This window comes from Rhipicephalus sanguineus, chromosome 1 (genome assembly GCF_013339695.2).
Source record: "Rhipicephalus sanguineus isolate Rsan-2018 chromosome 1, BIME_Rsan_1.4, whole genome shotgun sequence".
NCBI lineage: Eukaryota > Metazoa > Arthropoda > Arachnida > Ixodida > Ixodidae > Rhipicephalus > Rhipicephalus sanguineus.
Genome location: NC_051176.1, coordinates 132,873,864 through 133,018,042, shown reverse-complemented (window position 1 = coordinate 133,018,042; position 144,179 = coordinate 132,873,864). Strand labels below are relative to the sequence as shown.

At 46.4% G+C, this 144,179-nt stretch overlaps 4 protein-coding genes across 4 annotated transcripts; all 4 read right to left on the bottom strand.

Moving 5' to 3' along the window:
* Positions 1-14,420: 14,420 nt before the first annotated feature.
* LOC119379249 (microtubule-associated serine/threonine-protein kinase 3) lies at positions 14,421-57,219 on the bottom strand. Its single transcript, XM_049416544.1, has 15 exons — positions 57,165-57,219; positions 56,371-56,736; positions 45,906-45,997; positions 41,060-41,225; positions 40,481-40,653; positions 40,347-40,417; positions 40,161-40,277; positions 38,883-39,124; positions 38,574-38,721; positions 32,930-33,060; positions 29,950-30,082; positions 28,583-28,728; positions 25,729-25,917; positions 19,050-19,208; positions 14,421-14,766 (listed from the first exon to the last, which is right to left on the bottom strand). The coding sequence occupies exons 1-15, from the start codon at positions 57,216-57,218 to the stop codon at positions 14,497-14,499; spliced, it is 2,457 nt and encodes an 818-aa protein (XP_049272501.1). The 5' UTR covers position 57,219; the 3' UTR covers positions 14,421-14,496.
* A 7,361-nt stretch (positions 57,220-64,580) lies between these two features.
* Positions 64,581-72,776, bottom strand: LOC125757006 (uncharacterized). The gene is made up of 3 exons (XM_049412075.1): positions 72,469-72,776; positions 67,600-67,765; positions 64,581-64,879 (listed from the first exon to the last, which is right to left on the bottom strand). The coding sequence occupies exons 1-3, from the start codon at positions 72,564-72,566 to the stop codon at positions 64,601-64,603; spliced, it is 543 nt and encodes a 180-aa protein (XP_049268032.1). The 5' UTR covers positions 72,567-72,776; the 3' UTR covers positions 64,581-64,600.
* A 3,706-nt stretch (positions 72,777-76,482) lies between these two features.
* Positions 76,483-97,651, bottom strand: LOC125757033 (microtubule-associated serine/threonine-protein kinase 3-like). Its single transcript, XM_049412095.1, has 11 exons — positions 97,637-97,651; positions 90,636-90,839; positions 88,858-89,019; positions 87,147-87,238; positions 84,144-84,195; positions 80,976-81,148; positions 80,843-80,913; positions 80,164-80,280; positions 79,986-80,096; positions 78,318-78,734; positions 76,483-76,622 (listed from the first exon to the last, which is right to left on the bottom strand). The coding sequence occupies exons 1-11, from the start codon at positions 97,649-97,651 to the stop codon at positions 76,483-76,485; spliced, it is 1,554 nt and encodes a 517-aa protein (XP_049268052.1).
* Positions 97,652-100,411: 2,760 nt separating this feature from the next.
* On the bottom strand, positions 100,412-136,474 carry LOC119398474 (microtubule-associated serine/threonine-protein kinase 3-like). Its single transcript, XM_049412094.1, has 12 exons — positions 136,400-136,474; positions 135,253-135,344; positions 132,902-133,067; positions 129,260-129,432; positions 128,748-128,818; positions 127,690-127,806; positions 127,009-127,484; positions 125,882-126,157; positions 125,249-125,378; positions 123,466-123,605; positions 104,525-104,872; positions 100,412-100,669 (listed from the first exon to the last, which is right to left on the bottom strand). Exons 1-12 carry the CDS (start codon positions 136,472-136,474, stop codon positions 100,412-100,414), a joined length of 2,322 nt encoding a protein of 773 aa, XP_049268051.1.
* Between the last annotated feature and the right edge of the window lie 7,705 nt (positions 136,475-144,179).

The window sequence follows — 144,179 nt, the reverse complement described above, 5'->3', positions numbered from 1 at the left end:
GACAGCCGGCGGATGAGTTCGGTCTTGAGGTATTCGTACAGGTTGGCCGTTGGTGGGTTGGCGAGGATATCCCGGACCTCGTTGGCGTAGCGGGCGTCCAGGTGGGCGACGACGTAGTCGTAGCGGGTCCGGTCTTGTGTGATGCGCGCCAGGGAGAACTGGGCCTCGACTTGGGCGAACCATACCTCGGGCGAGTCCGCCCAAAATGGCGGAAGCTTGACAGAGACACGCCAGACGTCCAGGTCGGTAGCGGCCGCAGTGGTAGCAGCATCTGCGTTGACAGCGACCGTTGGAACGGAGCTTTGGGGGGCGTAGTCCACAAGAGGCTGCGCGGAATCGCCGGGCGAGTGCGGTCCGTTTTGCATGCGCTGCTGCTGTTCCTGAAGTTGCTGTTGAATTTGGTCCACTTGCTGCAGAAGAGCGGCAAGGGCTTCCGTGTCGGCCATAGCGGTGCAGTTTGTTCGGTTTCCGGGTCACCAGATGTGGGATGCCGTGTCGATGGAAGGACGCATCCCAACATAAAACATAACGACTGTTTATTAACGTAGTAGTAGCAGCGGGGCGAGCATAGCGACGCTGCGCTTAGTCGGGTGGCGAAGGAATGATAACCTCCGAGCTTAGCAGCTCGGGTTTATAACCGCCGTCGGTGACGTAAGCCTCCGGTGACGCTGCGGTGGCGCTGTCCCTTATCGGAGGCGTGGTGCAGCATGCGGCCATGTCACGCCGAGCTGGCTAATGACGAGGCGGTGTCTGCGCCGGTTTGTGCGCAGTGTGTCGCCACACTACCATTCATGATTTGATAATGCTTGCCCAATGAGCCCCAACCCATCCTTATTCTTCTAGTTATTTCACTCTCATGGTTCGGCTCCGCGGTTACTACCTGTCCTAAGTAGACGTGCTCCTTTACAACTTCCAGTGTCTCGCCACCTATCGCAAAGCGCTGTTCTCTGCCAACATTGTTCCACATTACTTTAGTTTTATGCATAATAATTTTCAGACCTACTCTTCTACTTTCCGTCTCCAGTTCAGTAATCATGAGCTGCAATTCGTCTCCCGCGTTACTCATCAATGCAATGTCATCAGCGAATCGTAGGTTACTGAGATACTCTCCATTAACTCTTATCCCTAACTCTTCCCAATCTAGGGCCCTGAAAACCTCCTGTAAACACGCGGTGAATAACATTGGAGAGATCGTGTCTCCCTGACGTACGCCCTTCTTTATTTGAATTCTGTGGCTTTCTTTATGGAGGACTATAGCGGCTGTGGATCCGCTGTAGATTTCTTCCATTATGTTTATATAGGCTTCGTCGATGCCTTGATTCCGCACTGCCTGCATGACTGCTGATGTCTCCACCGAATCAAATGCCTTCTCGTAATCTATGAGGGCTATGTATAAGGGTTGGTTGTATTCCGCGCATTTCTATATCACCTGATTGATAGTATGAATATGGTCTATTGTTGAGAATCCTGTACGAAATCCTGCCTGGTCCCTTGGTTGATTGAACTCTAATGTCGTATTAATTCTGTTAGCAATTACTTTTGTAAATAGCTTGTAGACAACGGACAGTAAGCCAACGGACAACGGACTCCAATACATTGCAGGCTAATGGGCCTTGGCCAGGACCACACAAAAGTTTGTATCACCCCGAAATTCGTACGAGCCGTGATCGTATCATCGAGGTTTTACTGGATATAGGCGCCCGCGTACTAAGTTTACAATGTATCTTTTTTAAGGCATAAGCTTGCGGCTTATTAGGGTACCGGAAAAAAAGAAAAAAAAACAGCCAATAAAACCCTCGCTTACTTCAGAAAAGCGCGGTGATATTAAGGAAATAAAGAATGAATGAATATTCGTCCCATATACTTCCTGCCGTATACAGTAACTGCAACCAACAGACAATAAAGCCAAGGAAAGTATAAGGAGCGTTATTTGTAGTAATTATGATATAAATGTGAAGAAATTAATGTGGACGAAAAGACAACGTGCCGCCGGCAGGGACCGAACCTGCATCCTTCAGATAACGCGTGCCACGCCCTACCAATTCAGCGGCGGCGGTCGTCCTCCCGTGCACTTTATCGGGTACATCTATATATTGAAAAATAAATGTTGGAAAAAAATATCACGAAGTGCTGCATTAGCTCAGAGCAACAGTGGCCAATTCGAAACGCGTAGCGCGTATATGTTGTTGTTGTTTTCTTTTTTTTTTAATTCTTGGGGCAAATTAGCTGAGACACTCTGTATAGCTAAGAATCTAAGAATCGATGCAATGCTATCAGCGGAACTGTCCCTAACTAATTTTCGGATTGCTAAATGGCGATCACAACGTCGCCGAGATGTTTTAATATGCTGTATCGATAATGCAGAAGCACCCTTGTTCCTGGCAATTGCCTTCCTTGGTATTGTGTCCTGTAGGCCAAACCGCAAAACATAATCCGTCATACTTGCTCTTTATGCAAGGTTGAAAGGGACATAAAAAAAAATGTTAATTGCTGAGCTGCAAAAAGAAGGATGGTAAATAGGTAGAGCTAGGAGAAAAAACGCGGTGAGAAAGAGACGCGCCGATGGGACTGAACGTTAACGTGATCAGGTTGCAGCAGCGGAGTGAAATATCTATTGGTGGCGTAATGTGTTGGCAATTCAACTGCCGCGGTGACGGAACGAACGTGAAGGCTAGGCTTATCATATTTAAGGCGAAACCCTTATCCGTGTCATGCAGACGTGAGCTTGGCCGAAAAGCCGGCGTGTCATAAAAAAAGTCCCGTGTCCACACGCGCTCCTCGTGGATTGAGGCGCGCGAGCTACGTGTTCACTTCGTTTTCGCAGAGTTCGCGTGGCCGAAAAGAAATTAAAAAACTTAACGGCACTCGCGCCATAGAAAGTGCGCGGTAATATAGCCACACTGGACGCCTTGCGCCTTCGAGTCGTCTTTGGCGAAAGCATAAGCAAGATTTCTGTACTTGCAGTCCTGTGAGTGTTTTAAGCGAAGCTTGTATTGTCTGACCTGTGAAGCTGGTTGCGCTCTAAAATACCCACCACCGTGGAAAAAGCACGTGACGCGATCACCCAAGAACCCTCCTCACCCACAACTGGCGGGCACCAAGGAAATAATAAATCAAACTAAAAAAAAGACGGCAGATCCCAATTGCGGGAATCGATGTAATGCGAAGCAGCCAGCAAAGAGCTGAATACATCGTCTTGTATATCATGGTTTTCATGTTAACTCCTATTATTTATGTTCGTCACACAGTCACGTCACGCAATACCAATTTTGGGGTAATTCAAGCTAGCAGAACGGCCGCCAGCGCACCATGAGCGTGGCACGTAAGCTATGCTGTACATGACATGCGTGTCATGATTTTCATGTTAACTCGTGTCATTTATGTTCGTCACACAGTCACGTCGCAAGATACCAATTTTGGTGTATATCAAGCTAGCGAAACGGCCGCCAGCGCACCATGAGCGTGGCACGTACGTCATGCTGTACATGACATGCATGTCATGATTTTCATGTTAACTCGTGTTATATTTATGTTCGCTACACAGTCACGTCGCAAGATACCAATTTCGGTGTATCAAAGCTAGCGAAACGGCCGCCAGCGCGCCATGAGCGTGGCACGTAAGTCATGCTGTACATGACATACGTGTCATGATTTTCATGTTACCTCGTGTGTTATTTATGTTCGTCACACAGTCCCGTCACAAGATACCAATTTCGGGGTAGATCAAGCTAGCGAAACGGCCACCAGCGCACCATGAGCGTGGCACGTAAGTCATGCTGTACATGACGTGCGTGTCATGATTTTCATGCTAACTCGTGTCATTTATGTTCGTCACACAGTCACGTCGCAAGATACTAATTTTGGTGTATATCAAGCTAGCGAAACGGCCGCCAGCACACCATGAGCGTGGCATGTAAATCATGCTGTACATGACATGCATGTCACGATTTTCATGTTACGACTTGTCATTTATGTTCGTCATACAGTCATGTTACACCATACCAATTTTGGTGTACATTCGATTAACCAAGCGACCAGGAGAGCACAAAGTCGTGGGCGGCTAGATAGATAGATAGATAGATAGATAGATAGATAGATAGATAGATAGATAGATAGATAGATAGATAGATAGATAGATAGATAGATAGATAGATAGATAGATAGATAGATAGATAGATAGATAGATAGATAGATAGATAGATAGATAGATAGATAGATAGATACGCTCAAAGTCGCAGAAGTTCGCTAAGAAATGCTTCGCATTTAATAAGTTAAGGAAGCTTCGCACTATGGCGGTGCCAAACCTGAACGAAGTCGGAGCTGGGCGGCGTTCTTTGTTTCTGCTTATTTTTCTCTTTATTGCTCTCTCTATTTTTTTGTGTGCCTTGCTTACTCCCCCTTCTTTCTCTCGCTTCCTTTCTATGCTTCACTCTCTCCCCTCCTTCTTTCCCTCACATCTCTCCTCCTCACCCTCATTTCCCTTTCCCACGCTTTGCTATACTGTACTACGCTTCACCATTTCGTTAAGAAAACGGTTTCGTTAAGAAAACGAGAATGGTCTGTAACTGTTTTCGCTTTGCCCCGCCACGGTGGTCTAGTAGTGATGGCGCCCGACTGCTGACCCGAAGATCCCGGGATCAAATCCCGGCCGCGGCGGCTGCATTTTCGATGAAGGCGAAAATGTCTGAGGCCCGTGTACCTAGATTTAGGTGCACGTTAAAGAACCCCAGGTGGTCGAAATTTCCGGAGCCCTCCACTACGGCGTCTATCATAATCATATCATGGCTTTGGGACGTTAAACCCCAGATATTATTATTATGTTTTTGCTTTTTTTCTTCCTACATACGTTCTCTACGTCTACTCTAGATCGATTGGAAGTCGACACGCTGCACTCATCTATTTCCGCCGTCAATCAGCCAGCTGAAGGCCCAACAGATAGCGCCATTGTCAACAGAGGGAATAGTCGTTTTTGTACCTTCTTCTGGTGAATAGCGGGCTTGTAATGCAAACGGAAGCAACACAGGGCTAGTTAGTATTGAATCTTTAAGTGGAAAACAGCGTGATAGACAAGGGCGACAGGCAGAGGGAACAACTTTACTAAAAACAAAACGAACCCTGGTACGGGTCCACTAAAAAGACGAATTTTTAGCTTTCACACAACGCGCGCACTGACTAAGTGCTGGTGGTTTCTTGGAAGAATTTCTTCATCGGAGTTTTAGCCAGTACGGCAGCACTCGCACTCCCTCGCGTGATCTTCCCACCAACGCACGGCCCGTCTGAAAGGAGGAGCTGCGGCGGGAGGAGCACGTGTCGCAGTGTGTTATAGCGAACTCAGGTGACAGCTATGGTGTTCCTGTATAGCGGAGCTAGCGCATTGTGCAACTACCACCTGACGCACGCAGCGTGTAAGCGATGTACGCCTCGATGTTCCGTATTATATATTTCACTGACGTCGAAGCTGGTTTTGAGCTTCCTTATAGATGGTGGTCTGATAAGCCTCTACTAGCGGTGCAGCAGAGAGATGCGCTGTACAGTACCTAACTTCAGATATCACCACTCGGCGTCACACCTCCGACAAGGTGTACGCGACGTGCTATTTCTGTTCAGACGAGGCTGTTGAAATGGATATTTAGGTAACGGATAAAACTACATTTTTTGCAATAGATGCGTGGAAAGTTCACGAAACTCCTCCTAAGCGTATGCATCAGCTGTTATAATTGAGTTATTATGAAAGTTAAATTATTTGTTTAAAATACACTGATGGGCTAGTTGGTGAACCATAATATTCATGAAGTAGCGCACAAATGATACGTTCACGCACACATGAAGAAGACACACACACACAAGTGCTGGGTTTGTGTCTTCGTCATGTCTGCGTGGGCGTGAATTTTGTACGCTGCTTTATCAACTGTTTTTGTTTAACTCACTAACGAATCTCTTCCATTTTGTGTAGCGATTCACGCAATTACGCCTTCGTCAAAGTAGGCTCGGATCATACACAGTGCGGCATACGCGAGGAAGCTCCCAGAAAATTGGGGAAAATGATATATTAGGGAAATAAACCGCAAGAAATAGCTCGATAGTAAATAATGACCCTCTCAACGTACACCCTCCTAAAATTTCTGCTCTCGCCTACATGCGCAGTTTCTTTGTTGTTAATTTTAGACATGCAAACCTTTTTTTACGATGGAAGAGCGTCTCTATTGGCGAATTCCGAAAGCACACACCGTTGCCTGACATACACGCGACGGCGTGGTAGTCTGTGCTGCTTGCGTTTGTGCCTTGCCGATGCAGGTCTCAGGTTTGTTACTTTGTTGCTCTTAATAGTTTCTCAAAAAATTGGGGGACGCCTAAGTTGAACGCGATAGCGATATCCTGCCCCTACTGCGTACTTCGACCACTTAGTGCATACTTCTTATTGTATGTTGTTACTTTAGAAGTTAAGATTGTGCATTACTGCAATATAACTGACAAAGTACAAAGTGGTCGCATAGCCGCAGCACACCGAGCTTTGGCGTCTGCCTTCTCTGCCTCCGTCTTGCGTGGCCGCCCTAGTCGTGATCCACTTGACATTGGTGCCCGCAAAACCTCGCCGATGAGGAAGTCACCGCAGTGTGGTTGGCGCTTGTAGACGACGCAGAATCCATCACAAGCGTGTCAGAGCCCAGTGGTGTGAGAGAACGTCTGTGCGCGTGACATTTTTTTTTTTTTTGTCGAAGTATCAGTGCAGCCACTACGTGTGTGTAACAAAATGCGCACACTAAGGCGTGTGCCTTATGTATTGGGTAGCATGCTTTAAACCAGGATCAATTATGCGCGAGAAACTTTTTCGAATTTGCGATGCATCCACTATACACGTGGTCTTAAGGGAATACGCGCAGTGATGTGTGGGCCTTTTGTAATGGGTGGCTTGCTTTAAACCACAAAGTGGTTATGATATTCACATAGTGTGACGCCCGATGGCAATGTACGCTTGTACCGCGCAATATTACTGCAATATTACATCTCGTACTGTGACACCTGTATACAGGACGCGTATGTTTGTGAAGCATGAAAGTTACTTTCTGGTGCAGTCCCAAGCAGACGCGTGTCTGCGTGGTAGAACACCTGCTTGCCACGCAGACGGCCTTGGTTCGATTCTCACTCGAACCCAACCTTTTTATTATTTATTTTATATGCAGCTTTCTCGATTTTTCGGTCACGAACAAGGTGATGCTCTTTCGCTCACAACCAACGATGCCGACACTGACGCCGACGCCGACACCGGAATTTCTGCAAAAGGAGCTCTTTAACGCTATCGCGTTAGTATGTACCACGCCTGCATCGACACCGCTGAATTTAGTAGCCGGCTGTCGGCTTTTGCGAAGCCTTTTTCAACATATTTTCTCCGGCAGTCAGCTAGTGGAGCTGTAATTTGGCGTTTGTGTGAGCCATTGACGGACAACGTGATTAACAACCCTTTAGGCGAGTCGCTCCAGTGGCTACAGAAAAGTACATTTGCCAGATCGAATGTTTGATGCGACAACAGCCTAGCTGTAGGAACCAACCTTCTGTGTGAACACACAAATACAGCGAAAGTAAAATATGAAATCTAGTGCCCAATGCGAAGTGAATAAATGTTGCAGTAAGTTCGTAACTACTGGCAGCTGTCGGACCTGACACAGGGTCACACACAGCCGATATCTTGCCATTTCTTTACTATATCAAAGCGAGCGATGGACCCAAGGCATATCATACCGTGTGCTTGAAAATCGCTGTGCGTAGTCCGAGCAGACGATCAAGTGCAATGTCGCTCCTGAAACAGAAATTTATGTTTAAAACAGTTCCTTTAGTGTTTTTTATTGAATGCGCGCACGACATAAGTGATACTCACACAATCAGCACTGTGTGGTTAATCAATACATGATTACCCCGCTGTCACGGCCCCGTTCCGACAGGGCTCGACTTAAACACTAGTGGGTTAAATAGACACGTTGTTTGTCAAATAATAATTAAGTTCAAGTCACTGTTTCGTTAACCCTTGCACGAGGTGATCGCTCTAGATGCTGGAGCTCGCTATATTTTACTCTAATAGAATTCAATGTTGGGCTAATTGGCTGCGCCTAATTGGTTAAGATAAATTAGCGAAAATTTAACAAAAAACGACAAGGAACACAAGGAAGAAGAAGCGCTTGTCCTCATCTCCTTCCTTTTGCTCCTTGTCGCTTTTTTTTTTCGGTAATTTATCTCGACCAGTTCGCTATCAGTTCCCACGGCGAGACGTCCGCGTTGACAGGACGTATTGCTTGCCCCCATTCACTCCTTCTCGTACAAAGCCTTCTCGCGGCAGAAAACATTTAAAAGAAATCGCACGTTCGGAGGCTTCCCTTTGGCATTACTGCAACCTACGGCGGCACATCGTCGTGGCCTGCACGATAATGATAAAAAAAGTTCAGCGAGCTCCGCTTCGCGGACACGGATGAAACAGCGAAGCTGGTGGCATTCCCTTCGCCAGGCCAACGCATTTCCCTGTTCTGCAAGTCTTTCAGATATGTTGTATCACTGCTCTTTTTTAAACACCCTTTGTTAAGCTTTGAGGTGGTAGTATAGCCACCACATATTATAACCACAAAGTATCACGTGACAGTGGTGTGACTGTAGTAACGCGCATGCCATTTGTTGGGCTAACTGCTACCTTCTTCCTTTTTAGTGGAAGTTGTGCGTAGTGGAATTTCCCCACTTTCTGTGGCACATACGGGTTTATGATGATGATAGTTTTCTGACAGGCCGCACAGACTTTTGTGGCACATACCCGTTTGTTGGGCTAACTGTCGTCTTCGTTTTACAGCGAAAGCTGTTATGAGGTCATTTCAGCGGCCGTTTGTGGCGCCGTAGTTGTCCGTCGCCGCCGGTGTCCGTAACCACTATCACTCGAAATAAGAAAAAAAAAGACGAAATAAGAAAAAAATTCCAGGATGGAATTCCAGGATGGATGGATGGAAAAATTACACCATTTCCCGCTAAAGGGGACCATGAGGCGATGCGAAGCCGGAGCACTTGCACGATCGCGTTCCGTTGGCGTTCGTTGGGCATGCTACCGACCTCGCGTCGTGGAACGCGAAGAGGAACGTTGCGCGCGCCTTGTCTTCCCTCTAGCCTGGCCGTTAATTCTCACAGGGCGAGCGGGGAACGCGGTCGACAGACGCGCGGGAGGGGGGCAGCGTAGGAGAGGAGAGAGAGGAAGAGGGGACGCGCATGCGCTGGCGCTCATCGCAGCGTTGCGCAGGAGAGAATTTCGTCATGTCTAGCCCGCGTTTCAGAGGAAGAGTGGAGAGCGGAAGAGGAGAGGGAAAGTGGAGAGGGGTAGGGGAGAGATAGAAATGGGGAGAGAGGGATGGGAGAGGGTGAGCGGAGAGCGGGATATGGGAGAGGGGTAGTGGAGGGGAGGAGTGGTGAGGGGGAGATGAGGTTGTGGAGAGGGTATGCGCATGCGCAGTAAGGGTAGTCACGCCGCACACCACCACCACCACCACATGTCTGAACTCCGCTATAAGATGCTTCACATCTAAAATTCCCTCTGCGTGGGAGCCCAGTATTCAACCTCTGAGCCATGCCGGTTCTTGCAACTGCTTTGCAAAAAGGTCCTATACAGGCTTCATGTCAAGAAGGAACGATACTAACATATGCAATATAGCGTGGTAGAAGAGTAAAATAAGCACCAAGCAGCGAATTCTGTAACCAGGCGTCACACAATGCGAATTGCGCAACGAGTAGGTTGTTGAATGCTTCCAACCCATTACAAAAGGATCCGCCATAATTCTGCATCGTCATCAGGCACAGCATCAACGAAGTGAGCATAATGCCTTACATGCGTTTAGCAGGTACCACGGCTCTCCGTAGAATGACGAAAAATGGCACAGTGCCTGCTTCCCTACTTCTCAAAAATTACAATGATTTATAGCGTAGTGGGTTCCTCGCAAGTGCGCTTGTATTGGTTGCCAAGGAAGCACATAAGCGCATGACCCATTTCCTCGGAGTCTCAGTAAAGTTCTTCGTCCCCCCTCTCTCTCTCCCGCGTCAACGTATGTTATAAAGCATGACGGGAGAGGGAAATAGCGACCGGGCGTCACCCAATGCAAATTACATAACTGGTGGGCCGTTTAAAGCTTCCAACCCATTACAAAGGACTCAGCCATAATTCTTCATCGTCATCAGTACACTACATGCAATATACCCTGAGAACTATCCGGATAACGTGTGCCCCGCATGCGGGGAGAAGTCCACATTAGCACATATGCTCGGGGGGTGCGTTCAATCAGGCCCCGATTCCTCCATGGCCAGGTGGGAGGCGGCCATCCGCAGCCCGTTCCTAACCGACCAGCTTTGGGCTGTCCTGCAGGCCCGCGAAGCGGCCGACAGGCTTAGCCTGAGGGTCCCGACGTGGAAGTCGCCCACTACGCGCTAGGGCGCGTCCCGCAGGACAAGTTATTTCAATCAATCAATCAATCAATCAATCAATCAATCAATCAATCAATCAATCAATCAATCAATCAATCAATCAGTCGTCGCGTCAACAAGGTGCACATAATGCCTTACAGACGTGTAGCTGGTGTCTCGCTTCCCCGCAGAGTGACGAATAATGGCTTAGTTGGTACTTCCCAACTTCACAAAAATTCTGGTGGGTACCTTGCTAGTGTGCTTGCATTGTATTAGTAGCCCCAAGGGAGCTTACAAAGGGCTCTAGAAACGCCGCTCTTCCAGCTTTCGCTGTGACTGTGCTGCGGTTTCAGCGCAGGCCTGGCGTTTTTTAGTGGACCAGTGGTGAGTAGTGAGATTTACCCAATGTCTGTGACGCATACCCGTTTATGATGCCTACAAGCGTTACCACGGATCCCGGCCATGAAAGGCTCGACCGAGAACAGCTTCGTGGTTAAAAAGGTTATGATCCCGTATGCCAAGGATTAGCGCGGCAAACACAGAAAGATGCCGTCAATACGGAAAGCCCCGCACGCGCATTCTCTGTGTCGGACCGGTGTCACCAAGAATGTTTAGGCGGCTCACCGCTACACCATGGCGTAACCAGGGGGTGGCACAGTGGGCCCGTGCCCCCCCCCCCCCCGAAATTTCTTTTCGCCATGGCATACAGAGTCCGAAATGGCACTCGACCACATCTGCCTTCCCGGCCCCCACTTCAGGTCAAGGAAGTGCCCCCCGCCCCCCACCAAAAAAAATTATGCCTACGCCCCTGCCGCTACACCACAACATTTCCAGTGCTCGTACGCAGAAGGTGTCCATGCAAAATCCTATTTTACTTTCCGAGCTATATAACTGGCGCCAGAAAAAAATTACGGGGAATGCTTAGAATTTTCTAAGACTGTTAAGGTACGTGCACACTGGCGGAAAGCATGCCGCGGCGGCGTCCCGCCCGTCGGCGCCTCCGCGCGGCAAGCAGAGGCACGCTGTCCACATTGCCGGCGCGAGAATCACGACACAAGAGTGGACATTTCGAGGAGCGCGCGCCCGCCGGCTTGCTGCCGGCTCGCGATTTCTCCCAGGAAGACAGAGAGGGGTGGCGTGGGTGATGAGAAGAGTGTCTGGTTGCTATGACGACAGCCCGTGTAAGAAGGAAGAGGATGAAAAGCAGGCGCTGACTGGTGGTTTGCTTTCGCGGCAGCGGGCAGTAGCGGCGAAAATAGGTCCCCGAGCGATTGAGTCGGCGGGAGAAAGACTTCGACGCTCCGCTGGAGGAAGAGAGAAACGCGGCATCGAGCGAGAGATGAGCGGCGGGCGGGAGTGCCGCGCCACCAGTGTGTTCGTACCTTTAAAGGGACACTAAAGAGCAAAACGATTTTTAGGGGCGAAGCTCCTTAAAGCGGCACCCGTTCGTCCCCGTCGTAGTGCGTAACCAGTCTTAACGCTAGTACCAGATCTTGACCTCCAAGGTAGTGCCGGTGGGAGATTTCTCCTGTGCGTTGTTGAAAAATAAGAAATTCGCAGCGTGCGCGTTAATTAAAAGCCGACTTCTTCTGTCTCTCATTCCCCATTAACAGCCATTGGCATGTTCCAGTAGGAAACGTTAGTAGAAGTAGAAGTGTAAGTGTTAGCTAAAAGCAGACTTCTTCTGTCTCTCATTCCCCATTAGCAGCCATTGTTTACCTCCAAGGTAGTGCCTGGTGAGATTTCTCCTGTGCGTGATTAAACAATAAAAATTCACAGCGTACATGTAAAATTAAAGTGAGCTGCAAGTCGCCATGACTCTCATCGACTCTTTAGTATAAACCGGCCCGATCTCACGTCGTTGATGATGTACTGGGCGTGAAGCTGCGCGACGCCGCCGCCAAGATCCTCCGTACGAGAGCTTCGCCCCACTCATCATCATTCACCCCGTGGATATGCTGTGGAATTTTTTTCTCGTATTAGTAAAGTAGTCTTTTTGCGCGTCTTCTCGCTTAATAAGCGAGAAGACGCGCAAAAAGAAAATACAGGTGGCGACACCACCTTGGAATTCCCGCACCATTTGCCGTGACGTCACATATTTTTGACGGCGCCTGCTTGAGCCTACGTAGTTCCTAATAGGTTAAATCGAAGTACATTGTCCTCTGAGGGGGCCAGAGACTTGACATAAGGAGTTTGAGGAAATTTCGTCGAGCCAGTGGCGCCAAAATACGTTCAATGCTATTCGAAGTCTTTTACGTCAGGAATTACAAAGTTCGGCGCGAAATTTAAAAATGAAACTTTGAACTTAGTTTTTTCCTCTAATAATAAACCTATGGTGGTGAAATAAACTACACAAGACTTCTCCTAGCACACTTTATCAATCTAAACCAATTCATTGTTTCTCTTCAGCGTCCCTTTAAGGCTAGTTGGACCTTCTGTTGACCTGCTGTTGAACTTTCTGTTGATCTGCTCTTACGACAGCCGCCTCTCTCTCCACAAGTTCTGCATTCCCAGGACGCCTGGGTAGCATTAGAGCCGCACGCTGTCTTCGTCGGGTCTCTGCCGCAGCTTACTTCTATAGCCGCTTCCTCCCGACGGCGGTTACGACGAGCGGCGTTTCGAGTTGCTCTAGCCTCATCCTCTGTGGCGTTCTTTCTCGGTCTTCCCCGCCCGCAGAGGCGAAGTGAACACACCGCTCACGCGCCGAGGGGATATTTTTTGTATCTCACAACGCGACCTTGGAACAGAGATCTAAAGCTTTCACCTTAATAAAAATTTGAGGAGCCATTCCAATGTATGAAGGTTGATGACCAGCGAAGCTGTTTGGCACAAGACATAGAGGTGACCACACACCATGGAACGAAATCCGAATGTCTGTTCAGGAAGTCCCTTTTGAATTTAGCATATGCTCCTCTGAGCAGCATGCGTCTTTTCGCCGCTACAGGCGTCATCTTGTCTGGTTTGCCGCATGCGCGTGATTGCCGCACAGTGATTGCCGCCCGTGTGTTCCCTTCATTTGTGGTGAACCAGCAGTGAGCAGTGGGGCTTGGCCAATCTCTGTGGCGCATACGTGCGCTAATGGTGTTTGCACAGATACAGAACACTGGCGTATCCAGGGGGGGGGGGGGGGGGGCGCACACCAGGCCCGTGCCACCCCCCCCCCTCCGAATTTTTTTTCTGCCATGGGATACAGAGCACAAAATAACACTCGACCACAGTTACCTGCCCGGACCCCATGTCGATCATGGGCGTGCCCCCCCCCCCCTCCCCGAAAAAAAAATTCTGACCACGCGGCTACGCCACTTACACAGAAGGAAAGCCCTAGTCATATACAGCTGCACTGTAACAATCAAGGACCAGACTTGCAAGACATAGCAGGCCGCAATGCCAGAAATACGCATTAGATCACCTTGACGTTCTCAGTCGATTGCATTGACCCCCCAACCCACTTTTCCCCAAAGCTTTAGTGCTCCTCATTTGGTGTTGCACAGCAACCGGGAACGTGCTACCTTTGACCAAACGAATATGTCAACTGATGACGTCACATGGGGATAACTGGAGCAGCGAATTTTTACCTTAACATTACAATGCTTGTCTCAAGATTTGTGCCACTCACCGTATTCGTCCCATGTGTATGTTTACTGCGAAATCGCAGGCTTCAATTAGTGTAGTGCAATATTGTCGCGGGACAGTTGGCCAAATGAGCTCACGAGGAAGCAACGAATGAAGGCGTGCCTAATATCGCGTGGGGACAGTCAAATTGCACGTATTTATAGAAGTATTTCCCTCCCCTGCTATAGAGCGATCCAAGCTCAATTCAGTAGCACTGTGCTAAATGCCTCAGACGAGTTAGAATTTCGTTGCAGCGCTGCGTAATAATACAGAGGTGGCTAGTTAAGAAAACGCTATTTTATTCGAAAAGTTTTAAGACAGTGAAGGAGGCGAAATTCAGTGTAAAATTTTAATGAAACAAGCATACCATAACGCTTGTTTTGAACAAAAAAAAGTAGCTAGCACTCAACCAGAGTGCAAGCACGCGCTCTTGCCACCTACAACACTTTCAGTCCTCGGGTGACGTCGTCATTCGTTGATGTCAGCTGCCACGCTGCTAGGTTCACCGACGCTGTCGTCGGACATGAATGTCTCGTGCAGGCGTGTGGATGAGGGCCGCTTGCGTCGAAGCGGCGACAGAGGCGCGATGGTGACCTGAATCTCCGGCCGCGCCTTGGCCATGTACTGCCGCAGGATCGAATGACTCATCTTGTCAGCCGGCGTTCCGTCCACGTGCGTCAACACGTCTCCGGGAAACAAGTTCTGACCCACAGTCTGCACACGCACGTCCTTGGCGCGCTGTGAACGGCCCCAAGTGCGGCTTTCAATCTCACGCATACAACATACACCTTCCGCTCTCTGCAATGCACGGAATTAGTCTGCACAGAGCCTAGCAAGGTAGCACATTAAAAATCAATGATCATTAGAACTCAGCGCCCCTTTTGTTTTGCCTCTTATTTATCAGTGCGTTCGCACTAACGGGGACTTTCCCGTTATTAGGCAGTTTTAGAATAGCGTATGCAAAGCTTTACGTTAGCGTTTGTCGCCACTGCGCACGCATCGTTCGCTACCCTCTTGGGTAGCCACGTTAGGTTACGGAAATAGCGCATCGCACCAAACGAACGCTATCTCTGCGTACCCTATTCTAAACCTGCCTTCTGTCAATGTCTCGCGTGCGCACTATCACGTACGCGCAGTACCGAAACGCGGCGTAATATATAACATTCAAGTGTCACAGCGCTCCTTAATTGATGGACTTGTGTTCCTAATTTTGAAACGGCGCCACAAGATGACTTCCCGATCAGAGGCCTGTCGCTTGTGGGGCGGTAGTGCTCATCTGTAGAAATGCGAGCTGTTCTGACGTTTTCGATCGGCACGCACTCTTTTTTTTTTTTTGCGTTACAAATGAGATTATATGACTGGTCCTTCGTTTAACCTTAGCCGTCAGCGCACAATTTCATGCGAAGTCAGCGAAGAGGCACAATATTAGGAACTTATGGAAATGCGTGCTTTTGGGGCACTTTCCAAACGCGTCGTGCGAAAAGTGCTAGCGTAAGACAACGACTTTCCTGTCACTTGAAAAGGAGGAAGATTCGTGTCGGTTTCTTGCGCAACAAGCGACCATGTATCTGTGCTCTCTATGCTCTTGTCCCGAAGCCACATATTGTACCATTCATATTACTGCGATAGCAATTATATGGACAATCTCGGCTGATTTTTGCCGTCGCCGTCGCGCCCCGTATATATATATATATATATATATATATATATATATATATATATATATATATATATATATACGGGGCATTCTTCGTGTGACATTCCAATTTCGTGCTATCGCATTCATTGCTTCGCTATTGCGGCGAAACTGTGACTTTGTTTTATTAAAGTAATTCCTAAAATTATTTACGCCTGGAAAAGGCGGCCCTCCAGTTTCGCCAGGATCTCATCAGTAATGTCACATCTATCGCCTTGTTACGAAGTTACATACTCGCGCACGATACTGTAGCTCGCGGCCAGAGTGACGACGTGCGTTTTTCAGCATGGCCAGACTTAAATGAACATTACCGTTTAAATATTACGGCATGGAATGAGAAAAAAATGAAAATCAAAAAATCTTTCGCCCCATTTTAGATGTGCGGTTTGAAGGTGAAACTGGATTTCATAAATATGCATAGCCACTCCTATATTCCAGACATTGCGTCACATTGTACGCCACCTGGCGTTTTCTAAGCAAAACATTGCGATTTCCATCGATTTTTATGACGCACCATAGAGTTTCATACAATAACCTAGAGAGGCAACTGGCCCTGCGATCGTTCAACCACCATGGGAATGATGGAAAGTACAGGCTTCGGATTAAATTGCGTTAGCTAGCGAACTGGCTACCGATCTGTTCTTTTTCTAGTTTCAGTTTCGTTCTTCGCGAGGCGTGGGCAGTAGGGGTGCGTTGCAAAGCACTCAGTCAGTGCCTTTGACGTTAAAAAAGGCTGAATACCACTAAGTCTTTGGTTTGCTGCGACGTTGCAGCTTTACAGGTAGTATTTGACAGTTTTAGCAAAGCGTCGTGCACTGACCGCTGCGCATAGATGTAGCGTCCCATGCGAGTGCAGGAAATTGCATAGAGTTCATGGTTTTTAATAAGCGCTACTTGTCAAAACGCTTTCAAATCGACTGAAAAACGACGGCAAAGCTAAGTAGACGCCCGTCACGCTCCATTGACTTGACTTCACAACAAAACGAGAGATGCGTTGGGGGCAGACCACACGAACAGACGCACCTGGCATCGCAGCAGATGATACGTTAAGCGTTTCTTACTCAATATGCTACTGTTATTTCCATAAATAGATAACGCGTACTTTCGAGGGAAAAACAAGCGGGTTTTTTTAAATGTTATAAAAAATAATTCATTATATCGTGATGCCAAATGTGGAACACAATTGTAAAGCAATGCATACCCTGCTGGTTGAATTTGTTCAGGTTTCACTTCCATCTCACGGTCACACAGACTTTGCAATAAGTTTTACGTAAAAAGAGATTTAAGCAAGTTTTAATTGAAAATAACTTCGTATCACTTTGTTTTACACTCGGCAAACAAGCGTCGCAAATCTCAAGAACGAAAGCCATACGAAGGAAATCCGAAGCCTGTACTTCCCATCATTCCCATGGTGGTTGAAGCGCCGCTGAAGGAGCCCGCCTAGACACTAGCGCCTCTAGGTATTCACCTCTAGGTATTATAGTAAGAAACTATGAGACGCACACTGCGCATCCATCTCGGGAGAAATGTGGCTCCGAAGTTTAGCGAAGACGCACGCATAGCGCTGTGTACACGTAGCGCTGTGTCTCGTTTTGATCTGTCGCCGTCCGTGTGCTTCTTTGCGCTACTGTGCAGAATTACACACATGATCCACAACAACATTCTAGTTCTTTGATACGTGCTTACACATCAGCAAACAGCCCGTTTTCAGTTCGTTGGTGTTGGTTGGGCCAACGCTGGTTGGGCTGGTTGTCCGCTTATCCAGAGTATCAGTGCGTCGCCAGCCCTAATTCTAAGAAATCGTCACCTCTGATTCATGTAAATCTTTATGTACGCCGCAGCACACGAATTAAATTAATATTCAAGGAGCCGTAATAATTAACTCGATTTCACTCGGTAAGAAACTTTACATTATCGAATGGCTTCAGTAAATTTAACCAAGAAGTTCTTTATGTAACAGTGCAGGATATTAAAATTTAACCCACCAATTCTCTACCTAAATGCCCTCTACATGTTGCACACTGCTGTAAAAGAAACCTGAAATATTCGTGAAACTCGCGTTCTTTTTTTTTTTTTGCGATAACTAAATCTTAGGGGCAAATTTTCAAAAGACCCGGAAACAACGAATTCTTTGGAAAATATACATGTCCTATGAAGTTGCTTTTCCCAACCGTGAGATGTGAATGGCGACAAGTTCTAGAGTTCTTAAATAACTTTGCTTGGAGCATGGAAGCATTCATATACACAGCACAGAGCGGGCAGAAAGTGCTTGCTTTCAGAAGTGTTTTTCAGAGTCACGCGTTGCATTTTTCTTTGATAAGTATAACAATGGCTGCAACTCACGCTAGTACGCACTACCCTGTCGATCATGATTTCAATGTATGTTCACCAAGGGCACAGACAAAAGAAAATCAGTGCACGATGCTACGTCCGCTTCCGGGTGCTTTATACTTGAAGGCTGCTCGAACGTTCGCGATACATCATCGTTCCCTAAGGGCGCTGGCAAGCTCATAGTAATAAAAACACATATGGCATTCAGCCAACCGAACGTAAGCCCCTCCGAAGTCGAATGCACGCGACATTCTGAGTGGTAGTCTGGACAGAGTCCAATTCCCCCCTTTGTAGGCAATCATTGACCCACACAGCTCTCACGGCCTATTGGCTCAAAACACCGCCATCGCATGATTAGTCCAGGATAGCACCCTCTTGACCGGCATGTGCGCGCATTACGAGAAGGTTATCCAGGCCGTCTCGTTCTGTGCTGAATGCAACGTTGGTCATTCTCATTCCTCATCGGTTTCGATGATCCTATTGCTGTAATTTTGCATTGTACAACGTGCTGGTGCTTTACTATACCAGCACCTACTACGTTAGCTACGTGCCTGTCGCGTTGCACTGCTAAACTGGAGGTCATGGGTTCCAACCCGGAACCGTTAGAATGATGAGAAAGCAGAATTTTCTTAGTTCTTTAGGGCGTAATGAAGCACCCTAATTGTAAATGCACTTTGAAAATTTACGAGTGTTGAATGTTGGACGAGTTGGTGCATGGACATAAATGCCATCTTAAGTAGCGCAACGAGACAGGACAACAATTTAATACTTGGTGCTTTTTATCTGAAACACCCTGTATAGTTTTTCATTAACCTAAACTTAAATGTAACTGCACGACATTTTTTTTTTCATTTCGCGCCCCCATCAAAGTGAACGTCCGATCTCGAGCTTAGCAGCGTAATTCGCCCGAGGCACTAGACTAATGCGGCAAGCATAGATCTCTGGTAACGCCACAGCAATTGGTTACCAGTTGAACTGACAGGATGATGCGTACTTGCACAATATGCAGACGGCTGAAAGCTTTTTGCTGCTGGTCCCACGTTTTAGCCTCGAACGTTGTGAAGCCATACCACGCCCCTTTGCGGCATCCGGCTCGCACGAGAGCCAATGTGAGCTTCTGCCGACCACAGGACTGAAGGATGTTGTTCATGTCCTGCCCCCCACAGGACTGAAGGATGTTGTTCATGTCCTGCCTGCAAATATAGGGAAGAAAATTTGTGCTTGTACAGACGCGTTAAAAGCTCGTAAACAGCTGCTAATTTCTCGGACTTGTCAGAAATAGTTTTTTGCACTCATCAGAATGGCTCATACCCCATCACTCAAGTGCTTTCTTTAGACAGTTTTACATGCAGACTGCTATGCTTTCACATCCATTGTGGTAAACTATACATATTTACGAAAGGCCTGGCTCCAAGAAAATGAACCGCGTAGCACGGAAGCAGCACATGAGAAGTTAAGTTTGCTATTGTTAATGTCTACGATTAATTTTAACCAGAAAGACTTTTCCGTCGAGGAAATGGCGTTCACTACATGCGCGTCTAAATCATGCCCCCCCCCCCCCCCCACCCCAGGGCTAATGTTTCATTCACATCCGCTTCTTCATCGCTCTTATGTAGGAAGGTGCTCGCGGAATACATTTAGGTGCAAATACTGAAGTACCTAACGTCTCTGCAGACACAGAGAGCAGTAACTTTTAAAGACCCTCTTCAGTTTTGTCAACAAAGGGGACTCTGTAAATGCGCCTGTAGTGTTTTTATCGCTTTATTTTGGTACAGTCCAGAGCAGCGATCGCGTCTTATTTAGTGTTTTACTTTTACGTACTATCAGGAGCATATACCAGGATAGGGTTAAACGGAGTAACTGCGAAGTACACATGAATGGCAAAGTGCGCATAAGGTACATCTGGCGATGAGAAAAATTCTTTATTACCATTACATGGGACTGAAAGGATCCAAAAGCACTTTCCTTCGTCATTAGTTGGGCACCGCTCGTCAATATAGCCAACACCCGCCGCGGTGGTCTAGTGGTTATGGTGCTCGACTGCTGGCCCGAAGGTCGCGGGATCGAATCCCGGTCGCGGCGGCCGCACTTTGGATGGAGGCGAATATGCTCGAGGCCCGTGTACTTAGATTTAGGTGCACGTTAAGGAACCCCAGGGTGTCGAAATTTCCGGAGCCCTCGCAACAATTATCATAAAGGAGCCAACAGCAAAGGAGGAGGGGCGTTTCAATCGACAAGGTTGACTGTTGATCGCACGAATCGATAACACCAAGTGGGGACGAATAAGGCGAACAGTTGCCACTTGTGAGCAGCATTTTTAACAGCGTAGCAGCTTAGGCTCGCTTGGTCCGCGACGGGTGAACAGAAATGATCATCAACCGGCACGTGCTCTCTTCGACCTGTTCCCTCTTCGTCCTCCGCTTCATCTTCTGCTTCGCTCCAGAACGGGTGCGCCAATTTGTCAGGCGTGGGATGCAATAACTCTGACGGGTAAGAGAGCGTGTACAGAGAAAGAAAGAAAGAGAAATAGAAAAATTCACGGCGAAATATATTTCTTGGCGAGGCGGGATTCGAACCCACGTACCCACGATCAGAAGGCGAGCGTCTTAATCACTCGGCTATCGAGGCACGCGAGCATAGCATAGCATAGCCTTTTACAGTATAGCATAACAAGAGGGTGGGAAAGGGAAATGACGGTGAGGGGGAGGGAAAAGAGGAGGGGAGGTAGTAAAGCCTAGCAGAGAAAGAATGAGAGAGAGAAAAATAGGGAAAGAAAGGCAGAAAGAGAGAAAATCAAAGAAAAAAGAGGAATAAATAGAGAGAAGTAAAAAGCTAGAAATAAAGAAGAGGCAAGCGAGAGAGAGAGAAACAAAAGAAAGAAAGAAAGATAGAGCAAGAAAGAAAAGGGAGTAGATAGAGAGAGAATAAATAAACAGAGAGAAAAAGAAAGAAAGATGGGAAGAAAGTAAGAGACAACTAAAGAGAAACGAAGCAGGCCGCCCAGCTCCGCACTTCCTTCAGGCTTGGCACCACTAGTTCGAAGCTGCCATTACCTGAAGCTGCATTGCTCACGTTATGTGCATCCTGACGCCATGTACGCAGTGTCGCATTTAATTCTCGGTTAGTCTGTACAATTTAGATATTCTTTAATTTTCTCCAAATCAGCTGGCGTAGCTAAGGTTGTTAGCGAAAAAGTTGTGACATGCCCTGGCCAGCTGTTGACAAAGTACCTGCATTATCGGTGACTGTCAAAGTGTGAGACACATTGAAATTTTCACCTGGCAGTTCAACGGCATGGTTGTATCTGTGTTATGCTTCTGCTGCTACACATGTAGTATTTAAAAAAAAAGTCACTGTTTCGCCGCAACGGCGAAGCAATGATTGCGATAGCAATAAATTGTAATGTAACGCGAAGAACGGAAAGCATGCAGCTCGAAATTGCCACCGCATTTACAGAAAAACACGTACGAGATTTCCAAACTATTCGCCGTTCTTCTGCCGAACTGTACCGTAAGAACCATCTTTGTGCTTTGCGTGAATGCGTTTGGAATTGTTTTTGAGGATATACGTGCATATCGTCTTGGTAAGAGAATCGGCCTGCAAGGAGAAGACTGTGCACACTCGGTGTGGTTCTCTTTTCTATTTTCTTTTCATGCTAACTTTGCTCTCTCTGCATGTTCGATCGTCAGATGCGCCGATTTCGCTTGCTATAGTTTCTTGCGTACGACTTTCTTGCTTACTCGACAAGACCTTCATGTGGATTTGCGTAGCGCTCATCAGTCGCTACGGTATCTACAGCTCTATCGGTCGAGTACAAGCGTTCGACAGCTATTTTGTAGTTTTGAAGAATAAGGTTGAATAAAATTGGTTTCACAATCGATGTGCCCTTTTTTCTGTTAGTGAAGTGCTTTGCGACTGATAAAATACAGAAGACAGAGAAATCAGTTTTCTTTATTTCTTTATCCCAGAAACCTGAAGCTGCATTGCTCACGTTATGTGCATCCTGACGCCATGTACGCAGTGTCGCATTTAATTCTCAGTTAGTCTGTACAATTTAGATATTCTTTAATTTTCTCCAAATCAGCTGGCGTAGCTAAGGTTGTTAGCGAAAAAGTTATGACATGCCCTGGCCAGCTGTTGACAAAGTACCTGCATTATCGGTGACTGTCGAAGTGTGAGACACATTGAAATTTTCACCTGGCAGTTCAACGGCATGGTTGTATCTGTGTTATGCTTCTGCTGCTACACATGTAGTATTTAAAAAAAAAGTCACAGTTTCGCCGCAACGGCGAAGCAATGATTGCGATAGCAATAAATTGTAATGTAACGCGAAGAACGGAAAGCATGCAGCTCGAAATTGCCAGCGCATCGCTCGAGCCCAAAGGACGCACGAAAAGAACGCACACAGGACGAACGCAAACTAATGCGTCACAGCTCGACACTTGAAGCGCACTGCTCAAACATAAAGCGTGACCTACGAAACAAACGAACAGGCACACACAAGACGAGCGCAAACTAATGCGTCACAGCTCGACACTTGAAGCGCACTGCTCAAAGATAAAGCGGGACCTACGAAACAAACGAACAGGTACACACAAGACGAGCGCGAACTAATTGTCGCAGTTGTTACTTATTTCTGTTTGAACAGCGCGCTCCTTTCGCAAACGCGGCCGCTGCAGCGAGCGAAGCGAAGCACCCCACCAGCCGCCCCTTCTTTCCTTGAGATAAGCGCACGAAAGCGACGACGCCCTGTAGAGCGAACAGCAACGGCGTTCGCAGGGGCGGGGCGACGATCTTTAAAGCGCGCAACACGCGCGCACGTCGCGCCATCTATGTGGCCACTAAGAAAGCATGGTGAATTACATGGTGTATGTAGACCAGAACACAGCGAATTTCATGCGCATCGCCATATTTGGATCGCGCATCGCGTCATCTATCGCACACGCAAGGAAACAACGCGCGCGGGCTGCCACGCTAGCAGACGCTGCACAGAGCAAACGTGAAACTCTCGAAACTCAGCCCGTCGGAGAGCGTGTTTCGCGTCTATTCTAGCCTGGACGTTTTCGCTGTTTTTATTGGAACATCAAGAACACCTTGCTCATGCAAGTCCACAGTACGTGCTGAGTACGTGCTGAGCAGGCTGCGGAACCAACCTCGTCAGCTACGTACGCTGTTACATTTGTAAAAAAAACGTCCTCGCTGTAGTACGCGTGAATCGTAATTGCAGTGCAGCTTGCAAAAGAGTGAAACGATGTTTTGTTGCCCCATATTACAAGTTGTGCACAAAGCTTTGTGAAAGCTCATCATTTCAAGATACAACGCGTAATAATTATAGTACGCTTTACGGGTAGTTTCGCGGAACGTAATTTTTGTTTCACGAGCGCTCTTACAATAATGCGTCTTGCTCACAAAAGCGTGCTATCGGAGAGTATAACCTGCAGTATCGTTCATCGATCCCTTTTGGAAGCTATCTGCGCGATTTTAATCTTGTAACGATGACGCTCTACAAGCGAAGCTGTGCTATTAAGCCGATATCGAAATGGGCGGAATCCAGTTCTCTTTTATTAAATGTGTGCTGTGTAAATATGCTAAAAATTTAGTTGCTTGAGCTAGCGCTACACCTGCGACGTAAAGGACACTGGCGCGGGTACTGTTTACTTACGTGCCAATATATGTATTATGTTCAGCTGGATGCCTCGCGTCCAAATAAATTTGGGGACATCAAACACTAAAATAAAAGCACGAGATTCTGACCAGCTGTTGAGGAACACCGTACCATTTATTACCTTTTGAAGACGAGATCTTGAAGGCGTGGATTCCATCAAACGCACTAAAGCATAATACTACGTTGAAAGTGGCAAAGCATGCTGATTGCTTGTGCTTGAAAGCACTACCTTGCACTGCATTTTCGTCAAAGGAAACGCTCAAAGGTATGAAGTGCACCCTCACACGAAGCTCGCGCCTGCTTTCAACCCCGCTGCGTGCCACGTATATTAGGTTCGTAAAATGAAATAGGTGGGCATCACACTGCAGAATACACGCAGTTAGTGTACTTACTCGCGCATTTTCACTCGGCTCCTACTTTTTCTTCTCGAATCACAGTTATCCACTCGAGGCGAAGCTGAAAACACCGCACCGGCACTATTCCCGTGGCGCGTCGTGATCGTCGCAGACAACGCTAGGTAATATCCTCCTGTTGCGCTGCTTCTTTTGGCATCCAAAGACGACGTAGTAGTGCCCAGACGAGCTCTTATACGCTGAAGCGTCGTGAACGGGTACTTTTTCGCACTTTAAAGCCTCAGAACTGCAGCTTGCCCTGTTTACTTGGTGCAACTCGCTCGCGCCTTGGCAGCCCCGGCCAGCACGGCGTCTGGGTGCGAGAGTATCCGCTCGGCTCGCCAGCAGCCTGGGTGCGAGACAGGCGTGCTCTGGTGTATAAATAGCTCGCCGTTAGCAGGCTGAGGGACGGTTCTGTTGTGGCCTAACGTCTAACGCGCCGGGCTGCAAAGCGAGAGGTCGCCCGTTCGATTCCGCGCGTCGGAAAGAATTTCTTAATTATTTTTCTTTGTGGCCTTTTTATATATATACATACTTATACATATACGGTGAATGACGGCGACGGGGACGGACATTTTCCAGCCGAGACTGTCCATATAATTGCTATCGCAATAATACAATCGGTCTGCGATGCCAGATCTTTTGTTCAGCAAGCTTTCTCACAAAAGCTAGAATTCATAACTCCGATATGCAATGAGAAATTCAAACACCATCTTCTCGGTTCCGTGCATTCCTATACTCAGGAAAAGGCGTGGCACCCCAATCGGCCATCGCTACTGACGACAGCGCCACCACATACTGCCTAGGCCAGCAACTGAAGTGGGTCCACAAATGACAAACGAGTGGGTCCACAAAACGAGTGGGTCCACAAACGAGTGGACCCACAAAAAAGTGGGTCCACAAAGGACAAACGACAAAACATTTTGAACACTGAACCGTGTAGTGTTCACAATGGGTGGACGGGATACCCATGAATCACACCACCCTGCCACTGCAGTAATGTGTCCGTGGGTTTTCCAAGCTTACATTGCAGCATGCGGGAAAAAGTATTTAAGATCACAACTGTAGATGATTTACACCACTTTGATTTTAAGAAGCAGAGGGGTAATAAAAGATGCCATCGCAACGAGATTCCTAGATCACAATCGGTGTGCTTTTAAAATCTGCGATGGGCTGCTTGAGGAAAGAAGAAAAGCGATGAGCATTTTGCGTCAACGCACTTCCACGTATTACCTATGGCGCGAATGTGGTGCAACGCCGCTTCACGAGCGGACGCTATAGTATTTTATTAGCCCGATAGCGTGCGTCGTTTTCTTTTGTCCACGTGCGTCTCGCCAGCGCCTCGTGCGACGATATTGGCACATTTTTCCTCTTAATGGGGCACGCATCCTACGGCGGAAGCTGTGCCAACTGTCATGCTGGGCTTCAAGCAGTTACTGCCAGCTATTACGTTTGACGATTATTAAGGCCTCGTTGAGCTTCTCGTGAACATAATTAAAGTGCGAGTTGAACTTCAACCACCGTTTTTCAATAGCGATACGTCCTGACATGTCACGGATTTTGCGCTCATTTTCCTCGGAGAGAGCAGCGGCTAATCAACAGCATCTGTTAACGACGCACCTGGTGTTTATTATTCTGTACGGACTCGACGTCAGGACGGTGAGTACGAGCTGGTCCCCGGAGGAGTTCATGATCTTCCGAACAATGTTCAGCGGCAGGCCGGCGAGCTTGGTGCCGTTGACTGCGACCACCACGTCACCGACCAGAATCTGGGACCTCTGAGCGGGGCTGCCTCGCTTCACGCTCTGCGAAATAAATGACCTTGACGTTAAAAGTTTTGCTCGGCACGTCGAAGCACCCCGGCATCGACCCTTGCATTTCACTTCCTTATGTCGTCATACGCGACTCGATGAGTACGCGTGCTTTATGCGCTCCACGTGGAGGGTCATCATCATCATTTCATATTCATTTGCTGCCTATTTTTTATGTCCACTGCAGGACAAATGCTTATCCCACTTATCTCAGTTTAACCCATCCTTGTGCGAGCTGATTTGATTTTGTGCCTGCAAACTTAATTTCGTCACTCCATCTAGCCCTCTGCCGTCCTCGGCTACTTCTTGTCGTGGGCGGGCCCCAACGCATAACGGGGCCTGACCACGTACAATGTTTCTTCTTAAAGGGACACTAAAGGCAAATATTAAGTCGACGTTGATTGTTGAAATAGCGGTCCAGAATCCTCGTAGTGCTACTTTTGTGCCAAGAAAGTGCTTACTTTGAAATAAAATCACGTTTTATTGGTCCGCATCGCGTTAGCGCACTTCAAATCACCCGCCTGAAAGCGGTCTTTCTCACGTCACTGTTGCCGTGCCCAACGTTGCCTGCCTTTACTGCGCGGCGGCGTGTACTCGCGGCGTGCACCATTCGGGCATCCGGCAACATCACATGCATGCGGCATTTTGTCGAACTTTCTGTCAGAGCGACTTTCACGAGCGTGCAAAACACACGCGGCAGTACGCGATACCGAAACTACCACTGAGACGCGACCGCATGAGCGAAGCAGGGCGCCGAGCGAAGCGCAGTTCGGCGAAAACGGAACTTTTGAACCACGCGCGCCGTTCCCTATGGAAACGCCAAAGAGGTTCTTTTTTCCACGAATCAAACAGAAACGAACGAGCAGCATTTTATTACGTCTCTTGATGCACGGAAGGTTCTTTTTTATTGCAGGTAGTTTGATTACGCTTGATTAATTCTAGTCAGGCTCTCTCACGTCATCGGAATCATTTCCAAAATGTCCCGCTCGTGGCGCTCACCGTGTGATACATTTAGCTTAATTTCTCGGTAAGTAAGACACTGCTGTTGATAATACTGCCGTTTTAGACGTTGTCATACATTGAGCTTTCACTCTGACATAAATTGTTATTTGCCTTTAGTGTCCCTTTAATGTAGGCTAGAATCTCGTTTACCCTGTTATCTAAGCTACTCTGCTCTCTTCCGATCGCTTAATGTTATGCCTGTCATTTTTCGTTCCATCGAACGTTGCGTGGTTCTTCGCTTCTCGAGTTTCTTTGTTATCCTCCAAGTTTCCACCCCATATATTAGTTCCGATAGCATACAATGGTTCTACACTTTCCGCTTTAGGTACAGTGGCAAATTGCCTGTCATGGTTTAGGAATGTCAGCCCTAAGCGCTCCAACCCATCGTCATCCTTCAGTAAGTTTCCTTTTCGTTAGTTGGCTCCCCTGACAGTAACTGGCTTAGGTGTACATACTCTTGAACGGACACCAGATGCTTGTTAACAATCATGAACTCTTTCGCCAGGCTGTTGAGCACTATCTTTGCCTTTCGTATATTCATATTTAGTCCTACTTTAGTATGCATTCTCGATTTAGGTCTCGGTCGCTTTTTTTTTTTATTCGTCGCCATCATTGCTGAAGGGCGCTATCATCTGTAAACCGAGGTGTCTTACGTGCTCTCCGCAAATCTTTATTGCTATTTCTTGATATCTAGTCGTTTGAATACTCCTGAGCGTGCAGTGAACAACATAGGCGAGATTGTATCTCCCTGTCTGACCACTTTCATTATCGCGATTCTATTGCTTTTCTTGTGGAGAAGCAAAGTAGCTGGACGGTATAGGCCTCATTTAATAGCTGTCGCACACACTAGCGTCCTCAATGTAATCGATAACATTAACGTTACGTCCGCAGACGGCCTAGACTGAATTCCTAATTATGTGCTGCATTCACGCTCCGAAACAATCGTGATTATCGTTCTAAATCTCTTCAAGCCGGCACGATGTACAAGCAGTAGAATATTGCTAATGTTCTGTAATACAAGAAAGCTCCCTAAGGAACACAATTAGCCGTTATCGATAATTATTTGCCATAAGTGTGCAAAGTAAAACATTTAAACCTATCATATACAGTAATTCTGTGAAGCATTTAGATAGAAACAATACAGATGGCAGGGCTTTCAACTCGGGTTTCCTTGCGCGACACATTTAGTTTATTTTGTCACTATTCGTTCTTGATTTCATGAAGACTGCTATTTCGTTCTATCTTAAATTTTTGATATGCTTTCTGTCTGCGTGACACACGCTTTTATTGTTACATGAATTATCTTCGTGACCTCGCAGTTCTCCGAGGCATTTGAGTATATTAACGCAATACAACAAGTAATCATTAATAAAAGTAGGTCCAACGCAAAAAAAAAAATCTTTTTTCTGACGTACCTCAGTGACCATCGGGTTAGGGCCTCTGTAATTATTTTTTTCAAGTTGGTGTCATTGACACTGCTCAACACTGTAAAATCCGTTTCTCCGCCGATGACCCCGTGATGTACCGTGGTCAGAAATTTGACGTACTTTAGCGGGATCTATTTAGACTGTACAGCAATGTTGGAAAACATCACAAATGCGCCGTTATGCAGAGCTATTTGTCAAAAGCAGTGACACTGGACAGAAGTCAGGCTCACCTCTACAATGTAGAAGTTTGTCCCTCCTTCTCCTGTCACGGCTTCCAAGTTGAGCCCGAAGCTCCAGAATCTCCCGAAGCTTTTCTTGCGGAATAATATCAGGTCGAGCTTCTCGGTCGCTCTTCTGTTCCGGCTGAACGTGTCCGCTACGACAAATAAATTATGCACGAATGTCAGGTATATTATTACGCGGTGACACTGAAAATGAAACTTCAAGGAGACCCACTAATGTTCACGTTCTTCAACTAGGATATGCAGAATGTTTAAAAATCATCATCATCATCGTTTTGACCTATTGAGGTCTACTGCAGGACGAAGGCCTCCCCAGTGATCTCCAGTTTACTCTATCCTGTGCCAGCTGATTGTATTTTATCCCTGCGAACTTCCTAATTTCTCTACTCCATCTAATTCTCTGCCTTCCTCGACTGCGTTTCCCATCCCTTGGTAACTATTCTGTTGCTCGTACTGTCCACTGGTTGTAAGTTCTGCGCATTACGTGACCAGCCCAGGTTTGGTCTTTTGCATGATGTCAGCTAGAATATCCGCTACCCCTGTTCGTTCCCTTCTGGTAATACATGATTTCAACCCATGAAGCAACTTAAGAAGGCGGGTATTACTACCGCGGAAATTCAAGGTGCGTGATCGGCTAAGTGAAGATTTCCTAAATGTGTTTTTCACTGATTACCTTACAAAACATATCTTGATTTATAGAGTGTAGCCGGTGAGCTTGCAAGGCAGGTCGCCTTTCATTGAAATGCCACAGGCCGGGTTCGAGATATGCGGCGTCAAACTGGCAAGAAAAAATATCACTATATTGCTCAGTCTCATCCCCTTTACAAAAAGAAAAAAACAAAAGAAACGAAAGGAAAAAGGCCCCTTAAGGCATCGGAGCACAGAAGTGACTGGCGTCGGTGTATTTCGTCGCCAACATTGGAAATTATCGATACACCAAAACTGGTGATACTGAGGATTTGCTCCTTGTCAGTGCGTTTGAAAAATCACCGGTAATTATTCGTGTTACAATGCGGTGTAAATTGTTGAAAGAATAATTGTCAAAAGCTTTCTAATTACTCGAATATATATTTTTTTACTTCTCGGCAAAGCATCATCCGCCTGTAACCTAGGCTGAGGATTATAATAGCGCTATGTGCAATAGACGATAGCCTAAAAAACACCCGTGGAGCCAACGTTATGTACCATATATGACTTGCTTGCGTTAGATATCGAGACCACAGAAATAAATCGTACTTAAAATCACAGTACAAAATGTAGCACCTTTATGTCTAGCTGCCGGTCACGTCCACAATACGTGCTGCAGCGCGCATGGTTCATGATAAATTTATGGATAATGCGTTGCGCATGCTTACTTTTCGAAAAGCCGGTAAACCCATAGTTGGATTCCGCGTCCGTCGTCTTTTGGTAGTCAATTTCTGATGACGACACATTGGATTCGCCCATGAAAGATTCATTCACAGACACCGGATCTTCACTGTCTCTTACCTGAAATTGCAAGACGCGTCAAAGACAAGGTCAGCATTTTTTGGTATCAAAGGAACTTGTCCGCTAGCAATAATAAGTTAACTAATCATTTCATATATATGTCCACATGAATGTCGAGTTTTTTATACGTTGACTTTGAGCATATGTCTTCACGGACATTTTATGTTTTAGAATTTACTAGTTCAGTGAAAAGCGCTCGCTGTGTCCTACAGCTTACGCGAGCCGTATTGCATGATGAACGTTGTATAGAGATGGGCTCATTATATATGGGAGGTGCCGCAAATTCTGTGATATATATTCTCGAATCGACGCGTGCCTGGTCGCTCAACGGATCACTGGATCCGACTGTCGCAGACTCCGCTGCCTGCCGAGTTGTAGGTTGTTCTGCAAGCAGGTAATCGTTCATAAACAATTTTCTTCTTAGTTGGCCAATTTGCCAGCGCCTGCCGCCGCTACCGTCTGACAACGCTGAAGGCGAGTAAAATGCGCTAAACCCGATAAGGACAAGAAGTTGACAGACTGGGGCAAATTTAAACTGTAGTGTTGGCCTGTTTCGTCTGTTAAGCGTATAATCGTGCATGCGCAATAAGGAAGCACGTTGCCAAGAAACGTAAATAATTACGCAACTACAACAAGCCGCGCAAGACACTCCTCGCTATCCTGTTCCTCAAGGTCATTTACACGCTTTCGTTACATTCATGGTATACTGGTGTCATTGCCTTTCAAAATTCTGGTGGCCTATCCGTTCGTAATTTTATACCTTTCCTTGAATTTCGTCTCTGATGTACTTTTACTTTGATAACTAATTTCATCTGCCACAAGGAATTTGTATTGCACCTTGTGTGGCGCCCGTTTTGTGCTGAATCTTAGCAAATGTTCATGCTTGTCTTACAATGTGTGTTTGACTGAAGTATACTGTTCTTAAAAGTTCTAGGAGTGGATTACTTTTCACCTATCGTGAGGAAAGCGTCTTCTTTTATCATTTTGCAACTCTCAATATTCTGTTTTTGCAACTTTTCGGCAGCATGTGAAGGGCCTTCTTTTTTTACACGCTTCCTGCTCATCATTCACTTCCGTTTTTAGACGCGCCTTCTTTCAAGCGATCGCGTGTGTCGGTCCTGTATTTCCCGAACGCTAAAGGCATTGATATGCTACGATTCTGCTCACCTAAGGCGAATAAAGTGAAATATTGCTAAGGTTTGTCTGCTATCTGCTCTCACGAATGTACTCACATCCAACGCATAGAATTCTCAATCATCAGGCTGACCGTTTTTTGCCTGCCTTGTTTCTTTTGCGTGATCTTAGCAGCGATTTCAGAGGTACTTATTTGCGAAACAAAAGTATCCCATTTCAGGCAGCCCGCTTGACCACAGTGTAAAGCCACAAGTGGTGCCATACATGCACCGTATTTCCCACAACCTCAAGAACGTAGCGACTGTTGCGTTTCTTGACATGTGCTATCTTACTGCGATGGTTGGAGACTGGGCGTGTTAGTATAGCATATTTGAAGCTGGATAATTCAACGATTTGACACACAAAGAAGAGATACGCACAAAGCAGAGCGCTCTGATGTGTGTATCTCTTTTTTGCAAGCGGTGCAGCCAGAATATACACATGCAAAATTGAAAAATTTGGAGGGGGTTTGCACCCCCCCCCCATTGGCTACGCCACTGTTTCCCGGTTGTGCCCCGTCGAACTGCTACGCTATCCAACTTATAAGTATGCTCTCATTGCGGATACCCGATTATGCGCTTATATGATTATGCGCTATCATGAAAGACGACAAATGAAAATTTCTCCCCTTTCCGAGTCGGCTTCTCGTCCTTGTCTGGTGCGCGAATTTGATTCTACTTCAGCATCATGCCCACCAACAAGTGTTATTGACCCAGCTAACAATGCTATCCATCTAAAGTGCGCATGGCGGCATATCACCGAAGCGGAAACTATGCGCGTGCTTATTTCCTCAGAGCTCGCGCATCCCAGTGCCGCGATGCGTCTACATACAGGGTGTCCCAACTATTTAAAAATAATAATAAAAAGGAATGGCACAACTTGGAGCAAACCTAGTACTTATTGCTGCAGTACACAGTAGTAACCGCTAGTCATTTCTGCGTTATTGAGATCCAATTAGCTAATTATAACAATTTTTGTTACTCCACAAGTGCTCACCTAATAATCAGAACGTTAATTAGGCATGTGTAAGCATGTTTAACTGAGATCCAACTGCGCGATTTTCAGCAAGATACTGAGTGCTCATTTTCTCTTTTTTTTTTTTTGCGGCTAAAGAAGAAAGCACGCCCGCAAAACATGAAAATACCATGTGACTACTACAACGTGCACCAGAAAGCAGCACCCTCAAACAGGCTCACTTTGAGGTCGCCAATGTTAAGGAAGAAATGCAGAAAGAAAAAAAGTTGGCCGCTCCCCTATCAATGCGGCTCGCCGTTTTGGTCATACGCGGTCAGGCCGCGGTTAAAAGAGGGCTCCGGCCTCGTTATCAGCGGAATCTGTTAGCCGTGAGATAAGGATAATGATAGTGGCGTACAATGGAGGGGAAGGAATCCCTGTAAGATTGCGACAAATGTTGTTGGCGCAATTAGGACGTTGCTGAAAATGGCGCAGTTAGATGTCGCGCATGCTTACGTATGCCTCATTGACCTTGATAATTAGTTGAGTACTTGTGGAGTTACAATTTATACCGCTGACGAAAAAATTACGAGCGGCTACTCCTGTATAGTGGGAGCAATATGTACTAGGTTTTACACAGTCCCTCTTTTTGAAAATCTTGGTGATCAATAGCAGGGACATCCTGGTACATTTCTGACGACGAAACACCGCGATACCCACCATAGAGGCGAGCCGCTTGAAGCCTGACGAGGCGTAAGTGAAGAGCGGTCTCTGCAGCGAGCTGTCCATGTCGGTGAGCTCGTCGATCCTGATGAGCTTGCGCTTCTTAGTCGAAGTCGTCGCTCCAGGGGCTGCACAGCGACAAGTAGTAAATTTCGCACTTCCTTCACACAATGTGCCAAGTGCCAGATACGTTTGAACATCCTGAAAGCAGTGCGAAAACGACACGCACAAAAGAGGATAGAAGGACGACCCACAGCGCTGAACTCGCCACTGTGGTTTGTCCTATCTTCTTTTGTCCGTGTCGTTTTTGCGCTGTTTTCAAGATGTTCAAGAACTGTTACTAACTGCCCAGCTGTCAATGCTTACCAGTCTTACGCTAAGCAAAACACTTCGGGATGCCACACGCCTTCATGGCTGAGCGAATAAAGAGTGACTAAAGCGTGCGCACGCTAAGCATTCCTTGGTATGTTTGGAGGGTGTTGTCGAAAGCCGTTTCATCAGTATCGGGTATGACGCTCCACGTTTGCGAGTTTTCATGTTAAAGCCTGGGCATTTACTCTGGCGCCATTCACCTCCTCCGGTGGAGCCCTAAGAGGCACATATATGGACAGCTCTTCAAAGCTATGCGTTGTTTGCTGCCAGTGTATACAGTGCTCAGGGATAGAAACACGACATCAGAACGTTTAGTAAGACGACTTGCTATATATGAGCAATCGCTCGAGATAACCGCGTCATGTCGTAGCGAATCTAGGCGCTAAAGTTAAAGTTAAAGGCAAATTTGTCAGAGTGAAAGGTCAGTGCTTGAAAACGTTAAAACATCGATGCAGTTAAAACTCAATCTAAGGAAACCCAATTTTACGAAGTTCCCGATCTGAACAACGAATAAATTTTCATTCCCCGACAGGTACCGATTCGGTTCAGTGTTGACATGAACCCGAATTAACGAACTTATTTGGCCACCAAACCTGATTTAACGAAGTTTTTCTTGAAAGAAATGAGCAAAAAAAGAAACTGTGCTAATGTCGTTCTTGCGTATGCCATGCATGGTGTAGTTCTAAATCCAGCGGTAATGTCCTTCCTGTGGATGTGTTGGTGCAGTCCTAAATCCTGCGCTTAATGCAGCTCCACTACCGTGACACCTGAGGAAGGGCGTATCACGGGCAACCCAGTGGTTGCCTTGGCAATCGCGCGCTTGCTGAGGCGATGGCGCCCTCTCTTGCGCGGAGCCGGTATCAGCCCGATGTTTCAGAAGCGTTTTTCGCTACTTTAGGTAAATTATTGCGATTGATACTTGGTTATTTCTGTAGTTTTTTTTATTATTTTAGACCTTGTTAGTTTATCTTGCACTAGTCTGTGAGCATTGTTAGCCTTGGTTCAGGCCTGTATTGACTGCTGCGTGACCATGCGACATGAAGCAGTGGATGGACAAGCCAGGCTATCTACTATAAAGTGCTACACACTTAAAAGTGGCAATTTTCTTGTAAATTTGGCGCATAGCAGGTTTACTTCGAGCGTCCGCTCAAACGCTATCGCGGTAAGACATCTGGGCGCCCTGGTAATGGCGTTTAGATCTATTTTCACGAGGCTGCACGCCGCGCCTAAGCACGGAACAGACTCGGCAGTTGGTTGCGCCTTTACGTACAGTCGGAATCCCACTTGTTTAGAGCAGCCAGTCGGCTACTTCAGCCACGGTTTCTTTTTTTTTTTTCAAAGGTATGCAGAGACCAACGCCACAATGGTATAAACAATGTTATTACATGCTGGGTCCTTGTGCCGTAATTCAAGCATGAACAGAAGCTTGCAGCTAACGCAAGGTAGCAGCTGCGGACGGCGCCAGCGTCCACAGCCACGCGCTCAACTGCTCTTGACAAGTGTGATTCCGCCTATGGCGCTAGGGCGGCGGCAGTTGCTTTCCTTACTTTGTTTTATGGAACAAATAGCACTGATCGTCTCTTCGCAAATCGCTGGGCCTGCTCCCACAACTGCTACATTCTTCGCCGTGTCTTTGCATATCGGTAGCCTGTCATAGCTTCACGTAGCCGTCTACCTGGCCTGCATCGCCCGTACATGGAGCCCGCTATGTCCAGGGCTCTATGTCTGTGCCACACTCGGGCTGCCCTCGCGGGTTTTTCCCATGCGCAGGCGTGGGTTGGCGGCAATAACAATGCCGCGGTAGCTTTCGGGTGTCGCCATAGCCATGCGCAGGGTTCCCCTTCAGGGGGGACGCGGGTGAAGGTTCATCGCCCCCCCCCCTTCTCTATTAAGTTAATGTATGAGGCAGACTCTGCGCCCCCCTCTTCTTAGGTGACTAGGTGGGTGGGGTGGCCCCCTGCCCACCCTCTACGCACGCCAATGGGTGTCGCTACGTTGCAATTTTAGATATCGAAGTAGTGACAGAGTCCTGTGTTACGCAAAACTGTGTTACGCAAAATCCCTTTCTCGATTTTACGAACTTCCTGGTTTAACGAAGTAATTAAAGCGCGGTCATCGCTTCGTTAAATCGGGGTTAAACTGCTCTATGCGCAGCCGCGCTTTAGCGATAGAGAAATTAAGCTAAACGTAAGACACGATTTGCACCACCAGTGAGACATTCTGGAACACAAGCCCGATGACGTATAAGTACTTAGACTACCCATAACAAAAGAACATTTCAGCGCATCACAAGACGATATAAGATGCAACTAGTACATTTCAGTCTGGTTCAAGCAAAAAAAGAACTTGACGTTACCCTTGAGAACGGCGAAGCCGGCTGTCGGAGAGTAAGGCGAGTAAAGGGCGGGCATGACTATGTCAAAAGGCCGCATTCAGACGCGGGTGGTTTGAATTGCGTTAACGGTATGCGGACCACTGAAGTGTGATTTTCTTTCAAATTAAGCATTTCCTTGGCACGAAACAACCACTACGAGGTTTCTGGAACTGCGTTTCAACAATCCACGTCGACTTATTACTTGCCTTTAGTGTTCATTAAAAGGGGCCCTTTTCTGCGTAATCCTCGAATGACCTCTGTGTCGGAGTTTATTGCCTCACGAATCTATTGCCGAAAAAAATTCTTGAATCAGTCAAGAACGAGTGGAGTTACAGGATTTGTCGAACGTTTTAAGTGATTTCCCTCCTCTTTCGTCCCGACGAGCGCGCTGGAAGCGACAAAGGGACGGATGGCACGGGGGAAAAAACGTTACGTCAGCGCACGTCATCACCTTTAGCGCCCGTCATAAACGCGATCGCTCTTTCCAGTTCTTGTGATTCCTGTGCGCAGCTAGCGTTGCTATTGCGTGATTTTAGCATGCTATAAAGCGCGGCGCCGACATGAGGCAACACCTCGGGGCACGAAGTGCACCTCAACCAAACGGACGCTCCTGATTTGTGTCAGCTACCAGCCAATAGCAGCAATCTGCTGTTTGACGACATACAGCTGGCGCCTCGACAATCGAAGTGAGTGAGGACGGGCGCCTCTGTATGAAGAGAGGGCACTTGAGAAAGTGACAACTTCTCGTGTGCTTGTTACCTACGTGCCGCGCACGACGGCAAAATTTGGTTGAACTGTTCACAATAGTGTTAGCTGTTCGTAGAATGAGTTTGTTCCAAGGCCCGAGGGGTGGTTCAGGAATCCTTTGATGGTAAGTGATCCGAGTCGAAATTACACCTGTATGACACGAACTGATGATGGTGGAAACGTAAGCCCGTGCATTACTTAGCGCTAAATTATCGCGTTTTCAATCTGTGAGCACTGTACCTGCAAAGACAAAGTCTTGCGTGGTAGTACATCCTGTAATAGGTTTTGGTTTGCAATGTCGTGTTACTTATTACAGTGTCGCACTAACTACACTGCGGGAGTAAAATCTCCAACTTCGTTTACAGCTTCACTCTAAGTTTCCATTCGGGTAGCTGTGATAGGAAGTCTTCAATTCTTTAGCATAGGGTGGAAAGCTGGCCGCCGTGATGGCACTGTGGTTACAGTACTCGGCTGCTGACTGACCCGGAAGACGCGTATTAGATCCTGGCCGCGGCGAGCGCATTTCATGGAAGCGAAATACAAGAGGCCCATGTATTTAGATTTAGGTACATGTTGAAGAACCCCAGGTGGTAACAATTTCCGGAGCCCTCCACTGCAGCGTCTCTCATAGTTCCAGACGTTTTGGGACGTTAAACCGCATAAACCAAGCAGGGCGGAAAGCTAGGTCAGTTGGCACAGTTCCAGAGATGAAGGAACGGGACAAGCCGAAGCGAGAAGCCAAAACACAGACAGGAGACCGCAAAGACGAGCGCAGACTGCCAGATGAAAACTATATTGATGTCTATCTCACAATGGGTGCCAGGAAGGACTGGCAAGATCAAAGGATAGCCTGTTACATGCAAGACAAGTCAAGTGAGGGCTACGCAATGCGTGCTTCCGACAGTTTTCTGATATGAGCTCCTCTATGGGGGAGCGCTTTCTATGCGGACGTGCCGCCATCTCGCGGCACCAGTCGTCCGCCCTTGCAGATCTGGCGCCTTCACAAACGTCCGCTAGTTCACGGCATTTCTGTATCTCAGCTGTTTCGCAGACTGCTGCATCCTAGCCGCCTGTCAAGGATGATTAGCTCGGACTAAGGAGACTGTAAACTTGGCTTCCTCATGTTTTTTTTTTCTTCAGCGGCGCACGAAGAACAGAGATAGAGCGGATATGAGCTTAGCATGCTGATATATAGTTCAGTTACACCATGATTTATTTGCGCGATGTAATTTACAAATCAATTTGAAGTTGCGAGCAAGTTTGGCTTCAAGGGTAGTTCAGTTCCAGATTTTCGCGCCGATGAACTGAATCTTTTGCCGTATGCGTTACCGCCGGTAGGAAGATGGAAGTTGCCGTTGGCGGCGTGCCTTGTGTTACGGACTGGTAAACAGAACTCAAGGGTAGGGTTTCTGGTGAAAAGTGACGCCGCCAATGCCGCTAATGTTGTCACCCCGCCTTGCAACGAATACAATGTTTCACGCCAAAGCTCTGTTTCCTTGTATCTAGGAAGTGATTTGTTGTACAACACCGCATTGATTGACAGTTCAGCAGAGAATATATACAGCCATTCAGCCAGACGAGGTGGACACCATTTGCATTATCTCAACCAAATGCTTATATTTTAGATGCGCCAGCGCCGCTGTCGCATGGCGTTCTGGGTCGCAGCGGCAAAGCGGAGAGTTCCGGCGGGCGGGAAAAATTGAATCGGGAGCGATCAGATCAGGCTAGCTGTCTCGTTTTCCTCCCGCTTTCTCCGCCTGAAAAGGAGGTTTTCCCCACTTTCCACTCGCCCATTTGCCCGCTTTGGCCGCTCCGCCTTCGGTGTGAACGAGCCTTGACTGTGCAATACATTGGCATTTGAGACACTTATACACATTTATTCTAGTGAATTTCATACGAGCAAGCTGTCGGAAGCGTGCGCGGCGCAGCTCTCGTCTGCTTCACATAGCGAAGAGTTAGTTTCTTGAATGCATAATCATAGGCTTATCGTTCTTTCTTACCGGTCTTTTCTGTGCACGCTGTGCCATGGATTTCAGCATATAGCATGCGTTTTGGCAATAAAGTACCCCCCCCCCATCCTCACTGGCGGACCTCAGTCATATTGTAGTACTCGCAAGTAACTTTTATCAATAAAGATTTTCAACGTACACAGATTTAGTGTGCTGTGTTCAGCCACGTTGGTAGTTGGATCTGAGGGTGGCGATATCTGCATGAGCTCGTAGACGGCAGGGACATTGCAAAGACTGGTGCTTGTACGAAGCCGGTTCCAGTCAAATTCGTCGAAAAAGGAATGTGACTGCATGAAGAATTTGCGCACGTCATTTCGTGAACTGTCTTTGTTTACACCAGAAAATGCGATGAACGTATCAGTGGAAACGTGTAAACCATAGACTTAAAGTAGCAAGAAAAATTGCGCTAGCCGCGTTATGGAAAGGTGAATGAATAGCTCGAACTCACCTTTATGTCGCGGTACTGCTTCGAACCGAGTCGCTCGACGGGGTTCTTTTTGAGCAGCAGATAGACCATGTCTTTGGCGGTGGTGTTGGCCGAATGCGGGTGTTCGCTCACCTTCGGCCACTTCAGCGGCGCCGCAATGATGCGGTCGCGAAGCAACTTCTTGGTCTTACCGCGAAACGGCACTCGACCAGTCATCAGTTTGTAGAATACGACGCCGGTGGACCACCAGTCACAGGCGCGTCCTGTGTTCGAATACGAACGCGCATCCGTGACGTTGAACAACTAAATCAAATGCTACAATTCTGGTATCGCGCCCCACTTTAAAAGCAACTCCGGCGATTTTTCGATATCCAACAATCTCAATAAAATTTTGAATATACGTTATCTGTAGTACTCTGATTGCCTGTGCCAAACGATATGACTGCAAGTCTCTTAGTTCTGCTGAAAATGAATTTTAAATATTAGTCTGTTCTGAATAATGCCTTCGAATGTGCGGATTTTAACGGGTACCCTGTGTTTGTGACGTCAGAGCCTACCTCGCCAAGCACGGCGATCATTCGGCGCTTACAGCGTCGCTCTAACCGCGGCTGTCGCGACAACGGGGATTACAGCGACGGTACAGTTTGCCGTGTCGTCAGATGACATCACCCGTTGTGCTTTTCTGGCGTTAGCAACATGTGTACTTTGCTTATATGGCGGTGGAATAGGTGGTAACATCTTCATAGACATTAACGTCAAGCCCGAGTTGAATTTCGAGACATCGTTTTGTTTATTTAAAATTATTGACGATTTTAAGCAAATTGACCCACCCTATCGATTACACGACTGTCAAAACCATTTGAAAGCTGGCACTTCTAGTATGGTTAAGAAAACGCCGGAGGTACCCTTTACTTGCTTGTAGTGTCGTGAATGCGCAACTACAAGCTAAAGCACTGAAGCCTATAAAGTCGGAGACAATGTTGTTCTGCACCATCATTCACTCCAAGAACTATTGAACAGCGTTACCACCAAGGATAACGCGTTTGCATTAATGAACTAGATCAGAAAGAAAGTGAGCAACAGCACCGAAGACACAGTTTTGATAACTGCAGTACTGATTGTCATCAAATACCTGCCCATACAGCCCAAGTCTCCTATATGCTGCCTTTATTTAAGCCTTAACCGCTTCAGCACATGTTTGCGTGCGAACTGTCGGGCATTGTTCAAAGCGAAAAAGAAAGCGCAAAGATATCAACAAATTGATGAGGATAGCCGCCATAAAACAGCGTCTGGTCTCACCGTACGGTCTTCTTTTGAGAATTTCAGGAGCCATATAAGGAATAGTCCCGGCGGATTCTCCATCCCTGAATTCGAACGGGGTTCGCCGGAAGTAGCCTCGCATGACACGTTTTGTAACTGCGGAAGAGACAAGGAACGTGCTAGAGCGATGAAAATACAATTCAATTTTCGTTTTGCTTTACTCACAGTGTCCTAGGCAAACTTTATTGGTGTCAAAATCTATGAGCTTGACTCTTCCACCGGGAATCATAAGCATACTGGAAAATGAAGTGAGATGCGTCAGCCTGGACTAGACTGAGAGGCGTCTTGTGCCCACTTACTTGGACACCTTGATGTCCCGGTGCAAGAAGCCCTTGAGGTGCAAGTGCTCTACGGCCAAGATGAGCTGGGCCATTATAAAACGCACCTGGTCGATGGGCAAGAACATGGCGCGCTCCACCACGCGCATCAGGTCCACGCCACACACGTACTCCATCACTGTGACATATGCGTCCTGCGGCACGAATACAGCTCAGCGTGCGCAGTGTGTCACATCCGGGATGTCCTTTACAGTGCATTAGCTAGAGTATCTACAATAACAGTGTGTTCGGTGGTGATTCACCACTGATACGCATGAACGTTTCAAGCAAGTTTCAAAGCTTTGCTCTCATCGTTGCTTCATCGTTTCGACTCTGCTTTTTCTGCTGTACATAAATGTTTTTTTTTTTTGCACGACGATGGTCAGAGAACAATTAGAACAATGCGTCGTGCACAATGCAAATTAGAACAATGCAAGCAAGCCCAGGCACTGAGCGTTGTAAACAATGCGAAGCCGACAATAACTCTCGATTTCCTATTCTGGCCGGCTCACTGAACTCTCGGGTGAACGCTTGCTGCAGTGGAACCATGGCTGCGCTCACCTTTGTGGCGAAGCATACGTAATACTTGACAAGAAAAGGGCTCCGCACGACGGACGCCACCACCTTGTCAATGCACGCCTGCTTGGGTCGATTGAACCGGTCCGAGGCGATCAGCTTCACGGTGCAGATGAGATTGGCCGGCTTGTATCGGGCCTTGTATACGGCGCTGCGTAACGGAAACGCTGAATTATGCGCACATCAACCACTCGATCACTACGTGTAGACATAGGTCAGCAAACTCACTTCTGAGTCGACTCACTCAGACTCACACAGACTCCCATCGAGCCGTGAGTCCTAGTGAGTCTGGGTGAGAGATATTTTCGTGAGATTGAGTCCGAGTGAGTGCGGTTGAGAAAAATTTAGTGAGTCCGAGTTTCAGTGAGTCCGGTTGAGGAAAGTTTTCTTGAGTCTGAGCCCGAGTGAGCCCTAAGCGCAAAATATATTTCTTGATTCTGAGTGAGCTCCACTCCTTTTTGTCGACCTATGCGTGTAGATGACTAAACCCATAAAGTTTCATATAATAACCTAGAGAGCAAACTGGCGCTACGATCGTACAACCACCATGGGAATGATGGGAAGTACAGGCTTCGGAATAAATAGCGTTAGCTAGAGAACTGTGTACAGATCTTTTTCTACAGTTTCAGTTTCGTTCTTTGCGAGGCGTGGGTAGTGCGGTGCGTTGCAAACCACTCAAGCAGTGCCTTTGGTGTTCAGAGAGGCTGAAGACCGCTAGATCTCTTGGTTTCCTGCGACGTTGCAGCTTTACAGGTAGATTTCACAGTTTTAGCAAAGCGTCGTGCACTCACCGCTGAGCATAGATATAGCGTCCCATGCGAGTGCACGAAATTGCATAGAGTTCACGGTTTTTGATAAGCGTTACTTTTCAAAACTTCTTAAAATCGATTGCAAAATGACAGCGAAGCCAAGTAGACGCACCGTCACGCTCCTCTGACTTCACAACAAAACGAAAGATGCGTTGGGGGCAGACCACTCGGACAGACGCACCTGGCATCGCAGCAGACGACACGTTAAGTGTTTCTTACTTAATATGCTGCTGTTATTTCTATAAATAGATAATGCGTTCTTTCGAGGGAAAAAGAAGCGTGTTTTTTAAGTGTTAAAAATAATTCATTATATCGTGATGCCAAATCTGGAATACAATTGGAGAGCAATGCATACCCTGGTGGTTGAATTTGTCCAGGTTTCACTTCCATCTCACGGTCACGCAAACTTTTTCCAATAAGTTTTACGTACAAAAGAATGAAGCAAGTATTAATTGGAAATAACTTATATAACTTTGATTTACACTCGGCAAACAAGCGTCGTGAATCTCAAGAACGAAAACCATCCGAAGCCGATCCGAAGCCTGTACTTTCCATCATTTCCATGGTGACTCAAGCGCCGCTGAAGGAGCCCGCATAGGCACTAGCGCCAAATTCCCCTCGAGGTATTCTAGTAAGACACTCTTATGACTAAACCCTTTCAATCAAGACCCTTCACTAGCGGCTTAGTTCTAACAAACAGAGGCTCGATGTTTGCAGCTTCGATGTTTGCAGCTTGTAAGCTGTAAACACCAAAGGTTTTTTTGGAAAATACATTCCATTAGAACCAGAAATATCCAGCAAAATGCACTTAATGCGCGTCCGTTTTAAGTACGCGACGGACGCCGCACAGCACCTAACACGCTTGCGCAGAGTGCGGAGCGATGCGCTTATAAACGTTCTTTACCGTCGTTTAAGTACATGAAGCCGCGGCTGCATCGCTCAAAGACGGCTTTGGGCATGCGCTGTTGTATTGGCTCGCCACTGCTGCTCACGTGCTCCTCACCCTGCGATTTATTCTCATCGCCATTTTTAATATAGAATCCGGTCTACACACAGGATAGGGCTTAGCATATGCCATCCGGCAAAGCGATCGATTTCAGTCTGCTGATATAAACGCAGTCGTCCGCACAGCACAGAAGGCAGTATACTGCGCAGGATGCTTCGAGAAACGTGTTCGAAATTTCTTAGAAACACGCAGGTGGTTGAGAGAACTTAACGATTTCCTCTAAACTGCTGTTACCACAGAGGCATAAATTTGATTACGAATCAATGTGGTAATTATGTGAATTTGTCACTTTTAAACGAGGGGAGTGATGCGATTGATTCCGAAGGAAGGCTTGAAGCTTGAAGCAAAAAGGCAACACATGCCGTTTTGTCGTAACAACTTAGAGTAAATAATTCGTCTAATCTCTCCATATTTTGCAGAAATCTTGCCATTTTCGAACGTATTTCGTGCAACACCCAGTTTAATAGTGGTCCGGAGTTTCAGGAAGCGTGTGTTTGCCAGAATCTATCCGTTCCCCAGAGAACACCAGATAGATAGCCCAGCGCACACTACGACACACAATTCCTGCACTCGAGTTCACGGGGTGCTTGGTGCGGCTGCAACGGAAAAAGATTAGCACAAGTGACCGATGAATGGCGTAGAAAAGTATCGATTAGCTTGTGAATTTGGGCTCTGTTATAGGCTATACTTTATGTCAGCACGCTCGGGAACAATACGCCGCTTGCCGCGATTTGTCCACTCCCGTCAAAAGACACTTTAGCTAATCATATTAAGCTGCAGCTGTACATGCTGAACACACACAGTTTTGATGCTGTGTATTTAAATTCCAAGTTACTCGCTTTACACAATGATCAAACACGCGCTGTGCAAAGTGAAAGATTTGAATTTAACGCATTTGCCGCAAATATATATGTATACCCAAACACTGCACCGCCACTGCAAATTAAAAAGAGCGCTCTTTCGAGATCCTTGGCACGCGAAAAGCACTATGTTACTGATGTTACTGCGAAAAGCACACCTTATCTATACTTGGTCACATGAACACAGTTTGACGCTCTCGCCTTCATAGCCACACGATTTATACACATACGTCTGTTGGCATGTAAATGTCGATTTTCGTGCTGAATTTACGTCTTGGCGAAAGGTCAAGTTTGTTTGTGTGAAAGCCTTCTGTACAAGACCTTGAAGAATACAGTGTGCGGATATTGCACACTTGGGCACAGTTTGTCATTCACAGAAAGTATGTTATCATATAAAACCGTGTATTTCTGCCACAAGTTGCAACTTTAGTAACACTGACTGAACTTGGTTTATATTGCGATATCTTTAACCCTTTGTGGGTTTGCCTATTATTTTTGACACGATCATATAAAAACTGGCTGTGGTATATTCATATAAGCTACAAAGATATAGTATAAAACAACTGTAATCAAAATCAAGCCAGCAGTTTACTGAAAAAAAAGGTGGGACATATATGTCCCATCATAGGCGTGCGCACAGGGGGGGCAGAGGGGGCGGCCGCCCCCCCTAATCACCTAAGAGGGGGGGGGGCGCAAAATCTGCCCCATACATTGACTTAGAAGGGTGGGGGGGGGCGCTGCGACGACCATTTGCCCCCCCTAATGGGGAACCCTGCGCACGCCTATGTGTCCCATTGACTCATGACAGTGTTTCCAAAACTTGTGAAAGCACTGTCCCACTGTCTCACGAAGGCACCATCTAGAGATTGCATCAACGGGTATTTGGGACGGCCGAAGCAAGTGGCACAGGGTATCGCTTCTCAAGGTGTGCTGAGGAAAGTTGTGGGGATCTCATTCCAGCAGTAGAACACTACCTGCACCTGCGCTTCTTGTGAGCCGTCGTGGTCTGTGTGAGCTGCCATGGTCTGTTCCTGTAACGCTTACTCTTCACCGCATGCACCAACCATTTTTTTTTTGTCCGTTTGACTGCCCTTGCTTTGGCTGTCGAAATTGTCGAGTACCGCTGTTGTACCTGAATATGCGCCTACTTTTCAAGAGGTATATTAAATCAAAAAAAATTTCCACGCACCAATATCCGCATTTACGCTGAGGAATGAGCGTGGTAATATTGCAGGGGATTGTCTCGATGCATTATCGGTCGAGTTATTCCTCAAATTTACAAAATCACGTGATGACTGGGAGCTAAAATCACCTCTCTGAAAAACCAGAAAAAGAGGAAATTATCCGGTATTTTGAGCGTTAGGTTCTTTCTATCTGAAGAAGAAAAAAAATTCAGAAGCTATCATGAAAAATATATCAAAATTCAACGTCACCGTAACACTACGTCCGCCCTTCGAAAGTGTGGTAAAAGATTTTTCCACGAGAATACAAAGACTTAGGTAAGATATGAGTGGCTTATCGTTGCGCTAATTGCAACGGGTGATGTGGAAGAAAATTTTCCCTGCAGACGGAAAAGTGGGACGTATGTGTCCCGCTGTCGCACAAAGGGTATTTAAACTGTCAACGCTGTGCCAAGTCAACGCTGTGCCTTGTCAGCTCTCCTTTATAGCACCGCTTGTATACTAGAAAATAGTACTACGACAAGCCAACAAGCACAAAAGTAGGTTCTTGCGATTACAACGACAACGCCACTCGTGCAGATGTCCTAAATTAAGCGTTAAAGTTCATTCGCACCTCCGACTAGCACCGGTCGTGCGACCATTAGCGTCTGGCGAGCAAAAAGCCCCTTAAGGCGACTGATGTTCACACCTGCGTGCGACCTATGTACCCGCCGCCACACTGAGTTTACGTCCGCTCGCATTGCCAGTTGTCCCGTAAAATAAGCTGACATCTGTCCCTGCGCATCTGATCGGCTCAGAGGTCTGCGACTGCAGTCGCGCGACTTAAAAAACCGAGCAGCAGGAGACTGAGCCAAGGCAGTAGTTCTGCGACAAAAAGTGACCATTTGCGACCGGTCGCTTTGCGACTAACGTGATCGCGCAACCGGTGCTAGTCGCAAGTGTGAACGAGCCTTTAATGTGACGGCCTCTGCTCACCCAAAGCCGCCTGCCCCGAGAAGCTTCACAGCCTCGAGATCTCGGGTCCTCGGAATGAAATCGGTGAAAGGGGGCTGTTCTTCAATTCTCATCTGCGAAAAAAAGAAGAGTGCACTCAGGTGGAAGTGCGCTCACGAAACGCACTTTGCTAGCCGAGTGCTTTCCCGCCGGACCCCCGCGCAAAGACATTAGCCTAGAACACGCTCGTGCATATTATTTTCTAGCAGAATGAAACGCGGCTTCATCGCACGCCGATATGGTATTGTGCATTTCTTACAGGCATCCGTCTTGGGCGGTGTTGGCATGCAATAAAAAAGCATTGGCGGTTTTTTTTTTTTTCTCCCAGGCAGAAATGCATTAGATTTGTTTTAAATGCGAAGCATTTCTTAGCGACCCTAAGGCACTTTGAACGTTTATATCTATCTATCTATCTATCTATCTATCTATCTATCTATCTATCTATCTATCTATCTATCTATCTATCTATCTATCTATCTATCTATCTATCTATCTATCTATCTATCTATCTATCTAGCCGCCTACGTCTGGGTGCTCTCGTGATCACCTCTTTAACTTGGTGTAGACCAAAATTGGGATGGGAGGGTAAGAGGATCTGACATATATGACCGTCCGGTCATGACATGAATAACGTGAAAATCATTTCACGTGCGTCGTCAAACTCTTTACCCCCGACACGTGTGGCACATACCCGTTTACCACGGGCCGCGGTGTACGGGTGTGCGCCACAGGTGATTGACATTTCAGATCTATCTAGGAACGGCGAGAACAGACATTTATAATTTAAATGCGAGAGCGTTAAGAAAAACCGACATCGGCAGCATTGACCCGACAAATGCAATGAATAAAAATTAGGATCCACCTGAAATCGAACCCAATCATTCTACGTGGCAGTCGGGTATTCTACCACAGAGTCACGCCAGGTCTAGAAACTGCTGTGGAAAAAGACTATGCAGGCGTAATGTTGGTGCAACGTCAATTGTGGCTCTGGTGCTGTCTATCTAATTTGATAACAAAGCAATAAACACTACATACGTACTCCTACGATACAGGCGTCTTGTCAGTTTAACGTCTGTGGTTCCAGTGTTGGCTCCGCTTTTATAGCAGCTTAATAAACATTGCACTTGTATTCCTATCATTCACCAAGCTATATTCAAGCGTTGCTCGACCCCGGAGGAATACGCTAACGAAAGTTACGTATAATATTCACATCATCGCACCGTAAAGTGCACTTCGTATCGACAATACTGACGTATGTTCTCTAATGTGAGTGCTGACGTTACGTCAGACCATAAGTTACGCTTTAAACGCCAGTGTTGTCGACGTGCCTGGTAAGCCCACGATGTGCACACCACTACTACACTTACAAAAACACGTCGATCCCCCTAGTTACGTTCGGTTCAATGCCAAAAAATACAGCATAGAACTACTCGCTGACTGCTTCGCATGAAACCGATTCCCACAGTGCGTGGGATCTGCCGAACTGTTTTATTTATAATACAATGTGCATAACTATCACCGTTAGAAGTTTTTTTCTTTCTTCAAAAAACGCCGTCTTAGTCTGTGGCCATTTTTTTATTCTATTACGAATGCTCTCTGTTTTCCCGTTTAGCACCGCGTAGCCTAATATAACCCAGGGTCCCGAAGCGCACTCTTCTTAAGGGCATTTAAGGGCACAAGGGGCCCTAGACGTCCCATGCATTTTTGAACATGTTGAGGAACCGTTTTCTCGGTAACTGAAAGAGGTATCCACATAACGCATATATAATTTTCTTCCAAATATTTCGCTCTTTTAACTGCACCAGAATCATTAAAATCTCGCCAACAGTACCATTTTATTGCATTTTTTTTACCACGAGGACCAAAATTATGAGTTAATTGGCATATTTGAAATTTTCTAACACAGAAACTGTGAAGTGCATAATTTCAATTCTGGCACAGTGATTGTCTACACTTATGCAGAATGTAAGAAAAAATAATCAACTGGCTCTCTTGGAATACATAAGAAATAATCGTACCTAAGCAATAAAAAAACATTGTTTTGCGATAATCGAGTTTCAAGTAAGAAAGCAGCTGAAACGCGAACATTTCTTGCCACAAACGCCATACAACTAATTCATTTAGTAGCCACCAGCTTGGTAATCATTGCCGAAGTCCCTTTTTTTTTCACTTTTGAGCATGTCGTCTCGCTTGCCTTGCTTCTTTCGTGAGGTGTCAAGCAGCGCGATCCCCACTGTATTGCCAATTGTGGTCAACTTTCAGCAAATTGACTGTGTTTTGGCCAGGCTTAAATCCGAATGATTTCAGAATTTTGGGACGTGCGATACTGCCATCATGAAACGAAAGAACAGCACCCAATGTCTCAATCATTAAGACTCTGAATCGTAAACACTGACAACAAAGACGCTGCGACGCAATTATGGTGAGCTCAACACTTCCACCGAGCCGTTTACACGCGCAGTTCTGTCTAATTGTATCACAAATAATATACATGTCCATTAGAGCGTGCCCTTTCTCAGCCTGCACGCGATTCTCCTATAGAAGGATGCTGAAAAGGCAGAGAACTTCGACGTTGAAATGCTCGCTGGATCAGGGTTCGGCGCCTCAGTTTGTCGCCGGCATCCATACGCATCTGAAGTAGAATTGTAGTGGATGCCGCGAAATTTACGGTTGCTGAGGGCCTTCTTTACCCTCGGCATCTCAACTTACCAACAGGCACGACAGACACAAGATGGTGTAATGGAGCTAGGAACTAAAGCAGTTCGAACAGACGCGAATAAAAATGCGCACAACGTTTTCGGATGGCCTTAGCTGAAAAATCAGGTAGGCGGAAGATAAGTTCTTTTATACAGCTGACTCTAGACAAGCATTTAGGTTGTCGTGCAGGAAGTTGTTTTAGAAAAAATGGACGGGAAGCACGGAGCGCGTTCGAGGAAGCGTGTTCAGAGGGCTTGTTCATTCACTACTTGCTCTCGGAAAAAAAACAGTTTTTCAAACTAAAAAAAAAGACTAAGAAAAGCACCAATACGCATAATATGCGCAATGGGATACACTTCCCAAATTGCAAAGAAAAAATCTTCTTCTTTTTTTTTTCAGGATCTTGCCCTACCCTGTGCCCTTAATACCCGCTTGACAGGGGTAAAAATGCGAATAGCATTCGTTTAGCTAGCACGACGGATTCCGGGTCGGTGAGTGATCCGGCTTTCGGACTTCGCTCATACAGACGCGATTCATGTCATAATAGCGAGTGTCATAGCATACGCGCACAGAGCGCGGCCCATACAGCGCGGCCCATATTTACAACAGGTAAGCATAAATAAAAATGTTATCATTTGGACGGAGAAATTTGAACTGTGAGCCTTGAACACCGAAGCCTGATGCTTTAACCGCTACGACGCAAACGCATGCCTCTTCAGGCGGAATAAACACCTCCAGGAATGCCCCCCCCCCCCCCCCCCCCCGCAAGCAAGCGCGTTTTCCGGCCACAAAGGTGATGGTTTCCTCACGAGTTTTTTTTTTTTTTCTTTCATCTTGAACGAATACAAGTACGCTAGTGCCTTGAGAGGCTTTGCGTGTTTTCACAACGTTGATGGAGTGAAGTGGAGTCGCGGTTAAGGTACGAACACACTGGCAGCACGGCACTTTCCCGTGCGCCGCTCGCTGCTTGTTGGACGTCGCTTTTTGTAGCGTTAGCTACACTGGCCTAGCCAAGCCAGTTTAGAGTGCCTCCTCAAGAGCCGTGCTGCGCATGCGCGAGGATCAGAGATGTCACACATTTGGCGAACCGGAGCCGGCACCTCCCGCGCACTCCGCTGCCACCGGTCTGCGCTTTGCAGAGTAGTGACGTCGTAGCCGTGACAGACGTACTAGCGACGGCGCGCGCGCAGCTATTCGCCTTCGCTGTGCAGTCGCCGTCTGACACTGCGCTGGAGCCGCTTGATAGCGCCTCTGACTGGCGTTTGCCATTGTGGTATAGCCATGGAGAAGGAGAGCGCAAATGCTGCTGAACGACGCAGAAGAGCGGAGAAGCTTAACTCATCGGATTCCGAAGCAGTTCCCTGGCAAAATAGATATGCATGTGCCACATAATACGTATACCGTGTGTGTGTCATCGGAGCAGCAGTAAGCATGATAATCAAGCTAATCCTAGACAATCAGGAAAGCTAAGAATAATCAGCTGAGCCTTTGCTAACGCTACGTTATCTTGGCATAGCCGAGCTAAGCCACTGCAACATTTTTATTAGGGGTGTGCGAATATTCGAAAGTTTCGAATATTCGTCGAATATTACATTCGAAATATTCGTATTCGATTCGAAAAGTTTCGAATATTTGTAAACTTCGATTATTCGAAAAATTCGAATATGCGATTCGATTATCATGCATAAAATAACTCGTCTTCCACATTTCTACTGCGTTCGTATTGCTAAAAACGTTGCCGAGAGGAGCGATAAACATCGTAAGTATACGGAGGCACGATATCTGCCTGCGACGAGCGCCCCAATACGTATGATTTATTGCTGGTGCATCTCCGACGTGCAGCGCTATGGCGATCATGTAACCGTACATTTTCAATATTATGCGGCCGTAACGTGCCCCACTACCACTCGTTCACTATGCGGGACCACTTCCGAAGAAAGACAGTGACCCATGTGACTGGTGTCGGACTGCAGGCACCTTCAGATACCCCAGTCTGCCAAAGCATTGCCCCATGTAAGGTGCGATCAAAAGTGTGCAGACCACGGGATCGCGTGGCAGAATGCATTGACGCGCCAGCTAGCGACGAGACACGACGAGACACCTGCTGCAAGGGCGCATGCGCGTCCCGTCTTATCACTTGTCTTCTCATGTCGCTGTGTTGGACGCGGTTACGGCGCTCGTACCCAAAACGACAACTGGGTGTCGCTTTCTTTGCTCCATCGAATCTGTGTCATTCTTTTACGTAGCGGCTGCGACGGGGCCGGTTCAACACCGGCTCGCGTTGTTATTGACACCGGTTGATTAGGATACGTAAGCATAGCGAGCATCGCACAAGCTGACGAAGCCAAACGCACAAAATTAAATTTTCTCAGGCCAGCTTGCCTTTGTCGGGCTGATCCAAGTTGCACTTAAATGAGCTTAGTTAAGTCAAAGTTAATGTAGCCGAAATTAATCAAATGTAGTCGAGCACTTTATGACCTAAATAAGTGAGGTGTAAGTAGGTTTAGTTAAGCCCAGTCCAGCTTGGTGTTTTCATGTTAAGCGAAGTTAAGCTTAGATGAGCCCAGATGAGTCGAAATAAGTATAGCCAAATCTAATTAGGCAAAGTTGATCATGCTCATCCTTAACCTAGCCGTGCAAAATTAGCCTATACAAGGCAAACCTTATCGTGGCCAATTAATCTAGGTCGACTTCCCCATGAGCCCACAGAAGTCAAGGCCAGGAAGATACTAATTACTCTTTACCGACTCCATACCAATTAGGATAATTTAAGTCTAATTAGTGCTAATTATTGTGAACACTAATTATGACTAAATATTATTCTGAAATGCATCTAGAGTATCCTCTATACTGAGATTTCACGTGGCATAATTAAGCTAAATATGCATACCTATTCTAATCAGGCAAACACCAAGGTAATTATGAAAACTCTGATTAAGCTTGGTTCGTCATAGCATCATCAAACCAATTGGATTATGATTAGCTTTAATTAGGCAACATCTTATAACACAAATAATTAACGTAATTGAAATCGAATTCTCATGAGCTCGGAGAATTCAAGCTCAGCAAGATGCTGATTACTCCTGACCGAGTCGAGTCTCATTTACCTAAATATAAATCTAATTAGCCTTAACATTGTTTATAAATATTACCGAATAATGTGCGTGACATCAAAGCCCACCCGAAGTACCCGAGTTTGATGTCGCAGAATTATGCAAATTACGCCTAGTTACGCCTAATTGATAAACACCTTTACTCTCAAAAGCGTCCTATGCAGCAACAGATGTCTATATTAGGCGGATCGAGCCGTGATCTGCATAATTCTGCGACATCAAACTCGAGTACTTCGGGTGGGCTTTGATGTCACGCACATTATTCGGTAATATTTATAAATAATGTTAAGGCTAATTAGATCTATATTTAGGTAAATGAGACTCGACTCGGTCAGGAGTAATCAGCATCTTGCTGAGCTTGGATTCTCTGAGCTCATGAGAATTTGAATTCAATTACGTTAATTATTTGTGTTTTAATAAGATGTTGCCTAATTAAAGCTAACCATAATCCAATTGGTTTGATCATGCTATGACCAACCAAGCTTAATCAGAGTTTTTATAATTACCTTGGCGTTTGCTTAATTAGATTAGTTATGCATATTTACCTTAATTATGCCACGTGAAATTCCAGTATAGAGGATACTCTAGCAGCATTTCAGACTAATATTTAGTCATAATTACTGTTCACAATAATTCGCACTAATTAGACGTAAATTATCCTAATTAGTATGGAGTCGGTAAAGAGTAATTAGTATCTTCCTGGCCTTGACTTCAGTGGGCTCATGGGGAAGTCGACCTAGATTAATTGGCCCCGATAAGGTTTGCCTTGTATAGGCTAATTTTGCACGGCTAGGTTAAAGATGAGCATGATCAACTTTGCCTAATTAGATTTGGCTATACTTATTTCGACTCATCTGGGCTCATCTAAGCTTAACTTCGCTTAACATGAAAACACCAAGCTGGACTGGGCTTAACTAAACCTACTTACACCTCACTTATTTAGGTCATAAAGTGCTCGACTACATTTGATTAATTTCGGCTACATTAACTTTGACTGAACTAAGCTCATTTGAGTGCAACTTGGGTCAGCCCGACAAAGGCAAGCTGGCCTGAGAAAATTTAATTTTGTGCGTTTTGCTTCGTCAGCTTGTGCGATGCTCGCTATGCTTACGTATCCTAATCAACCGGTGTCAATAACAACGCGAGCCGGTGTTGAACCGGCCCCGTCGCAGCCGCTACGTAAAAGAATGACACAGATTCGATGGAGCAAAGAAAGCGACACCCAGTTGTCGTTTTGAGTACGAGCGCCGTAACCGCTTCCAACAGAGCGACATGAGAAGACAAGTGATAAGACGGGACGCGCATGCGCCCTTGCAGCAGGTGTCTCGTCGCGTCTCGTCGCTAGCTGGCGCGTCGATGCATTCTGCCACGCGATCCCGTGGTCTGCACACTTTTGATCGCACCTTACCTCCCTATACCAGCCACTTCTGTTCCAGGCGAGCGTGCCTTTTCAGTGGCATGGGGGGGTTGTCTCTGTTAGAAGGGAGCACCTGCTGCCTGATCATGTGGAGCAACTCATATTTCTTCATGGTAACATCAAGTCATTACTTTCATTGTGCCTGATATTTGCTTGTGTTGTGATGTGCATTGTGCTAGCCTGGACATTGTGTCCTGGAGATAGCAGTGTACGTTGTGTTGCCAGTCAGGCTGTTAATGTGTTTTTTTTTTTTCTAATAGCTACATGTTAAATAAAATATTGTTACTGTGGAGGCATTTTTCCTTTGATACTCGATATTCGATTCGATATTCGAAGGTGGATATTCGTATTCGATTCGTATTCGAAAAATTTGATATTCGCACACCCCTAATTTTTATTTCTATTTCTCCCGCGGAGTGTCAACGTTTCTCTCCCGCCGACCGAATCGCTTTCTGGGCTACTTTCGCCGCTGTCGCCGGCTGCCGCGCAAGCAAAAACACCAATCAGCGCCTGCATTTTCTCCCCCTCCTCCTCGCACGGCGGTCGTCAGAGCAACCGGACATCGTTCACCCAGCGCCTCCCCTCTCCGCCGGTCGGGGAGAAGCCGCCAGGCAACAGCGAGACGGCGGACGCGCGCGCCTCGAAATATTTCCACTCTTGTCGCGTGAATATCCCAACGGCAATGTGGGCAGCGTGCCGCTGTTTGCCCAGCGGAGGCGCCGACGGGCGGTAGGCCGCCGCGACATGCTTTGCACATTGACGGCGCGAGAGTCACGTGACAAGAGTGGACATGTCGAGGTGCGCGCGCCCGCCGGGTCGCTGTCAGATCGCGGCTACTAAAGTCCCTTGATATATAGAAAGTAGCGACACTCTCCTCCATATCCTCTCCCAAGTGTCCAAACCGTATCTATCTCCTCTCCCGAACGACCACCGTGCGGGCGCCGGCCCTATAACCCGGCTCGCGCCACTTTCCTATCAAGAATGCTATGTCACGCAGATAACGCGCGCGTTTCCCAGGCGACGGCCCGTGAAGCGGGGAGGTGGAAGGCGGGAGAGGAGGGTGCTCGGCGTGGCGGCTCAGTTAAAAGAAAGACGGTACTTTCCCAAAAATATCCAGGGACTTCAGCGGCTACTCCCCGATCGACGGAGGTGGGTGGTGCTGGAGAGAACAGTGTCCGGTGGCTATGACGACCACCTTGTGAGGAGAACGAGGAGAAAAAGCAGGCGCTGATTGATGGTTTGCTTGCGCGGCAGCTGGTGGCAGCGGCGAAAATAGGTGCGGGAGCGATTCGGTCGGCGGGAGAGAAACTTTGACGCTCCACGGGAGAAAGAGGAAAGCGGCGTCTCGCGAGCGGTGAGCGGCGCACGGGAAGCGTCGCGCCGCCATTGTGTTCGTATCTTTGTGCAACTCGAGTTCGCAATGAACGCCAGTGAATTTCTGCTGTAATTTCTCCTTGTTTCGAGCCGCCCAAAGAAAAATGTTAAAGCAATCTAAGGTCTTCACAATGACATGTCACTTTGTTACTGGTAGATATCAGGCTTCGATGGCTTTCGTCAGGTAAACTTATTCTGTACAGCCGTCAGCGCGATAAACTCGAACGTTCCGCCGAGTGGCCTCAAACAGCTTCGACTGACGCCAGCGCCGCCATGCGTTGGACATGGTATGTTTGCCGCAGCTAACGAAAGAAGAAGCGCGGTTCGATATCACTAGTATATTTCTGTTTCTTTTTTGCCAGACCGGTAGGCCGCATACACTCACTAGGCAGGCCCGTTTTCGCCACGTTTCACTCGTGGCTGTGTTTTCACGCATGCCCATGAAATTCCTTGCCGTAGGCTTATCTGGACGCGTGGGCTATTGCACGCAAAGGTTCATTGCCGAGATAAGCATACGGCAAAGAATTTCATGGGCGCGCGAGAGCACGCAGATACGAGCGAAACGTGGGGAAAACTGGCCTGCCAAGTGAGCGTAACCGACCCGCCGGTAAGGCAGAGGAGAAACAAATATACTACTGACATCGACCCGCGCTCTGTCTATCGCTAGCTGCTGCAAACATACCTTGTCCAACGCTTGGAGGCTCTGGCTGGCTCTGGCGTCAGTCGAAACCGGTCGAGGCCACGCGGTCAGCGCGGTTAACCGCGCTGACGGCTGTGCATCACTGTATTGACCGTGTTGTTGAGGGTGCTTTTTATTGTAATAGCAATTATATGGACAGTCCAGGCGCATTTTTGCCGTCACTGCCACTGTGAGGTTTCGCATAAAGTCCAAGGGCGACAACATCGCTGCGCGCGTCGTGCGTTCTATGTGCGAGTGAAAGCATGCGAGGGCAGCCGATGATCGCGGCTCAAGTGGAGAGGAAAAGCGCCGGCCGTATATCTTCGCGCGAAGAGCCCATAAGTCTCGGAGGGAGGGTGCATGGCTCCGGCAGGAACTGCGTACTTCGAACGGCCGGACGCGGTCGCGCGCGCCCAGGGATCAGCAAAGGGCTCCTATCTTTGTACGTGCTCTGTTCAAACCGCTCAGTTTGCGTTGAAGCGATAGGCAGGACGAAGGTCACTTCACTCGACCCAGAAGCCGCGTTTCCTGTCCCGCCACGGTGGTCTAGTGGTCATGGCGCTCGACTGCTGAACCGAAGGTCGCGGGATCGAATCCCGGCCGCAGCGGCTGCATTTTCGATGGAGGTGAAAATATTTGAGGCCCGTGTACTTAGACTTAGGTGCACGTTAAAGAACCCCAGCTAGTCCAAATTTCCGGAGCCCTCCACTACGGCGTCCCTCATCTCATAATCATATCGTGGTTTTGAGACGTTAAACCCCAGATATTATTAGAGGCCGCGTTTCCTTACAGCAGCGTTTTGTTGTGCTACGCCAGGTCGGATGCTAAAGGAGCTAGCTGCTAGCCTTACTTCGTATAGCATTGCAATTTGTTGCTATCGCATTCACTGCATCGCACATGCTATGAAACTGACTTTTTTTCAGTTTGTTTTTCTTCTTTTTCTCTTTTAAAGTAAGCGTAATACCCGCGTTTCAAGGCATAAAATCGAGGCGGGACTTCGGGTCTCGGAGATGTACAGATTGACGATGCCATAGAATTATCGATCTTTTGGGCAGTTCTATCAACGGTTTTACCCGTTGCCGAACTTGAACTATGGTTTGTTCGATCCAAAACAAGCAGCAAACTCTGCATGCCTCATACGCATGTATGGTGGTTGGGGGCACATACCTTGTCGGTGCGCGTGACGACCGCGTCACCAACAGCCATCCAGTCGGTAACCGGCACTTCGGAGATCTTCTCAAGAGAAGCGGCCAGCTCACCGACGATGATAGTCAGCTTGCGGATGACGAGGCCGAGGCTGCGTGCTGTGACGGGCGCCCGCTTCAGGCACAGGCTGTGAAGCCCCATCAAATTCTCGACCATGTCGCGGATGTCCTGGTACGTGATAAACTGTCGGTGCAGCTTCTGCAGACAGTCCTGCGCCGCAAGTACCGACTGCTCCTGGCAGAAGTGCGAGAGCGGGTCTCGAAGCAGCGAGACCTTGTTCTCGCGCTTGATGAAGAACTCCAGCAGCACCGTGGTCACCTTTGGTATCTGAGAAGGCAAACAACACACGTGTTCGACTCGTCTCACAAACGTGCAGAATGAGCACCATTGCGACTGCTTTGTTTAATTCACGTTGCTGTCTACAGCCTACCCAATTTGTTAAAAAAAATTGCGGGTAATATTTAACTCAGTTGCACGACGAAGTCTCTACGAAAAGCTTTTTCTGCAACGGAGAAGTGAGTGGAATTTGACAGCTAAACGAGTGGGAAAGCTGCATACTTTTATGGAGAACTGCTTCGCGGTTGATAATGCGTTTTACTGCATCTCAATTTTGCTTAGGATTGGCTGCTTATGGGCCGACTTCTTTTTACTCTCTCCTGCGCTAACAACTCTACGCGATGGCTATCACTGGGAAAGAGAAGCATCTAGTATAGACATATGTAGCCTCTTTTAGATAAGTTTAAGCGTGCTCTCACCCTTGGAAATAAGGTGACCAAGACTTTTACTGCAGAACTTTTCTTCTGTCGCATCATCTCTGCGAAAAAAAATGCATATTTGTGAAATGATACATGTCGAGCCCTGTATGTTTCGCTCAATACTGCTTGCCGCAACGCGAACTGACGCCCAGTCCACCTTTTCGTTTTTGTGGTGACATGGAAGCCCCCTCGGAGCTCATGCTGGTGGGCTCTTCCTCCTCCGAGCTGCTCGTGGTGGACGTCGCAGGCGACGACCTGCTCCCCGAGCTTAGACTGCCCGTGCCATCAGACGCGAGAGTGGACGTGCCACCCCGGTGGCGCGTCGACGTCGTCATCTGCATCGTTGTAGCGCCGTCTGCGTGGCATAATCGCAAAGTATACCGTCAAGTTATGCCAAGACACGTAAATATCGGATGGGATCATGCATAGAAGTTGATATTCACCGCCACGATTTGTAATTTTCTCTGAGTTTCCTGCGTGAAAAAAAGAAAAAAGGAAAATAAATATCGCTAGACTTCGCTTGAAGGGTTACTGGGCACTTTTAGCTGAGCGTTTACGATCGACTCCGGTGAGACCTGGGCATGCTAGCGATTTACACACAAACGCGTATAAGGAACTGTAGTACGCGTGCGCAGAACGATCGTGTGAGCAACGGAACGTAGAGCGCATCTCTCGCTCCGCTATGAAGTCAACTGAGCGGAGCGTGAAGGTACGTCCACTTGGTTTCATCGTTGTTTTTCAGTCAAGCTGAGGCGTCTCGTCAAAAACGCGAAATATATCCAGTTTTTCCCGTGCACTCTCTCGGGACGCTACATCTGCACGGGGCTGAGCGTATGCGACGCTCAGCTAAAAGCATCTATTGTCAACGTGCACGCATCTCGCATCTATCTATCTATCTATCTATCTATCTATCTATCTATCTATCTATCTATCTATCTATCTATCTATCTATCTATCTATCTATCTATCTATCTATCTATCTATCTATCTATCTATCTATCTATCTATCTATCTATCTATCTAATCTCGAGGCTCGCAAGAACTGGTGGGCCTTTCAGGGATCTGGGATTGAGGTTGTTGGTACGATTTCATTACTGGAAACAGAGCGAAAAAACTACGAGACACGCAGAATACAGGATTCTGTGCTTATCCTTACGTGGCCAATACATCCAAATGTAAACGAAATAGGTTCAGTTGTAGCGCAATTCGGCAACGTCTGCTTAACATTCAGGGGCTACTTGCATGTTCTACAGCATAAATATATACAGTCTAGTGCCAAGCAGCCGTTTAACATATCAGTCTTCACGCATGACTCATACCGAACAGGGCATCTCGGCCTCCCTAAGGAGCAGTATATGTAACCATTAAAGATGACCGCTGAGATAGGCTAGGGGTACTCCACACTTGCTCATCAAAAACGCGAACAGTGCACCATATATGGGTCGGCAGACATGATATTAGCGAATACCTACCTCCGTGCTTGTTCGAGCCTGGCATTGTAGCGTCAGTGCGGGTGAGGCTTGGTCCAAAGACAACGCTCAGCCTGGCGTGCGGTCACTTAGATGAACGACGCCTGCTGCACAAAATCTCGTCCTTCGCACGTCGGTGCAGGAGAACATCTCCCGCCGCGCGGCCCGCGCTGGGCACGAGCACCACGCTGTCCAGCCGGAAACGCGACCACGACGACGATGTGGACGATGATGATGGTCTCAAAAAAGACATCTCAAGGCAACGGTTAGTTGGCGCAACCCGACCCAAGGCATCCGCCATAAATCGGACGTTGTCCAGTTTTAAAAAGTGAATAGCTTTTTGAAATGAAATGGTTTAGAAGTGACTCATTATTGATAAAAATAAATAAACATCAGACTAAAAATCATATATAATAGTAATAAATCACATTGATCAAAGAGGGAGCGATCGAAAAGGAAACTGAACTCTGTTTATCTTAACATTCTGTTCTTTTAACGCGAGAGCGTTAAAGAGCTCGTTTCGCGAAAATTCCGGTGTCGGCGTCGTTAGTTGCGAGCGAAAAATCATCACCTCGTCCGTGACGGAAAATTGGAATAGGTGCAAATAAAATGAATAATAAAAACTTTCGGTTCGAGCGAGAATCGACCCCAGGCTGTCTGCGTGGAAAGCAGGTGTTCTACCACAGAGCCACGCCATTGCTTGAAACTGCTGTGGAAAAAAAAAAAAAAAAAAAACACTATATGAATGGCATGTAGTAGGAAGAGTCGTCTTAACGCATGCAATATTGCGTGGAACAACCGTAGAACCGCGCCGGACGTCAATACATGCGAACTGCGCAACGACTGTGTGTTTTAAAGGCCCAGTCGTTACAAAGCGCTCAGAGACATTTAATCATCGTCGTCAGCAAAAGCATTAACGAAGTGAGCAGCTGAGTGTTCGCGTGTTGCCTTACGGACACGTAGTGGGCTCTTCGCTGATTCGCAAAAGGAAGAAATGAGGTGTAGCGGGCACTGCGCAACTGTATACTTGCAGAAGTTATACCGTCAATGTGTAATAGCTAAACTATTTATTTTAAACTCTTTTATTCAGCAAGTGAAATAATTCTTTAAGCAAGGCACCGTCCGATTCATGGCTTATCCCCCGAAATGGGTTGCGCCAAGTGTCTGAAGCACAACAACAACAACAACAACAACTTGCAGTAGGCGTTCTATGATAGTTTGAAACGGCCAATGTTACGCGCACAGTCGTCCGTTTCCTTACGGCACGGTTCAGGCATGCACCGAAGCAAGGCTAGCACTTGAGAAGGCGATGCGCACGGGGCACGATTACGCTATCGCGTTCTACTCTTGAAGGGGAAGCTCAAGCGTCCTCCAAGTTTTTTGTCCCCCGTAAGAAATTGCGTAAGCATCACAAACGCTTCTCTGGCTAAAACCCATTATGGTAGCACCGAATGAAAAAAAAAATACAAGAGAACTGGGAGTCTGCGTTGCTCAGCTCGGACCCGGAGCACCAACTCTGGGCCGTCCAGCGAGCCGAGGAAGCTGCCAAGGGCCAACAACCCTTGGCCGAAGCCTAGGCGGGATCCAGGCCCATACCACCAATATCGCAGGGCAATCAAAAAAGTTAATTGATCTGATCTGAGAACGGGACAGCCTTATACCGTTTTTGCTGTTGTTGTTCACCTATTAACTATGGCTTACACCCACTGTGGGGGTTTGGGCAAGTATTGAGCGGTTTTATAAAATGCTATAAAACTTTGGAATAAGGCAGTTTATAGAACAGAAACGTTGTAAAATGATGGGGCCTTTTGTGCTCGATTAAATGTATAATTAACGCTGTTTTGTTTTTTCTCCTCGTGACGACCGTTCACCAACTAGTTTACCCTTCCTTGTATTTTACTCCATGATGATGATGATGATGATTACAATACTTCTTTGCATCGGATTATAGTGAACTAGAACAACTATACATCGGATCGAGGTTGTTTACAATGTAAAGAATCCCACGGGAAGCATAAGGTTTCAGGAGGATTTTCTAGGTTAACTTAAAAAAAGGAAAAGGAAAAGAAGACGTCTAGCGATGCAAAACTTGAGATAAAAACTATCATATGCACCTCTAACCAAAACAAAATATACGTTAGGATATTTAGTGATCTTTCAAAAACAATGCTGGTATTATATGACGTTTCCAATCGTGCTATAACCCCAAATTGGGGCTCCGTTATATGTAAATAAATAAGTAGTCAGAGTAGCCTGTTTCGATCGATGTAGGACAGGCTTAACTAGCCCATCTGAAAGCAATCGAATCAAACATGCAAGTACGAAGGTCTGGATAAGCAGGGACTACAAAAAGTCAATAGTAAAACGAATTTCATCCATCCTCACCCAAGTTTAACCCCTTTTCCGCCTAATCCTCCCAATAGCTCCTGATAGCGGCACCCTTTCTTAAAATAAGGGTTTATTCATTCATTCATGTTCAGGTACACAAAGTTTAAGTGGACTTCCCGCAAGGACCTAGCGATTAAAATGAAACATCACTATAACATGCAAATCACTAGAGATGGTAATGAATAAATAAAAAAAAACAATCAAAAAAACAAACTAAAGCGCCAGTCATAATAAATGCCGACGTGTTCGGTGAATTTAATTTTTGTGGCACGAGAACCATCGCTTTTAATGGATAATTTAAGAGTTTAAAATCCAGCCGCAGACGAAAAAAAAGAAAAAAACATTAGTCAGGACTTTTGCAAAATGGACTGTATGCGTAGCTTAATAATTTAGCACAGTTGGTTGGCTGGTTTCTATCATGTGAATGACAAAACCACAACGGAAGAATACGAGAGGTTCCATGAACATGTTCTCGGCCGCCGCGAAGGGCTCGCCGCCACATCTCCACAAAACATTAGGTAAAGACGTTTTAGTAAAGATTAAGGATGTTATTAAAGCTTTTCGATTTTAGACGACTATTTGATATTCATCGATACGATGCTTATGCCGACTGCTGAAGCAGAGAAATATCCTTGTGCTAGCAACCTTTCGTTAAGTCCTGCATCCGCTGGTAATCGCGCAAAAAATGGTTGTAGATGACTTCATTAGGTTCCTGGAACTTAAATTACTGACGAAAGTAACGATGAGAGCTGACTGACGAACGCACTTGCTGGATGTACGAACTGCATGCTAACAAACCTTCACCTTAATACCTTCTCCGCGCATTCTAAACTTCTTAGAGAAGTACAGCGTCCTCACGTAATTGCCCTAATGCCTTAACAGACAAATACATTGTTCAACTGACGCTGGGTTTCCTAAAAATTTCAACACTTGGGACTTCTTTAAAACATAGGCCAAAGAAATCTTCTCGCAGGGCATGCACGGAAAAGCTTAAAACGACGGTCGTACCTCATACGCATGTAATTTCTTACAATCTGAAAAAATATTACGTAGTAGACTAAGGTTCGTGTTTTTTTTTTTGTTAAATTGTCCAAGCTTTATAAAATCGCTGACCCGAACGGCAGGAAAGTAGCACTATTAGGCACAACGACGCGTTTATCCAGTGCACAACGAACTTTGCTTGTCGTGTGTTTTTGTCCTGTGGTAAAATTTATGTAGGACAAATCGGCAAATGCTTCAATTCTAGATTACTTGGGCATGAGTACAATGTAAACAAAGTATAAACAATGCAATATGGCTCATCACTGTTCTCTATCGAGCGCTTTCCGATGTTTGACAATGTCGCGCTGTCGCCAGAGGCCGGAAACAGAATACAAGAGAGACTATTGAGCGGTTTTGATGGGCTTCGTGATCAACGTATAACATACATAAGCACCTTTTCAAACTTTCCCCTCGACAAGGAAAATGGATTTCTGCGCATGCTGTAAACTGTGTGTTTTGTAATGTCAGTGCGGTAAATATGCGTCCTCCGAGAAAAAAAATAGCTGGAAGTCAGCGCTTATCTGTATCTTCCAACCTGTTCGAACTCTTCTATGCGCTGTTCTAGACGGCCCCTACAAAAACACTAGGATTTTTTCAAAACCATGATACTAGGCTTATCTTCTACGACTACTCATACGATAGCAGTATCGCAGAACCAGAATATCATATCAGTCTTGCCAATCTTGCATTTTTTTCACAGTGGCTTGACTCTTTTAGATGTGAAGCATCTTATAGCGGAGTTCAATCCGGTGGTGGTAGTGGTGGTGGTGTGCGGCGTGACCACCCTTACTGCGCATGCGCAGGCCTTCTCCACTCCCCTCTCCCCCTCCTCCTCTCCACATCACCCCTCTCCTCCCCTCTCCTCCCCTCTCTCCTCCCTTTCCCTCTCTCCGCTCCTCCTCTCCCCTCCCCTTTCCCCCCTTCCCCTTTCCTTTCCCCCTCTCCACTTCCCCTCTCCCCTTTCCCCCTCACCACTCCACCTCTGAAACCCGGGCTCTACATGCCGACACACTGCTTCGCATCGCCTCATGGTCCCCTTAGCGGGAGATGGTGTGATTTTTCATAGCTTTTATCATACCTGGATTTAGCTCAGCTCATCACCATTCTAGCCGAGTTAACCGCGATAAAGCCGTGTAATATCCCCAGCCTGGCACTGCAGCGATTTTTTTTTTTTTTTTCGTACGCACTTCGGAAGATTGGAATGGTCTTCTTGCTGACAGCGTGCGCCACTGCACCTCGATCCTCCCCCCTCCGCTCCCCCCCCCCCCCTAAAAAAAAGGACATCGGAAAACATTTACTCTGTTAAATTGTTGCCCACCCCCGATGTAAAACCTCTAAACAGGGGTCTTTGAGGTATAGGAAATAGAGAAAAATAAAAATTATTCACCTCACGCATGTATTTTACGAAGGCGATTTTAATTATGCGATAGTAGTCTACACAAGATGCACTGCAATTACCGCGCTCCATAGAAGAGTACACTGTGTTCATGAGTGAACATGCATCACAAAACTTCGTACGGATTCGTTGACACTTGTGAATCTCTCTTAACGTCAAAGTAACATCGACAGCGCGACATAAGCACGTCATGGTGGCTGTCTTCGCTTGACATGTTCCCGACAGTATCAACTCGAAATGACGAGCAATACATTTGGTCGCAGCTGCACGAACTCGCAGGCATACTTTATATTCCTAAGCAACGTCACAAGAGCATCACTGAAGACTCTCTGGCAGCATAGTTTGTCAAAGCAGCCTTAGAAAACCAAATATATTCCTAATGAATGCGTACTTGAGCAGCTTAACAAATATACACATACTATGTAAAAGAACTACTTCAGCTGATGCAGTTGGACGGTTAGACAGATATCCCTTGCGTTGAAGTCTGTCATCTGCACCAACGGAGTTTAGAGTGGGCTGCGAACTTCCCCTTTCGTTATAATGTTAACAAGCCTCATCGTCCTTGTTTGTATGCACATATTCAAGCTTACGTATAACAAGCGTGCCGCTCTTCGAAACACCGATGCTCAGAAGTGTCAGATGAGAGAACAAAGGTGTTTACAGCTTGGGAGCTATGGGAGACAGGAATTAATGATAGAGCACTTGCTGCACATACACTGTCCGCCATAACAGCACGCTAGGACAATAATAGCGCGGGCGCAATGTGCCGATTGGGAGTGGCCGTGAATGAGTGATCACAGCATACGGATGGTCAGCTTTGCGTGTTCGCTACGTGTAGTGAAAGTAGGCGGCACGTATATGTGTTGCTGCCCAATGGGATGTCATCAACTCGCTGAACCGATTGTGCGAAAATCAAGACGGCATGGAAAGCCCGCGGAATTTTCTAGTTTCTCAAGGGGGTTAACTGTTACCGGGCCTATTTGGCGGCATGCTAACAACAATTTCAACAATGCGTGCGCTGGCACGCATTGTTGTGAGATGGCAGATGCTCTTCACCGGCGGAGAACAGTGCGTGACGTGATGGTAATAAACAGTGTAATGAGCAGAATGTACAGATGATGACGTGTGAGGGCGCGACAGAGTCATTCTGTTTTGCCCTCGTTGACGAAGGCGTCTGACGAAGGCGTCTCGACGTTTGTGTCCGTCATGACGGTCTCGTGCAGGCGCGTGTACGAGGGCCGCCGCTTTCGCAGCGGCGAGATGGCCGCGATGGTGATCTTCACCTCGGCCTTCGTCTTGGTCAGCGTCGTCTTCATCATGGTTTGCGTGAACGACTCCACGGGTATGTCGTCCACGTGCGTCACGATGTCCCCCGGGAAGATGGTCTTGCCGGGCGAGCTCACGTTCAGGTTGCCCACTTTCTGCGCCGCGCGAAGACGCCAAAGGGCGAGAGAGCAAGAATGTGCTGACGACATGCAGTGATATTACTGACAAAACTATCATTGCACAAAATCTTACAAGCAATCAGCTTGCCTCCCATGCTCTCTCCCCTGTTCGCCTCCTATGGACAAGACAAAACAAACTCGCCTCCCATGAACAGGACAAAAGCTGGATGAATATGCTTGTCTGGTGGAATTTGCCGATGGCTGTTAGGAAAAGGTTACTCCTTCGCTCTTCCTTACTTGGCCCACATCACTAACTAAGCTCCACGGGTATGCGCCTGGACATGACAGAATTTGCCTTTTTTTTCGAAGTTAATGCCTTTACCGCTTGCAAACCACTTACTCACTGACTTCAATACTTTCTTCCGCACTTATCGCCAACCATAAGGACAAAAATTGTACATCTATTGTCGTTGCGAAACTTCTAAAAATTTGTAAAAATTATTAAGAATTGCGCAGAATTGGCGCAGTGCTTCTCTACAAAGGACTGCGCGGTGACTTTTCTAGTAACGAGCATTTTTAAGACAATCTCTGTTTCGCATTTTTTAAATAATTGTTTCCCGCAAAATAGTTCTCGGCCACCGCCGCAATATTCAAATCGCTGCAGGAAACAGAAAAAAATCATTTTATTTGCCTCCAAGAAAATAGGTTATTGACAAGAATTGTGCAGTGAAGTGCTTGACCGTGAGGTTACATAATGCAGCCAATGAAGGCCAAACACAATGTCTGGGACATCTGGCGTGGAATTATCCTCTAGTTATTCGCAAAAGTAACAGTCTACAGAGTTTACAGTACACTTCGATCGAGTGCATGGCGGTTGGCGCTGAGTTGGCAGATGTGTACGTGCAACCTAGCCTGCCTGATGATCATACAAGGAATCTCATTGCACCAATACTGCTATTTTGATTGAACATTTGTAAGCCTGCCTTGCCTCCTTTCTTACGGCTTAGTGTCGCAGTGCGGGCAAAAGCCTCTTAGGGCCGTTCACCTCGCCTGCTGGCATTGCATTCAGTGAGGCCAACACGAAAGCGCATTCAGTTAAGTGCCGCGTGCGCGCTTCGCTGTAGGACACGTTTCTACAGCCGTTCGTCAGACTTTGGCATGCCATTGGTAAAGTCAAGAAAGAAAAATCTGTTTCACAGTTATTGACGTACTTATACCAGGGTCGAAGGTGGCACTCGCCCCTTCTTTGTCAGCGAGTATGGGGGGAGCCTTTCCCCGCCCCCAGTTTTGATAGCGTTCGCTGTCGGCAGCCCACTGGCCGCGAAGTTTTGTTTCGGCATAGCAGTTACGTAATCAACTGATTTTTATTACGTATTCCGTGCTTTATCTGCAGCGAACATTGTATTTCGGGCCCCACCACATCGCCCGGTAGATTCTGTCGATGCGAGCCACCTGCGTGCGCGAGCCTTTTGCGCTCTTCGCGCCAGCCTTGTGGACGGGGCTGTATCTGCGCAGATCTGGTTACAGCAACTTGAGCCTGTGTCACATACATACGCCTAATTACCGGAGGGGCGACGGGGAATGGTGCACATGGCTGCTGCCCCCCCCCCTTTATTTCTCAAAACGGGAATTGACGGCTGCATGCATGCACTTGACTGCAGTCGAAAGTCTGAAGAAGTCTTTTGTGATCAGAGTGCATCTTCGCAGGAAATACATACGTAGAACAAACCGACAAATTAAAAAATAATAATAAAGTAAGAAACTGGTATATGTTGAAACAGCGCAGCAGTCCTCACAAATGAAACAAATTTCAGCGAGTATCTTTATCCGGCGTCGCTTCTTGTCCATACAACTGCAATAGCCTTGAAATCAAACGACGGAAATATTAAGGCGAAAGCCTTACGTACGTGTCTCGTTGCGCGGCCCCTCGAGAAAAACACGGCAGGCGAATGAAGTGGCACAAAAACCCGCGTCACCTACGTCAATAATGACGTCATGCTATGTCGTCACAAAGCTTCCAATTCTGTGACGTCATAATGACGTCATCAAATACTTCATAACAACGTCATCACATGACGTCATCAGATGGCATCACCACTTGGTCAAAGTTGAACCGATCCCGGATGAAATGCAACACCAAGGGAGGTGCATAAAGCTTCAGGGGGCGGGGGGTAGGAAGGGGGAGCAATGCAATCGACTGAGATTGTCATGGTAATCAATGCGTGTCTCTCGCACTGTGGCTCGTTATGTCTTGCAACAAGTCTGGTCCGGGACTGTATAACTTAATGATTACCAGGTGGGAAGCAGGCGTTCAGCTTCAAGTGTTAGAGAGTGTAACATGCTGCAGCAATTTTATTCCAATCTACGCGCAGTACTTTAGTTCATGTATACATAATACATTTGATTCGATATGCCGGGTTCGCCTTTCTAATGTGCTTGAATTCGATTCGAACGCTCCTACTTTTTAGACCATTCTCTTCAACATTCTGGTGAGATTGGTTTAATTCGTAAATGTTTTGCGCGGGTTTGCTTGCAAATGTGTGCGTGGACAAATAATCCAGCTGTAGTGATGTCAGCAGAGCAAGCGGGTCCCCCCCCCCTCCCTCCCTCCTTTTCCTGGACTAGTTGATACGACGCCGTGCGCAGTCTTCCTGCTCGCATTCGAAGGACAGTGTTTTCTTTCGCGCTGTTCTGCTCCTTCTCAAAAGCATAATTCCACCGTATTCCATGATGACGAAGCGAGACGCGCGTGTTACCTGGACGATGTGGTACCTGGTGTGGCTCTTCTGTTGCTCGTTGTACGTCTTCACTTCCATCGTCTTGAAGCCGTAGCCGTTGCCGCTCCCCGTGCATCCTCCGCGCACCGCACGAAGCACGATTGTCTCTCGGCGACACGAACTCAAGATTGCCTGTATATCTCTCCTGCAGATCGATCCAAGTGTCCATTTGACCCTCTGTTCTAGTTCTACAATGCCTTTTATTTATACAAGAGTGAATCCAACATGGTTATTGACAAGTTCACTTGCGTGAACAACGGCTTCAAAGTGCTCGGAAAACAAACCCAAGCAGCGGCATCCAGAACACTGTTTTCCACCCTTACAAAATTTGATTCAAACAATCTGTATAGTGCCTGTAGACTTCTTGTAGACAAATTTGCCTTTCTGTAGATCTACAGTTTTGTCTAAATAAAATTTATTAACAATGAATAGATAAAAGTAGCAAATTGCATGTTACTCTTTGTCTAATTGTGTTCTATAGATTGTCTATAAGTAAAAATAAAAAAACCGTATGTCATTTTTTGTCTAATTGTATTCTATAGATTGTCTATATACAAAAGTAACAAAAGCGTATGTTTCTTTTTTTTTCTATTTTCAGTTTATATACAATTTATAGATAAAATACAATTTGGCATATTTTTTGTCTAAATTCAGACCGTAGATTTTCTATAAAGAAAAACCAATAAGATGTCTAATCTTATTTGTTTAAGCCTAGTCTATAGAAGCTCTATAAGCTAAAGCCAATAAGTTTTTCTTCTATTTGCCTAATCCAAGGTTATCTATAAAGAATATCTGAATGTCCCATCGGGCCTGTACGCTAGATGTCAAACAAACTAAGGGGCTTCATTTGATTGAACCACCATACCTCAGGTCGGGCGCGGAGGTGTGGTTTGAAACTTCGCGAGAAGTCTGTATTGTGTGCGCGTCGTTCTTTCCCACCGTTATGTCCACTAAAATCTGATATAAAGTTCTGAGAACATGATTGTATATATATTGTTTATATATGTCATTGTTTCAAGAGCAAGGTTATGGCCACGCAGGTTTTTGACGATAGTGGCTGCCGAAGGCCCTTGCTGCTGCATTCCAAGAACTGTTTACTTCCCGTTTTTACTCCCGGAAAGTTAGGAACCAAAGTCAGCCCAATGTGAGAACTTCATCGCTTCAATTTTAAGCCGCCGCGGTGGTGTAGCGGTTAAGGTGCTCGGCTGCTCACCCGAAGGTCGCGGGTTCGATCCCGGCCAGGCGGTCGCATTTCCATGGAAGCGAAATGCTAGAGGCCGGCATACTGTGCGCTGTCAGTGCACGTTAAAGAACACCAGATGGTCGAAATTGCCGGAGCCCGCCACTACGGCGTCTCTCATAATCGTGGTTTTCGGACGTTAAACCCCAGATATTATTATTATTCATTATTTTTCCATCCATTGGGAAGTATGTTGTCCTTTGAACCCTGTACCTGCCTATGAGCGCGGGTTCCTTACTTCCGACTCTCCTGGGAGCAACGATGCTATAAAAACGCATCGGAACCTCGTGAGTTTTGTCTTGTAAAAAGTCGGATTTTTAACGAACACAGTAATTCATAAAAGAAACTAAACTCACTGCAAGGACTGTGTGGTTTTTTTCGCATTCGTTGCTACTATGCAAAGGACAACTTATTTCGTGGAATACTAGAAAGCGCAGTTTCGAAGCGAGACAATGGGCACACAGTAAACGGAGGACAATTCAGCCCTTTTGTAGCGATGCGCAATGCTTTATTCTATGCTAGCCTTATCTACCGCTCACGGCGGGCTGATCCCGTTCATAACGCAGGCAGGTTGTCACCCTGGAGAATGGAAGCGCCAATAGCACGAAAAGACATGGGCATCTTAGAAGGAATCGCTGCAAAATACCGGCCTAAAACCCGCATACAGCGAGCATCACATAGCGTAGAGACTGGGAGATATCCAGACTCAGAGAGTCTCGGCGTACGTCGCTGCCCCAATCTTTAAAAACCTGCCAATCCAGTACTTATTCTGAAATTTTCTCATAGATGTCGGATCCTTTCCGCAAGGTAAACTCTACGGTTTCAGCTCCCTTTAGGCCGCATTTAACGTTATGCTCAAGAGAGTATCAGTAATGAAAGGTGGTCGGGCCTTAAGCTCTTGCGTTCTTTTGTATTCTCCCTGCGGCCTTACGTTCGGCAACCGGAGTGCATAAGGATGCCGGTTGGCGAACGGAAGGCTGCAGGAACTTGCGCGCTGCGCAGGCAGAATAAAAGGCGTCTTCTTCATTGGCGATACTTTCAATGGTTTTCAGCCATTAAATTCCAACTGTTTTGAGACATTTTCACATGAATATGGATTGCTTTTGCTTTACAGCGAGCTCCATAGCAATGTGGAGCACCATGCTGCACATGGCGGCGGTCCCGTAGATAACCCAGAAACAATGAAAGAATGCGAAGCATGCGGTACGTGGCCGGCTGCACTCAAAATGCAAAACAAATAGTAACGAAGGGCTCATGAACGCGCCAATGACTTCCACCGCGAAACTAAGGCAAACTTCAGTACACACCAATTTTATTGACATGCTGCTGAGCACGAATCCGCATTTGATGAGGCTTTGAATCCATAGAAAGCCGGCGCATCATGTAGAACACACCGAGCGAACTATGTAATGTACAATGCCTAGCTCAAGAGACTTGTGCGAAAATGCGGGATGTTTAAAAATACCCTTAATTCTAATCGTGAGGCTATAAATATGAGGCGAAAAAAAAAGAAACAAATTTTGAGCTACTGAAGATAAACCCGACGTCATCGGTTCTTTTGCTTTCTTTTATACAGAATATGCCATCACTTTTTTCATTTTTCTATCCGATAGAAGCTCTCCTCCTGACATTGATGCAATAAGTTCCACAAACGGCTCATAGACCGTCATTTTTTGAACGCATGAGCTCCCATGAAAACCTCGTTAACAAGTATACATTTACTTTCTGGTAGATGCCGCTTTGTGCGCTGCAGGCCCAGTGTGTATCATGCCGAAACGCCACACGTTTTAGGCAGTGTTGTATCCGTTACCGAAAAAAAGTAACTACCAACTCTACTCGTTACGCTAAAGGACAAGGAACGCGTTACCGCCCTGCGTTACGCATAAACAAAGTTAACGCGTTACCGTTACAGTTACAGCAAAAAAGTAACGGACGTTACTTCTGGCGTTGCCCCTTAGAAATCCTAATCAGTATGTCTTCGCCTCAAGAACCTACAATAGCAACTTTATAAAACCCATATTTATATGTCACATTATAGTGGTCGCCTAAACAAAAATTTTACCCGAAATACTGAATAAACGAGAACAATTTGCACAAATATGCCGTATCTTCGCAGTACTATAGTGGCCTAAAGTTGCCTATATAGTTACATGTGATGGCTTCTAGTTCTGGGGCACATGGGCAAGCTATTTTTCGGAATGGGTCAATAAACACAAAGGGATCGCGTTCATCATCAACGCTCTCCGCAATGAAACTATTACTGAACAAACTTGCAGTAATTATGACGTCGTGCTTCTACTACCAAAATAAATGCGCAAATTTCGTATCAATAAAAGAATGCTTAAAAATGTTAAATGGCATAAATTTGGGGAACATTATTTGCGCATAAAAAGAAGTCTTTTTTTTTTCAATTTCGCCTGTGTAATTGCCGCAAATATTGCGACTGCGCATGTGAATGCGTTCAAGGTCAGCCTCGCTTGCTTAGGAGTTCAATAATCATAAACGTAGGCGCAGTTGCAAATAGCAAGAAGCAAAACTAATTTTGAATAGGAAGTTTATAAACAGTGCTAGACTAGTGCAGGAACAGTTTCCTAATGTAAGAACAAACTGCTGATTATAAGCAACAGCTGCGTTTCAATCGGTCAGCTTGACTCGCTGATTAGCGAATACTTCCGCACCTGTGCTATAGACAGGAGCTCGACGTACGCACTATATGGTATTCCTGTATTCACTTTAAGGAAGAGCTGCACCGGATGAACACGCGGAAAGTTTTCCTTGAGCCCGCTCATGGCGATGACATGCGACATCAGAGGTACATAGACAGTCACTCATCTTCAGTTGGCGATTACGTTCAGAAGGTATTTCCAAAGAAGTCATCCTGACAGTCGCTCATCTTCAGTTGGCGCTTACGTTCAGAAGGTATTCAAAAAGAAGTCATCCTCTTTAGTGCTGGAGCTTACACCGAGTCTTGGATGTACACAAGCCGAGCAGACCTCGACAGTTCGCTTTTGACGGTTACAAGGACCGCATTACACTTCGCTTCATCGACAATCAACGACAACTTGAACCTCGGCAGCAAGGTAGCCGTAACTATAGCAGATAAATTTAATAAATTTCAGAAATTTACTCCCCATTGTAATTTCCCCCGCGCAAAGAAGGACCCCGTGCGGAGTCGCTTTGTCAACGCTTGGCGGGCCGACCGCAGCCTGCTGCAGCGACAAAATAACGTCGGGGCGAGTTCTGAGAAAGACTCTCCTACAACAAGAATGAATTTTATCTAAGACTGCGTGGATAATTGGAACGAAAAGTAACGAGTAACGTGACACCTCACGTTACTGAAGCATGGTAACGAAAGTACGTTCCGCGTTACAGCTCCAGAATAGTAACGAGTACGTTAGTAAGTTACTGAAAAATGTAACGCGTTACCGCCAACACTGGTTTTAGGTCACCTCGTCTGCGGGCAGACTGCATTATTCGAGAAGGATGCGAGGGCTTTTGCTTTTTTTTTTTTTGAGCTGTCCCGTGTAATACACGATCGTAGCCCTGTGATTCACGCGTTACGCATGTGAGCCATTTTACGGTCTGCGCAGATTGCTCTTCTTGCTCACCTCGTGTTGAGAATGCGGAATGCGCTCGAGGAGAGCACAGTGATGATGACCTGGTCGCCGGTCGAGTTGAGCAGTTTCTTCACCTGCGGCAGGGGCATCTTGCCGATGGACGTCCCATTAACAGCCACCACCACGTCCCCCTGGAGCAGCTGCGACCGCTGGGCGGGGCTGCCCCGCTTCACGCTCTGCGCTTACCCGGAAAACGAAAAACAAGTCCACTGTCTCGGGACCTGACGCACATCATTGTCTACTTCGCAATACTTTCTTATGGATTAGAGCGCATTTTCGCGATATTAAGACGAAATAAAACGCACGGTCTTGAGTTTTAAGACTCAAAGGCTCGAGAAAAAAAAGGGGCATCAGAGAGAGAATGAAGAGATAATTCCGAACCCCAGAGAGAGTAAATCAAGTATATAAAAGCGGACGCCTGCGAAGGCTACCACGGGACCGGCAGAATGTTTCTAACCGATTCTTCTCTATTTTTTTCGAACCGGTCACCTCTCGCTTCGCAGCGCGTGGCGCTAACCACTACACCACAAAACGCATATCCTTCAGGTAGCTAACGGCAAGCGTTATATACACACCCTTTACCGCTGGCAGGACTCCGAGACGGCAGATGCTTATAAGCGTTTCTTCATTACCAGCGAGATGGCGCGAGGAGCGCAACGAGCGCATTTAAATGGACACTAAAGAGATTTCAACTTTCAAGTTATTGCAGCTAGCGTTGATACTGGCAGCTACAGAAATGTTACGGCATTGAATTCACTAGTAGTGTGGAGTCAACAAGTCATCAGACGACAATTTATGTGGCCACGATTTACTTCATACTGAGTATAGCGAAAACGCCATATCAAGATGAGTGAAAGAAAGGACGGTGACAAGCGCTATTTTTTTAAAACATGATGCATTTCTTGGCGAACGAAAGGCACTTTGAGCTCATATCTTCATGTTCAACAATCCGACATCATCCAATCAATTCTTTGCTGCGATGTCCCATGCTTTTCAATCTTTGTCACTCTCACGCTCCAGCTCCAGTAACTACGTCCTGCGCTGAAAATTTGCTGGAAGTAGTCCCTTACCTCAACCATATAATAGAATTTGTCTCCTTCGCCCTTCACTCTTTCGAGGTTGACACCAAAGCTCCAGAACTTTCCTAGGCTCCTTCTCCGAAAGAGAATCACGTCTAGCTTCTCTGAAGACCGTGCCGTTTGCGTTTCACTCATTCCTAGACACAAAAAATAATACAAGCAATACGACAGTTACAAATAATTACAACAAAAAGAACACGCTAAAGACCCATGCAGCATATTCTATGCATGGAAGCTCAACACAGAACAGAATATTAGGAAGCAGGCGGCATAAATCGACAAGATAGCGAGCGCTGCCTATAGTGTGCCAGTAAACAAAAATGCAGTAATCGAACATATTAGTCTTAACGGCATTCGTTGTCGCATTTAGCGTGGTCAAAAATTTATTATTATTATTATTGTTAATTAGGCATTAGGGCGAAAGGTTTGAGGGACCGTGTTTGAACAGCATGTTTAGTCGATTCTCGGGTGCATAACGTCACAATGGCGCAGAATAACGACAAAGCGCACATATGATTCATTTTGATTCCATGGCCACTAAAGCACTGTGTGAGAAAGAGCACGATTACCACCGCGTGTTCAGGCTGTATTGGTGTTGAAGTGGACCACAACCTGCGGTAATGGTATGCCAGAATACCTGAAGGAGGAGAGCATACTGTGTGCGGCGCTCGTTGTGCCCATCATGATATAGAGTAAAAAATTTAGCGATTAAGTTTGTTGCCGTAGCAGTGGTGTTTGGCTGTATGCCTTCGATACAAAGTAATGAACGCGTGACGTCTGACTCTATTTCGTGACAACATATTTCCACTCTACAGTGATGCGCACAATGATAACAGTATCAAGTAAAAGAGTTTATGCGAAGAGTGCAACCGTATGCGCCAATATTTCTAAAAGTATAATGAGTAAAGCTCATTAATCTTTGTGCTTATATTCTTTGAAACCACAGGCTGAAGTTTTGCTTCAAGTCTGTGGTTTGAAATGTAGACTAAAACCTGCGGTCGGTCCTTTCAAAGCTTGGGCTAAATCCATGCTTACGCAACCGCGTAAGGACAGACGTCTGCTTTCGTCTTTCCGCGTATATTCGTTAAATCAGCGCTCCAGTAACGAAATAATGGAAAATTTAAGTAAGAAGGTTTTTAATGATATTTCTCGCCCACTGAAGGCCTAGCACTGCGTGGCGCTTTCGATTCTAATGACCTTTCCATTCTTGAACTGGATGCCACCTGGTTTCATTTTGTGTTCCATTGATCGAAAAGTATGGCAAACGCTATCAAACTCACCGGACATCGCTCCAGCTCCAATCATGCTGTCGCCGACTGAAACTCTTCTGTAATCGATTTCAGAGGATTCCATTCCGGATGTGTTCATAAAGTTGTCATCCACGTCGATGGCCTTTTTTGCTTTCAGCTGCACGAAAGCAAAATAAAAGAAAGATGTGCAACTTTCCAGGAGCGCTACGCTATCTTATCTAAATGCTGAAATACGCTGTGACCTTTTGCAAAACTAAGGCTGTATTATAATACGTAGACTATGAGAGACTGATATATCCAGATCCGTGAACGGAGCTCGTATCGTACTACTAGCGACTGCATTTGAGAATTGATTCATAGGTAAAGCAGGTCAGAGCATAACCAACGAGAGGAGTTATAAGCCAAACAAGATGGCTTGAAATGATGAGAATTCGTCGAACAGCGAATACCACTGGACTCGACGTTGCGCAAATTTCTTTTGTCGAAACGTTTGCTCCAGCGACATTTCCGGTTTGACAGCATCTGTTTACTGGAGGGGGGCTCTAAGTTCGTTAATACAGAGATTACAGAATTACTAAATGCCATGATACGAACTTTTCTCGGCGTTTGCTTTACTTTCTTCTCTTTGGTGGGTTTAGCAGGGAAAGTGGCTTTGAAGAAAGAATCGGCAATTAACTAATTTCTGAGATTTTACGTTCCAGTACAGATACGATTATGAGGCACGCCGCATTACGGGACTTAATTATCGACCACCTAGGTTTTTTTTAATGTGTACCTAAATCTAAATACACTGGCATTCTTGCATTTCCAATTGCCCATGCTTATTCCTCGCTAAATTTTCTTTACACGAGAAGGCTTCCTTGTTACATTCTATCTAGAGTGACGCAAATAATATTATTTGTTTGTTTGTTTGTTTGTTTGTTTGTTTGTTTGTCTGTCTGTCTGTCTGTTTGTTTGTTTGTTTGTTTGTTTGTTTGTTTGTTTGTTTGTTTGTTTGTTTGTTTGTTTGCTTGCTTGTTTCTTTGCTTGTTTGTTTGACAATAGATGATTGCTGGGATGCAGGAGACAAAAGGGGACGTTATGGGTCACCTGACTAGGCCTCTAGCACCACTATTCGCATTCATCGCATAAGGTATTCGAAAAAAAGAAGGCAACAGCATAGTAACGTTTGTAAACAGCTAGAGAAAAATGTAACTCAAGTATAAAATCCCTCGAATTAACTATTACGCCATTTTCTCCAGCCGCTTTTCCACGAGACATTTCTCCTGTGGTATTTCTAACTTCATCGATAGCTATAGATGGAACATCAATATTCTCTTCGACTATGCATTAGCTCAAGATTGGATGACTTGTCTTTGGACTGTACAGTTCACAATAGCGCTCTTCTACCACCTTCGCTGTATTATTGTACGTGATAATATAATTGCCTTGGTTATCTTTTACTGCACATAAAAATGCTCGTATTTTCAAGAGGAAGCACCCTCTGTAATCTACAATAGCGCACTGTTATTCAGTTATTATCAAATAATGATCGAAGTGCGTTCGGATTTAGAAGCAGAATACAATTAAGTAAAGCTGTGAGTTATATGAAGCAGAGTAGTGCATTTTCCCGGACAGTTTTGCTGTGAACACTTAGCAGAACTTTCGAGTGGCGACATGTGAGAGGCCAGATCGGTTCAGCTCACCGTGAGGACGAGCTTCTTGAAGCTGGCCGAGGCGTACGTGTAGAGCGGTTTTTGCAGGTCGGGCTCCATGTCGATCATGCCTTCGATCTTTTGCAGCTTCCGCTTCTTAGTGTTCGTCGTCGCACCGGCGGCTGCGAGCATGACCGCCGTGTTATATTCATTACGAACTTTAGTTAGATCACTATATGGGTGCTTCCAGATGTAATCGAGGAACTAGTAAAGCGGTATTAGTCAGTTCCCCGTCGGCATGTTCTTCAGAGCAGGTCTCTGCTCGTCGTGCAGTCTAGTGCAGTGTACACACTTCAGTATAGGCTTATTTTCTTTGGCTACAAGTAAATTCAGCTGCCTCGGAGTTTTTGTAATTTGAGACCATACGAACGGTTATAAATTGAAGCCTGGTAGACAATTCCAAATGAAACGTCATATACACAAGAAATCAACGTATGACCAAAGTGCTACGATTGTGGCTAACATATTGCGTTCAGCGTTCTTTGTGCTTGAGCCATACACGCATCTTTCGACACCCAGAAGAACCTAACCTGTATGGGACCATACAAAAAAAAAAGTAGATGCCAACACAGGATGTCTTTTTGGCGGGATGTATATACCACACGAGGCAAAATGCTAATGTCTATACTTTTTACTACATTTTAAAGCAACGCTTCTTTAGTGCAATATCATTTATGGGGTGTGCTAGTTATGTCACATTAATGCATTTAGAGTCATGGGCGCTCGAGACGCTTTGTGTGTAAAAAGGTGTCGATGGCCATTTGTTGCTCTATGTCTTGTCAAAAGTCAGTATTTCTCACTCAAGTGACTGCTTCGGTGGTTGATAGCCACTCTGTCTCCATCGTCCTATTGTTCGTGCATCACCCCCCCCCCTCATTCAATAGTTATGCAGAAAAAGCAGCATGCCTTGTTAGGGACAGAATCTGTTGCGTCTTTAGCGCATATACGCGAGAATTCGAGTGCCATTGGTACCAACTAGTATCTTCCGGGTAGCCTGAATTGACTTTAGCTTGAAGCCCAGCTTAGGCTTGACGCACCCAGCCATAAGCTACGAAAGCTTTACCATCAGGCATTCTGTTCGCGGACAAACTCATGGCCTCTTCAGAAAATTCCAGAGTTGTACAATTTATACAATTAATGCTTGGTAAGGAATACATAAAACATCCGGTAAGCGCATGAAAGAAGGCTCTAGTTAATTACACCAAATAAAATGTTTGATAAATGAAGTTTATTTTAACAAAAGCGTACGATTAGTAGCAGGCCACAGTGGGAAGGCTAAACTGATTGTTCATAGGACAGCACCTCTACTATAAGGTTGAGGGGTCGTATTCAAGAAACTCTCTTTCGTAAGTGCATCTTCCCATTGGTCAGCCTGCCTTGCTAATGACTGATATTTCCTGCATCGTGACTGACTGCACTCTTATCGTACAAAACATTTTTAGCGTTAGGCGTTTTTGTGCGTACGGGCCCAGAAACCGAATTCAAGAGGGATTCTTTCGTAAGTGAATTTTTCATTGGCTGGTCGCCTCCACTAGTTCTAGTATCAGGATTGGTTAAAATTTTTTCTTACAGCCAATTCTAGCATAAGTGCTTCTTGTGAAGGCTGGTCCAGAAGACTAACAATTTCAAACGACAGGCATGACCTAGTGTCAGTCATCTACCGAATGGTTTATAATAAGCACCTTGGTCACCGAAATTACGATAGTTGATACAACAAATCTGCCCTGCTGCCGGCACGAAGATTCGGTGGCTGTATCAGAGAACGCATTTGAGGTTCTTTGTTATGCATCCAATGCTTTTGAAAAAAAAACAATTACTCGTTATTTTTTTGTTTGCTGGCCTTGACAAAGGAGGGCCGACGTATCGATTCCAGAGCGGCGACTCACAAAGCTGCTGCTCCTCCTTTTTCTCGGGCGGCGACTCCCCTCTCGAAGGCGGCTTGGACGACCTGGGCTTCTTCGAGACCTCACGGCCGCCTCCCTCGTCGACGGCGGTCAAAGTGGCTGCGCCGCCACCCATCGCTTCCGCGATGGCCGGTATTTCGCAGATAAATTTGTTCGCACTCAACACTTTCCAGTTGAAGCCGCCGAAGAAAGGGTGGTTCTTGAGGTCCTGGTAATGCCGAGAGGCGAGCCTTTCTATGGGGTTTTTCCGCAGAAGCTTGAACACCATGTCCTTAGCTTCTGGCGTTGCCGAGTGCGGATGCTCCTCGGTCTTGGGCCACTTCAGTGGTGCTGCAACAAGACAAGTGCCAGAGTCTTGCAGCTAAAGGCATGCTATGGATAAGCCGTGAAAGGTGAAAAAAAGAAGCACGCGTGGCCGCGCCATAGTACAGTCCCCAGCAGCGTTTGCTGGGGACTGTACTTTGTCGGTGGATCAGACACACACAATGTAACGGAACCAAAAACTGAACCTATGAATATTCGGCAACATTTTCAACAACTAAAAGTGAAAAAAACTAATAATAAAACGTACAATGACTTGAAAAAGTTTTAACATCCGTAAACTCATGCTTTGTTTTTTTTTCGGCTGCGATTTGCTAAAAGAGAACTTTGGCCTTTTCAACAAACATTTTTCTGCCATATCAATGAATGAAAGCTGTCTTGACGGAATAAGTTTACTATAATATTTTAACATTGCTGCTCAGTGTCCGTCAGGAGAACAAGAAGTCATGATATGAACTTGTTACTTTATTCCACCACCCTTTACAAACCATTGGCAACCTCCTTCGTTCTCAGTATTTTATGTAGTGTATCTATTAGTACTGCTTGTTCTTACTGGACAGATCGAGCATTGCACTTCATCTACATGAGCAAATAAAGCCACAGTTTCGCCTCAAGGGTGAAGCAGTGAATGCGATACCAACAAAGTGGAATGTTATAGGAAGTAACGCTAGCAGCTCACTCCTTCAGCATTTGATCCTACGTAACAAAACAAAACTAAGCGTCAGGAAACGCGGTCACTGCAGCGATCGAAGTGACCTTCATGCTGTTCATGGCTTCAACGCAAACTTCGCAATGAGAACACAACACGTACAAAGGAATGAGCCGTCTCGTGATCCCTGTAAAGATACGGGACGCGTGACCGCGGACGACCACGCCCGGCCGGTCAAAGTGCGCAGTTCCTGCCGGAGCCACATAGCCCTCCCTCCGGGACCGCTCTACGCGCCTTTCGCGCGACGAAGATGGCCGGCGCGTTTCCTTTCCGCTTGAGCCGCGATCGTCGGTATCCCTCGCAAGCTTTCACTCGCACATAGAATATACGACGCGTAGGGTGACGTTATCGATTTGGACTTTATAGGAGACCTCAAGGTGCCGGCATCCGCAAAAATTGCGTTTGGAATGTCCATATAACTGCAATAAAGTGACGTCGCCCGGTTTAGTTCTTGTTCAGGGAACCTATCGCTGCCGTGGTGCGCACAGAGTTCGCTTGTTCGACTTGCATCAAAACCCCCGGCTTAATGTTAAACCACAGCATTGTGTTACCTCCAATGATGCGATCTCGTAGTAGCTGCTTCGTCCTTCCCCTGAAGGGTACTCTGCCAGTCATCAACTTGTAAAATACGATGCCTGAAGACCACCAGTCGCAGGCTCTACCTGCGCAAGAACCACGTGCAGACGTCAGCAAGGCTATTGCAGGGTGGTGTTCGTGTGGCGCACTTACCGTACGGCCGCCGTTTAAGGATCTCGGGAGCCATGTACGGGATCGTTCCCGCAGATTCGCCGTCATGAAATTCAAACGCTGTCCTGGCGAAGTATCCCTTTACGAGTCGTTTCGAAACTGTCGAAGAGAGCACTGTGTCAGATACTCAAATAGCAATATTATATATATGCATACAGCCACATGCAGTGTATGAACGCGAACGTACGTTAAAAAGCAACTGGCTGGAAGCACGTTGTGCCTGTGCATTCTCAAGAGCTTCGTTGTCACCGCTCGTCAAAACATGTTGTTGGGCTAGTTGGCTCATAGTGTGCTAAATGGTGACAACACAATGAAATACGAAGTCCTTTTCTGTCCTTGTTTCTTCGCCTTTCGTTGCATTATTACCACTTTGCACAGTTGTCGCCACTGTTTGTTTATAATATACGACCATCTGTCAATATGTCAATCAGAATATGTTTGTATAAAAAAAGCTACAACGGTTTTACATTGGATTTCTTAACACAGTACACGTCAATTACTTGTCAACGCAGTTTTAAACATGTAGCTGCAATACACCTCAGTTGTATCTACAATCCCGGCACCTCGAAGCAAAACCTCTGAAGCTACTGTACCTTCTAAACTAATACGAATAACTAAGCGGGTTCGCGCAGTGACCTCTCGTGTAAGTCAAAACACTCACAGTGGCCGAGGCAGACCTTGTTGGTGTCAAAGTCGATCAGCTTGACCCGGCCGCCAGGAACGATGAGCATGCTGCAATTCTTTTCATCAAGACGTGTCTCTACAGCTCACGGAGCTACGGTGAATTAACTTACTTGGACACCTTCACATCACGATGCAAGAAGCCTCGTAAATGAAGATGCTCCAGTGCCAGAATTAGTTGCGCCATGACAATTTGCACGTGGTCGATATTCAGGTACGTAGCCTTGGTCACCACGCGCATCAGGTCCACGCCCGAGATGTACTCCATCATGGTCACGTACGAGTCCTATGCATGTGGCGGGAAAAAGAATGCGATGAAGGGGGGAATCTTAGAATAACAGAGAGCTGAGCCAGTTGGAAAGTATTCATTCCAAAAAGACAGGGCGTGCAAACACGGACACAAGAGAGAACCCAGGACACCACAAACGCCGACTAACAACTGAAGAGACGCACAACGGCGGAAAATAAAGAAGGCACGAAAACTCATCTGCACATGCCCATGCAATAGGCGAACCTATCAATCCGGCACGCGTGGGGGTCTATATGGAAGATAACTGTTAAGGCATTTGATTTCATCTTTATGCAAGTTAATCGATGGTCGGCTCACGCATGCGCTACCACTATTCTCGATATGCCATGCTTCAATCATCAGGCGCGTTTCATCATTTTATGCCTGTACAACACTGCGCATTCATTGAATTTTGGCATGCACTTACAATCTCGACAATGTAAGGATAGATTAGAAGGTGTGCCTCCGGTTAGCGATCTCTTATGTTTCAATAATCTCTGGTTAAAGGGGGGAAGAGGCAACACTTCTGAGCAGCGTAAACTCTGCACCAAGTGTTGCAGGTGCTTCTTTCACATATTTTCGACCCTCCGTGGTCGTCATGCAAGCGCGTGTGCACTTGAAGAACAAGGGCGTGAGACCACCCATGCCCGAACAACGGTGTAACAAAGCAAGTGCGACGTTGATGAGAGAATCGTGAAGTGGGTGTCATAGTTCGCAATGAACCAAACAAATTCGAGGCGAACAAAGCCTTGAATGTCGCGAACAGATTTCCCAGCAATCGGCATATAAAAATGAAATGAAGAAGGGTAAGTTTCAGTGGTTGTATTAAGGGCTTCAAATGTGATACGCGTTACTTTAAACTCACGTATTTTAACTGAGACATATCTACTTCTCCTCACCATCACAATATATGGTGACTGTCGCGTATTACATGTGAAAGACGTATACCAGTGCCTCGCATTTCAATTAAATGCAAGAACTATTGCTCACTGATGCGATTGTTCAGAATCATTCAGTGAGGAGCAGTAAAGCTATCGCGTTCTTGTATACCAGAACAAAACTATCATGCCGCTTTGACACACCGCGCACCTATTACTTCTCGCGATACGCGCCGCTGGTATCACGTTTGCTTTTCCTCTTTCTCGGCCTCCGCTTCCCAATGCGCTTCGCTCTGTCTATTGTCTAGAATAAAATATTTCTCAGTTTTCGCATAAATATTCAATTTCGTCATGAGCTGGTATCGTAAGTGAATTCAACTATACTTGAGCGAAGAGACAGGTCCATATATTTATTTGTCTGGTCATAGCTACGGCTTGCAATTTCTTTTCTAATGTGTTTTACTGAAACTCCTTTACTTTTACTGCGGCAGCAATTATATGGACACTCCAGGCTCATTTCTGCCGTTGGAGTGGCCGTCATGTACCGTATAAAGTCCGAATCGATAACATCGCCCCGCGCGTCGTATGTTCTGAGTGCGAGTGAAAGCGCCCGAGCGGTGCCAACCAACGCGGCTCAAGCAGAGATGAAACGAGCCGGTCGTCTCTATAGCACGAAAGGCTCAGGAAGGGGTGCCGTAGGAGGGTCTCCATTGCTCCGGCAAAAAAAAAAAACGCGTATTTTTATCAGCCTGGCATGGTCGCTCACGGTCGCGTGCGCCGTACATTTGCAGTGGATAAGCCCACGTCTCATACCTTTGTACATGTCGTGTTCTCGTCGCAAACTTTCCGGCGAAGCCACAGACAGCACGAACGTCGCTTCGCTCGTGGCAGCGGCCGTGTTCCCTTACGCCAGAGTATTGTTTGAGTTATGCCAGGTCTCATGCTAAAGGAGTGCACTGCTAGGCTTACTTCCTATAGCATTCCAATTTGTTGCTCTCGCGCTCGTTGCTTCGCCCTTGCAGCAAAACTATGTCTTAATTAAAATTGATTCGCGTGCATCTGCTGACAACCATGCTTCAAATCCTTGCCATCAGTACAGTGTAAGCTCTCTGGAAATGGCTATTATATTGGTACCATTGTGATCCCTGCAGCACGCTCCGATTAGTGTGAACTTCATCATTTATTCCAGGTCCATTCGCCTGACATATTTTCACTCGTTTAGCGTCATTACAATGTTATTACCTACATTCAGAGTGGTATTCAGATTCGAGCACGAAGTTGCAGGTACTATCTTGGAATCATCTGCCACATTCCGATCGGCGAGGCATCCAAGCACACTGAATTCTGTACTGTGCATAGGGTGCAGCTTTAATAATGCTAAGTGTTTGGAATTAATGTGGCGTCCCTGACTATGATGTATTTCATATTAATATTGTGGCTTTGTTACTTGATTCCAGTTTTACCTTCAGCGCTTTTACAGCGGCCGTCTCGTACCTCTGTGGTCGCACTGTAGAAATGAGGAAATGATAGCTTCTTGTGACAACTGCATTTATCCCATGTCTTCAATATTTCACACGCCTTTCATACATGGCATCTTCCATATTCCCACGCATGTTTTATCTTGACCACTGGGAGGCACGGGCGCTACTCTACACGGGCATGTTGCGAAAGCTTTTCGTGGCACGCTAATGACTTACTCGAAGTAGAGTCATTCAGAAGCTGGTTTACCAGTATGGTAATACAGAAATACCATACCGTCGCGGTCGGCACCTAGCTTTTTTTTTCACTCTGCAAGACCTTTATTAGCCACATTGATCATCGCATCACCCCGCCGTAAGCAGCTCGCGCGGCTAAAAAGTCTTTAAAAAGATGCATGCCGACCACGACGGTATACGGTATTTTTTTACTTACCGTACGGTAAAGCCGGCACTACTAAAACACTAATATTAACGGCTTCGGATGTAAAACAAAACGCACATGAAATGCGGGGTGTGCTTGCCTTGGCGCAGAAGCAGCAGTAGTATTTTACCAGGAATGGGCTTCGTATGACGGACGCGACCACCTTGTCTATGCAGGCCTGCTTGTGGCGCGTGAACCGGTCCATGGCAACCAACTTGACGGTGCAGACGTAAGTTGGCCGGCGCGTACACCGCTTTGTACACCGCCCTGCAGTCAAAGCGTGCTCACAGTCAGCACCGTGCATAATTGCTATTTGGAAGTAAGGTACACGTCTCCTTTGCATTTTCCTGTATTTTTTTTTTCGCTGAGACAGAGCCAGTTAATATCATGGGAGTGACACAGATCATAATGTCACAAAGAACCACTAAGAATTCCATGTATATTTGTGTAAGAGCCTTCTGTAGATGCGTTCCCAAAATAAATAATGGCCAAGGGAGATGCGTTTCGTGCCTGTTTCCATTTATCATTTTATAACGCAGTCGAAGAAGGAGAGAAATCAAACCCTTCGACTTTTGCCCACTTATGGGCGAATGACACACTTACGTAGAATTAGAGTGTTGTTAATCCATACGATAGTAAATCATTATCACTTTATTAAAAGCGAATGTAATTTAAATTGTAAAAGTAAAAATGTATTAATTTGCCATTGCTCTGACAATTAGGTTACATTTGTTCTCACTCAGTGATCAAAATGTGACTTTCATACTTCAATCGCCTCTTGCAACAATTTATAAGAAATACTTAAAATCACTGGTATCGTTGACGATACTTGCCCGCATATCTGCATTTTTTTTTACGCTACTGTCGCTGAAAGCGTCGTGCTTTGGTGTGTAAAGAAGTCCCGAAATATCATTTCCACCGCGCCAGCTTTTGAGCGCGCAAGTAAAGACAAACGTAACGCGATACTTATTTGGATGCACGTTCCTTATGCATTTTCCTAATGTAATTCAAGTACTTTCAAGCATTTCTACGACTCTAATTTAGAGTCGCGGAAAGACCCTAAATTAAACGTAAATTAAATGGAAAATTAAACGGAAAATCAAATTAAACGGAAAGACGCAAATTAAACGTAAGTAGGTTAACGTTAAGTAGACTACCCTGGGCGTTTGCTATTTTACTGCGTTTCAAGAGGTTAACTTAAAGGGGTCATGAAGCACCCCTAGGGCTTGTTGAAAAAACACATCCTGCGGAAAGTTGACACGGCTATGAACTGCTCTGCCAAATATTACAGTCGTGCGCGCCGCGTAAAGGCTACAAGCGGAGCGCGAAGTTGCCGTTTCCTCAGGCGCCCTCTTTTCAAACAGAGGCCGGTTCTCACTCTCGTCGGTGGGCGGGGCGTCTGCACGTTGACGTCGCGGATCTGACAGTTTACGTCGCAAGAGACATAGCATGCTTATTGGCTGATAGCCGACGTAAATCGAGAGCTGCGTTCGGATCAGATGCGCTTCTTGTCGCGGGGTGCCGCCACTTGCCGGCGCCGCACTCCTCAGTACACGGTAGCCGCACTCGCGCAGGCGAATCACAGGGGAGAGTGATCGCGTTTCATGACGCGCGCTGACGTAACTTCTTACCCCTGTGCCATCCCTCCCTGTCTAGCTTCCAGTGCACTCGTCGGCACGAGAAAAGAGAGAAAGCGCTGGGAGCGCGCGCTAAACCCCCCGTAACTCCGCTGATTCTTGACGGATTCGAGAAATTTTTGCGGCAATCGATTCGGGAGGCAGTAAACTCCGATACTAAGGTCATTAGATCATTACTTGGAAAAGTGGTTCATGACCCCTTTAAAAGAAGCTATCAGAATTACGCATATACAGTAAAACCTCGGTGATACGAATCTCGCGGGGTTACCAAAAATATTCGTATCATCCGAAATTCGTATCACCAGAAAACAGGGAAAATTAATATGCGACAAGCGACAAAAGAATGCTTGCATATCTTTTCATTTATTGTTTCTCAGGGACACAGCAACGTCATGAACAGTTCTGAATGATTGCCAGCATTGTTTTTAGATGTCAACGATCACATTTGTACTTGTAAATATGCGGCGCGTGCGCGCGTGTGTAAATAATTAACCAGGTGTGCTGTGACCCGTGACAGCTAGTAGCCCCTTCCAAATCTTAGTGCGCTTTTTTGCATGACATTAAAGTGCTGCGGAGAAAATGACTTATGGAGCGCTTTGCACGAGTTTGAACGACAGAAAATTTTAGGACCGCTGTCCTTTGATGTTATTGATTTCTTATCGCGGTGCTGTTTCGGATGTTTTTCAAGAGATTTACGGCCGTGTCCGCACAATCGGGAGGTTTGCTCAAAAATCGTGAATCTCCTGTGGAAATCGGAGAGTTAGCAGGTGTGTTGCTAGGCCAAGCTCCTTCGCGAAGACATTGCTTTCATCTACGTGGCAGGCACGTGTAAACAAAGTACAGTGACGCCATAGGCGCGCGCAGGGGGGGCAAGGGGGGCGGCCGCCCCCTAGTCACCTTAGAAGAGGGGGGCGCAAGGCCTGTCCCATAGATTGACTTAACAGGGAGGGGGGGGGGCGATGAACCTTCGCCCCCCCCCCCACTGAAGGGGATTACAGGTGACGCTTTTTTTTTAACGCGTTGACGCGTTAAAAAAAAAGAAAGAGAGAGAGAGAGAGAGCGCTACTTTAGCGTCACCTGTAATCTAAACACGAAGGCACATGAAGGCGCATTGAGACCTCCAAGATTCGCGCGCAGTGTCGGATCTCTCGGAGGTTACGACACGCCGCTGATGGCCTGTTCTGACGAAATGATGGCGCGGCGCGCAAGACCTCGCGTGATTGGCTTGTCTCCCACGACAGCACGGGCAGCATCCGTTCGTACTTGCGCGGTAGCGTACGTTCGTATCAAACAGCACCGGGTAACATTCGGTTCGTAACAACCGTACTCCATTACGTTGCAGGCTAATGGGCATTGGCCGGGACCACGGAAAAATTCGTATCACCCCGAAATTCGTACGAGCCGTGGTCGTATCATCGAGGTTCTACTGTATCCATAACAGGAAGAAACAGGATTGCAGCGAAAAACGCATGATGGGATTAACCTGTAGCAGAAAATAAGGAAGACTTTTAGCGTCTAAAATTGGCGGAGCATAGTGGAATTTAAACGAGTGATGGGAGTTGCAGCTGATACGATAGTTACCCAAATCCGCCAGCGCCAAGAAGCTTGAGTGGCCTGAATTCCTTCATCTTCGGTATGAAGGTGGTGTAAGGCGGAATGTTCTCCAAATTGAGCTGAAAGACGGGAAAAAAAAACAGAGGGTGTGCCGTTACTTCCATCCTGGTCTACATTTATCATTCGTCACCACTCGTAACTATTCTGTCGTAACTATTTTGTGTGGTATATACAAGCAGCGTATTTTCATTTAAGCGCTCATTCTAGCTTCACACTTGACACACTTTATATCGAGCACGCATGCAAAAAGTCGAACACGCTGTTAAGGTTTGGCGCAAGCTCGACAGGGATGCAAAAGAAGCTTTTTTTCTGCCGTGTAACTAAATGACATAGAAGAATGGGGAATGACCAGCATTTCAGTTTGAGAACAATGACGCAGAGTTTGCGAATATGCCGCATCTGCGATGTGTAGATGGGGCAGCATGAAAATCCTATGCCAGTGGAATAGTCATGAATTTATCATCGCAAGGTTATATAGCGCATGATAACTTACATGGTAGCTTAAGAAACTGAAAATGCGACGTGTCGTCTTCCCACATGCCGGAAACAGCGCCCCTTATAAAAAAAAAAGATCGGGCAGATCCACGCATTGTGATAATCAATTACATGCGAAGCATTCAGCGAGTAGCAGCCTATGACGGATTTTTTTTTTTTTTAGTATAGCTTGAGTATAGCTGGCGGAGTCGTAGGCGTATAGTACATATGTATGTTTATTACAGTAATACAAAAGCGTATAGCCAACACTGCAACCACAATTGGCGTTATTCTGACGTGACGCCTGTATAGGCTCTTTTTCCGAGTAGGTTGGAAGCACTGGTGTGGCTCTGTGGTAGAATACTTAACTGCCATGCAGACTGCCTGGATTCGATTCGGGCTCGAGCCGTGCCTTATTTTTTGCTTCCATCGGATATTTCACCCATCGCAACGCTGCCGATGCCGGCACCACATTTTCTGTGACGCGGGATCCTTCACACTGACGCTTAAAGATTTAGAAAGTCTCGGTTGATATAGAATTTGAATCACCTGTGGTGGATACCCGCCTACCGCGGGCCGCGGTATGCGGGCTATGTGCCGCACGTGACTAGTGGAAAGGATTTCATGACGTACGCGACAGGGAAGTGATATTATTCACGTCATGACTTGCGAATCGGGTTCGTTATACACTGACGTCCTCCTATACCAATTTTGGTATACGCCAAGTAAAGCAGGTTACCAGATGAGCGCCGAGACGTAGGCGGCTAGATAAATAAATAGAAATGCTCAAAGTGCCTTTGGTTCACTAAGAAATGCTTCGCATTTAAAACTTCTCTTAAGATGTTGGCTTTTTGCAGAAAAGCAGACTGCATCTTTGTCATACTCAGTGGAAACAGAATGGGTTCATTTCCAAATTTGAGGCAAATTTGAAAATGCGCTAGGTTGGCACGCAGTCATAGCGTTATACGCATTTGGTTAATTTCGTATACCGTTTAAATTTCTCGAACTTTCAAATAACCAGACGAGTACAAAAATGAGCAGTCAGAGTCTGTTTCACGCCACCAGAAAACGGTATATTAAAAGCGGCAAAATCATTATGACAAGGTACATGATCATGGGTCATTTGAATCGTAGTGTAGGCACTACCGAACGACACACCTGTGTAACGATTCAAATACCCGTACGAAAACCTACACATGCGCACCTTTTCTGTTTTGCTGACCACGCTGTCACCGATCGCCATCCAGTCGGTGACAGTCACTTCGCAGATCTTCTCGAGAGAAGTGGCCAACTCGCCAATGATTATGGTCAGCTTACGTATCGTGGTTCCCAGCTCTTTCGCCGTCTCCGGAGCCCGTTTCATGCACTGCGAGAGAGGGTTGCTGTACAGCCACATACGGCTGCCAGCAAGTCCGCACGTACTATGACGGCAGAAGTTTGTTGGCCACGCAGATACTGCTATGTCGGATGGTCAAGCGGCCTACATTACACGCCCATAGTGACATCCGAAGGTATGTACATTCAGCGCAGGTGCGCGCTATCACAGCGTAGTACATCTCTGATTTCCAGGTGACACGTCTTGGCCACGTTGAAATAGGGTTCAAGCTGCGCTGTCATGGCCATGGTCGTATCCATCGGTATAGCTCCCATCACGCTCATTTAGAACGCAGAATCAGTGCGCCATTGCTTGTACTTTCTCAGTTTGCTGGGCGGTGGCTGAATTGTAAGTGTCTGAAACAACGCGCTAAGCTTTATAATCCCTGAACTGACCATCAAGTTCTTCTGCGGTATTTACAGTGAACAACTATTTTTTTGACCAATTTTGCAGCCCTGTACTATTTGACCATTCGATATCTCACCATTTTGCCTTAGTTTTAGGTTACATCCTTCGTGAGCGTCCAAGCGTTTCACGAAATCACTTAGAGCATTGCTTTTGCATCATCACCTTCAATTCAGCAGCGCCATATATCGTTTCTCAGCCGCAACATATACCCATATTTACGTGCTTAATTCATATCTACCGTAATACGACCCCATTATCTGTTATCTCGTGTTGCATTACATTGCTCCTGATACGTTGCCACAATATGGTGGGTATGTTCTGTTCATAAACTGCTGGAATTAAAAAGTTAGTGCAACGTTTTTGCTGTCAGTAATACCCAGCTGACAGCTGAAATCAATTACAGTAGTTCAACAAGTAGACCCACTCTTGGTGCAAGCCTGGAAGTCTCCCCAGCTGAACGTTTTTCTTACTTAGTCATGGGTGCGTAACTTCAATGAGTGCTCGGCCTTACGGTCACCGAGAAAAGATGCTCACTAACGATGGTAGCAGCGCGTCGCAAGCCTGAGCTCGGATAGCATTCACAGCTCTTCGAAGCTCTCTATCAGAGCCGATTGTACGATAGAAATCATTTGAATGGATTTCCAGATGCCAATTTCAACAACACACCCATGGGGACGGCTCTCAAAGAGCTCTAGACGGCTTCAGAGGATGCATCTCAAAACGTAATTATGACGAAGAGGCTGCCTTCCGTTAGAGGTTTGTGCGTACACGCGTTTCGACTCGGCGATACTCGCCCTCCAAACTCTCTACTTCTCTAACGACCATATTTTACTGACACCCGATTTGCTTGTCCTTGATGGTTTTACTTGCTCTTAGTACGTCGTGGTGAGAGTAAAAGGCACTTTGGTGCCCTTAAATCGAATCATTAATAATTTACATTACCTTGTAATACATCAGCTGATGTCAAGTCCTTCAAATATTTTCAGGCGCACAGGTATGTAGAGCAACAGTGAAAAAATAATGCACCGACGCGTATGCTACTCATGCATGTTACTAAAACAAACGCCATCATTTTCTTCACTCAAATCTTCCATCCCACACTGAATAAAGAAATGGTTTCTTGTGACTGTATTCACTTTGCATTTACTTCCTACAAAACATCAGAGAATGCTCCTGTAGCCACGTGGCAATGCACGCACCAAACTGTGAAGGCCGATGAGGTTCTCGACCATGTCGCGGATGTCCTGGAAGGTGATGACTTGCCGGTTCAACTTTTGTAAGCAGTCTTGGGCCGCCAGAACCACTTGCTCCTGGCAGAAGTGTGACAGGGGGTCGCGGAAGAGGGAAACCTTGCTTTCTCGTTTGATGAAGAACTCAAGCAGTACAGTAGTTATTTTCGGGATCTGCACAGTGAGATTCAATAGGCGTGCTTTGAGCGCATATTGAAAATAGGTGCCGGCAATGGCACACATTATTTCGCCTACAGCATCCAGTTTCAGCATCGCTAACGCTAATGTGACTGATTAGAGAGTTTTAGGTATTGCGTATAAAAAGTTAGGGGCTTCGAATCGCCGGGCTTGCAGAAATATGCACAAACCGATATGCAAGGGAGCGCAAGCAGCATGTGGACCTTTGGGTACGCAGATGTCGTTTGGATTGCCCAGAGACGGAAAAGCTAAAACTGCCTGCTCACTGGCCTTCATTCACGCTCACTCTGACGAGCACAAGGCTATTGGCAGAAGTGTCTCAAAAATCTTCGAGATGGTTATTCGGGTGTGAGGCCTTTAGCATGGGGTATTTCGGACCGGCCGGCTGGTGAGGAGGTGACGTGACAGCCGTCTTTTATGCCCCAGGGTGCAAAACATATAATTTAATAAAGAAGCCAAGTTGCCATGACATAGCGCTCGCGTGCCGATGGTCATGATGTGTTGGGGTTACTACGAACACGTTATGTAGTTTGATCGGCCACGATGAAGTTTGCAATGGGCGTCTAGCAAACCTTTCGCGATGCTATTGCGTGATTCAGTACTCATTCTACTATTATAGATGCGTGTGCTGTTGCACAGTACGTCTGAGTAAACGATGAGCCTGAACCCAGCAGTTCCGATCGTTTAGTTTGCGGGTGCATTGTGTGCGAAGACGACGGTGCTTCTATGTTTCTCTAGTTTGTCAAATAATGCAGATACCCTTACTTATGTTTGTAGTGGTAAGTTAGGTTCGTACTACTTCAAGTACAAAGGGACTCATCTTAATAGGATTTCTAGAATGCCAAATCACCGCTTTAAAAGGAGGTACAACCTATCGCAACTATCGCAGAAGTGTTTGGGAGGCCTCCTAGTGGTGTTCTGGTGGTTCGCTCAGGGAGCGTAAGTTGGCCTATGTAGAGAAACGTCGTGTCTGTGAACAAACAGGCACAGTGCATGCAAAACAAAAAATGCAGATAAGTTCGCATTTCTGTTGGCCTATAAACAGAGCCTTCTCAATCTTCGTAGCGTCGGTAACAAAACCTGCACAGACGAGGCCACGGGCTAAAATAAGAAAACGTGCTATCGTGCACCAGGTTGAAAAAATGTAGCTCCTTTGCCTTTGTCATGTCCCACGAGAAAGAGGCTCCCCCGTTGTTTTACGCACGCGATGATGCTCTCATTGAGCTGCTGGATGCTGTATCAGACGTGGTTTGGCTTGATGCATGCTATAGGAACTAGCTGGGATGGTACCATACAGTTTTAAGTTAATGACATCCTAACTGACAGAGATCTATTACCTATTCCTCTACGACATTACCACATATGCCTCTGTGGATTTCGGATAAATATATAAATCTGATTTCTTAGTTATTTGTCTAACGTCATGACGCACTTAATTTTTCAAATATCTGTGAGCTCCTCACATATCGAGCACCTTATCCGTTGTTCCGTTGTTCCTTTGATGTACGCACAACTCAAATCAGGATACAAGTCGTTATGTTGTTAACTCTTGCTCACAGACATAATTTAAGACCGACTTGAAGAGAGTGTAAATAGCAGTATATTAAGAAACTTGACATGCTGCGCAAGCTGAACGAAGCAAAAAGCGAGAAAGGATAGATAGGACAGAATAGCGAGGTATTGCTACAGTATATTAGATTCGTTATTAAAAAGATTAGGTTATTCGCCAACTCTATACTTGAGGTGCATGTTTACACTTATCAAGGCAGATGTTCTTCACCTTACGTTCCTGCTGTCGTGCAACCAGGCACCACCTAAACTGAAATTAGTTCCACTTTTAGATGGAGTCCCAATTTAGCTGTACTTATATTACTTGTATCCTTGTAAGAATTGATACACTTTCCCATCTTCAGCTGCAGCATGTCAGCCCTCGCGATGCTAACACAGAACTTCTGGAGTGGCGGCGTTTGTACAGAGCTTACCCTCGGGAAGAGTGTAGTGAGAACCTTCGCTGAAGACTTCTTTTTCTGTTCTGTAAGACGAAGTGTACACTGTTGTAAGCGCGTTCGCATTCAGAGAAGAAAAAAGTAAACTTACTGTCTTGGCTCCCTTTGTTGTTTGTTGGTACGAAGCGATGATAAAAAGTACAGGAATAAAGAGAGAAAGGAGAGCTTCAGATAAGTTTTAACAGCTCATGGTTTGTAAAGAAAGGACATAAATTATCTAACATAACGTTCAACAACACCTCGTTGGTATTCCTAAATGCTCTTCAAAAGCAGCGCTCCGGTGTAGGAATTGCTGATAATTTACGCAAGGCTGTTAAAGGCCGGCATAATCTATTTACGACAATTGAATCAAGACAACGAAAACATTTTCCGTCGCATCCATTCAGAAAAAAAAAACTTTTAAATAATGATTGCTCGCGCAAGGGCGATATTCCTTGAGCGATATGTGAACCATCTTCAGCGTTACATAGCACATGCAAACTTTATGTAAACACAACGCAGCTCTTTAAAATTTTTCAACATAAATGTGGCACAAAGAGTCATTCGTTTACATGACGACATATTAGATATGACAAATGCGGCAGGTGGTCTTTTATTATTTTTTTTTATGAGAAGCATGTTTAACGTATGCGGACTGCAAGCTTTCGCTGCCCAAAATACTGTGCAATTAATGCGTCGAGCAGTAGCCAGGAATGCTTGTCCGCATGGCATGAAAACTAAGGGTATATCGGCGAGTTAGTTCCTTCGCCATTGCTTCTGTATGGCTATATCGCGCGTTTCGTCACATGGACAAAACGCAGAAGCATGCACAACACAAATACACAACACGCGTATCTTATCCGTTACTGTGCTTGCTGCTATTAAGCAACATCAGTGCTGTCGTAGTAACGAGATTCCTACAGAGTAGCCACAACATACGGACAAAGAAAGCGGTCGGAACCTTTTTCCGTAGATATTAAATTTTACAACGCCCATCGCAATTGTTTTGTAAATGACGTTACACAACTATAAAAACGTGCCTAGCGAAGCGGGAACAGCGGGAGGTACCGCGCTGTCCGCATGAGTTAACTATAATGTAGGCAAGTGTGCTTACCGGGCGAGACGTCTCCCATGCTTGGAAATCAGTCTAACGAACAAACAAACTGAATACAACACAGAAACACTCGAACCACTTCAAAGTGTCAACGAAAGGAAAACGTCTTTCTTCATCCATGCCAACGCGCCTTTTTCTCGCGATTTCTTCACGCGCTTCAGTTTAAAGTCTCTTCTTTTTTCTCGTCTGCACGAAGCTGAAAAGCGCCTTGCAGCATCAAATTCGGACTTATCAGCTTTGCTATTGCAAGGAGCCATGTTTCGACACGTTGAACGCTCTGGGAAGGAGACGGCGCGGAGCACAAAAGCCACCTCTATCATCCGTCACGTCGCGTTTCGGGTGATTCATTCTCATGCCATCCTCGCAACGAAAAGGTTGCTTCGACATTGCCAACTTCCGACATATTTGGCGTCAGCGTGCCATTAGGCACCTATGATTTCATATGAGCACCATTTAATGCCGGCACGAGCTATTCGTTCCCTTTTGCTTTCTTTTCATGAATAAAATTTTCCCTTTGAAAGCCACGTAAGAAAAAAAAACACCTTGTGTGTGCGAAGCGAAGGGTTCCGAAAAAAAAGAAAAAAAATGAAAGACGCAACTCTGTAATCAGTATAACGTTGCCAAAAGCAAACAACGAAAGCGTGTTATCTGAAGGACATTCCGCAGAAACCATCGACGATGACTCTCGATGCATACGAAAGCCATATGCTTCATTAAGACATTAAATTAATGCTGATGGGCATGATGACGTATAATTTTTTTAGTGAGGGTACTTCCAGTGGGTCACTAACCTGACCATTTGTAGTAGTAGTAGTACAGGTAGGCAACATGTGCGTCTCGAACACATGTAAAAATTTGCGGTCGGCGACGAACGCAACCCGAAACAATGTGTTTGCGTACCCTAAAAAGTAAATCAGGCAAAAGCTCAGGTCGCCGTCACAAGCGGGAGGCTCACGTGACCTGAGTAGAAACGTTACGTATGGCACCATACCACCGCCGTAAAATTTCAGTGAAACGGGAGGTTCTGCCTGGCGTAGCATAAGTATCGTTTTTTTGCCAGTGTCTATGGTTGGCCTGTGTCCCTAGGAAGCTAGTCACCTACACCGTGTCGCTTCGGGGTCCTCACTATTTTGCCAGCATCGCTATACTGACACAACCGGAGTTGACCGCGACGTGCCCAACGTGCCTCTCTACGAATGACGTCATACGTGACGTTTCTGCGCAGGTCACGTGACTCTGCCGCAGTGACGGCGATCGGAAGTTCCACTATTGGTCTCTTTCGGATATATGGAAACGCGCGGCGAAGATGGAGCGCAAGGGAGAACATGCATGAACAGGGAACGCGCGGATAAAGGCCCAACCACAGGCATGCGTCAGCATAGGCGTGCGCACGAGAGGCAGGGGGAGGGGGGTACCCCTCTCCTCTATTGATCTGAGTGAGGCGCCAAGTCTGCCCGACATGTTTACTCAGACGGACCTGTCCCGTCATTGTTTAACGTGCAAGGTTATGGATATGCAGGTTTTTGACGATAATGGCGTTCGAAGAGAACTGATGCTGTTGCTTTCCAAGAGCTGTTTACTTGCCATTTCTGCCCGGAACGCCGGGGACCAATGGCGGGCCGTTGTGTGAAGCACATCATCGCTTCATTTTCATTGTTGCATCCACTGCGAAGCTCGTTCTCTTTCGATCTCGACCAACGGGGAAGGTGACGCTTCTCCTCCCATAAAGGCGAACATTATAAAAAGACAGGGCGTGCAAACGCGGCCACAAGAAAGAAGTCAGGACACCACATACGCCGGCGTTTGTGGTGTCCTGACTTCTTTCTTGTGTCCGCGTTTGCACGCCCTGTCTTTTTATAATGAATACTTGCCAACTAGCTCAGCTCTCTGTTATTCTAAAGGGGAACCCTGCGCACGCCTATGCGCAGCTCTGTAAAGGTTTGTACGAAAATGAGAAAATGCCATGTTCTCATCGGAGGAGCCTTGTGGCATTCGGCCATGCAGCCTCCTTCAAGCTAGTTTGTTACGCAATTTAGGAATAAACGAACCCTGTTAAATTTAAATAACGATGAGATCTTATTCAAACAAGAAAAAGCTCTGCAAAGTGAGCGTAAAAAGAAATTCTGCTAAATTTTTTACAATTTCTCTTTTCACTGCCGTCAAAGGCTTGAATAGGTTTGATCTTTACTTCTCCGTGGCGTTCTTTTATTCGTTTTACAATCCGCCGAGAAGTGTTGTAATTTTCATTTTTTTATTACACTAATAATGCATCACTTACAGAGAAAAGCCGACCTGCACTGTTTGTTACCTTAGGTGAGTAAGTGGATGACTGCGGATGGTTGCAAATTAAGGAGCTATTCCACTCTGGGAAGGTGGATGACCAGCGAAGATGTTTAGCACAGGACACAGAGGGGACACAGAATTTCGAACATTAGCGATCCCACACTTCTTTTTCTTCTGCTTCCCCGACTGTCGTTGTTGCTGGGCTAACTTGTACACTGTCAATGAAAAATCGCCTGAAAGTCATCTTCTCACAGCTTACTTCGTGACAAGGAGTCACAGACGTCGAAAGTAGCGACAACTTTGTTGCGCCGAAAACCACCTTTTGGGTCAGCGTCTTTCTTACTTGCAAGTGTTCTTGAAACTTTCTTTTTTCAAGCAGCTTGCCTTGCCACATATACGTCTATCCAAAAAAAAAAAATTAAGGAGCCATTCCACTCTGGGAAGGTGGATGACCAGCGAAGATGTTTAGCACATGACACAGAGGAGACACAGAATTTCGAACATTACCGCTCACACACCCTGCAGCTAATTCCAAAGTGCCTCTCTAAAAAATCTACGCAGCTTGCACTGAGTCGGGCAAGGCCGGGGCAGAGCAGAGCTGGTCGGCACTCGGCTGGTCCTGGCTTGGCTAGGCACACGTACATTCGCACGCCCATGCACGAAGTGTTCACCTGATCACATTGCAAAGCACGAGTGTTGGCTAGGTATCGATCGGGTTCGATTGGATATCGCTTGGCAATCACAGATGAATTAACTAAACTCTTTTTCGCCTCTGTTTCTTTCTATTTCTCTCTTTCCCTATCTATACATTTTTTTCTCTTTCTTTCTTTCTGTATCTTTTTACTATTCCTTCCCTTTCTTTCTGTCTCTCTCTCTCTCGCTCTCACTATTTCTCGCTTCTTTCTTTCTCTCTATTTCTCTCTGTAGTTCTTTCTCTTTCTTTGTTTCTCTCGCTTTCTCCCTTTCTTTCTCTTTCTGTCTCGATCTCCCTTTTTTCGTCTTTTTTGTGTCTGTTTCTCTCTCTGCCTATTTTTTCTGTCTTTCCATCTTTTCCTCTTTCTTCCCTCTCTCTTTTTCTCTGCCTTTTTATTTCCTTCTTTCTCTCTCTGTAATCATTATCCCACCCATCCGAGTTATTGCACCCCACGCCGGACAAATCGGCGCAGCGGGAGAGCGCGCGCCGGGCGCACGTGTTCGGGGTGCGAAGCAGAAGAAGCAGCTGACGAAGAGAGCGCGCGCCGGCACGATGATGGTCGTTTCTTGTCTGCATCGCGAAACGGACACATGTCGGGCATATCAGCTCTGCTGTAAAAGCCCCTATTGAATTTAGCGTATGGTCCTTTAAAGGTTTCCACTTGAGCACCATGTGTCTCTTTTGCCGCGTCACGCACCGTCTTGTCTGGCATGGCGCATATATACGCTTTGCTTTTCGTGCAGTTATCTTCACGACTTTGAGCAGCGTGCGTCTTTTTGCCGCATTCTGTTTCGCGACATGAGTTTTCTTCTATGGTTTGCCGCGTGCACTTTGGGTTTCATTCACTATCTTTATTAGCGTTTGCTACCCGCGTGTTCCCATCCCCAGTGGCGAATAGCGGGGTTTGCCCAATTTGTGGGCACGCACGCTATTGCTCGCGGACGGCTCCAGGTTTAGTGAACCAGTGGTTAGTAGTGGGGTTCGCCCAATTTCAGTGGCAGATACCTGCACACGAACGGACAAATGCTTTAGCCGTATACAGCTTCGCTGAAATAAATGGAAGATCCCACGCGTTGTGGCAACCGCTTTCATGCGAAGCAGCCAGCGAATACTTCTTTGCTCTATTTTATGGCTTCGAGCCAAGCGTTACGCGGTGCATCGACGTGTTTTTGCTCGTAGCTGTGTGCACATCGTCGGCTTACCAGGCACGTCGACAACACTGGCGTTTAAACGGTAACTTATGGTGCGGCGTAATGTCAGCCCGCACGTTAGAGTACATACGCCAGCATTATCGAAACTAAGTGCACTTTATGGGGCAATCATGTGAATATCATACGTACCTTTCGTTAATGTAATCCTCCGGGGTCGAGCAATGCTTCAATATAGCTTGCTGAATCATAGAAATACAAATGTAATGTCTATTAAACTGCTATAAAAGTGGAGCCAACACTGGAAGCACAGACGCTAATTTAATACGACGCCTGTATCGTAGGAGTACATATGTAGTGTTTATTGCTTTCTCGTAAAATTATATAGCCAGCACCACAACCACAATTTACGTTTCACCGACATTACGCCTGCATAGGCTGTTTTTTCCAAACCAGTTTATAGACCTGGCGTGGCTCTGTGGTAGAATACCTGCTTGCTACGCAGATTGCATGGGGTTCGATTCCTGCTGGGATCCTAATTTAATTTCCGTCGGGTCAACGCTGCCGATGTCAGTTTTCTTTAACGCTCTCGCATTTAAATTACCAATGTCTGTTCTCGCCGTTCCTGCCATGAGCAGATATAAACTGTCAATCACCTCTCTAGTAGCACGCAATGTTGCCACAACGTTGAAGACTCTTTCAATGTGGCGGCAACGTTGTTTCAATATTTGGTGCTACTCGGGCTGTGGCACATACCCGTACACCGCGGCCCGTGGTAAACGGGTACGTGCCACACGTGTCTGATGGAAAGGGTTTGACGACGTACGCGACAGGATTTTCACGTCATTCATACCGACCAGACAGTCATATTCGTTAAATATTCTAACCCTCCCATGCCAATTTTGGTCTACGCCAAGTTAAGGAGGCGATCATGAGAGCCCCCAGACGTAGCCGGCTAGATAGATACGTAGACAGAAACGCTCAAAGTGCCAAAGATTCGCTAAGAAATGCTTCGCATTTAAAAGCATGGTGGCCCTCTGAGCGTAGGAATCGTCGCAGTGGTTTACCAAGCTTACTGCTCGCGAGTGAAAACCAATAGGCGATTAACAAGAGTTGAACAAACGACGCTGAAGCATCGTTCCTGGCTTTTTATTTGTTAATTACTGCAAGAATTGTAAAAACTTGGATCCCCTCTCGTTATCTATGTGAGTGTCTATATCTTCGGGCGACAACACAACTGCGTATGGGGAAGTGGGGGGAGGGTGGGATTTCCACATTATAGTAGATGGATCAGCACACTTCGGACAACTCACGGGGCCTTCAGGTCCCCAGGTCCTGGTTACAAAATGCGTAAGGCAAGGAAGAGCACATATCCATAAATACAGAAATATCTTTTAACCAAGGTTTACGTAAACATGCCGTTATCTAGTTTTTATGCATCACACGACTTAGGACTTCGCTAGCTCTTTTATTTTTTTCTAGGCCTGCACGCCACTGTTTTGCCAGTTTTTCTTGGAACGGGCGCACTGGACATAGTGCCTTAAGTGTTTACATAGCATCGCACTTATTTTCACACTCATTCCCTCAGTGCGAGTATGGCGGAGGAGCAGCCATAAATACACGCTGACCCGTGTTCGCAAGAGTCTTAAATTTTCACTTGTACATTATGCTTAAACTAGTCGAGCCGCCTTCATTCCTCAAGCGAAAAGCAAAATGTGAGGTGGGCCTGCTCGCTCTTGCTGGTTGCATTGCGGAGAAAACCGATCGCCTAGACATAACGTAAACTGCCACGTGCGCGCACTATAGTGAGCGATTATACCTAATCTCACTCGATGACACAAAAAGAACTGAATAGCTAAGGGAAATCAGTGATAGAAAGAAGTGTCCCTGATGCTACCAGGCTGCGAAGTCCTATTAGTGCACTTTCGTAATCACTGAAAAGCGTTGCTATATCCATATACATTAAACATCCAATATTCAATAGCTACACTCCTACGTAACCACCGCTTCCGAGTTTGCCACGCCTCTCAGATGCACGCCCGGAATTCCCACTGTAACCCACATAAGATTAAAGAAATAAAAAAAACAGGATAGACACGTTCAACTTCAATGCACATACAAATAAATTCTGAACACAGCTTAATATAACACAAATGTGCTGTGGTGAGATCTGCCAGCGCAACATATGCGTTATGGACGGAAGCTCACTTTGGTGTAAAGCAAGTTTTCTTAACTTTAGCTCTTTCCACCAAGCACAATAATGCAGGTGTCGTACATATACTTCAACACAAATGTCGTAGGGCAGGAGCAATATAGTGAAGCTATCATCCAATAGTAGCTCCCGTAGACTTCGACGGGACGTTGATGTCAGTGCCACCCGTCTCGAGCAGCTTGGATATCAGGTACCGGTTCTTGCGCATTGGCGACAGAGGCACCACACACAGCGTGACTTCGGGTTTTCCGGTGTTAAGCAGCTGATCGACCTGAGGCCGCGACATGCCGTCCACCGACGTGCCGTTGATTTCGAAGACTACGTCACCCGGGAAGACCATCTTGTTGTTGCAACTGGCGACGTCGGCACGCTGGAAGCGAATCACGCACATGCTTAAGTTGTAAAAAAAATACTATATATATATATATATATATATATATATATATATATATATATATATACACGCACACACGGAGGCACTTCTCATATTTTGGAATCTATGCAAATCAATATGCGTAAAGCGGCGGGCAATTAAATAATGCAAAACTGTTCGTCCTTTGCGTCCTGTAGCACACCCTGTTACATAACTGCCCGGAAAATAAGCGAGACGCGCAAACCATCTCCAGTCGGTGAACTTAAGCCATTTCTGGGATCAGGCCAATCTACCGTTGCACTACCTTCAAGACCGGCCAGGTACTAGGAAAAAAGTCGATCAAGCAGACGTGCCAAACATTTGAAAGAAGGTATATGAACCTTCGCCTTAGCTGCATGTATTATGCTCTTGAAGGGTATATTGGTTTCACTAAAAACATTTCCCTCTAAAGGGGACCATGAGGCGATGCGAAGCCGGTGCACTTGCACGATCGCGTTCCGTTGGCGTTCTTTGGGCATGCTACCGACCTCGCGTCGTGGAACGCGAAGAGGAACGCTTCGCGCGTCTTGTCTTCCCTCTAGCCTGGCCGTTAGTTCTCACAGGGCGAGCGGGGAACGCAGTCGGCAGGCATGCGAGAGGGGGGCAGCGTAGGAGAGGAGAGAGAGGGGGAGGGGACGCGCATGCGCTGGTGCTCATCGCGGCGTTGCTCAGGAGAGAATCTCGGCATGTCTAGCCCGCGTTTCAGAGGAAGAGTGGAAAGGGGGAGGGGATAGGGAAAGTGGAGAGGGGCAAATGGGAGAGGGAAAATGGAGAGGGGATGGGGAGAGGGAGAGTGGAGAGGGTATGCGCATGCGCAATGTGGGTGGTCACGCCGCACACCACCACCACCACCACCACCACCGGATTCCGCCATAAGATACTTCGCATCTAATATTTAGGTATTTCCTGTCAGGCTTCACGATCAATCCCGTGGAGCACGGAGCCTGCCACCGACGCCATCGTTTATAAGCGTCAGATATTAAGAGATACTACGTAATCCGATTCGTAATATGTGCTGTCCATGTGAGCAGCCACGGTGAGCAACAGCAGCCATGGGGAGAAATATCCGGGAAGTATTCAGCTGGAACATTTCGCTTTAAAAGTAGAAGTAGGTACTGATTGTCGATTTTCCATCCCGAATCAAGGGAACGGTCATAAGAGGTTGTTTAAAAACGCTGTTTGTCCATTTTCTTATGGTCCGTCTTTGCGCGCTGTTCACCGACCAGCCCACGCCGTCACGGTGTTGCCTTAGAAGGCCCACTCTATTGGAGTAATTTGAATACTTTAACCGGGCACACGGGCGCACAGGCTTTCAGTATTCGCGCGAATGTTTTCACATTCGATCACCATCGAAGGTCGGTCACCGCGACCAAGAATCGAAGTCGAGGCCTTGTGCTCAGCAGCGGACCATGCACGGCGATCGTAGGCAGTGAACAGTTGGCGTGAAGTAAGATGCTGTTCAGTTGTTACTTGTTACACTCAGTTATGCCTGCAAGCTCTCGATACCTCGTTAATGCGTTTAGCTGGGCTGGTTGGTACTGGTTTAATGAGTCCCTTTTTTATAGTGAACACACACCACTAAAGACTACACAGAAACACAGGATAGCCGCTAGACTTCAACTGAGTGTTAATCGACATTCCAGGAGGCATAATATGTACATTTGGTCTCTTTTGGCCTCACGCATGGTCTCTTTTGCACAGATAATTTCCGTCATTGTCAACGCAATGGACGGGATGCTAACACACGTTTCACCCGCCCTGTGGTTCTCAAGAGCTACTATCTCTCTCCCTCCCTCTATGTTGTAGAACTCGCGATTTTGTGCGTCCCTGTAGTGCCGGTGAGAACACGCATTGGTCGTGTAAGCGTGTACTATATGGCGAATGAAATAAACGCGAACAGTGCGAAATCTACGTCCTCTGCTGTTTCGCATTTCTTTTCAAGTGTTTGTAGCCTGGATGGTGATGAAAAGCCAATACAGTCATTCATGATACAATCAAGGATCAGCTAGCATCTTTTTTTATTGCCATCAAGGTCAGAGCGCGATGAAAACAGCGCACCGTGCTGTTCGCGTATTGAAGCGCAACTTTCCATGCAAACCCTCCCGGATTTCTATTGCCTTGTTGATATATTGCTGTTTAGCTCACGTTTAAAAAATCGTACTAATTAACGGAACGAATGTCGCGAAAATTCACTGCGAGTGTTTCATCTTACCTGTGGCGCAGAGGCAAGATTAAGGTTCTATCACGTCTTGTCTTGCAATTCAACGCGTTTCAACGCTTTAAATGCAGATCCAACACTCTTTTCTACTCGTTCTTTCCTAAAACAATAAGAGATTGGAACAGTTTAACAGACGACTTAGTAAATGTAACAGATAATGATTTATTTTTTTTTATGTTGGGAAATTGTTCTTGCATCAACAAATGTATGTACTACGTGTCTCGAAATTGTATTTGGTGATCTATACTCATGTTGCTCCTGATAATGTTTTGTTGATATTTCTATATGTGTGTATATATCCCTGCAAGCGTTCCTTTAATCTGGTTATGTCTTTGTTCCCCCCCCCTACGTAATGCCTATATGGCGATGTAGGTAATCTGTAAATAAATAAATAAATAAGTTTTAACGCAGAATAAAACTTCTTATCCTGAAAGTTTTACCATGATGACCGGAAAGTGCGTTTTTGAATAAAATCTGAAGCGCGTCTCTCGTCGTAATGCACTACTTCTAGCTCATGAAAGCTTTGCGTGTGTAACCAACATCCTCTGTCTGTGGGATCTACACTAGTCTCATATGCATTAGACTACCATTTATTTCGTTCGCTAGCGTTTACGTACTCTATATTCGTCTTATGGCGATGGCGCCATGAAAACGCATGATCGAAAAGCAGGACAGCGTCATTTTATAAACAACAAAATGGCGACAGGAAAGACATTTCAATGTATAGCCTATCTATAGGATTCAAGAAATAAGACGACGTCGTAACATAACAGAATGAAGAAATACAGAGGCTATGCGGTTATTAGTCGTATCATCACACTAGCTGCGCCCGCATTCTGAAATGAACAAACTGCTTTACAGCAGCGCATTGCTTTTATTTTGTGGAGCGATCATGCCGCAGGCGACCATGCTTTTCCGAAAATTATCTAGCCTTCGCTTCTATGACCATATATATGTGTCACCATGTCATTGTAGTAGTCTCCAAAGCTATCGAATGGTTACAGTATAGGTCGGAGTATATTTGCACTTTGATAGACACAGCGCATCGCTAATTCACCACTGATAAACTTAACGAGTCTCGCAATACTTGAAGTCTATTATACAGGGTGCTTCAGCTATCTTGCGCATAGTATACAAAAACAAACATATGCGCTACCGATGTGGAATTGGCCCAGTTGTGTTCCGAGCTGTACGCAGCACGTCAGCACATGTTTCCAATTCGCCAAGCTGGGTAACTAACAAAGATTGCCTAATTTTAGCAACTCTAACAAAAAATACTATATTAAAAGCTTTCAACATTTGTTCTGAAACGTCGGAATATTTCGTCCCTGCTAAGATAACTGCCAATCCGATAAACTGGGTAATTAACAAAGATTGCGTAACTAGCCTTTAAATAGTAACTCGAACGAAAAATATTCAATAGAAAAGTCGTAAAGTTTGTTCAGCAACTTCGGATTATTTTATCTATGCTAAGGTAACTGTATGTTTAATTTTTTACAGCTTTTCTTTCCATCCAGCGAAATATTTACCATGGTAAAACTTTACGCAGGTTAGCTGAAACACCTGTATGTTCAGGCGTGTCCTCTGAGCCTCACCAACAGCATGAAGCACTTTGACGATCGCTTGAGTTTCTCGTCTGTGACGTCAACGTCGAGGATGGTGACACCGTACGTCTTACCGCCGGTGGAGCTGCCCGGGGCGGCCTTAACAACGGCGGATTCCCGGGGTATGCTGCGCATGATGCCCAGCATGTCTCGGCGGCTCGTCAGCAGCCGGTACGGACTCGATGCCATCACCGATATCGCCAGCTGCTCGCCGACGCTACTAATGATCTTGTTGATCTGGGCCAGTGGTGTTTCCCCAACCGGGACGCCATTCACGTTCATGAGGACGTCCAGGGGTAGCACCTTGGCCACGTCGGCAGGTGAGCCTTTGGTCACCGCCTATGCAGCCATCGGCACAAAGAGAAGGCGGCGCCTGTCAGCGTCACGAAAGCGTGGTGCAGCTATGCCATAGCTGTACAGCGATTGAAGAAGCAGTATCCATAAGTAATTGGAAACTGCAGCCATACTAACATTTTAAATGTGAATGCATTTCTTAGTCGGGCTATGTAAGGCATCCGGCGTTGTCCGCGGCGCCCTCTCCCATAGCAACAGCTGCGGGCGCGCGCGCTTATCCTCGCCCCTAGCCACCGGAGCATGTGGTGCGAGAGAGTGTAGGAGAGGGTAGGTGCAGTGCTTCGCCGCTCCTTCTCTCGCCGTTCGCTCTCTCTCCTCCCTGCGCCCCACTCTTCCGTCCGCTCGCGCCTCACTCTCGACCGTTCGCTGGCTGGGGGCCTCTCAAGAACATCCGGAAATGTGTGCTCGAGACGCCGCTGTGAAACGCCAACGCCGAGCCGAGAACGCTGGCGCCCCACTCTCCCGTCCGCTCGCGCCTCACTCTCGACCGTTCGCTGGCTGGGCGCCTCTCAAGAACATCCGGAAATGTGTGCTCGAGACGCCGCTGTGAAACGCCAACGCCGAGCCGAGAACGCTGGCGCCTCACTCTCAACCGTTCGCTGGCTGGGCGCCTCTCAAGGCGATGGCAGAAGTCGGTGAAGGCGAATGTCTGACGGCAACGGTACCCTCTTTCGTCGCAAGAAATGCATTCGCATTTCCTCACGATTCCCTTCGGGGAGGTGGGGGCATTTTTTTTCTTCTCTGCCTTTGCTGTTGCTGTGCTCTTCATTTGTTCTGGCTTTAGTCACAGACCTTTAATCAGCTTGTGAACTTGAAAACAGGCCAGCCAGTTATTCAAGGCTTTTTTTTTCTTGTCACCTTTCACGCAATTAAAGCTTGCGTGTATTAGAACTACGGTATACATCCATATACGGGCTTGGCAAAAGTTTAACCCTCGCTACGATTATTAACTAAAAAAAATCCGGAAGTTAAACTTTTGCCCACGAATATTGTGTCGGAACACTTTTTTTTTTCAGCGCTCGAAAAGCATACCAGGCTTAACCATTGCGCATTATCAAGAATCACGTGCATAAGCACAACGAATGTTTAAGAAATATTTAGTGCAACTTCTCCGTGACTGAACTACATAATTTTTCTTCTGTTGTAAATGCCTGTAAAATACCTGGGACCATTTCACAGCTGTTATACCTGTTTCACAGCTGTAAAATACCTGGGACCATTTCACAGCTGTTCACAGCTGTTTCACAGCTGCTCGTATAACTAACATCAGCCTGCCTCCTTCGGAAGTAGACGGAATTTCTTCTTACAAACAATTTTAGCACACTAGGTTTTTATGTCGGCGTGAATAATGGTCAGCGCAATATGACGAAGCTCAAGGGTTAAAAAAAAACGCTACAGAGGCGCGTGAGCGCGAAGCTCACGCCTTCTCTGGCATTCTACAACTGCACATAAAATATTTCAAATTGGTAATTTAACTTCGCAAAGCCACGCCATCCTTATGAAATAACTCATTATCGGAGCACACCCTATGCATACCTCAGGGGCGTAGCCAGGGGGGGGGGGGGGCTTATGGGGCTTCAGCCCCCCCCCCCCCGAAATTTTTCGTGCTCTCATACACCATCAACCAGCGGCGTCACCGGGTGGTGGGACTTATTGGGCTTCAGCCTGATTATCACTTATTTAATTATTTATCTTTTTCTGACCCTCAAAATGTTAGCAGAAGCAAGTTTGATATCGGGCTCTACACAGATGGCTCAAAATTGGATGATGACACAAAACATCAACTGCTAGCTTCTCCTTGGATTCCTCCGCCATGCTATATGTTTAAGTCTATGAACGATTTTAAGCAGAAACGAAGGTTTACGTGGCTTGGCTGGACAGGTACCGATGGCTTAGCTACTCAGCGCTTCAAGAGGGTGCGTTTTGCCGAGTGTGTGTCCTTTTTAGCAGAAGTGAGATTGGCAAGGGCCAACATGCGCGCACTAAGGCCCTCGTATCCAAGCCATTCCAAAAGTGGAAGCACGTCCTCGAAGTCTTCGGCGCACATGAAGTCACTAAATATCACACTGACGCTCATCTGGTAGCCGATAGTTTTCTTCAAACCTTCTCAGGATATGTGCCCAGTGTTGTTGATCAGCTGGACCATGGCAGGCAAATTCAAATAAGAGAGACCCGAAGGAAGTTACAGCCTATTGTTGAGACAGTTCTCTTTTGCAGGCGGCAAGGTGTGGCTCTCTGTGGACATAGAGACAGTGGTCCAATGGATTCAAGCACAGCCTCCTCTACAAATACAGGCAACTTCAGAGAGCTGCTTCGCATGCGCGCAGATTGTGGCGACACAGATCTAAAAAAGCATTTGGAAAGTTGCCCAAATAAGGCCTCATATTTTAGTCCAGATGTACAAAACCACATTATAGAAATCTCTGCTGCAATCATCAAGGAAAGCCTAGTCGCAAAAGTAAACGCTGCAGGCTGCTTCTCCATACTTGCTGATAAAACGACGGATGTTGCTGGTATCGAGCAGCTTCAACGTACCTTAATAAGGATGCGAACGGATCGAAGAAGTGTTCTTAGGCTTTGTGCCAATTCACGACCAAATAGCCGGGCCCTCGCCGACACCATCATAAGGCTCCTTATAGAAATGGGAATTAACATGCAGCATCTCCGTGGTCAAGGCTACGATGGTGCAAGTTCGATGGCCGACAAAACGAATGGTGTTCAAGCTGCTGTCCGTGAGAAATATCCAGCCGCACTCTATGTACTCACTGCGCGTGTCACTCCCTTAATCTAGTTGTGTGTGCGGCATGCTCCATCATAGACATTCGAAACTGTTTTGGGACTCTGAAGGTGACGTCAGTCTTTTTCCGTAAATCTTCTAGCCGCTCACACGTTTTGCCAAAAATGATAAGTCTGAGCTGGTCCTGAGTCTACAAGGCAGCGCCTTTTGGGACTATGCGAAACGCGCTGGGCCGAGAAGCATGATGCAGTGCTTTCATTTGTGAGCCTCTTTGAGCCGTTGATCGCAGCACTAGAGGAGATTAAGTTTAACGGAAATGGCGAAAGTCCAGTGCAGGCAAACAGCCTAATGTTGGCACTCTTTTCACCAGCGTTCCTTGTAAGCCTGCATGTGACGGAGCAGGTGTTAGCACTGACTTTGCCACTGTCAAAGAAGCTGCAGACGAGGAGTATCGACATGAGCGCTGCCATTGACGACATAGAAGTGATACAGCAGACAATTGAAAGTGACCGCAACAACACGAATGCTTCTGTCTCAAAAATATTTGCACAAGTGCAGGCATTAGCAGAAAAACTGAATGTTTGACTGAAGCCGTCGAGCCGGTGTCCGGAAGCAAAACCTTGGGAGCAATGCATTCGAAAGCGCGGAAGAATATTTTCGCAGAACCCTGTTCATTCCGTTCATGGACCACGTACTAGCCCAGTTAAACCAACGGTTCGAAAAGCACAGGGCACATCTAAAGGACTTTTCAATAATTGTACCATCCGCAATACCACCAATGCAAGATGATCGGGAGAAAGGAGCAGAAAATCTCCTGACCGTTCTTGCGCATGACGTCGAAACGACGGCTGGTTTTGGAGAACTGCGACTATGGTGGACAAAGTGGGCGAACAAAGCAGCAAACCAGCGCCCCGGTACTGGAACCGACGCCCTCTCTCATTGCGACAGCAGGTTCTATGCGAATGTGTACAAGCTACTCCGGATTCTAGTCGCCCTTCCAGTGACCAGTGCCAGCGCAGAGAGAACGTTTTCAAGCATGAGGTTACTTAAGAACTACTTACGCTCCACGATGTCTGAGGAACGCATGGTTGGCCAGGCACTTCTGTACGCCCACAGAAATGTCGACATCACCGTTTCGCTAAGCTTCCTCGCCGGGTCAACGTTGTCCTTTGATACCGAGCAGGACAAAAATCAGCGCAAACGAAACGAAAAGACACTGCTGTTCCAGGGTTCAGGTCAATGAGCCCGTAATTCTGACGCAATATTATTGTTCACCACCTTTTAAAGCCGTGAGGATTTTGTACCTTTTAGCAGTTAACACTGTGACCTAATATAAGCATAAGAATACGGGCATCAGGTGGACATTACCAGCCAATCGACAGCTTCACCTTGTTCACTGAGAGGTCGGCATACGCGGCGTTACCAAACAAATTCAACTATTGGGAAGCCGTACTAGCAGCATTGTTTGTTACTTTCATTTGTCGTTCTTGTTCTTCATTGCTTTTCGAACTAGAAGCGGCAACCTTCCTTTTATATTGAGTGCACAATAGTGGTTCGCACTTTTAAAACAGTTTTGAAATAGTTTCTTTCGTTATTTCTGCGCTCTTCCTTTATAGTTCTGTCCACATGGTGCGTCCGAGACAGCAGCTTGGCCCAAGGACATATCAGTTGGGCATTATGTATAGTGATCATTGCTTAGTTCCGTTTATTGATTGCATATTTAAATGTACATTTGTGAAGTTTTGCGTAAGCGTACTGCGCACTGTTTCCGGTGACTTATGTTTTGCCCGTATTCGAGGTGTACTTTCCCATTCTTGGTTTTCCCTGGCCGCATCATTTGTGCAAAAAGATGAACATTTTGCGTAAACAATCTGCATTAAAATATTTCATCTCGTCCTGGTTATTTCATGGACTTCATTTTTTTGTTATCAGGCGCTTCTTCAGTTCAAAACTAATGCAGTTCCGAAGTTTACGTGATATTTGCCGTACCTGTTACGCACACACACAAAAAATATTGAAAAGATTGAAGACAGTTATTCCTGGAAAGATATTGCGGGCATGCCAACGTAATGTTTTTACGAAAAAAACACATTTCTTACTCGTTCTTAACAGAGGGCAGCATTCAAGAAGTGGTTTGCAGCATCTAATACAAATTGTCACTGGTAATACATGTTAATGGTAATACCAGTGACAATGTATGTACATGGTAATACATGTACATACCCACGCCGCTTATGGAAAATTATGAAACCGGACGACAAAATCACAGTCTCTCTTTGTGACACTTCTGGATCCCCCGTTGCCGACTGCGACGTTTTATCCGTCAACTCTGCATTTTGTTCCGTCTTTACTAACGAACCTAACAACGAAGTTCCTGATTTTCCGCATTTTGCTTTTCTGCCAATGCCAAAGATTGAATTCAATTCAGAGGGAATTGTAAAAGTTATTAACCAAATAAAGAACTCTTCGTCATGCGGTATAGATGGCATAAACGCCAAAATTCTGAAAAATACTAAACATGTATGCAGTTCCATATTGTCAATCCTTTTTCAGCAGTCACTCGACACAGGTGAAGTCCCATTAGACTGGAGAGTTGGGAAGGTCATTCCGGTCTTCAAGAAAGGTGACCGCTCATTTGCAGGTAATTACCGACCAATCTCGCTCACTAGTGTTTGTTCAAAGATCATGCAACACGTCATCTTTTCTCATATTGCTGCATTTTTATCATCCGTAAACTTCTTTCACCCAAACCAACATAGCTTTCGTAAAGGTCACTCATGCGAGACCCAACTAACATTATTCCTGCACGACATTCACCTTCATATGGACCGTAACATCCCAATTGACACACTGTTCTTAGATTTTGAAAAAGCCTTCGATAAGGTACCCCACTCCCGTCTCCTTCTAAAAACCTCGCGTCTAAACCTTCATCGGCATGTTTTTAACTGGATTAAAGCATTCCTAACAAACCGTAAACAATTCGTGCATGTTAATGATCACTCCTCCGACCTCTCGCATGTCTTCTCCGGCGTGCCCCAGGGCACCGTCCTAGGGCCTCTTTTATTCCTAATATACACTAACGATGTTCCGCTTTCCGTTAAATCTAACATCCGTCTTTTTGCTGATGATTGTGTCCTCTACCGCCCTATAAATAACCCCACCGATATCTCCTCTCTACAGCATGACCTCTCACGCATTCAGCAGTGGTGTACCACCTGGTTGATGTCCCTTAATGCGAAAAAAACATTACTAATTTCTTTCCATCGTCGCCGAAACCACACGCCGGCTACTTACACAATCAACAACTGTCATATAGCTGCTACTGACTCGATTAAATACCTGGGTGTCCATCTTTCGAGTGACCTATCTTGGGGCGACCATATAAATCACATAATTCACTCCGCTAACGGCGCTCTCGGGTACATACGCCGTAACATTTCCATGGCATCACCTTCCGTTAAACTACTCGCTTATAAAACCATTGTCAGACCAAAACCTGAGTATGCATCTGCTGTCTTTGACCCCCACCAAACTAATCATATCGAAATACTTGAGTCAGTACAGAACCGAGCAACCAGATTCATTGTTTCAGATTGTTCCCGCTACTCGGGCGTCTCCGCCCTCAAATCCCAGTTAAATCTTTCTACCCTCGCTCTTCGTCGTCGTATTGCACGTCTCTGCCTTTTTCACAGATTCCTTTATTCAAACCGGCGTGACAACCACCTCATCCAGCCGGTCCATCGAGGTCATCGCACAAATCATCCAAATGCTGTGATTCCGCCACGTGCCCACACCACCTCATTTCAGCAGCCCTTCTTTTTGCGCACCGCCCGACACTGGAATGACCTTCCGAACGAAGCAGCAGTCATCCGCGATTTTGCGCGCTTCAAAAATGCCATCCAGGAAGCAGACTCAACCAGATCCTAACATACACTTTCATCGATACGCCATTTTATGACGCCCACCCCCTCATGTAAAGTCCCACACGGGACCTTTGAGGATATAATAAATAAATAAATAAATAAAATAAATAAATAAATAAATAAATGTTATTCATATACTTAGTCGTTCTAAAAATTCAATGAGGAGGTCGCGCTGCAACGTGAGCCCCCCCCCCCCCCCCCCCCCGAACAAAATTCCTGGCTACGCCACTGGCATACCTATAGTTTTCGTCGTGCTTAGAAAACCTGCGTGAGATTGGCTTGCATGTGTTTAGGTTCTGCTCCCATACTGCTGTTATGTTATATTTATGCCATATTTGTTCTAAATGAGAGGCACGAAAGATTAATGCGTATTAGTTCTTGACAAATGACCCGAGACCACGCACGTGGTCACGTTCGTTACTTGGGCTCAAGGGAAGTTCAGGATAAGTCGAAAGCGATCTTAGTGTTTTTTTTATTGCGATAAAGAACGCGCTGCTTACTGGCAGTCGGTGTCATTTAATAAGTACTGCATAAATCATGACCCTAAGTCCGTACGTCACACTTTGTATAGCGCGTGTGCGCTGTATTTCTGTAGCTCCTTCCACTTCTATGTTATTGTGTTTTAATGTTCTGTCTAAACTCCATTTCATAAATCCTGTGCAACGCTGTGGAAGCTAGCGAGACTTATTGCAGTACACGGTTTCGAACCAAAAATAGTTCAAGAAATTTACCACCCGTAATGCCATTCTTTTTTGTTGTTAATGTTTTAAGGCTCACTAATAAATGATGGTGCTTCGTGCCTTACGAATAAACAAAGCCCGTTATTTATACAGTTGTCAATAGGTTGTTCTGGATCGCTTAACGTCTATTGCTGCATTGCGATCGCCGCGATTGGCTCCGGCAGTGCGCAGCCGGAAATGATCGTGGAGGCCAAGCACGAAACGCGCGGACTTACACATTTTGCTGACCGAACTTCTTGCCTTGCTTCCACAACGTTGCACAGGCCCCGAAAAGTCTCAAGTTCTAGCGATCGCCGCAGAGGGCGAAAAAATCGACCGCGGCAAGTTCCATGGATATGTGCGCAGAGTGGAGCTACTGACTCCTCTTTTAGCGGTCGGCTATCTTAGTTTGCATTTTCCCTGCTAGAGGCGCTAAACCATCCAAGTTTTCCCCTTTAAGAAATTGTTTTGCGCAAGCCAGTGATATATTCAAACACGTTGTTTTGCTTCGGACAACTAGAGAGTTAATTATATTTAGACTTTATTTGTATAGCTGCTTTTTAATTGAAGTATCAACGTTTTAAGACTTCAGTGATGACTAACTGGAACAAAATCCAATTTGTATCGATCTTCTCCGTGGCCGTTGGCGTTCAAATTGTTCGGCGGCCTCGTAAATGCGGAAGCAACTTTCGCATTATTTCGCAGACGTCGTTTTAGTCTTTAGAGCAATAGTAGCTCACTCAGTTTACCGGCGAATTTAGGAATGCCGCAGCGATCGAGATCGAGGGTTACGTTCGACGCTTTCATAGAGTCGACCTGTTGATGCCGGACCGTAAACAAGTAAACCGACGCGTCAGTTATGCTCTTGTTCAATGGCCCGTCATCGTTTCTTTGATATGTTTTTACTAATGACAAACACATAAACCACATATTGTTCTGCGTCAGCTTTGCATTGCCGTGTAACTTTCACATGCGACACGTCTGGTTTGTGATTTCGGTGTACTGTATGTACTTAAAGGGATTGTCTATAGCGCGTGATTTGCAATAGGACGCCTAGGCATTTTGAAGTGGCTATGCGTGCAGCGTTTCTAATAAGCGAGCACAAGTTTTTTAAAAGAGATCAAATATCCGCGAGGGGTGCGAACAGCGGTGGTTATTGAACGTAATTGTAATCGCATTAGGTGAGAGAGAACGTTTAAGTGCTTTGGAGCTAGTTCTTCATGAATAATTACATTGTGTGAAACATTTAGATTATTATCAGCAGTGCTTAAAGTCAAGGCGGCCTAAAGTTAATGGGGTCTCTGGGGGTCTCATACCTCTCCATCGGTATTGAGATCTGAGACCCACCTCGCCAGAATGTAGGGGTGTGTGTGTTGGGACCGTCGAGATTGTTGAGAAACTCTTATCTTTTTTCTTGTGTCACGGCTACTATAAAATCCAACTTTTTTAACAAATTTTGCCTGATGAGTATTTTGTACCTTCCACCCTGTAACGGCAGTGATTTCGCGAATAATATTTCTTACGTTACAAGTGTCGAAGCTTCGTTTCGCTGCTTCCGTAGATGGTAAGTTTCATTGTTTACTTGATTGAAAGTGTGTATTTCATCTGATGTGGTTTTTTTCTAAAGCGGATATAGAATTAATGTAATGATGTGTACTTTCAGAATACCAAGATTTCCCCGACTTCTCTCCAGAGCTCTCAGCATCAAGGCGTGAGACCAGTAAGCGGGAGCTTTCCAAAAATAAAGCACAATGCCATTGCTCCTGCTTAAATTTGTATAGTGATATACAGCATTCTTTTCCAGTGCCCCTCAATATCTCTCCACCAATACAAAAGCCAGCATCCCAGGGGGCACAGGAGCCATTGCCAACAGCACCAACTACACAGAGTAGGTATTCTTCCTCTTATTAAAGCAAGATTAATGCAAGATTACATAGTAATTCCAGTAAGTGTGCCTTCGTTCTACAAAACAAAAAGGAAATATTCCCACATACATCCCCAGTACATAAATATTGGCACTACAACTGGTTAATGCTACAGCGCATTACATTAAATGGATGCTTTTATTAAATAAATGCACTTTTGTTTTAACGTTTTACTATCTGCCACTGGGTGTGTGCCTACTTTTGGCCAGCCATATACGTGGCTGTGTAACAAAAATACATTTTGCCTGTGTTTATTTTCTTGTCGTAATATGCAAAACCACCAAATTAGACTTTTACACTAGCCTGACCTGGTATTTCAATTTGGGCATAGCTTGCAAATTTTGTGAAAGATGCACACGAATTTACAAGTAATAATACGTTGCATTAAAATGCAAATTACCAAACATAGCAAACCATTTAACCAAAGCGTAAGTTTTAAAACCTCTTGCTTAGACTTAACATTAGTGATGTGGCTTTTTGATTTTCCAGGAACCTCTAGAGCCAGGACCAGTACCCGGAAGGTGCTCACTCCACGTTCTATGAAGAGGCTTCAGCGCTACTGCGACGAGAACTCCCACCTCCATCAAATTGTTGCAAGACTTAAAAAGCCCAAAGACCAATTGCATCTCATGCGCAGTTTTTCTTGAAGCAGGCAGGTACCTAAAGAGGGACTTTTTGGAAATTATAAGAGTGCAAATGCATCTGCAGCCACTGAAAAAACATGGGAGACGATGGTCGATGCCACTCAGACAGTTTGCCCTCAGTCTTTACTTTACAAGCCCTGAGGCATATAAATATCTATCAAAGGTACTAAGTAGGGGTGTGCGAACAGTGAAATTTCATCTCGAATCGAATTCGAATCGAATAGTGCCGAATAGTGGTCGAAAATATTGAATATTGAATCGAATATCGAATAGTATCGAAGCGTGCACCGCCAGTTACGGCAAGACAAAAAAAAAAGATCAAGTAAGCTACGGCATGGTGACAGCTTGCGCGCTTCTTCGGGAGTCTTTTTCCTTTTTCTAGCTTTTATGAGCTTAGAAGGATTGATTGTTGAGCGAGTTGGTAATTCATCTTTTATGAGCGTGCAACCATGTTGATGGAAGAGCCGCCATTCTAGTCAGCAACGCCACTTTTAACCTCCTAATGGGCAACAGAGGGTGGTACGGTAGATAGCTTTTCTTTTTTCCTATGGCCGTGCAATACGGCTCATCTGACAATGGTCACGTTATTGTGCTTTATCGCCTTGGGTGCTCTGGGCCCGAAAATCTTCGAGCACCCGTTCACAGGAGCATTTGGATTGCGCGCCGAAACGAGGGAGTTTCTGAACGAGTGGTCAGTGCGGCAGTGGCGACTGCACAGCGTGAACAAATTTTCGCATCTGAAACCAATCACCAAGGGTTTCGCGGACCAGTCGGGATGTTTTACGGCCCTTGCGGCATATGCGACCGAACTATGCAAGAAGTCCGGAAGCGAAGTTGAGAAGGGCTTGCCACTTTTCTTGTCTCTTTTTTTTACGTGCTGAAATAACGTAATCTCCTCTAATGTTCACATGCGCTCATTTTCGAACCAGGAAATCGGTGAAAATTTTAACAAAGGCTTATTGTAACGACGTTAGCGTCAATTTAGCCACCCCACCTTCACCAAGTTGCACCATTGGCCTTTGTCACGTTTTAGATATTCGTCCCGTCGAATTATTCGAAAGTTCGAATACTAGCTATTCGAAAGTCGAATCGAATTATTCGATTAGGTAGTATTTGATTCGAATTCGAAACTCGAATATTCGCACACCCCTAGTACTAAGCATTCCCACAGTAAAGTCCTGAAGGACGTGGCTGTCGGCCGTAAATATAAAGACAGGAGTTCTGCCTCAGATTCTCGAGTTATTCAAAGAAAAGGAAAAAAAAAGGAAATTCAAGACAGAGCTTGCTGCCTGATTTTTGACAAAATTTCATTAAAAAGAAATCTGCAGTATGACCCTAAGGAAGACATCATACATGGATATGTTGATAATGCCAGAGAAAGAAAAAATGGCACAGCGAACACTGCAGCACCCGTGTTGGTCTCTGGGATAGCGAAGAAATGGATACAGCCAGTAGCTTTTTTGACAGGAGAGAGGACAGTTCGCACAGGGCCCCTTTTAATGTTATAGAAAAAGCTAATTATAGAGCTAAAGGCATGTGGCCTCTTCGTCAAAGCATTGGTCTGTGACCAGGGTAGCAGCAATTGCGTTATTGCAAAGGCACTGGGTGCGAGCCCTGACAGCCCTTTATTACTGATAAAGAGATTTCCTTCATTTTTGACGTCCCCCACCTCTTGAAATGTATGAGGAATAATCTGAGGAAGCATGATATTTCTATTGGTGATAAGGTTGCTTCCTGGAGGCATATTAAGACTTTGTATGAATGAACACATCACCTGAAACTAAAATACCTAGCCAAGCTCACCGACAGGCACATCTATGAAAGTGCATTTGGTAACATGAAAGTGAAGTGGGCCTCTCGGGTGCTCAGCAACAGTGTCTATCTAGCAATAGAAGCATTCATAGCATTTAATGTTCTACCACCAGAAGCCACAAGCACGGCTGAGTTTGTTGAGAAAATAGATCAGTTATTTGATTCATTGAACAGTTCTTGTGTAAAGATAACTGAGAGAAAAATGAGGTATGCAATTAATACTTCTGCAGGGCAAATTCTTGCATTGCATGGATTAAATCTTGGAAATTCAAAGCACCTAGGCAACCAAGAACCATTCAGGGCTGGCAGGTGACGATTAAAGCGGTTGGTATGCTGTGGGCAGATCTGCATGAATCCTATAACTTCAAATTTTTGCTCGCTCTTCGTCTGAATCGGGATCCCTTGGAGAACTTGTTTGGGATCATTCGGCAGCAGCACGGCTGTAACGAGACTCCAAGCACATTTGAGTTCACTGCCGGTCACAGGCATATCATTGTCGGGAAGCTATTCAAGCTTTCAGATGGCAGCAACTGCGAAGCAGATAAGGCTGCTCTTCTAACTGAGCTAAAGAAATTAAGACTCAATCAAGAAAGCCGTACTGTGGCCGACACCTTCAGCTCAAACCTTTCAGACACCGATGGCACCGAAGAACCAGCAGGTGTACTTGAATCGAACATAGTTTGTTACGTGTCAGGATACCTAGTACAAGCATTTCCGAAAAAAAGCACCATGCTCACAATGCAGGGACCTCTTGAAAAACAAAAGCCAAATTTGTCTTCACCAAACCAAATCTACATAATATTCAATGCAGAGGAGGTGCAGGACAAGATTCTAGGAAATTTAACAGTGCCCACAGAAGCAGCTTTCAATTTTGTCAGAAAATTGGAAAAAGCATTATCTGTTGAAATAGGTGCTGTAGCACACTTGAGAGGGGTGTCAGAGAAGCTGCTTCATATTATGATAGTGGTGGCTAATGGCCTATTCTGCAGTGCACACTGTCGCAGATTTTTTCTGCAAATGTTTATACATATTAGGATTCTCTGGTATTTGGAATTCAAAAACAGAGAATTAAGCCAGGCAAAGACTTGGCAGTCTGCTGCAAAAATTGACTTAGCAGTTCAAGACTATTGTTTGTGTGCTCATATACTGCTGTGTTATAATTGTTCTAAGCAAAAAGGATAAGCAATCCAAGGAGCTCATGACATGGTTGTACAATTTTACTTGTTGTCCATGTGTTTGTAAACAATGTACTGATATTTCAAACAGTATTGTTGTGACCATGAAGTGTTTGTAATGTATCTGTGTTGTGAATTAAGCATGTGGTTACTTAAATGTGGGAACGCACAGAATGATTAGACAATACCTGTTAATTTCTGGGCACTTGCCGTGCTGTCAAGTGGGCTCTTTACCAAGAAAGGTTGGAATTTTCCCAGCCAATTTGTCTGCGGTCAGCTGCAAGCTGAATCAAATTTTGTGCTACTCCGAGCCATTACTTGTTTCTTTGGACAACTTAGCCGATTGCCTCTGCAGAGAGAAACTAGACGGTAGGATAATTTTTCATCCAGGGCGAATTTATTATAGGTTCGCTCCACCAGTTACAATAGTTTTGAATCTATAGAAGTTTAATATATTCATTCGTTTTTGGAAAATTACGTGCTGAAACCACGATGCGATTATGAGGCGCATCATAGTGGGTACTCCGCATCAGTTTTAACCACCTGGGGTTCTTTAATGTGCACCTTAATCTAAGTAGACGTGTTTTCGGTTTTCACACACCACTGAAATGCCCGTCACGGCGGCCGCATCTGTTTTGTCGCCTAGTGTTCCTAGGCGATAAAACAAAACAAATGCGGCCGTCGTGGAGGGAATTCCCACCCACGTCCTCGCATTTACCAGCGCGGCATTTTACCTACTATGCTAAACTTGTCAAGCAAGCCAGTAGTTAGGAAAATCCGGATTCGGGTGGTTCTCACAATGTGAAGTCAAAAGGTCGAGAGAAGGCAGCCAGTGAGTTTTGCGCTGCAAGCTATCGTATTCTCTCCGCAAAGCTACCGGCCAGGTGATGTCCCAAAGAGGCTGCATAAAATTGGCACGAGGAAATAGGGAAATTATAGTGTACACGAGCGTATACATACGTTTCGTTGCTCAGGTACTTCTTGCTCGTGCGTTCGTGCTTTGAGCCACTACTTGACGATGTAACCACGTTGTTTGCTTGTGTGAACGTTCAGTGATGTATTTTGTCTTGTAATGATTTATGAATATGTAATAAAACATTATCAAGCTTACTCATTCGCCGGTGTTGTGTACGTTATTGCCAGTTGAGGCTATGGCGTCTCCTGGCACCTTCGCAGCATTCACAGAAGACGGTTCAGAAGATTCATTACGACACTCGCAGGGTTCGGTAAGTGAACAAAACGTGGCATATACATTTATTTCTTCTGTACGAGCACGGGCAACCGGAGCGCACTGCACAGCAACCACAAACGAGAAACGGCAACCATATTGCACAAAACTCATTTCCGTTTCCTGTTGTACAACGGCATCTCTTGGTCGGCTAGTTTAGTTCATAACGCCACCGCTACCCTTATTTCCGTTGCACTGTCAAAAGTACAGTTTCCCTTCTCTAAGTGTATAGCTGTTCTCTGGTTGTACCTGATGTATGAAACGGAGTATAGTTTCGTGTAAACTGTTTGAGTGGTGCGAGGCCCTAGATTTCTTAAGACATTATTTCACTACTACACCTTATAAATTTTGAATATGTGTCCAAAGAATAGCAATTGCCAAGTTCCTCATCGAATATTCTTAGCTATCGCGACATTTGCGATGCGTCTTACAAGGAATGCCTGTCTCTTCACATAAACCTAATCACGATATATACTGGTATGAATTATTAACGCGATAGCGTTAAATAGCTCGTTCTGCACAAGCTCCGGTGTCAGTGTCAGCGTCGTTGGTTGTGAGCGAAAAATTAGCGTTGTTCGTGAGCGAAAATTCGAAATAGATGCAAATAAATGATTAAAAATCTTCGGCTCGATTGGAATCGCACCCAGGACTTACGCGTGGCAAGCAGATGTTCTACTACAGAGCCACGACAGTGCTTCGAACAGCTTAGAAAAAAAAAACTATACAAATGTCATGTAATGCGAGCAGTCTCCTTAACGCATGTAATATTGCATGGCAGAAGCGTAGAATCGCACCAGGCGTCAAAACATGTGAATCGCGCAATGAGTTGTTGGTTTAAAGGCCCGCCATTTGCATCGCGCACGGGCATAATTAATCACCTTTATCAGCAACATCATCGACCAAGTGTGCAGCTGCGCGGGTGCGCGTGTTGCCTTACGGACTCTTAGTGGGTACTTCGCGCATTCGCAAAAGGAAGAATTATCGCGTAGTGGGCCCTTCGCGGCTCTACGACTCTACTCACAGCGGGCATTCTATAGGATAGTTTGAAACGGTCAGTGTTACGCGCACAGACGTTCCTCTCCTTGCGGCACGGTGTCCACCGATAAGCGAAACCAGGCTAGCGATCGAGAAGGCGATGCGAACGGGGCCAGATTACGCTATCGCGCTCTACTCTTGAAGGCGAAGCTCAAATGTTCGCCAAGGTTTCTTTATTAAAATCTTTAAAATCTGCTAAAATATTTTTTTCAACCACTTCAGTGTATCATATAGTCGTATTGCTGCTGGTGCAGGTGGTGTGTCTCTGCAGCCTTTCCACTGACTGAAGCCTATTACCATTACGTGTAATTATTACCTGTTCTAAGATAAAATTATGTTAGTGTTAGTTTCAGTTTAGGAACTAGGATCTTACGTTATCGGATCGTTTCTTGAATGGTATAGTAGCGTCGATATAACGAAAATAGTATGCGTTTTTTGCGAGCGTCTTGCTGCGCGTCTACGAACTACCACATATCCTGCCATGTTTTTTAAAAACACATGGCAGGATGGGTGAGGAACTCGAGGTTTGCTCTGAAACGCATAGCCTTACGAAGGCCATTTTGAATACTTAAAAGAAAGCCTGGCTTTGTTTTTTTTTTTTGACCGGCTGCAAATTGGAAAGTCGCCGAAAACTCAGAAACCGGAGATTAGTGCCTCTAAATGATCTAACCAGGCTGTAATTATTAAATCACTTCCACCCACCGTGGTAGATTCGCAGGTAAGCTGTCGAGCTGCCAAGCTATAGGACGCGGGTTCGATTCCCGGCATTGACAACTGCATTTCGATGGGGTTGAAGTGCAAGAACTCCAGTGTGTATTTAGATGTTCGTTAAAGAACCACAGGTGGTCAAAATTAGTCCGGAGTCCCCGTTACGGCGTCCATCATAATCATAACGTGGCTTTGGCACGTAATAGCCAAGAATTACATTTTTGTTGGATCACTTCCGTGCCCTGCAAATAATGTAAAAAAAACAAACTTTTTTGTCTATATAGTTTAACTCGCGGGCGCGTGATTACGTTTCCATTCTCATGCCTTAGTCATTCCCTACGCTTATGCATAAAGACACGAATACGACATATTAAAAAGATGAGAATGATGGGACGAACGCTGAGCCTTAATGAAGACGGTGGAGTCTGCGCACAAGGAAATGCCGTTCAGACAGCACTCACGATGGCGTGTGCTGTGTGTGCAGGCGAGCTTCAACTTATCCTAATGGGCGACCTGGTGGTGTCGTTCGCCTGACGCTAAGGGCGGAATCAGGTGAGACCATACCGCTGTGTCCTTCGCGGTGAGAGTCAGCTGGAAACAAGTATGTCGTAAAACTGCGCTACTACCGTGCACAGTTTTCTGCGATTTGCCTGCCTACGAGCGCGAAATCCTCGCGTTTGCTGTGTGCAAAGGACAAGGCCGTAATACAACACGGTTCAGTGTAACTGCGAGTGTTATTAGAAAGCAAATCGCACCTGTCTTTGCGTGAATTAAAAATGGAAAGATGCGGGAATTAAAAATTATGAAAGTATGGGAGACGTCGGGATAAGCAAAATGCGTTTAGAAAACAGGTGGAGAATAACAGTGAATATGTCGATAGAAACGGGGTCATTTTAGGCGCAGCTAACAGCATAATATAGAAATGAAGGCTTGAATGATGCTTCAGAAATTCGTCTATTACTTGTCCAATTATTACTCCATGTATGTTTGAAATGTATATTCCGGCGATAAAGAGAACCTCGAGGAAATTACTTAATTAGAGCATACCATGTTCCTTGCCTCTAAATAATTTCGAATATATTTTCTAAAATACTTTATAGGTACCTAATTTATAAGCTATAGACTCATGAGGAGCTACGAAGTAAAGGGCTATGTTAGCGTCCATAAACACAGCCGCAGGGAAACAATCGCAGGAACTGTCCCCCTCCGCTCCCGCGAAAGCGTTTGTGAATTCGTTACATTACGTGGTAACGACCTTAAAAACAGCAAGGATTTTATTTACAGTAACTAATTTCAAAACAGCAAGTAATCTGACTTCTACTTGCTAGCTGATGTAATGTGGCATTCTTCGAATTGTTAAAATAAAAAAACAGATATCAGTGTTCTGTAAACTCCTTATGAACCAATCAACGTTACAAAACACACAGACAAGGGCTGGCCACAGGAAGTGCGTGTTGACAGAGCTAGAGCCCTTCACGATCCCACACAGTCCCTTACATTCTATGGTGTGGTGGCAGACAACAGTAAGGAGAGTTCCTGTGTCAAGCCTGCGCTGTAGAAAAGACCTGGATGCGTGTGGCGGTGCGATTCAAGTACATGATAAAAAAAAACTTGGGGGACGCTTGAGCTTTGCCTTAACGAGTAGAATGCGACAGCGTAATTGGTCCCGTTCGCATCGCTTTCTCATTCGGCCTAGCCAAGCTTCGCTCCTCGGTAGCCACCACAACCGTGCCAGCGAGGAAAGGAACGTCTGTGCGCCTAACATTGGCCGTTTTAAGCTGTCCTAGAATGACTACTGCAAGTAAAGTTGCGAACTGCCCACTACGCCATAATTCAACACTCTAGGATGACCTACTACGCGTCCAACTACACGTCCGCAAGTACCCGCTGCGCGTCCGCAAGGCAATATAATATGCGCACCAACGCAGCTGCCCGCTTTGTTCATGCTGTTGCTGGTGATAATGGTTAATTATGCGGAGCACTTTGTAATGGATGGACCTTTAAACCACCCACTCACACATGGTTCACGCCGTTTGATGCCCGCTGACCGCTTCTGCCACGCAACAGGGCATGTATTGCTCCTCGTCGCACTATTTAACACCTGTATGGCGTTATTATTTTTTTTTTTCGAAAGAGTTCGAAGCACTGTCGTGGATCTGTGGTAGAGAACACCTGCATGCCACGCACGAGGCCTGGGTTCGATTCCCGCTCAGACTTCATGATTTTTATTTTTTCCATCCATCTCGATTTTTCGCTCACGGAGAACGCTATTTTGCAATCATTGACGCCGACACCGGAATTTCTGCGAAACGAGCTCTTTAACGTCATCGCGTTGAAAGAAAACAAGCACGTAATGGTCCACGTATTCCACTCACCCTGATTTATTCAGGCGATATCGCAAGGCGGCATAGTAGGTGTGAACTGTACCCCATATTCCACTTAACACACAGTCCGACACTCCGCACCTGAGCTCTGCGTGCTTATTAATCCACAAATTTCATGCAGCCCTACTTCAAAGATAGGCAAATTTGAGGCAGCTACAGGCACTGTAGAATGGTCACAGAACTCGCGAACAACGTCAGCGGGCGCGTTCCGGAGTGAAATGCCCGAGTAGTGTGCGCTTCTCGTAGGCTCACGGTGAAATGCGGGCTTTCAGGAAGTGGCCTACTCACGTCCACGTAGATGAAGTTCGCTTCCTCTCCCCTGACGCGCCGCAGGGTGAAACCGAAGTCAGAGAACTTAAAGTACTTCTTATTCCTGTAAAGCACGATGTCCACCTTCTCGGCGGGCAAGCTTTCTTTACCTTCCACGCCTGCAATAAAGGAACGCGAGTTCGAGATCATCGTCATGTTCAGTTGACACGGGGACCACGTGACACGGGCCATTAGACATGCTGAAAAGGCTTGCATACTTGCAACGGAAATTCGCCACTCATAAACAATTGATTTACGATATCAGCGAGGACATCCGATTTCAGGCGAGAGACTATAGCTTTATCTCTGAGCATCCAATCTTCTCAATCCCCAATATTTTATCATTGCTTGTTAGCTTCTTTTTATTTCGAAAAGTGTCACGGAGGCCAAGAAAAGTGTTCTCATCGAGATGTCATAGTCTTCATCAGCGCGGTCAGGTTGACCGGAGTCAATGTGCGACCCTACATTTATAATATGTTTTCGTGTGCTGGCAAATGGTTTCAGCCAGGCCCGCAGTCAGGAATTTTTTTCGGGTGGGGGGGGGGGGGGGTGGGGGAGCACTTTGCTGAAGGCGTTGACTATTATTAATTTTTAGTAAAACACCACGCTCTATCAAAATTACGAAAGGGGGCGGGGAGGCCAATGCCCTCCCCCCCCTGGCTAAGAGCCTGGTGTAAGCACTAGCCAGCGCTTTTCCATACAGGATTGTACCGTGCAAAACGGTTTGCGATACTGTAGGACGCTTGTTTTTTTTTTTTCTATTTGTTAAGATTTCATTTCCCATATCTTTTTTTTTAGTGTGGTCACTAATTTTTTCCAACTTTTTGTAATCTTCCTGCTTTGTCTCTTTCCAAATCGGCTTTTAGCGAATTATCAGAATGCATGGGCCGCTTGTGAACGTAGGAATACACCGAATTACCTACAATTTGTTATGCGTTCATCCCACTGTCTTCGACATTTCCTGTTGGTTTGAGTAGTGATCTGAATCACAGCAGGTACAAAGTAAAGTGAAGTAAATATCATATAGGCCGTATCTGCATCTCTTTTCATTTCTCTTCCACTCCAGTGAAGTTATTAAGTAGTCAGTAAAATAAAAAAAAAACGACTCGTGGGTCATCACTAATCTTACGTTTAAAATACGGTTTCTCGTTTTCCTTCTGCATAAAGAGCAAATGCTAAGAAAAAATCTTGGTAAATTGTCGCTCTTGTCATATGAGAAATCTCCGGATACATCTGGTATAAAGTACGAAACGCAGATGTTCAACAGTGCATCAGTACATGCCGTGCCTCTTGTTGTTAAGTAGGCGGTTTGGATACTCTAGGAGGTAATCTGGAACGTTGGTATAGTAACATGGTTTATACCTTACAAAAACTACCTTTTTATTCCTTTTTTTCACTAAAATGCTCCATCTCGTATTTTTCACTTAAGGATATACATATGGGAGGGAGGCACCACGTTTCTATTCCTCTAAAGCTCGTTTGCGCACAATGCCCAGCGCCCATTTCCCAGTACGGTGTCGGCCCAATTATGCTTCAGCATGTAGCGCGACACTGGATACACAATAGGGGCCTTTCACCAAAACAATATGTAAAAAGTTGCTTGAATAAAGTGTGAATGAATGAAAGATTGAGGGGATAATTAGGCATGGCGCTGGACAGCGGCAGCGGGTTTCGCAATAGCGGTATGAGCGAAAAATCACTAGCACGAAACCTTCAATTGTACCACAGAGGCTACAGTAGGGTGCTTCGTGCGAGCACTTACTGCTCTGTGCTGCGCTCTTGCTCAACGTGGACGAAGGAGATGTAGCCTTATAGTCGACAACTAAGGAGTTCTGCGCACTGCTTTCCATGAACGAGTCGGATACACTGATAGGGGCCTTGGATGACTTTACCTGGGCGGAAAAGTGTTCACTGTCACTTCTCAGTTTGCCGGATACACAATAAAGTCATCCTCACCGACAATGCAACAACGAATGTACGTCTATATATATATATATATATATATATATATATATATATATATATATATATATATATATATATATATATATATATATATATATATATATATATATATGCCATGCTGGAACTCGGTTTGGGGATCGGCCAGAATGTCTCCGGTGGGCGACACTGGGTGTGATGCAGTGGTCGTCGCATGCCTAGCAGACGATTATACTGTCTCAGTTTGGCGGCGTGGTGTTTATCCATGTTTGCATGACGAGCCGGAAAATACTTGCGCAACACGGAATGCGTGTAAGCTCGGAGAGACTGCGGCATGTGATTATCGTGATGCGACGCAGCTCTCTTCCTTGCTATCGTCGTCCTTATTTGTTCTGCGGTCACCACAATGAAAGATGATCTTTGGTGGCTCCGTACCACATTTGTACGTGCTAACGCAATCATTACTGGATCCCACGCCGCAGTCGCTGCAGTTGTTCGCCGGAACCTCGATGCTTTGGCCGAGTTGGTCACTGTCCGAACGATCAGTAGTCAGTTCTATGGCGACGAGAATACCTTCGTGGTCTTCAATGCGCCGTTCAGGCGGTACTCCGGGAGTCAGAATGGCGTGCTTGTCATCTTCAGGAAGCTCGCACACCAGGCAGCCCGAATGGCCGATGCCGGCTCCGTCTGCCGAAACGCTCCCACACTCGGCCAATGACTGCCGTGAAGTCTGCAGATGTGGCGCCAACTGGTCAGAGAGGATGTTCCTGCTATCTGTGTGCAGGTCAGGTTGTGGTGTTGGAACGTTCACCCGGTTATGGAAATTCATTGCGAAGTCTGATCTCTGTAATCGTAGTTGTACAGGCGGTCGGAGCTCCATGTCTACGAGCGAAGATAAACTGGGGGCCCGCGACTCCGACAGTTCCGACTTTGAGGTGGTATTGGTCGCTTGCAAGGGTGTTCGTGAGATGGATCCCGATGCGGAATCTGAGATCCGAACCGCGAAGCCCACCTTGCAGCCTGTTCTGTGCCTCCCGCTTGGCGGAACGCCAAGCAGTCCCTGGAGGTATTGCAGCGCACAGCTGCACAGTCGGGAAGGTTCTCCGCTGATGTGTGGTCGGAGTGACGCCCTTCCCGAGGTCCGTATTCGGTAGTGGTCTCTTGCTGTGATGAACGCACGTCGATACCGACGCGGAATCTGAATGCTCAAGTGGTGAACTGCAGCGCACAGCTGAAGCATCGAGGTGAAATCTCGGTCGTCCCCCAGAGTCGTCCCCCAATGTCGTCCCCCAGAGTCGTCACCGGCAAAGGTTCAAGCCAAGCCCCAGCCTCTACAACGACATAGCGAACGACCACGGAGAGATAGCCAGTTTCGGCCAGCGGAATTATATTTAACAAATTTCAAGACGAAGTTCCAGCGTGGCCGAGTCCGGCCACTCCGAAACAGTCAGTGCCGCCCACCAGAGACACTGTCGGCAGCCCACCGCGCTCGCAGTCATGGCCGAGTATATATTTAGGCCACTTAAATGACAGAACTAGCCTATTTTCGCTTCATGCGAGCGCTCGGGAATGTGTACATACCTTGAGCATCAGTTTCTTGAAACTAGGAGAAGCGTAGCAAAGCAACGGTTTCTGGCCTTCGGCGCTGACATCGGTCATTTCCGCGATCTGCTGGTGCTTGCGTTTGTCCTCGGGATCTCCAGTGGTGAGCCCTTTCGCCGCGTCACTGTGCAGGATTTCGGCGATGCTTGGTATGTTGCACAACTCCTTCTTGTAAAGCATCTGCCAGTTGAACTGGTCGAAGAATGGATGCGTCTTCAAGTCGCTGTAGTTCTTTGAGCCGAGGCGATCCACTGGATTCTTCTTGAGCATTCGGTACGTCATGTCCTTTCCCGGCGTGGTCGCCGAGTTTGGATGGTCCTCGGGTCGGGGCCACTTTAGCGGCGACGAGATGATACGTTCGCGAAGCAACTGCTTGGACTTTCCTCGAAATGGCACCCGGCCCGTCATCAGCTTGTACATGACGATGCCCGCCGACCACCAGTCCGCAGCGCGGCCTGCGTCCAATAAGTGCCACTGAGTGCCCATGTGCATCGCAATGAGCCGCGGTATAGCCGCGTAATCATCTTGCTCTGATCTCACGAAGGAAAAGGTCAAAACGACTCTTAGTAGCGTATTTTACGGCCGTAGCGTATTGAACAGAATAATTATTCGTTTTGAGACGTTCTAGTTCTCTTTTAAGTAACAAAGTGCAGGACGTACCATACGGTCTCCTTTTCAGAATTTCCGGAGCCATGTACGGTATGGTGCCGGCCGACTCACCATCGTGGAATTCGAAAGCGGTTCTCCGAAAGTAGCCTCTCAGGAAACGCTTGGCGACTGCATGCATACATTGATCGGAATCCGTCATATGCACCACGGGGCCACGCGCACCTGAATTGGCCAAACCTGCCTACATTTATGGGCTGCATTAGTGTGTCGACGCCCAATTTCGGAGGACTCCCAATTTCGAAGGATCGGCGAAAAGGCTGCGGCCGAAGTGCAGAAAATTCAGGAAGTCAAAGCCTACAATCCACGGCTTTATTGGCTATGGGAGTCCTCGAAACTTATTTTAGAAGTTTAGCAGAAATTGTTGCTTACAGGTACGAGATAGTTGAAAACTGACAAGGTGTCTGGTGGTGGTGTCATCGTTAATTCAGATTAAGAAATAAACGTGTGCCCGAAAAACATCGACTATGGTGTCGGTGGCGTTTCAATGATTATTTCTTTTCTTTTTTTTTTTCGCCGTTAAGCACCTAGTCGTGCTCCCTTCTAGGGCAGCATAAAAGAGCATAGCCTCTTCTTACGGCGAGTACCTCCTCTTCCTTATTTCAGAGAATCAGACAATACTAACTCAGCCAAGCCACGACACTTAGACTGCCGCTGTGTCTCAGTGGCTATGACTATCTGCTGCTAAGCACGAGGTCGCTTGTTTGATTCCCAGTGGCGGCGGCTCATTTCAAAGGGGGCAAAATGCACAGGGATGGTCGTGTGAGAGAACGTTTATGTATGAATCCAGATGGCTAATCGTACAACGATATCACGCCATGACGGGGCTGTCACGCTGCATTCGTAAAAGTGCAACCTGATGACCTGTGGGCTGTAGACAACGGTGGGGCTTACTTCTTATATGGTTCAGTAAGCGATTCACCTAAACATAAGGACACCGCAAAGCCCGCTTAGTTGGTTCTTTTTTTTTTCAGGCAACAAAAAAGTCCCCTCAGGTGAGCACAGACGTTTCTTCAAGCGCTTAATGCTGGTTAAGTGGAAACGGCACTCACAGTGACCACCGCAGGCCTTCGCTGTGTCGAAGTCGATGACTTTCACTCGGCCGCCAGGTAAAATGAGCATACTAGAAAAGAGAGTTTGCGTGTGCGTTCAACAAGCCCTGATATATAGCCGTAGGTAGTAAATTCGTAATAGCAAACAGCAACAACACAATACCGTTTTAAGCGTGTCTTGGTACAACCACACTGTCACCTACGGCCTTAAGAAAATACGCATGCAGTGACATAAAAGTGTTCCTTTTTCACATCAGTAGGAATGTCTCCAAGCATCGATAAAAATTACTACTTGCACATGGTTTGGCGACATACATATTCGTTTATTGGTAGGTTTCGCACGCATGTGCCACGATTAAAGCGCGGCAGCTCCGTGCAACTGTAAACAACCAGGGCCTCTACAACCCGGGCGAGACGACCTATACGGTGCCCGCCGACTTGTAGTGTGCCCCATCGTGAGCGCTACACCACATTCGCTGGTGGTCGGCCTGCGAGAAGGAGCAGCCGCTCACTTGGACACCTTGACATCCCGGTGGAGGAACCCGCGCAGGTGCATGTGCTCGAGCGCAAGGATCAGTTGCGCCATGATGACGCGCACCGACTCGGTGTCCAAGTACTCCTCCTTGGTCACCACGCGCATCAGGTCCAGGCCGGCGATGTACTCCATGATGGTCACGTACGCCTCCTGCCACGATGCAAGCTCGAGCTTTAGGCAGAAGAACGTGTCTCATTGTCTGGTCTTTCTTTGACGACTAGGTTGCGAGCGAAAGGAAAACGGAGGAACGTGCTTTCGCAAGAAAATAACATTTGCACTTAGAGCTAACCGAGTCGAAGAAAGTTCATTTTATAAAAACATAGCCTACGTACAAAATTCACTTATATCGCGGCGTAGACATAAAAAGAGCACGTTGTATGATATTACATTCTCGTGTAATTTTATCTCTATGCGAACATACGATATCCTCGTCGCTCTCAACTGTAACAAAACGTTTCGGCGAGGTTTATTAGGGCATAAGTATAGAAGTCCAGTGTCAAGCAGCCAAAATCCGGGCAAGCGCGAGCGCGTGTCCCGTGCTACTATTGACACTGAGGCTTGCTTGCTTGCTTGTTAGTGTGTTTCGTCATCGTCCTCTCTTCACTACAGTATACCTACCAGTATACGTTATTAAGCAGACGATTAAAGTTTTCTCATACTTTCGGTATCTGTGCCAGAATGCCGGTGTAAAAATATCTGGGGTGCTATGCAGGATGGCCCGAGTTTGGCGGAACTCGGTATCTCTCCGAGCTCTGGCGACACCCCCTTTTGAACAAGCTAATAGTGCGATAAGGTGAAATCCATCCCTCAGCGCGCTCTCCGTTCCATTGGTTACGATAGAACGCGGCGTCACGTCAAGGGCGGTCGAGAAGGTTGGGTGGTGTCGTAAAACTAGAGGCACCTTCTTTCATTTGTTTGTCGTTCCACTGAGTGCAGACGTGCAACCATGCAGGAAAAGTGGCAGAAAGCTCTACTAACTATATTTTTTTATGTGTGCGCGGGCCGTTTGAATTCATTTTCAAGCGTTTAAAGTCTGCAGCAAGTATCCTTTAGAATAATCAGCACCGTGGCCTCCGAGATTAGTTCCGACCGAGCGCCTTACAACACCGCGGCTACAGCTAATCGCCGAGGCCACGTGTATAATCACCATGGTTGGCCTGTACATTCTAGCGCGTTGCTCGGCCAGCGCGCGGCCTCGTCGTTCTCTTCATCGTCTGCTCGGTCCCAGAACACGTGCGCCCGGCTGATTAGCTGATTGGCTGGGCGGTATACCTAGCTAAGTCAGAACGTGCTATGACGAAGCTGATTAGGCCAAATCTTGCTAAGGTCGAGCTAACTAAGCCACGTCTTACTAAGACCGTGCTAATGAAGTCGTGTAAAGCTAAGAACAAGGTAATTGAGATCATGATAAATATCATGACGCTAATTAGGAGCGTGTAATTAAAACCAAGATAATCAAAACCTTACTCGCCCAGATCGTGTTAAGTAGATCACGCTAATTACGATTATGCTAATTACCTCTGCACTATTCAGGACCTTGCAAATTAAACCTGTGTAGTTAATGTCGTGGTAATTAGGACATTATTAATTATTCCTAAGTAACACGACGCTAATTATGAGCGTGCTAATTAGGATCGTGCTCATTAGGATTACGTTATTACCTCTGTACTGTTCAGTAGCTTGCGAAATAAACCTGAGTAATTAATGGCGCGGTATTTAAAACATTATCAATTAATGGTAATTAACACGACGATAATTAGGAGCGTGTAATTAAAACAAACATAAGACCCTACTCACCGAGGACTTGTTAATTGGGATCGTGCTAATTATTATTATGCTAATTACCCCTCTGCTTAATTAATGTCGTGGTAATTAAAACATTAACACTTTAGAAAGGACTATTCACTATCATGTTAGTTAAGACCTTCCTAAGCAATAGCACCAATATTGAGACCGAACTGTCGCGGTGATTACACCGAAGCAGACCAAGCAGACTGAGTAGACGAGCCACGTAAAAAGGTGGAAGAAGCTAGGTGATCACAAGCTCCACCGATGGCTCAATCCCTGCACAAGCACTGCAAGCTGAACAAATTATTTTATATGCAAAGAAGCTGCTGAGTAGCGTCCACCGTATGAAACACTTGACAGGCACACCGGCACTGTGACAGTCACGAGTTGAACTGGGGCCTTTTCAGAATCAACGAGTTTGCGCCCAAGTTCGCGCGTCAATCAATTTGATTGACAGAAGCCCGCGGCGAAGAGCGGGTCCGCCCACCGCGTTTCCTCTTGCCGAGGAGCAGTGCTCACGCAACAACGCCAGCGAGCGGCACGATTCATCTATGAGCTTAATCGCACAGGCTATGCACACGCGCACGAAGAACTAAAGGTTATATCATCACGTGGCTACGGTGCCTCGCATTCAATTTCACCGCTCTCACGACGTACCACTCACAGCTATGAAGCAAGTGCCCCTGGTGGGATTTGCGGCGAGAAATGTTACTAATACTTGTTTGCGGAGACACTTTCTACCGATTCGCTAATACAAAAAAATGTTCTTACGTGTAATGTAAGTATAGCAGGAAGCTGTCCATTTATTTATCTGTAATATTCCAGAGAAGAGAAACGAGCTGCACCAGAGTGCTGCGTGTGTGCCCTTGTTGCCTTCGAGAGTGGAAATTTCCATGCACTAGGTGGAACGAAAGAATTTTCCGAAAGAGGACAAACGCCCACGAACACGCCCGTGGGAGGCGCGGTCATCAGTTGGCAAAAAGATAGCGCGACAATCACGCTGACGTCGCTGCACTGTCAAAATGTTGACTGAGTGGCGGCGCCGACGCGTTCGCACGCGGTATTCCTTTGAAAACCGCCACAAATGCCGCGCATGCGTTTGTGACGCCATTCTCGTTCTTGTAGCCGTTTTTATCAACGCTTCTATCGCGCGCTCCGCACTGTCTTCCTATCATGACCGTCGTAGGGCGGGCTCGGAGCAAACTGGTGTGCCCGAGAAGCTCGGGCCATCCTGCATAGCACCCCTGTAGCCGAGCTCGCACGCGGGCGACGACAACGACATGTCGCACGCTTGTTGTGCCTCGCTCGTGTATGCCTGCGTTTCGAAGGAAGTCCATCAATCTGTACCAACTGGCCGGTTATTGGAGTCCCGTGCAGGACTCCCTTACAACGCTAAGCAGCGTATGATCAAACGAACCGCACGAGTCAACGGGAAAGTTGGGGACAAATCAGGACAAGTGGGGTCGAATAAATCGGTTATAAAAGCATACGTCATGATCGTAGAATCCGTTACCCGCGTGTGCAAAGGATGCGGTTCAGGCGGTGATTCGGATAGACTAGTTGCTGATTACTTTGCATAAGCGTATATTTGGTGTAGGTGACTATATTGTGGGCGTATTCACGCAGTAGTGAAAGGGCTTGCGTATGGACATGCAATGTTTCGGTAATGTGTTGACCTGTGACAAGTATACGACACGTGTGTTTTGAGATACCTGCCATCACTTATCTCTCGCAAAAACAGCTTGACGAGCAGATATTTCCTCTTTAACTATTTGTGCTATTATTTTCCCCGCAATCTACCGGAGAGTCATAAGTGGCCACCTGAACTCACCTTGACGCAGAAGCAGCAGTAGTACTTGACGAGAAACGGGTTTCTGATGACGGACGCGACAACCTTGTCCATGGCGGCCTGCTTGGGCTGGCTGAAGCGGTCCACGTTGACCAGCTTTACCGTGGCTACGAAGTTGGCAGGGCGGTAGTTGGCCAGGTACACGGCTCTGTGGTGTGCGAGTTTGCTTCTCAAATATTCATGGACATTAAAATGTCTTCTTAAGGTTGCTATATAAGCAGCTTCCCCGGCATGTGCAGCCAAGTTGGGGGAGGATGCTACCAATAATGCTACCATTTTGTATGATATTGCGTTGCACATGTGCATGAACTAACTGTGTTGCGTTATCTACGCGCAGGATTAATTTCGATTGTTGCGGGTGCGATTTTAAAGTTTTCCACTGTATATGAACGATCGCATGCGATGATCTATAACACATAAGCCAGAATAGAACTACTGAGCTAACGTTACAAGAATAACGGCACGTCACGCTTGTGCTCCTTAAGCGTCCTTGGATTGCACGCCTCGAAATTTTGTCTACAAGAAACTTCGTCCAAGAAAGCGAACGTCACTTCCGGTGAATGCCTTTAACCTATAAGTCGCGACCATGTCATATGTTCATTTTCACAGCTTTCGTGGCAGCGTTATTCGAGCAGAATGCCGGGAAGGCGCACGAAGTGACAGTCACTTCCTTTTTTTTTTAATGCGAAGCATTTCTTCGCGAACCCAAGGCACTTTGAGCGTTTCTATCTATCTATCTATCTATCTATCTATCTATCTATCTATCTATCTATCTATCTATCTATCTATCTATCTATCTATCTATCTATCTATCTATCTATCTATCTATCTATCTATCTATCTATCTAGCCGCCTACGTCTGGGTGCTCTTGTAATCGCCTCCTTAGCTTGGTGTAGACCAAAATTGACATTGGGGTAAGAGGGTTTGACGAATGTAAATATATGATCATGACATGAATAACGTGAACTGTAGCGTACGCAAACGCTTTCCTCCAGGCGCGTGTGGCACATACCCGTATACCCCGGACCACGGTAAGCGGGTATGCGCCACAACTGTTTACATCTTAATAGGAACGGTGAGAACAGACATTGGTAAATTAAATGCGACAGCGTAAAGAAAGACCGACATCGTCAGCGTTCATCCAACGAATGAAAACAATAAAAATCGAGATCTCAGCAGGAATCGATCCCAAGCAATCTGCGTGGCGGTCAGGTATTCTACCACAGAGTCACGCCACGTCTTGAAACTGCTTTGGAAAAAGACTCTATGCAGGGGAAATGTCTGTGCAGCGTCAACTGTGGTTGCGGTACTGGCTATCTTATTTTATAACAAAGCAATAAACATTACATATGTACTCCTATGATGCAGACGTCATGCCGGGCTAACGTAAATTGTGGTTCTAGTGTTGGGTCCGCTTTTATAGAAGCCTAATAAACATTACATTTTTATTACTGTGATTCAGCAATCAATATTCAAGCGTTGCTCAGCCCTGGAGGAATACGCTAACGAAAGTTACGTATGATATTCACATCATCGCACCGTAAATTGCTTTTCATTTCGATAATACTGATGTCTGCGCTCCAGAGTAAGTGCTGACGGTTTTAAGGGTAACCATAGGTTACCCTTTAAACGCCAGTCTAGTCGACGTGCCTGGTAAAGCCATGATGTGCACACAACTACTACGCTGACAAAAACACGTCTATCCACCTCGTAACGCTAGGCTCAAAGCGAGAAAATGCAGCATAGACAACTACTCGCTGATTGTTTCCCATGAAACCTATTCCCACAAGGCGTGGGATGTGCCGATTTTTTTTTTTTTTTTACATTTCATATGACGGACTCTGTATTCAAGGACTGTAGCGAACAAAACGCTCTAGAGGCGATCCCCGGTCGCGGTTGCAACATTTCAGCGGGAGTAAAACCAAAAACAAGTAAACAAACAAACAAATTAACAAACAAACAAAAACTCGAGTATTTCAACTTGAAATGCATATTAAAACGCCTGAGGTGGTTGAAATCAACATGAAGCCGTCCACTGCGCTGTGTGTAATATTTGGTCTTTCTACGAAATGTTTAAATCCTTCAACTAATCCAATCAATCACCGCCGCTGTAGCCTAGTGGCTTTGGTGTTGCGCCTGCTGACCTCAAGGTCACCGCCTCCGCACCCTCGATTCAGTCTGAGAGAAGTGGGAAAATTCCCATGCAGATATATTTCAGTGCCCGTTATGGTTGCTACTATAACAAAAGACAAAAGCGTGTGCGTGCTTGGGCGCAGTGCTCACGGGGATTAAGCCGAGGAGGAAAACGCGACTGTGTTGCATACAGACGTACCCAAAGCCGCCAGCGCCGAGCATCTTCAGGTTCTTGAAGTCGCGTATCCGTGGAAGAAACATGCCGAATGGAAGCGGTTGAGGTGGATTCAGCTGCAAAGTATGGAACACGTATAAGGTCATGACAACAAATGCCAAGAAAGTACCAGACGGCATCGCGTAGAGCGATGGCCATTCTCTGTTCTGTGACGTCTGTAGGCGCTTGAAGTAAATTCTAATTGACAGAGGCATCCCACTAAAGATCTATGGCATATAGTGCTCTCCTGTCACCTCGGCTCTTTGTTTGATGTATATTGTCCTTGTTTTTGATGGTAATTTTATGTTATTCTACGCGGACAATCAAAACAAACGAGTATCAAAACAAGTAGTCAATGTTAAATGCTCACTTAGTCGTGTCATTTCAGTTTCTCCTGCCCATGCCATGAAAATAAGTTGATTTTTGGTGGACACCTTGTATTGAAACATTACAACCCAGGTAACAGGCATTACACATAAGTGAAAAACAGATCCACAATATCGTAAGCGTGCTCATGCTGTATATCGCTACTGCTGCAGAGGCGGTATCAACTATTTTCGCCATCATCGTCATTGGCTCACGTGTTTTCGCGCCTTTGTTATCACCAGTATCGGCCCTCGTTGTGAGGGGTGATAATAGTAAATGCAAAGCAAACAATCACTGATGTTTCTCCTGGTCAATTATTGTGCCTACCACGTATATTGCCGCAAAGACTGCTTTCAATCAGCGAGCCGCTATGTAAGCGTCTATAATGTCTCGCGCCTGCGCGCGCTTCTTGTGGCACCGCGGCGCTCCTCGTGCACGGGCTCGAGACGGTGGACTGATCTGAAAGGCGACGAAGAAGTGTGTTCGGGGAAGAGACACTTGTGTGGAACGCTTTAGCGGACTCCTTCATTTATTTCACCTACTTTTCTGGGCACAAGTTCGCCCATAATAAAACCAGTGTTTGTGTGACCCCTCTTGCAATACGTTACATTCTGGTGGAGGTGCGGGGTATGATTGGAAGTCCCCTTGGCGCAAGAGAGCGGAGCCCTGATCCTCAACGATTGGAACCTGGCGAACTGACTCCAGTACACCAGCGTTCAAGCCGCCGCCTCCGAGGAGACCCGCCTGAATTCGGACCGCTCCCCACGGCTCTGGCAACACAGGCAGCGTTCACCGTCAACTCCAGAGCGATGGCCAGCCCGGTGGCATAATCTGAACTCATCGTGTCCCCACCGTGCATGCCTGAACCCTTCCACGGCGATGCGTTCGAAGATGTAGAAGACTGGTTGGAGCATTTCGAGCGGGTCGCAAAGATCAACGGCTGGGACGAGGCAAGGAAACTGGGCCGCGTGTACTTCGCGTTGGAAGATGCAGCGAGGGTATGGTTTGAGAATCACGAAGCGGTGATAGCAACATGGGAAGATTTTCGACGACACTTGCTCGCTGCGTATGCCAGCACCGATCGCCGAGAGAAGGCAGAAAACGCCCTCCAATCCAGAAACCAGCGCACGAACGAGAGCGTCAGCATGTATATCGAAGACATGTCCCGGCTCTTCAAACGTGCCGATGCGAACATGACGGAAGAGAAGAAACTGCGCCACCTGATGCGTGGAGTCAAGCAGGAGTTGTTTGCAGGGTTGGTTCGCAACCCCCCACGCACCGTTGCCGAGTTCCGTGCTGAAGCCACGACCATAGAGAGGGCGCTACAGCAGCGAGCCCGTCATTACAACCGTGATGCTAGCAATGCACCAGTGGACGTCCTTTCGGTGAGCCAAGGCAGCAACAGTGAAGCTTTGAGGGAACTGGTGCGATCCATTGTAAAGGAAGAGCTTCAGAAGCTTCTGCAGCCACAAGTCACGCCCACAGTTTCTACCCTCGCCACCGTCATTCGTGATGAAGTTCGGCACGCACTTCTTCAACCGGAACCTGAGGCGCAAGCTATCCGGCTTGAACAACCGCTGCAGGAACGTCGTGTACCAATGTACGCGGACGCTCTACGCCAACCCGCCGTGCACAATGCTTCGTTCGCAGCCCCCAGGGGCCATCCATCGGCTTCGCACGGCTCGCCCTTTCTAGGAGAACTGAGGCCACGAAAAAGCGACGTGTGGCGCACACCTGACAGGACGCCGCTCTGTTTTCATTGCGGAGAAGCTGGACATCTTTACCGAATGTGCCCATATCGAAGAGTCGGTCTGCGTGGGTTTTCTGTAAATGCGCCATGCCCGCGTAATGGTGAAAGACCCATCGAAATACAAGATTACCTTTCGAGGCATCAATTCCCAACGGCTAGTTTTCAGCACCAGCCAAGGTCACCAGCACCTACTCGTTATCGATCGCCAAGCCCCCGGCGTTCAAGTTCTCCATCTTCAAGTTCACCAAGGCATCGTTCCATGAGCCCACGGCAGGAAAACTAAAGCCAGCGACCTGGGGAGGCAAGGCCGCTGATGTTCGACAAAGCGAAGATCCTCCGTCAAGGCCCCAACGCAGCAGCGACGAGCAGAAAACGACGCCCACGATAAGTAAAGAAAAAATTTCTTCAGACTTGCGCGTTACGGTGGACGGGCGTGAATTGAGCGTCTTGGTAGATACTGGTGCCGAATATTCAGTCGTAAGCTATGCGTTCGCAAGGGATCTAAAGAAAGTTTTGACGCCATGGAGTGGACCACAAATACGTACGGCTGGGGCCCACCTCATAACACCTCTGGGAAGATGCACCGCGAGAATCGGAATTCAGGGTGCTACTTACGTCGCTGATTTCATCGTGCTTCCAGAATGCTCGAGAGACGTAATCGTAATACTCGGGATGGATTTCTTGCTAGCGAACGGTGCCATAATCAACCTTCAGAATTCTAGCGTTTCTTTCTCGACGAAACTGGCGATAGACAAGAAGGAGGTAGAGAGCACTGCATTGCGGGTTATCGATAGGGACGTAACTGTGCCACCACGATGCAGTGTGCTGGTTGGCGTAAGAAATGACGCATTCGTCGATTCCGAAGGTATAGCGGATGGTAACGTCGAACTACTGCTAAAGAAAGGCATTTGCATAGCTCGGGGCATTATTCACTTACGTGGTGGGTGTGCCAATGTTTTGCTCACAAATTTCGGAAATGAAATTCAGCATGTTGCAAAAGGCACTGCCATCGCCTTTCTACACAGCTTTACTGCAGCGACAGATTTATGTAGCCTGGCGTCAGCGCCACATACTTCGGAAACTACGCATGATGTTGGAGCAGCAGTTTCGATCAGCCGAAATCTATCGCCAGCCGAAAGGAAAGTCATAGAAGACCTTATAAGATATTTCTCACAGTGCTTCTCCACCTCGTCAAAAGTACGTCGCACGCAGATCGTTAAGCACCGAATAATAACGGACGACGCAACACGGCCAGTATATCAACACGCGTACAGAGTTTCACCGAAAGAACGACAGGTCATAAAGGGTCAAGTGCAAGAGATGCTGGAGGACGATGTCATTCAGCCATCCAACTGTCCGTGGGCATCACCAGTAGTTCTTGTCAGGAAAAAGGACAACACGTTGAGATTCTGTGTTGACTATCGGAAACTGAACAGCGTGACCAAGCGGGATGTATACCCCTTGCCGCGTATTGATGACACATTAGATCGGCTACGGCACGCCAGATATTTCTCGTCATTGGATTTAAAAAGCGGGTATTGGCAAATTGAAGTGGATGAAAGAGAACGTGAAAAGACTGCTTTCGTAACGCCGGACGGCCTGTATGAATTTAAAGCACTCCCATTCGGCCTCTGTTGTGCGCCGGCGACATTCCAGCGCATGATGGACAGTGTCCTCTCGGGCCTCAAATGGCAGTCATGCTTAGTCTACTTAGACGATGTTGTAGTATTTTCTGCAACGTTTGACCAACACGTAGAGAGACTACGTTTAGTGCTTCAGGCTATCCAGTCGGCCGGCTTGACTATTAAACCGGAAAAGTGCCAGTTTGGATTTGAAAAGCTGCTTTTCCTGGGTCATGTCATCAGTGCTGAAGGTGTTGGTCCGGACCCCGACAAGACTGCCGCCGTCGCACAATTCCCCAAGCCGAGAGACAAGAAGGAGGTGCGTCGATTTCTGGGCTTATGCGCTTACTACAGGCGATTCGTTGAAAATTTTTCGAAAATTGCCGAACCCCTAACCAGACTCACAAAAGAGGAGCAACCATTCATTTGGCATACGGAACAAGAGGCAGCTTTCAATGAATTAAAGAAACGTTTACAAGCCCCGCCGATTCTCGCCCACTTCGACGAGACCGCGGATACCGAAGTCCATACAGATGCAAGCAATGCTGGTCTCGACGCGGTGTTGGTTCAATGGCAAAATGGAGAACAGAAAGTAGTAGCTTATGCCAGCCGCACCCTCTCAAAAGCTGAAAAAAACTACTCCGCGACAGAAAAGGAGTGCTTGGCAGTAATATGGGCCATCAGCAAGTTCAGGCCATACCTTTACGGAAGGCCGTTCCGTGCCGTCAGCGACCACCACTCACTTTGCTGGCTGGCAAGCTTAAAAGACCCGTCGGGGCGACTTGCGAGATGGAGTCTCAGGCTCCAAGAATACGATATTACCGTTGTATACAGGTCTGGAAGGAAGCATAACGATGCTGATTGCTTATCACGCTCGCCACTGGACTCTACTCCTTCAGAAGAGGACGACTACCCATTCCATTGTGTGGTGGAAGCTTCGGACGTCGCCGAGCATCAACGAGCTGACACAGAACTGCTCCCATTGATGAAGTACCTCGAAGGGCATGACTCCCAAGTTCCAAGTGTATTTAAGAGGACATTATCCTCATTCTGTCTCCGTGATAATGTACTCTACAAGAGGAACTTCGGACACAACCAGGAAAAGTTCTTACTCGTTGTGCCGTTAGCCATGAGGCATGAAATATTAGAAGCTTGCCATGATGAACCGTCGTCGGGTCACTTCGCGTCAGCCGGACATTCGCCAGAATTCGCCTGAAATATTACTGGCCCAAGCTGTTAGCATCGGTGCAGCATTATGTAAAGTCATGTCGCGAATGTCAAAGGCGCAAAGCACCACCTCTGAAGACGGCCGGCCTTCTCCAGCCCATAGACCCACCTGAGGCTCCATTTCGACAAATTGGAATGGATCTTCTTGGGCCGTTTCCAATGACATCCTCAGGGAAGAGGTGGATTGTCGTCGCGACCGACTATTTAACACGGTATGCTGAAACTGGTTGCCTTGAGAGAGGAACGGCAGCAGAAGTTGCCAAGTTCTTCATGCACAACATAGTTCTCCGACATGGCGCCCCAACCGTAGTCATTACCGATCGAGGAGCAGCCTTTACCTCTGAGTTGATGCAGTGCTTGATGATGATGACTAACACCAGTCATAGAAAAAGCACTGCATACCACCCCCAAACGAACGGGTTGACGGAACGTCTAAACCGCACCATTACTGACATGTTGTCAATGTACGTGGACATGGAGCATAAGACGTGGGACGAAATCCTGCCTTACGCAACTTTCGCCTACAATACGGCCCTACAGGAGACCACCCGCGTCACACCATTTCAGCTGGTCTATGGCCGTACGGTCACTACAACACTCGACGCCATGCTATCAGTCGACAACGACAATTATGAGCCATCCGATATTGACGACTTCCTACAAAGAGCTGAAGAAGCGCGCCAGTTGGCGCGTCACCGAATACGCCAGCAACAATTCAAGGACGCGAGCTACTACAACCTGCGCCGCAGAGAAGTTAAGTACCAGCCAGGCGATCAAGTATGGGTATGGACACCAATACGACGCCGCGGGCTGTCAGAAAAACTCCTTCGACGCTACTTTGGTCCGTATAAGTTTCTCCGACGATTAAGTGACTTAACTTATCAAGTAATCCCCGAAGGACAAGGGCGCTCAAGACGGCAAAACCATGCAGAAGTCGTACACGTAGTCCGCATGAAGCCCTATTACGAGAGAAAATGAAAAATACCCCCCCCCCCTTTGGTTACCACCCTCAATCACGCATCGGGACGATGCGTATTTCGGAGGGGAACTAATGCCGCAAAGACTGCTTTCAATCAGCGAGCCGCTATGTAAGCGTCTATAATGTCTCGCGCCTGCGCGCGCTTCTTGTGGCACCGCGGCGCTCCTCGTGCACGGGCTCGAGACGGTGGGCTGATCTGAAAGGCGACGAAGAAGTGTGTTCGGGGAAGAGACACTTGTGTGGAACGCTTTAGCGGACTCCATTTATTTCACCTACTTTTCTGGGCACAAGTTCGCCCATAATAAAACCAGTGTTTCTGTGACCCCTCTTGCAATACGTTACAATATAACATTAAAGTGGATTTCGTAGATTCTAGATGCATAATATCTGGTAAAAGGGTTTGTCACATGCTTTTAAGGCAAAAGCATTAAGTGCCTCAGCAGACCTTGGAAACGCGGTGCGCGTTTCGAAGGCTATACCCATTACAAAGGGCTCAGCAGTACTTCGTCGTCATCGTCAGCCACAGCATCAGCCATGTGTGCAGCTGCGCAGGCGCTCGCATTGCCTTACAGATAACTTATGAGCGATTTGATGCGAGCTCGTTGGTACAAATCCATAGTGAAAAAAATTTGGCAGATCCCACGTACCGTGGGAGTCGATGTTATGCGAAGCATGTGGCGGGTAGGTGACTGTGGCGTAACTTTTTTTTACTGAGCGATGCCTCACAAAATGACGCTAAAGATTTGTATATATTTTACATGCACACATATATATATGTTGAAGAGCCGCATATGTGTTATATAACCAGTTGTTTACGGTTGGGTAAGGCAGCCAATGGCAACGTGGGTATTACCAAAACCAGAAGGGGTAAGCTGATATGTAGTGCTTATACGTGTCCCGAAAACGCACGCACGTTTCACGAACCCGTGTGCATGTGTGCAAGAAGTTCTTGACAGTTCTTGAGCAAGGGCATCATCACCATGATCAGTGAGCACCAACAGTTGGTCATGACTTGTTATAGGATCCGGTCGTGATCGTGGTGACGAGGGGTCCATGTGTAGTGAAGCATGTGGTATAGTAGAGCTGTTGGAATTCGTGGATGCGTCGGTCATTTCGTCGACAAATTATCTGTCGACAGAGCCAGCGACATGTCCGAACCTGAAGCCACCCTTCGTGTTGGTGAGGTATAGGCCGTCGAGGCTGGTAGGCCTGGAACGTAGACCAACTTAAGTGGATGGTCTTGGTCGTATTCGTAGACTACCTGGGCGTATGTGGCCTACGTAGCCTAGTCTACAAAGCGGCTGTCAATTAATCTGGCATCATCCTCGGTAAGCATGAGGCCATCGCCCAGCCTTGTAAGAAATGAAGAGGACACTGCGTCGTTCTGGTGGACGAAGTGAACTTTACGGTGCTGTGATGTGGATATCATATGTAACATTCGTTAATGTATTCCTCCGGGGTCGAGCAATGCTCCAATATAGCTTCCTGAATCGTAGGAATACAAATGTAATGTTTATTAGACTGCTATAAAAGAGGAGCCAAAACTGGAACTACACACGTTCATCTGATATGACGCCTGTATCGTAGGAATACACATCGTAGGAGTATCATGTAGTGTTTATTGCTGCCTTGTAAAATTAGATAGCCAGCACCACAGCCACAATTGACGTTCCACCTATAGTACGCCTGCGTAGGCTGTTTTTCCAAGCCAGTCTATAGACCTGACGTGGCTCAGGGGTAGAATACCTGATTGCCACGCAGAATGCTTGGGTTCGATTCCTGCTGGGATCCTAATTTTTATTATTTCCATTCGCTGAGTCAACGCTGCCGATGTTGGTTTTCCTTAACGCTCTAGCATTTAAGTTACCAACGTCTCTTCTTGCGTTCCTGGGTAGATGTAAACTGTCAATCACCTGTGGCGCATACCCGTACACCGCGGCCCGTGGTAAATGGGTATGTGCCACACGTGTCTAGTGGAAAGGGTTTGACGACGTACGCGACAGGATTTTAACGTTATTCATGTCATGACCCGGCAATCATATTCGTCAAATCCTCTTACTCTCTCATGCAAATGTTGGCCTACACCAACTTAAGGAGGCGATCATGAGAGCACCCAGACGTAGGCGGCTAGATAGATAGATAGATAGATAGATACGTAGATAGAAACGCTCAAAGTGCCAGAGGTTCGCTAAGAAATGCTTCGCATTTAAAACAGCGCGACGTAGACACAGACTAGGAAGTACACAGGACCAGTGCTGACTGCCAACTGAGTTGTTTATTGTACACACGCTCAAATATACAAGGAACAGATAAATCAGGGAAGGGGGTACATATCGGTACATATCAGTGTTTCTAGCCGCGCCTGCGTCACACGGTACTAAAATGTTTTGCCATGATGATTAGTTTCAGAGATAATAACACTCCTTGTCTGTAATGTTTATCGATGGCGCGCTCACACAAGCATCATCTTTACATTTAATCACGTAAGCCTCATACAGTTCACGTGTTGTCAAATTGTTGTATGAGCGCAGCACCCGGGTCTCGCCGAAACGTGGCTGGCCTTACAGGCGCGCTCGCCTTGTCTCGCCTTACAGACGTGCGGTGGGTACTTCGCTAAAGCCTGCACACCTTTGAAAAAGACGTACAATGACAAAACTGCACGAACGAGGCGTCGAAAGGGTCGACTTAATGAAAAATATATGTACTTGCTCGTTGCGGCTCATTTTTCTTACGTGAGTGCAGCCAGGCTTTCGCCTTCTTGTGTTTAAGAGTCTAGCACCCGCCGCGGTTATTTTTTTTTCTTTATTTTTTTTCTCGCGACGTGGTGTTTGTTCATCGCCGCTCGGGGACGAACGGGGCTATAAGATTCTTTAAGTCTGCTTCTCACGTACTCACCGAGTACAATTAGTTTACGTTAATTTGACGAGAACTGGCGCGCTAATTAGCATTACATTAACCAACGGCTCGA

Coding starts and splice junctions, on each gene's coding strand:
- LOC119379249 (XM_049416544.1), bottom strand. CDS start 57,218: ATGCGACAGAAGAAAAGTTCTGCAGTAAAAGTCTTGGTCACCTTATTT. Junction 41,226..45,905: donor CTCGGGGCAGGCGGCTTTGG/GTGAGCAGAGGC, acceptor TCCGTTACGCAG/CGCCGTATACAAGGCCCGAT. Junction 40,278..40,346: donor TAAAGTTTGCCTAGGACACT/GTGAGTAAAGCA, acceptor TCTCTTCCGCAG/TTACAAAACGTGTCATGCGA.
- LOC125757006 (XM_049412075.1), bottom strand. CDS start 72,566: ATGCCCCTGCCGCAGGTGAAGAAACTGCTCAACTCGACCGGCGACCAG. Junction 67,766..72,468: donor TTCCGCATTCTCAACACGAG/GTGAGCAAGAAG, acceptor ATCGATCTGCAG/GAGAGATATACAGGCAATCT. Junction 64,880..67,599: donor CCAGGTACCACATCGTCCAG/GTAACACGCGCG, acceptor CGCGCGGCGCAG/AAAGTGGGCAACCTGAACGT.
- LOC119398474 (XM_049412094.1), bottom strand. CDS start 136,474: ATGAGTTCAGATTATGCCACCGGGCTGGCCATCGCTCTGGAGTTGACG. Junction 129,433..132,901: donor ACTGCTGCTTCTGCGTCAAG/GTGAGTTCAGGT, acceptor GCATCGTGGCAG/GAGGCGTACGTGACCATCAT. Junction 126,158..127,008: donor TCAAGAAACTGATGCTCAAG/GTATGTACACAT, acceptor CCACATCTGCAG/ACTTCACGGCAGTCATTGGC.
- LOC125757033 (XM_049412095.1), bottom strand. Junction 87,239..88,857: donor TGGTCAGCAAAACAGAAAAG/GTGCGCATGTGT, acceptor CCCGTCTTTCAG/CTCAATTTGGAGAACATTCC. Junction 78,735..79,985: donor ACGAGATCGCATCATTGGAG/GTAACACAATGC, acceptor GTCTTGTTGCAG/CACCACTGAAGTGGCCCAAG.